This window comes from Larus michahellis, chromosome 3 (assembly GCF_964199755.1).
Source record: "Larus michahellis chromosome 3, bLarMic1.1, whole genome shotgun sequence".
Classification (NCBI taxonomy): domain Eukaryota; kingdom Metazoa; phylum Chordata; class Aves; order Charadriiformes; family Laridae; genus Larus; species Larus michahellis.
This window is the reverse complement of record NC_133898.1, coordinates 6,574,093-6,718,271: the sequence shown is the minus strand read 5'-3', so window position 1 is coordinate 6,718,271 and position 144,179 is coordinate 6,574,093. Positions and strand designations below refer to the sequence as shown.

At 40.9% G+C, this 144,179-nt stretch overlaps 1 protein-coding gene across 1 annotated transcript; it reads left to right on the top strand.

Annotated features, from left to right (window-relative positions):
- The first annotated feature begins 49,151 nt into the window (after positions 1–49,151).
- SPTLC3 (serine palmitoyltransferase long chain base subunit 3) lies at positions 49,152–133,213 on the top strand. Its single transcript, XM_074578192.1, has 12 exons — positions 49,152–49,589; positions 78,449–78,640; positions 80,261–80,415; positions 81,371–81,519; positions 94,013–94,137; positions 96,328–96,421; positions 106,409–106,514; positions 113,702–113,921; positions 116,078–116,204; positions 128,995–129,130; positions 130,121–130,250; positions 132,741–133,213. Exons 1-12 carry the CDS (start codon positions 49,476–49,478, stop codon positions 132,852–132,854), a joined length of 1,662 nt encoding a protein of 553 aa, XP_074434293.1. The 5' UTR covers positions 49,152–49,475; the 3' UTR covers positions 132,855–133,213.
- The last annotated feature ends 10,966 nt before the right edge of the window (positions 133,214–144,179 follow it).

The window sequence follows — 144,179 nt, the reverse complement described above, 5'->3', positions numbered from 1 at the left end:
ATCTGAGTGGTCCGTAACCAGTTGAGGTGTCTGATTTTTAGACTTCCACGTGCTCTCACTGAGTAGGAAGATTGAGATATTTTTTTGTTAATATTTTGGGATTTTCTTTTGTCCTCAGTCTGGCCTCTCTGGGTTTTAGGTATCAAATACGTATCGGTGGCTTGAGACTTGTTTTCCTACCACAGTAAAGCTGCAGAAATACTTGTGCTTTTGAGGGGTAAAGTTAGAGTCTGGTCATTGCACCAAATGGCTTTTCTCACCCTTTTTCTGTCTCCTGTTTTTCACTTCATTAAGTGTTCTGCACTTTGAAAGGCTGAAGGATGGAAAGCATCACGTAAATACCTGTACAGTCGTGTCATTGGGACAAAATGAGATGAAAAGTCAGTCTTGGCTCATAACTCTTGACTGATTATCTGTGTGTTTCTTGGGTCCAGAATCACAGAAAAAATACTGAACATAGAACTGGAAGCTTGACCTGAATGAGCAAAATTACTAATATGCTATTGTTTGCTTTCCTCGCCTTCATTCATTCTGGCTTCTTGCATCAGGTTTGAAGGAATTTTACAAGCAAATGTTCAACATATCAAAGAATAAACGGCATATTCCGATGCAGAACTGCAGGCATGGAAATGGACAGTTCGTAATGATTGGGAAGACAGTTGGTGAACGCAGGTGTTTCTGAAGCTCCTGCCTCTATAGTTATTTGTCTTGCAACAGGCATTTGCCAATAAGTCCATTTTGATGGTGCTCCTTTTGACCTCTAATTTTCTTCCCTGCTTTCTTGCCATTTGCCGAAGATGCTTAGCCACTGCTTGCCAAGAGAGAACAACCCCCCGCAATATGGCCATGTGCGTTATCCACCTAGAGCTAAGGCCCAAGCAGGTCTGTAGCAGATTGTCCTGCTGCTTTTTGGGACCTCCAGAGCCTGCTGGGTGACAGATTTTCTAGAATTTTGTCAGTGAACAGATTTGCCACCCACAAAAGTACAGACTGCCTCATGCATGTCAGGTTACTTAATGGCAGATTTTTCGCTAGACAAGTTAAAGGAGAAACTAGTAGGTTTACCTTAAAAAAGACGTAACTTTGCAAATGTGGAAAAAAAATATTTTTAAAACAGCAACATGCATGCTTTTTAACGTTAGATTGCAACTGCTCTAGAGGCTGCTTTAGTGCAAGCATCCGTTTAATTGCAGTCAGCAGCTCTCCTGGTTTTATTGCTAAAGACAAAATTGGAAAGTTCCAAGACGTGGCACAGGCAACCTGTCTCTTTTCAAGCTCGTGTTTAATTTGCTCTTCTTGCCCATTGTTGGATATTGGTTCTGGTGCCATTATTTGCCAGAAAATGTCATTCAAGCTTACAGATGCTGCTACGTACTTAGACTGTCATGTGGCCGTTAATCTGCTAGTGCTTATCCTTCTGGTGTAATGTAATTTTATCTCTGTTTTGTTGCTGCCACAGCCCAGACTCTGTGCTTCCATCAAGCTCTTTATGGTGCTCTTTAGCAAGTTTTTAACTTTAACAGATTGGGTCTTTTCGTGCGTCAGAACTCAAAATCTTGGCACCTAATTAGGTACTGAACTGGACTCCTGGAAAGCTTTGCTCAAGTTGAGCATACCAAGCTTTTTCCAGCCTGGCACTTCCATAGTGCTCTCTAGAGGTGTATGTTGGACCGTAAAGGCTGGCAGTGGAGATAGGGTACACCCTTGTGTTATTCTCATGACCTGGATGTGCAAACTCATCCCCTTCTGTGTGATATGTTGTGTCTCTTTGATTCCATCCACCTTTGATGGAATTATCCACAAAAAATATAAAAATTGCATGCCTTTTTGGCAGAAGATGATGATGCTTCTGACACAGTTGGGGTTAAATATAGGAGCAAAACTGTAAAAAAAAAAAAAAAAAAAAAAAAAAGCTCTTTGCTTGCTGAAGATCTGGCCTGGGTCTAAATTCCTACAACCCCGTGACTCCAATGCGTTCTGGTTCAGGCCCTGTATTGATTTCCTTGTGTGTATGTACATGGGTAATGCTAGTATCAGCTTCTTGATTATTCTGAATTTTTTCTACAAGTTGCAGAGAACTGGAAATGTTCCAGTGCCTTCCACCAAACAGTAACACATTTAACCAACCTCTTACTTGAACAGATTGTATCTCTGGAGTTTATTTCCTTTTTGCAGACATGCTCTCAATTCTTTCCAGGTCTTATTAGCTATCATTTGAGAAAGGGGGGAAAAAAATTAAACACATTTTGATTACATGTGTTTATCTTATAACTTAATCTTTGCTGCTCAGATACAGGTATGTCTTGCATAAACCTTGATCATCACTGAAGATTTATGGAGCTTGAAAGGATTTACTCTGAATTCGAAGCTCGTGGTACTTTTTTTTTTTTTTTCTTCTCTCCTCATGTAGGGTTTACTTTAGTATTCAATGGATGGACTAAAACTAGCTCATTCAAACACGTTCTTAAAAGCACGTGTATAGAAATATATTTACTATCCTATTTACTCAGGGGTGAAATCATATCAACATTAATACTTCATAAGCAAAACCATATTCTGTGCATAGATGATATATTAGTGCCCTGAACAAAAGATAATTTTTTTTCTCTAAGTCTCAGAGCAAATTAAAGCTTGTCCATACTGACTGTTTCTGACTGATAGGGAGCTTATGATCTGTGCCCCTCCCCCTCCCAATAAACAAACAGATATTTTTACAGTATTTCCAAAAGAGTTCTTCATAAAGGATTATATATTCTGTAGGGGTTTACTAGTTATCCTGCAGTATTGCTTGTTATTCCTGACACTTCCGCCACCGTATCATCTGCTTCTGTAGAGGAAAGGAGAAAATAGCTTGTGTTGTGGAGAGCAGGGAGCAAGCCATAGGTGGGCAGGAAGGGCGGAAACAAACACACATTAATTTTGGCCCTCCCACTTAGCCCTGCCTTTTCTGGTCCCCCTGCATCTTTGGGATCCATAGCAAGGTTCCTTGGGTCAGACCAATCACAAGGCTGTCTTTCTAGAGACTCTAAATAGATTACATTTTATCATAGTCAGCACTGTGCTTCCAGAAGGTGGCACCAATTTTTGTCCAATGCACCAACCGTATTGATCTTCATAGGGCAGGAGTGGTAAAGCTTTCATCTTGATGTATTAAAAATGCACAGACTTACAGAAATTCAGTGCCAAATAAAAGCCTGACTAAGCGGAAAATGGCCAAATGGCTTGGGCCCTTCCTACTTAAGGGACTGGCTGTTCTGAGGTGATTTCATGGCAGCCATAACTATTGAAGAGTTGATCAGAATAAATCGTCTTAAACTAGAGCCATTTACTTGTAAAAGTCATCAGCAATAAGCGTCCCTAAGTCTTGATTTCTTTCCTAACTTGGACCATAAAATTTTCCCTCTGTAAGGGACCAGTGCATGGACCAGAGTCCTCAGGTGCTTGTTGTAGAGCTTTATCAAGCATTCATTTATGTTAATAGTTCTCTTAGGTAATGGCCATCCTAGTGTAGGAGAAAAATCCGTGATGTTTGTGATGTGGATGAAAACTGTGCCCTTCAGAAAGGGGCAGGACACTCACTGGTGCGGATGCTCCCCAGAAAGGCAGGAGAACTCCTGCCCTGTGGTGTCACAGCAGGATTCAGCATTACTCCAGCTCTCATTCAGCTGGTGAAAAATGCATAAACACAGATACTTGTGCTGGTACTATTAAAAAGGTGATTCCCCCTGAACCCGCATTAGCGTTCTAGCACAACTCTCCTTGTGTTTATTAGCTCTATCTACTATTGCTTGAACAGTTCTCTTGGATACGCATCCACTCTTTTACAGCTTCCTACAGGTAGCAACGCTATTATAGAGGCTTTTATGTGTCTAGGAATTTAAACAAATGTGACTGGTATGAATGAACTTTCCAATTTAGCAGGAGCCTTGTTAGTTTGGCTTTTCAGTTCTCATTAGCTCATCCAGCGAGGGAGCTTAGCCTGTGTTGGATGAAATGGCCCAGCCATGGTTGGGAAAGTCCTTTTTATGTAGAGAAGTAGGTTAAGATATGTACTTGTTGATGTACAGCTATGGGCCTTGATTAATTAGTTTCCATACTATCCTCTATCTCTCCTTCCAGAAATAAATTTGACAACGTAAGCTAAAATACACCAAAATAACAGAGGAAACACTGAAAAACGGAGGAAAAAATACAATCTTTTACTCTCAAAACTTGTGCTGTGTCAGGTGGACTGTTGTGAGAAATGTATGTGCCAATTTAGAAATACCAGAATGTTCTCCTGCTCGAAGAAAAATGTTTTCAATTAGCATTATTCTCCAGTGTATTTTGAAAAAGTCATATTTGAGTATTCCAAAAGATTCATGTAGTTAAGTGCCTGGAGCCCTGACATGTTTAGAACTGATACAATAATCACATACAATTTAATTTCTTTCATTCCAAGTTATTATTAAGGGATGTTATGCTTGTAAAGCCAGCAAATAATATTCCTACTGTGGCCTGGAGTGGGTGGAAAGAAAAAAATTTACAAATTTCATATATTTTTTTAAAATCTTTTTTTAATACTATATTATTATATACATATATGAAAGAAATACCTAAAAGCTTTAGCAGGAACAATAGGAAGCTGACAGTCACACAGAAGTGGGGAAAGTAAAGGATAGTAATACTTGTTTGCCAGAGGCTGGAATTCGAATAACGGCGTGGCTCTCCTTGCAGCTGTTTGAAAATTCCAGATTCAATGCTATACGTTCCTGTCAAAATTGTTGCAAGATACAGGTTTGTGTGCTGATAACATTTTTAATCTTTGTGGTTCCTTTTTCATCTGGACCTTCCAATCAGTGATCACTTTTCTCTAATTCATTTTTTCAACATCTGTTTTTTTTAAATTAAAATCCCTACATGATTTAAAGCTTATTCCTCAACAGCTTGTCCTCAGAACTGCATGAAGACCAGTTAATTTATTGTTCTATCTAAATAAGTAAAAGGGAAGACAAAAATACATAAAGCTTCCTTAAGATTCTTTGCTATGAGCAGATTTTAAAACAAAACCAAACAACCCTACCAAATCTAAAACCACTCTTAATACTGTCTCATTGCTTTTGATGGCTCTACATCTCGGGCCCTTAGTTGCTCTTCTAAGCACTTTACCACGTAGGCTTAATTTCCATGTGCAATCTGCAGCATTAACCTGAAAAATCTTGAAATCTTTCTTGCAAAATTACGTTTGCGTGATCACGCTGGTCACCAGAAATCCCACCTCCCATTTTGCTTGGCTCCATTTCTTCTTCTCCACATCTTTGTGAGAGCTTTGAGTCGCAAAGGTTCTCTGTCCAGGACACAGCCTAATGCAGAGGCAGATGACCATGCTCTAAAATCACAAATGTTTTTGTAACAAAAAAGGTACAACTAGCTAGAATTGAATATATATGAATATATATATAGAAATACCCTGCTTTCCAGCACAAAGGCATTTCATCTATTTGCTGCCTTTAATAGAAATGCTATGCCTAGGCAAGATAATTTTTGTGTTTGTTTGTTTAACTTCTGGCTGTTGCCAGGGATTTTTTTTCAATACCCATTATGTTTGTGTTCAGATTGTATAATGTTTCTTTTTGCATTAGGCTGTTCAATTACAGCAGGCACACAACAGCAATACGGGATAACAGTAAAGAGATTTTTACAATGTGGGGAAAATATATGAAAGGAAATATTATTTTTCTTTTTAGCAGCCTTTTATTATGCCAGAATTTTCCTCTAGGGAACAGACAAAGGAGATCCTCACAGTCTATCTCAGTGTATATTAGCTGGTTTGGTTCATCTTTCATTTTGAACTGGCTGTGGATGCAAATTGAAACCCTTCCAAACAGCCTGGAATCTTTCAAGCCTCCCAAGACCTGAGCCTCCATCTGCAACTAATTTTGCAGATGATTCATCTGTTGTCTTCAAAGAAGATATGGGTGCAAATTGTAATCGTACTAAGCCATCTCAAACTTTTGAGATGTTCAGCCAAATGCAAATTTGCATCTGTTTTCTTTACAACAGACTGAACCAAAACTTTAACGCTTAATCCCCTGAGCTTTTAGAGCACGGGGTGCTCTATACTTGTGAAGATCAGGCCAGTCATTTCTGTGCGTATCCATGACTTTTGGTGTCTATGCTGAGTGCCAAGTCGATCACAGTCAGAATTTGTCAAAGGGTATGGCGTTTGCTAACACAGAGTGACGTGCCAAGTGTTACGAGTCCCACAACTGAGTTGCATGTTACAATGCAACAGAGCATTTCAACAGATGCCTAAATTACAGCAAAAACTGCAACTTGGTCTGTCTGAACAACGCTGAGCCTGCTCTCTGTGGGCTAGATGGTAAATCTTTATCCCACATTGGGGAAGAGCTGGCTGCTCAGCTGGACCCAGAGAAAGTTCCTTTCCTATGAGGAGGAAAAAGGTGTTTGCAGCCTGGTCTGTGGTACGCTGCCCTTCCTGACCCTGCCTTTCTTCCACCTTTACAGTTTCCCCTTTAGTGTAAATGCTGCCCCTTTCTTGCACGTGCTCTCAGACGTAGACTCGGCAAGAATACCAAAATATTACTAACACATTTTTAATGCCAACTTTGGGGCCCATGTCTGCGCTCTAAAGCAGGGTAAATCTCCACTGATTTATCCTTCAATGTCAAGAGTACCCGGTCAGACCTTTAAAAATGTCATTTTGGGTTTCAGTCTTTATTTGTGTCTCTTTCTTTTGTCAACGCTGTTACACACCAACAAAGGTCTGAACTCTTACCTCTTCCTTTCATTGCTGCTTCTTGCAGCTGCTTTTCTCTGCTTTGGAGCTGCTGTTCTTTCCCACAAACTGTTCTCTCCGCTGAGATCTGCCACGGATCGGCTCTCGGGTAGCAGGATCACAATGGGTTCACCCTGATCTCCACCAGGACAATGGACTAGTGCATCTTGTGTCTCTTTCTAATTCTGGCAAAGAGAGGGTCAATTTTCGAATGGCTCTGTTGAGAAAATCTCAGAGGTGTTTAGTTTTTGTTGCAGGATGGCTTTGACTGTGCGCGTTAGCCTTATGGGAGCTGAAGGTTCTTGGTTTCGATCTGATGCTATGTAGTCTTAATTTTACACACTGTTCTTTTTAGAAAATGCTGTGGATTCCTTCTGTATCCTAGATGTCATCTCTGGTTTAGTCACCCTTCACTGAAATACAGTACACACATTCTACTTGCTTGATGTTTGCTTTTCCTTTCTACGTGATGGTAGTGCCCACCTTGCAGTCTCACTTGCCTGGGTAGATTGTACCCGTTTTGGAGCATAGCACAGTAGCTACTATGGAAAAAAAAATTGCATAAGTATTTTTTTTATACTTCTATGAAATGCATAAGATCAGAAAAAAACTTTATGCCAGTGGTACTCAAAAAAATTCTGCAGTGCAAGCACAATGCTTGCTGTGATGGGTGCTAAATCAGAGCACAAGAAAGCACACTTTGGTGTGGACAGACCTCAGTTCTCCAGTGCACATGTTTAAGAACTATTGCTCTAGGCCTACAAGCATTTACTGCCCAGCAATGCTGGGATTTGTGCGGCTTATTCGCTTTACCATTTTGTCTATGCCTGGAAGTACAGAGGAATAATTCAGCCTTGCACACACTGTGCCAGTCTGTTTTCTCTTCATTTTCCTTAATGGAGCAGACACACGGCCACTGGCTATATTAAGTCCACACTAAGTAGTGAGGCAGCCGAGCAGGGCTGGGATGTGCAGAGCGAAACGGCTGGCGCTGAGGATGCTCCCATTGTGCACGTTGTGGGACATCACCTTCCAGCCCAGTACGTCCATGAGGGATCCAGTTCATGCACTTTGAGGCAAACCTGTGTCATGAAGGAAAATAAAGCAGATAAGGACGATTGGGAGATTTGTTTCAAAACAGTACACCAAATCCCAACTGAAAAAGGTAATGAGGACTGACTCAGGAATCCCTAGAAATGAGGGACTTCCCATAAGGGTTTCTGCATGTATCTACTATGTATATTTTAAAAACTGCGGAAATAAGAAAGGACACCTGCTGCTCTGTGAATTCCTGTCCTGTAATGGCCCAGAGTGGGACTCTCTGGTCCGTGCAGGACATTTGGTCCTTCTAAATAAGACAGTCCCCTTGTGCTAGGAAGTACATGGATTTCTAGCTTTTTTTTCTGCCCTACACCTCCCTCTTTCCTTCTGAGCTTTTCAGCTGATGAAGATTTCCTTCACTTCAGTGTTGTAGACAGCAAGATCCCTTTAGGGGTCGTCAGAGAGAGTTTCTGTTTCCATTAGTCAGGGAGAGGCTCCTTATCAAACCACCCTGTTGGTTTTGTTACCACATTGATACCAAGTTCTTATGGCGTTTAGACTGCAAAGTTATTGCTTTGATATTTTTCAGGTGTTGAGCTGGTGCCTCACATCTTGAGTAAGCCATTTTTATGCCAGGTTATTCATTTACAGTAAATCATCAGAAAGTGGTTGGAAAGGAACAGATCTGCATGGAAACTACATGATCTGAGTCTGAAATTAACCTTTTCTATACAGTCAGACAGCATACTGGTACTACCTCAGCCTCACCACCTCATAAACTATCCGTCAGCTTCAAATGATCCAAAACCCTTTGAATTTCAGTTGTATTTGTGTGTATTTTTGTTTTCAAATGTATAAATGTTCTTCACCTTATACATAAATTAGAATGTGCCAAAATAATTGGTGCTTTTCTAATACTATCATATACGAAGTATGGAAAATATACTAATTTCAGGTAGCTTTGTAGTTCTGTACAAAGCTTACAGCCTGAAAGCACTAGCATGTAACAGCGAAATCAGAATGCCGAACAGAAAACATCTTGTATTAACTTGTAGATTAAATTGGTTGCATAGCAAATGTATTGCTGAGCGCTACATGTGTTTGTGTTTCTGAAGTAGAATGTAACTTCTTAATTCACCGTGCCTCTGAGAAACTGTGGGATGCCTCATTCTACAGGAAAAACAGAGCACTGGGTGGTCTGGAAGCTGTTGTTCTGCCCGGGTTTTACTGAGCACAATTCTGCACCTTTCCAGTAAGATTTCTGCTCTCTGTTGCAGTGGCTCAGGGTGTTGATATTGCATATTTTGTTAGATTAGGTGCTAAAGGCTCATTCCCCCAAACATGAAGGAGTACAGAGGCACCATAGCATTTGGGGGACATTTGGGCTGTCCCAGGGGAGCCTCAGCCCCAGGGGCTGGAGGGCCACCAGCACTGTGGGACAAAGGGAGATGGCCTCTGGAGCACCTTACAGATGAGGGGGTTACTGCCTGAGCTGTGGGCCTCATGACGGGGTGTGGGGAGCAACATCGTGGGATCTTTAGATTTGTTGGTTTAGGGGAGGAGGGAAGGGAGGGAAAGGAGAGGGATCAAGGTGGTATGGGAAGATACAAGCACAGGAAATAGAAAAAGTGTGACAGGGATCAGTCTCCTGATCACTGCAGTTTGTCCTGTGTTCTCAGTAAGCTTAATTTCTTGCTGTGTGACGGGACTCTCTGTTCTGAGTGCATTTGTGTGTGTATGGGGGTCTCATTGCCAGCAACTGGAGTTGGACCATGCAACGCAGGTGCTCGTGTGCCTGTCGTGCCAGCAAAAGGAGCAAGCAACAGCGCATATATCAGTATGCAATTGCTAGCAAGTAACAAACCAGACTACCTGTGAGTAGAATAAGAGGCTTGTGAGCCAGGTATCAAGGCAACTGTGAGCCTGGGGCAGGTACCACAGAGACCAGAGGGTCTGCAAGTTGGCTGTGGCAGGGACACAGAAGTCCAAGACAAAGACTAGGGAGACCATAAGGTCTGTAAGTCTGTGGGGCTGAACAAGTGGGATCTATTTACATGTGTGTGTGTGCCTGCATGAGGCAAATAGAGATGAGAAGATCCAGGGCCAGTTACTGGAGAGGCTGAGTGCTTAGGACTAGTTGGTGGAGGGATGTCTAGTGTACGTGCAAGGTCCTTTGTGGACCAGCAGCTGGAGTGGGGCTGCAGGTCCTGAGGTGCCTGCAGCTGGAGGGAGCAAGGATTGAGGGCAAGCCGTTGGGTAGGCTGTCTGAGGCCAGTTACTTAGGGCATCCACGTTATGCGTGTGTAGATATATATGTTTATATATGTGGGTGTGTGTATGAATACTTTCAACTAACAGGTTTTTATCCTCCTCAGCCAGAGAAGAAAACAAGAGGAGGCTGTTGGTGTTTGTTTGTGTGAGTGCTTTAGTGTTTCCGTCTGCAGTGAGCCACGTAGCTGGCCCTGTGTCTATGTGTACCTTTGTTGTATATCTGTGTTTGTGCGGGTACTTATTAGGAATAGATGCTCAGCCTCACTACTCGCTGGACGAGGGAACGTGGAGGTGCAGCAACCTCGCCTCTATCTGGCTACTGCATTTGGCAACTCCTAACGTGTTTGTTGCAAATTCTATGAATGCTAAAAAGCAATAAGGTATTCGGTATATATTTTTCTGGTATGACTGCTGAGAAATAACAGTAAGTCTTCACAAGCAAAATATTGCATAAACTGCTTCAGACCTCCTGCAGCAATAATTTGCTCCTCTGTTTGGTGATCACTGAAAGATTAAGCCAGAGAGCAATATTCTATTCTGTACAGACAGGAGCAGACTGGATTTTTCTGTGTGTCATAACATCCATTCTGTAACTCGCTGGAAAAAAAAAAAATCTGATGAGAAAGAAAAGTTAGTTGGCTGAAAAAATTTTACAGAACAAACGTACGCTCCATTTCTAAGCCAGTTCTTGTGCAGATGATATACTGCCCTCAATTGGTACATTTAACTTCTGCTGACAGAAGTCCTGCTGCAGCTTGCTTATAAAACATAGTGACAGAAGGCTTAAAACAGCCTTCCATGTTAACCCTAGTGAGTGTGTGATGAAACCCCGCCAAATCAGTGTGGTGCCGTTTAATCTGCATTCTCTATTCCTTTGTACCTTGGTTCAAACGGAGCTTATTTGAGGGAAACACTTCCAAACATCTTACAGAAATCTAGACAACAGCTCTTGAAATACGACCATGAATGTTCTTCTCGGGACTTCATTCCATTCATCGGATTATTTCGGGATCTTATTGTTTGAGTAAAACCAAAAAAGATTGTGATATTTACAAACCACCAAGTGGTTTAGTCACAAAAAAAAAAAAAAAATAAACACAACATTGCCCTCGGAAGATAAACATCTCACAGAGCTCACTTCAGGGCTCGTTACCTTGACATCTTCTAGACAAGCAGTTGAAAACTATGAGATGAGCCACTGTTTATGCCAGATCTGAAACTCCTTCTCCTACCTGCTGTCAGTCTGTTCAAGCATAAGTAAAGTTGCCATCAGGTGTCTTCTGCAGGTGGGTGGAGGGTCGGTAAATTGGCTGTTCTTGCACTGAAATATACTTGGTTATGATCTGTTTTGAGTCTTACTAATTTTCTGGGCATGGGCCATGTGTAGTTGTAGGTTAGGTAATAATTTGCTGACAGACTGGCTGTCAGAATAATCCATAATTATGTTTTTCTTGGCCTGACTCTGAAGTCTCAGCAGCTACTGTCAAGACCAGCCTTAGGTAGACAAATCACTGCTGTTGCGCCATTGAAACCAGTTCAAGTAATACCAGTGTCACACCCACATCCTCCAAATGATGAAACACTTGTATGGCTGAGTAGCGAATTCTCATTCAGGAGCGTTTTGAGGCTGCTTTTCAGGAGGGTCGATGGCTACACAGATCCATGCTCTTCCTCAGGCCTAAATTCAACATGTCCACCTTGAAATGTTCATTTAGCAACGTTTCAATGGACACAGCTGGGTTTCTCTTCTACATTTCCAGTGTATTTTCTCATCTGATGCTTCTCAGAAAAAATCTCTTTCGCTCATCCAAATCAAGTCTAGAGCTAAAGGGAATCCCCACCTGTCATAACCTCAAATCCCAGCGTAGGCTCCACACTCCCACTGTCTCAGTGTGGGAAAAGTTACCCCACAGATATAGCTGACCATTGCTCCAGGTATCCCAATCATTCCCAACACAATAGCTTATGGCGGACAAACCCAAGAGCTCTTCTCGTGTTGGAAATGACTTGGTTTGCCTGCGGCCACGCAGGAAAGTGGGGTTCGGGGGGAACAGATCATAATTTAGTTCGATGTGGACCACTTCAAGAGGGGTAAGGACAACTGCAGTTCCCTTGGGCCATCAGCCTTGGAGGGAGATAAACAAGTTTCCCCTCTTTGTAGATTCTGTAATGTAGAGGACGCTGCATAAAGCAAATGTACATTAATGGAGAACACAGCTTTAAAATACTGTCTTAAAAAAGACAGATTATGCATCCACTGTACACTCTTAATACTTTTATTTAGTACAAAATTGGCAGGCTTATACCACTACTGTGCCTTCTTCTGTTACTGAGAAAACACCGATACTAATTGTGATCAGCAAATGGTGGTTATTTCAGTGCAGCAACCTCATCCTTAGCCTCTGAAGAAATTGTTGTAAAAGAAGTCTACAGCTTTTTCTTTTTTTTTTTTTTTTTTTTTTAACTTTTGTTTTCTTTGCTCAATACTAGCCTTTCAGGTAAAATCTTGTTCTGATCTGATGGCAGTAATCAGTAATGATGAATAAGCTGGTGTGTACATAATCTTTCCATTTTGCAACATAGGTCTGTCCTTTCAGCGTGTTTTCTCACCTGCCATTTCTCAGAAATGTCCCTTTCACTCGTCTAAATCCAGTCTGGAGTCATTATATGATAGACAGATTACAGTGTTCGTGTGCTCCCATACTGAACCAAGCTACAAATGAAAAATAAATCTTGCCTGATCTTGAGATTTGGTAGAAATGTAACTATTTCCAACTGTCGTAAGCAACAACTTTTACTTGTTTTAAGTGTGTCTTCTCTGTCCTATTTATAACTTTCTTTGTCTCCAAAACGTAAAGAAGGAAGTGACAGTAAGTGTGGAATTTGTAAGCATACAATGTCTACCCTTGAAACCCTATGGTCTAGGATAATAAACAGCGTATACCAGAAAAGAGAGTCAATGAGAATAAAAAATGATAGGTGTCTCTTCATTCATAATCACGATAGAAACCAAAGGCAAATGTTCAATCTTATAGTCTGCCTTCTGCTGATCTTTGTCACCCCCGTGATTTGTGGGAGAAATTGGGTTCTGGAACCGAGGAGCAGTTCCTTAATAGGGCGACACTTACCAAGTCTGGCAGTGTCTTACCAATTCTCAGATGCAGCTTTGTTCTCCAGGACCAGCCATGAGGAGACCTCTTGCCCACCCCCCCCCATCCTCTGGCTGGGCTGGAACAGCATTATATGCAATAGTTATCACAATTAATGAAGTATGCTGTGATCTAAAGCTGCTTTATGCCACTTCAGCATTATAACAGGTATAAAAGCATGACTAATTTATACCTGCTATCTGCGGATAGAAGTCTGTAAGTTGGCCTGTGTCTGTGAGAAGCCTACTGTTGATAAAAAGTTAGTAATAATTATTATAAATATTATACTCAAATTCAAGAAAATGGACATATTTAACTCCAGACAGTGCTGTGCAAAATAATAGCTGGTGTCAATTCACGTGTTGTTAGGATAGTTTCAGCATGACACAAGCACCCTATCAACGTGAGTGGTGTCAGCCAAGGAAAGTGGGGAAATGCACACAATGGAAGAAGCGCCGAGCTCCTCGTTCCCAGCATGGACCCTCCAAAACTGTGTCGGGGTATGCTTGTGATCAGTGCTAGAAAGTTTGCCCAGGTGCCACTAGAGATCCAACTGTTTTGTGATAAAGCATATTTCCCTTGCTTGAGCTGTCCCTTCAGGCTGTGATTTATTACTATTATTCTAACATCTATGGGCCTGGTTGTGCTCAGTGTAGTACAAGCATCGGAAGTGACAGCTCTCACCCTTCAAATCTGTTGTCAGAGACGAGATATAGCAAATAGGCAGGAAAAACAAAAGGCAGGGGTTGAAAAGGGATGGGGCAGTAAAAATTGGGTGTTTGAATATGCGCTACTTGGCCATTTATCTCCTAAACTTTAATAGCTTTAATAACATTGCATTATATGTTGATAGGTATGAAAGCTTTGAGAAAAGGAAATTCACATGATTATTAATCATATGTATGCATTTCTGGCAATATTGAAGAACTGTAAGGATTTTCTAGTGATTGATCAGTATTGCCTGAGTTTTTTGCACTTGTGGTATCTCTGATAGCCGTGTGCAAAGAGACTTTTATATCACATTAGTATATTTCAACTCAGCTATATTTTTTGAGACTGCTGTTAATCTCATCCTAAAAAAAAGTGAGCGGTATTGCTCACTTCTAAAATTAGTTTTAAGCTTTCCGACTAGCTGGATTGTGAATGTTCCTTATCTAATTACCTGATGCCCTCTTCCAGTGTGTCATTGTGTTACTTTTTTTTCTCTTTTTAATATTATGGAAATGTAAAATAACTTGACCTTGAATAGATACCTTGTGGGAATTCCTTCAATATATGCAGTGAATTACATGAACCCCTGTCGATAGCTAAAAGAATTTTAGCTCTTCTATTTCATATGACAGAGCTTTGCACTTCAGAAGCAGTGAAGTTTCTGGTCTGAAAGACCATTTGGATTTGTTCATTCACTGCATTTTTATTAATTTGTGATATGTCAAATGAATAAGCGATCTCTCTCACTTCTGCTGATTAAAAAGTTCTATTAAGAACCAAGATGATAAATATATATGATATGAAATGAAATGGGTTATAAATCCAAAATGGAGACATAATATAATAAAACATCTTTTCCTCAGTATCCTACTCCATTTTTCTTCTGTGTAGACAGCTATTGTCAGCTTAATTATTTTAAGGTAAGATCAACCTTAATTAATCAAAGTAAAGTTAAGACTGGCTTTGCAATATTTAAAAAAAATAAGAGCCAAAATAATCATATGCATGGTTAATACAATACATGTAAATTAAGATATAAGAACACAAGAGGATATACTAATAAACTGAGTCATAGTAACGAGCAATATAGTTGGAATTAATAGTTCGTTGACACAAATAGGGACAACTTTATGTCTTCATCTCAGAAATAAGCATCATTGTGTTAGCTGTCAGATGCACCAAGCAGAAAGCCTACTCTAATGACTGTGTGCGAGGCAGACAGAGGAGAGGGATGCACCCTAAACCTGAAGAGAAATGAGCAGGTGTCAAGCTTATTACCAGTTTTTTGAGTTATCTAATTCCTTATAAAATGCCTCTAAAATCATCAGCCAAACCCAGCCATCGTGTTTAATCAGTTTGAGCAGGCAGTATCAGGGCATTAGAAGAAATTCTATGTTTGCTTTTAAATAGCTCAGATTTTAATTGTGGTGGGTTTGGTTTGGTTTTCTTTTTTTTTTTTGTTTAATGGATTCAAATTACGTTTATCCATGGTCTGTTTTCTGTAAGTGAGGGCTTTTAGGATATCACTATTAAGCTACAAGGTGAGTTTCATTCCTCTTCGTACAAGCGTATCGGCTACTGCTTCAGCTTTTGCAAGTCCTCCACTGGGGTCTGTGTTGTTGTACCCTATGTATTTGAAGCTCCTGCTTATCCCTGCAGGAATTGTGTCCTAAGGAGAAGCAGGATCCACAGACCATGCCCATGCTAGTGAGCCCTGGAGGAGAAAGGCAGTGCTGGCAGCACCTTCGTCTGAAAGCCAAAGGAAGTCCTTCACCTGCTTGTCTTGAGCGCCAAGGCAAGGGAAAGGCAGCGGGGATGCTAGGGACTGGCAGGCCCCTAACACGGACTCTGCTCACACCTTGTTAGCTCCAGTGTGCGACACCATTTGGGACATCAGGTAGGAATGGCAATGTTGTCTTTATGTCTACCTCTTCACTCAAGGGTAGTGTGATTATGTAATGACCTTGAAAATTACATTCCAGATGTAGAAAACAAATCAGTTTAAAATCCAGGATTGGTGGGAAATATCTCTCATTTCCCCTTTCTCGTTGTGTGTCTGTATAATTGGGGGAAAAGGGTAGGAAAAAAGAGGAGAGGAAATTCAGAACCGAATGTGGTGGGGATTGTCAGGTTGCTCATGCAGTTCATATGTCGGTGGTGCAGCTCCACTTTACTCTCGCTGCAAATCTGGCTGATTGGCTTTTCTTCAGACTGAAGCTTGATTTTATAATTTTTTTATTTCCCCCCCCCCCCCCCACCGCTTTAGTACAGTGGTTTTGTGGCAATTATGTAAATTATATGTCACACTACTGCTTATTTTCCACATCATTTGATTTGACCTTTAAAACTAATAAGAGAATTATCATTTTTACGGGTAATTTGTGTTTCATAGTATGAGACAGCAGGACAGGGATTGATGGGGGGAACATCAGAACACAGAAGTCATGTTGCAGGATAGTACTAGAGGCCCATAAGTAGGTAACCCGCATGCAACAGTGGCTGATGTGAGCTCCTGAAGAGCGAATTAGAAGATAAATTGTGGAATAAAATTCCCAGAGGGGGAATTTTCTTTCTAATAACCGTCAGCGAGGTCTGGGCTAGCCATTGTTCTTTTGGTTCGTAATTGTTTCTAATACATGCGTCAATGTCTCATTATAATTTATACATAGATATGGATATATATTTCTCAGGTAATATAATAAAGGATATTACTCACTCCATACAAACGTTGATGGATTATACCTCATGTTACATATACATGTCTAATCCCACTTAATCTCACCAACTCTCTAGCCACGTTATCTTGAATTAATTTTGTGGTTATTTTTGACTAATGTTAAAGCTGCTGTAAAGAACTTTCCATGCATCCACCTGTTAAACTACTACAGAAATCAAAATGTTAAAAGCAAATAGAATTATCTATGTATTTTCTTGCCCAAGTTGCACAGATCAAGCATTGTTAACAGGTTCATCAACAGCACTTGTAATACTCCTCTTTCAGCCGCCTCCTCCCTCAAAAAGACCTATGGAAAGTTCAAAGTGTCAAGAAAATTGTTGCAGAATTGTGATAAGACATGACATTAGAGCAGCGAAGACTTCCATAACACTAGCTAAATGCCTTATTAATCTTACATGTGTCAGATGAGATTTTCACTGTGTTTAGGATGACGCCTGGCAGGGAGCGTAGGATGTCCTGTGTGGGCTCTAGTTCGGGGAGGGGGAGGACAGAGTCTTGTTCCTCTGACTGAAACTTAATATTTCATATGCATTTAGTAGTAGTGGGAACTACCCACATGCAGAGAGCCCTAGCAAGTGATGAGTAAGACTCCTAAATCGAATAACACACACCAGTATTTTGGCCACACTTGTCACTTCCCAGCTTCCCTCATGGCCAGTATTTACATGGCATTTTCTTCTCCTTATTGTTGGATTACTCATCAATAATATTGTTTGGGCTTTGTTCCCTTTTTCTCTTTCCCTGTTCTTCAGCTCCTCTCTAGACTTCTTTCCAACATCCATCTGCTGTGCGTGTACAATCCACGTTTCTGGTAGGTAGTTCTCTGTCCCACCACAGCGGAGCCACATGGCAGTTCAAGTACTGGAACAGGAGGTTCTGATCTAGGCTTCTCATGGAATGGAAATGTATTTTACAGGTCGGCGTTAGGCCAGCAGAGCTAAAGCATCCTGCTCAGAGAGAAGCAGGAGACATGTTTTCCTTTGTTCAGGCCTTTTTGGGGATGTTGCTGATGGCATAGTTTGTTCTCTCGTGACCTGCTTGTACAGCTCTTCGCCCTTGCGCTTTCTTGTACACATTTTGTGTTCACAGTTAAAATACGTGAAGATTATACTTCCCTCAGTGTGCTGATTTGACCTTTATGGAGTCCATTGAATGAGCACACTGAAACCCCAGGATTTGAGTCAAGCTACTGTCCTGTACAAAAGACTAGCATTGAGGTAAATCGTCATCGTAAGATCTGAAACCAAAAGAAAGTAAAAATCCCGAGGCCTTTTTTGCATAGCCTGATTAATTTTGTAGTTACGTAAGACCTGTGAGTGTCCTGTAAACACTCTTCTCACCTTGAAAAGAAGTTTGCACCTGTTTCTCCTCATTTTGCAATGCATTTGGGGTTTTTTCCCACCTTCTGCTTCTGTCGTCAACTGAGCACATTTTTTTCCTTTTCCTTGACACAGCATATCTTCAGGCTTTTCTTCACATAGAAAAAAAATCTACAGAAATGTAACAAAAAATATGAAAACCATCTGACTTGAAGATAGAGGCACCCAAAAATTTCATGCCAAGTTCCAGCTTTTTCAAGACAAATTACGAAAATGCTAAAAGCTTAGTATCTATAGCAGCACAAACAACACCACTACAATATGCCACAACAGATTGTTCATATGTCACTATTTTTCCAAAGTTTCTTGGCAAACATTTCCATCGGTAAACAAGTCAAGCGAGAGAATTGTAAAATGGCCAGCAAAAAAATCTCAGTCTTCTCTGGCTATTGAAATCAAATTCTGGTACTTATCACTATTACTCTGTTCTTCAGCCCCTCTTCTTTCACCTGTGCTGACAGACTACAGTTGTCTCTGTTCCTGCCTTCACAGCAAGGCTTTTGCCTGTTGTGCCACCGTCCTCTTTATATTGCAAGTTTATCAAAGCAATGTCACGTCTTAAACGTTGGGTCAGATTCTCACCTGGGGGGAAAACTTTTTATAGATCTATTAACTTCTTCAGAAAGATGGCAAATTACATGAGCTGGTGAGCTGGCACTGCATGTTTCTTGCAGCATGCTGCCCATCAGTGGAACTGAAAAAACCATTAATAATGCCAGTCCACCAACATTTAGAGACAGATTGATAGTTTGGGGTTTTTTTCTATTGTCTGTTCTGCTTTGCTGTTCAGTATGTAGGTATCCATCAGAATTTATTGTTAAATGAAGCGTCTGGGGAACAGGCCAATTCATGCTATATGTTAATGATGGGTAAGTGCTAAAAGTTGAGGAGTTCTTAGTTGATTATTACTGGAATAATCACTTGAAGCTTCAAAATACATATTCCTACTGTACTAGCACATACAGCATCTGTAAAATTGGAATTGGAAAGTCTCTGTCTGTATGGATAAAAGACCAACATTTGAAACGATCCTTCTGGGTGAGAAACTGAGGGGGTTTTGCCTGACATTTGTAATTACCTGTAATTTGAATGTTCCTTAAAGATTAAGGTAGATTGAACTGTAACATTTGTCTCTTCATATATTGAAATAACTGGGAAAAGTCTTACCTTTACTGAAGCCAGTGGAAGCTTTGCCATGAGCTTCAGCATGGAATCAATTTAACTCAGAACTCTTAATGCTGTCACTTTGCACAAGAAAGGATGTTCTGGCTGTGCTTTGACTTTGGTGTTGGCTGCAGTTCCAAGTTGCAGGTTTGGTTGAAAAAAATATGAGGAAAAGAAATATTTAATCAAACACACAATCTGATGAAAACAGTACAGAGCTAACTGTAAATGTATCTTTTACTAATGAAAAGAAAAGGAGATCTAACTGGCCACAGACCTAAAATGTTGTGAATATATCCATAGTATGTATCTTTAAAAACAAAAAAAAAAAAATTAAAAAAAAAAATCAAGATTCTGGGGGTCATACAAAAGAAAGGAAGAAGGAATAGTTTTATTTGGGCAATTCAGAAGGCAAGGAAAGTCCTAGATATTTAGTAACATTCAATCAAAATGCATAAGCAAGACTTAGGACAGGGACTGGTGCACGATATCCCCTTGCCTCCTCTTTCTGGCCTCGTCAGTGCTGAGTTCTTTCATAGGAGAGGTACAGCTTCTTGGGAAGGGGCCATGAGTGCCTGCAGAGCTGAATGCCAGGGGAGAAAGGCTTCTGGGCTTGAAAGGGTTGCATCCCTCTCCCTCCCTATTCCAAGGAGGTCGTTGAGTTAGTGTGCCGTTCCTCAGGCGAGTGCTGTAGTCTTGTATATATATACTGCAGAGTTAAAGAAATGGGCAGTGTTGCCGAGAAACAGATCTAATTGTAAAGCCCAGATGTCGCTTTTAAAGGGCATGAGAAACTGGACATTCTCATGAGCCATAATGTATATCAAGTAGTTTAAAATGCATTTTATTTTATTCCCTTTTCTTAAAAAAAAAAAAAATAAAATGTTCCTTACTCCAGAGTTCACTTCAGCTCTGCCCCCTCCTTTGGCTGCATTGCAGCTGGATTCAAAAAGGGAGGGGCCTCGCAGCATTTATTATGTTGTTCCTATATGGCCAATCACAGTGTTATATCGTACCAGTAGCATAAAAAAAAAATATCATTAAGTCAAAGTCACTTTTCCTAGGCTGTCCCCTTGTTCCACATTTTAGCAATTTAACATATTCATCACTTGCTTTCGTGCCACTCGTTCTTGACTTACCAAGCATGGTGGACTGCACAGCCAGGCCTTTTTCTCAGAGCTTTCGGAAAGCCACAGCCGTATATCACCTTCCCTGTTTATTTCTCTAAGTGCCCTTTCACAGTGCTTGTTTGTCTCCATGCAACATAGCAATAGCTGCGGTAGATAAGCTTAACTATAGCTTACTTAACTGGTATCATGAGTTGAGACTCCTGCCGTCGCTAGCCTGAGTTAATTATGACAATATTAGCAACAGGACTTCAAGATTAACTTTTGTTCGAGGAGCCTACACGATTCACACACAATTCGCATAATGAAATAGTGTTAAACAGCATGGTTGGCCACCTTTCCAGCCTTTATTCCTGTATAGCAAAGCAGTGAGTTCCCAACAGGCGTAAAAAGGCGAGCGTACAATACAAAGCCATTTGTGACCTTCCTGTTGATTTATTCTCAACAGCCAACAGGTGCCTCATACAGAATTCAAACTAACAAATGCAGAAAGACAAAACCAACAACCTTACAATGAAATATGTCAGGGACAACTTCTAACCCTCTCTGTTTTCATAGCACTGCTTGTGTTGAAAAGATGAGAGGAAAAAAAAGAAAGGAATAAAGGTGGTGGTGAAACAAAGAGGAAAATCCTGAAAAAGTTAGTGCCCCAGAGGGCTGCATAATTAACAATTCTTTTTACACGTGCTATGCTTTTCCTTCTCAGTACTGGAGGACAATAGAATCATAACTTCTTCAAAATTCCTTTGAATCGTCTCGTTAATGACACATGGTCTTGGTTTGTCCCTGCTTGAAAGTCCGATAATATTTTCATACCCACTGTTGAATGTGTGTTTAGCTTTGTCCTCCTCATTTGTACGATACACTCATACTTATCAGATCATCCGCTTTTGTACGTGGATGTTCAACAATTCGGTTAAAGGTTAACAATAAAAGGGGGGCCAAAGGGAGCGGGAGGATAAGGCGATTTATTTTCAGTACAAGCTAACTAAACAATGCAAAGGAAAAGTGTATTATATCATCTGTAGAAAGCAGCCTACTCCATCCAATTCTAGCCACAGAGGATATTTAGATAGCACAGGCCTTAAAGAAGACTTATTGAAGTACAGTCCTGCCTTCGTTGTATAGAGTAGAGGCATTTTCTTCTAAAATAACTGATTAACAGAAGCAGCTCCCTTAAGAACAGCTACACGGAGTATTCTGTCAAGCCTCTACCTTGTATAAATGTCTTTAATTAATAGATGCCTTCATCAAATATAAGAAAAAATTAAGCATTAGTGCTCACCAGAGACACTGCTATTAGAGTGATTATCTTAGATTTAATTTCATTTGCAGATGCAATTAATTTATTTTTAATAGATCTCTAATTTAGTTTTATCTATTTCTTGTTCAGTTTTTGCAGATATTAGCAGGCTGCACTTCCTTCAAAGCCCACCAGCTTTCCCCTCCCACCTCCTTCAGCCTCTCTGCTCTCCGCAGAGTGTGTTTGCATGTAAATTAGCTGGACCACTGCAGGCTAAGATACCGATTAATCTTCAAACGTGCCACAAGATAGAAGTTAACGCTCTAGCTGAGGGACTTAAAGTAGGAAAGAGTGTTACCACTGCAAGTCATCTGTTCTGCTTGGCAAGGCAGTAGTTGTCTCACACAGGAGCGGGCTGCTCTTGAAGCAGCTTCTCTTCGAGTGAGTGGCAGTGGGTATTGTTGCACAGTGTATAAAACTCCTTTTGTCAGCTTACATTAACCACAGAATTGACTTGTAAGACATTTGTACTCGGAGAGAGAGATGAAGGATATCCTGTCTTTTAACAAAGGATATGTCAGTGCTACAGCATAGAGGGGAGATACCAGCGTTGTTTTCTTGGAAAACTGTATCAGAGTGTTTAAAGTTTTCTGCTGTCACAGCTCAGCTGCTTCTGCTTTGCAGGTGTTTAAATCAGGGGTTTCTGTGCAACTTTACAGAATGAGATGGCTCCCAGTGCAACATGTCTGATAGCAGCCCTGTTAGCATGAGCTCCAACAGCCCTTTACTTGGTATCAGTCTCATTAGTTTTAGGCTTGTGCCCATGGGCTCCAATGCATACAAGAGCACTTCATGATTACACTATGTTCCTACAAGTATGGTGCTCAGGAAGGTAGGAGATTGAGATAAATCTTCTAATCTTCTTTATCCCGTTTAGATCAAGACAAGGGATGGAAGGCTTCTTTGCTCTGGTTTTTATCTGGCAACTCTGATACAGAGGGATGGCATGGCTTTTTTTTCCAGTCACACAGGAACTTTAAGGTAGAGCTGGGAGGTGAATCTAGATCTTCTGTGTCCCTGTCCAGGTCTGAGCTGTAAACTATCCTGTGTTGTTTTATTATGTATGACTGGTGTTTGCTAAAGAGCAGTGCTGTAGTCCAGTTAGCTCTGCTCCACTGTAGTCAATATGTACTTTATCACTGACTTTGGAAGAAGTAGACTACACAGTCAACCATTAGAAGTGAAGAAACTGCTAATTTTATATTGATCTAGAGAATAAGCTTCTCCAGCAGTCTGTGTCAGCTTCTAGCTGGGATATCTCTATATTTAATTTTAATCAGATCTCTTCTAAAAGGGATTAAAGGATGCCAGGTGTGATGAGGAGCATTGGCATTTCTTCCTCCTGGAAACACTTTTTTACCTCAGCAAATTCATTTAATATGTGCTTCTATGGGGATAATTTTGACTCTTACCAGGATTCAAGGGCCTGTGTTTCCTTGTCAGCCCCTTGACTCAGTCAGGAAAGTGAGAACCTTCAGTCATAAACTTTTCCAGTAAGTGGCTGGATGGACAAAGATATTCATAACGGTTTTTTTACAGACAGTTGCTGTTCTTTATTTCTATGAGGTTGTCTTTTGTCCATATCCTGGTCTCAGCAACAAAATCCAAGGTCAAGTGGGGAAGATCAAATCATTTTAATAACACAGTGTTACCATCCCTCATTGTCCTTTTATTGTCTAGCTTAATAACAATGGCATTAATGAACCTAAAACTATCCTAGTCTCTCATCTGAAACTAGTCTGAAGATTGTTTTATCAAGTTTAGCTTGATAAAAATCACAGCAGGCTTGGGAATAAGGAGATGCCTCATTTGCAGGAGCAAAATCCAAGAGAGAACATGGCTTACATGAGAGAATATTTTTAGAAATTAATCGGTGTATGTGGAACTGAACTGAATGGTAGGAGGGCAGGCTCCCATCTGATCAGCTGCATACATGCATGCTCTGTTAGAAGGCTGGGAATAATTAACATTTATAGTGAATCTGTCATAGCAATGAAGCACGTACCTCCTACAATCACAGGCAATTTCTTATTGTTCACAGCCTTAAATGAAAGAACCTCTAGTGAGGTTTTAATAATCGCTTCACCTGCCCGTTTATGAGACAGTCCTTAGAGAAGAGGATGGCCCATGTGCTCTTCATATGTGCTGTTCAATCTGGGGGCATGATAGTCAAAAAGACAAATAGTAAAGCAAAGGAGGAGGAAATTATGACAATGATTATTGCTACTGAACTCAACATAATAAAATTTTTTTCTGTTGTGTGTGTGATTTTTCTTCCATACTGTTTTTCTCCCTTTTTTTTTTCTTGTTCTCAGTGTGTGAAAGTTAGGTTTTTATATCAACATAATTTTATAAAGTATGACTTGCTTAAAGATATTTTATGCACATGCTCCAGTTAGTAAATAGGAAGTTTTCTCCAGTTGTATTTACGGTTGTTACTTCTGTTGTCCAGTGGTCCTCTCCAGAGGAGTACAGAAAGAGAGATCCAGAATGGCTCTTCTGTTTAAGGAAGGACAAGGGTTTTATGAAGCTAACCTAACTGGGTATAGGTCTCTCTGATCTTCCTGCACCTCTACAGAAAGAGAGATAAACTACGTACAAACTACTTCTTTCCTGTGACAACAGTCACTAGAAGACATCTCTGTCACACAGACCCTCTCTGCTACCCAATTTCTGAAATAATCCATGCAGTCTTCACCCATTTAATTATTGCTGAAGATCTACTGGTTGTGGGCACCATGAGAATCTTCCAAGACCATTTTGTATCTAGGAATAGGATTCCTGTGGTTTGTCGGTAAATCTGAAATAGCCAAGCATAAGTACATGTAGAGAAAAATCTATTCATAGAAGCTAAAAATGAGCAGAGAGATAAGTGTGCAGTCATGTAGGCGAACCATATCTATCTCTCTTGCACATTTTAAATCGGCTCCTGTGACAATGGTCTGCTGCAGCTGCTGCATCATGACGAGGAGGTCAAGGAATGCAGTCTGCATATCATCCCCAATATCAAAAACTGTGAAGAATTTCCTAAAAGGAAAGCTAGTTCCTGGGCAGGGCTGTGAGTGACTGCAGAAACTCTGGAGCTCCAGGAGTGAGGAGCACTCTCTTGAAGACTTTACCATAGCATGAGATGTTCTCTCCGTACCTAGAAAGGCAGTGGTAGTCTCTTTGCCTGCCAGATCATCAGGTCTCACTAGCTTCAACTCAGAAACATAGAAAGTTAAAATATTCTGAAGCAGGAGGCAATTTGATAAAAGAAAGGATGGAGACTGCAGGGGAAAATCCCAAGTTTTAGCCAAACTGATGAGGAAGCAAATTAAAGTAACAATAAAGGGTTTGATAGCTCCATTATGAATGCACTAGCTGTAAATATGAAATGCAGCCTGCTTAGAAGGAGCTTGATAATGTCCACCAAGACTTGAATGAATAAGTACTCATATTGATTCCTTTTGTTGGCTGCACAAGATAGGGGTCCTGGCAACATCCCATAGTGCCCCTCTCCATAGTGCCTTCTTCAATGCACTTACAGGAAAGACTGGCAGAATGCCACTCTTCTCCACAGCCAATGCAAGAAGTTATTTTTGACTGCTAGGGATTTTCAAGTTTCATCTAAACGCCAAGGTAACCTTGGAGCATGTTAAGGAGACCTGGCTGTGATCATTTGCCTGGGAGTGCTGGCCTGCTTGTGATGAGGGACTGACTATCCATCGCTGTAGCAGCCAGATAAGGAGATGAGCGTCTGTGAAGAGGTCACACAGATTCAGCAGAATCCAGCAGTCTGGGCAATTCCCAGCATCTTGGCACTAGAAAAGAGTCTTATGTTTAAAAAATGAGAAAGTAAATAAATAAAAATAGTCACACAGGAAAGAAGACTGCTGTATGCAAGATAATGGGACCATGGATTTTAAGAGTTGCTGAGAGTCTGAAAAGAGATTGCTTCTCAGCAAAGATTGTGTTGGCATTTGCTTTTGGAGTCCCCACTGTGCCAGGACTTACGTAAACCATAGAACTTCCCCTTAGGCTACGAGCTGTGTCAAATACTGGACCAGGAACAATTTACCTGTGGTTGTTTCACTTCACAAATTTACTGCCGTTCAATATATTCTGCTGTCATATAATGTGGGCTAGATATTTTTCCAGTAAGAACTTGGCCATTGATTTCTTTTTAGTGCTACACAAAAATACTTGGCCGTTGATTATTGCAGATGAAAAACCTGCTGTGCGGTTTTCAAAAAATACACACAGGGGTCCCAGTAAAGGCAAGACTGTCTTCTCCGCATTTGCAGAAGAAATGCGAGTTCCATTCAGGGGAGCATAAGATTATAAAAATAGCTATACTGGTTCAACCCAGGGGCTTCTTGTTCACTCTCCTGTTTCCAAATGTTGTTTCAGGATGAAGTGTCGGGGTGCATGGAACAAAGGGATCTCAGGGATATCATGACTGCAATCAGTAGCACATCCCTGGTCTTCTGCCTGTTCTTGTTCACCAGCACGTGAGTGTACTGCAAGCAACAGACTTCCTCTGAGTGACTGACCATCCTGGTGGGCTGTCGAGGTCCATGCTCTTCGTCATCTTCCTGACAATCTTTGGCAACTCGGGGAGACGGGGGTCTGGTGAAAGACTCCAGGCAAAGACATTCTGCAAAATTTTCACCTGCCTCTTCCTCTCTGATTCTCGCCTCATCCGCTGGCCTTATGTTTGTGTTTGGCCTCTACAATGTCAAAAAGATCCCCTACCAAAAGAGAAGGAAAAAGCAAGGTGAGGAATTGATACCATGTGAACTCTGCCCAAAGTAAGTAACTGTAGATATTTTTTCTGTTATGACAGAAAAAAATCAAGCCTTTTACGTATTGCTTTATCATCATTATTCTCTTTCCTCTGATAGCGCAGTTTTGTAAGCCCAGCAACTGCATACCGAAGAATGGTGTGTTATGGTAAGTGAGTAACAGCAGAAATTCTACTTGATAAATTTTCTCTGTTCTGTTTTGAAATTAGCAGTGTTTTTTTTCCAAACGTATTTGTTGCTTAGAATTATTACCTGCATAACTTTGAGCTGTAAATTCCTTTTGATATCTGTTCAGAGGAGTAATAGTTTATTTGATTTGACATGTTAGTCATGTGATAGTGTTTCCAGTCTCTTAACAGCTGAGCCCTAAAAATTTTAATCGGGATTCTAGTTCTTATCTTAGAATAGTGAATTTGTAACTATTTTTCTATGTGGGTTGGTTACGTTGTTTTCCACCAGAAATACTTTAAAAAGAATTTTAATCTAGACAGTCTACTTTTTGAGTAAGTTCATGTAAAAACCATAAATAATTGAAAATAGAATTCAACCCCTAACTGGTTTTCAGCTTTGGTCAAATAATCTCACCAAAAATGATAAGAATTTTAATGACAAAATGCTGTTGTATTGCCCTATGTCCTTATTTTTCTCTCTGGGTTCTCTTCCTAAAGTCTACGTTTCATGTTGCATTATGTGTATTTCCTAAGAAAAGAAAGCGTGCTATTTTTTGACCCCAGCATATAAAGGTGTGCAAATTCCATGAAGCTCCAAGAATGTGTTTCAAATCCAAAATATTACTGCTTTTGGCAAAGGCACTCAGAATGGAGCAGGGAGTATTCTTCCACAAAGTCTTCTGTGGGCAGAGGGTGATGAAGAAGAAATGTTGATACGTTTTCAAGTGACCACTACAGAAATATTTGCTGGTATATGTCTGATATGCATGTTCCCTGGGGAACGCCAACCGCAAATGTGAATACAGGCAGAATTGAATTAAAACTGGTATCTATGCAAATATCTGTAAGCCGTATGTTTCAGCTTGTCTTTAGCTCTTCTGTCCGCTAATCTGATCTAAATACTCTTTCAAGTTGTGTTTATTATGTCTGTTGAACAATGGAGTTGCCCGGAATGCAGTCTAATTTATTTTAAAACGTAAAGAACAGGGGGGATTTTCCTCTGACAATGGTGATTAATTGTGAATCTTTAAATCCAGACTAGAAGGGTTTCAGAGTTATTCTTGATGAACTATTGAAATGATTAATCTTTCTTTCCTTTTGTCCAGTTCCTGAACTGGTCAGGTTTTCTATGAATGTGTTAATTGCTCAAAAATTCTTCTAACTCTTGCCAATAAATATATATATGTATTACAAAGGGGTTTTATGAAATATCTGCTGCTACTATTTCTTTAAGAATCTGATATTTTTTCAGGCTTTTGATTTGCCTGCTTAGGCAAGTCTTCTGTTTCTACACTATGGTTAGATAATTTAATGAGAAAATAACCAAAACCATCTAACGCGTAATGACTTGCAATACTATTTTTCAGCATGGATAATTATTCGCTGACTATTTGTGAAGTATTTAGGATTCATAAACATCTTCAGGACTAAAAGCATTTGTCATGCAGATATGCATGTGCAGTTAATAATAACAAGCCACAAATAATAACTGAATGAGCCGACAGTGCTTATGACAAAATGATTCACTATTTTTTGTGGTATTTAGCCACGTCTACTTAGGATCTATAAATAATTACCGACTTAAAGATTCTGAAGGACAGGTAGAACTGCTGGATCATTTTTCCGATTTCCTAGGTGGTGTAGACCAGGTACTCTTACCTAGTTATGCTGGATGATGATTATATCTGTGTGCATTTATTGTTTTAATTCTGCTGAGCGTAGGTAGACTGAAAAGGCTGAAATAAAAGTAGAAAAAAATCTGGTATAGTAACTAATGAGGCCTAATGAGAAAAAAAAAAAAAGAATGTTTTATATAGCAGTCTCATATTTAAACAGTGCACCAGTCATGTCATAGTTAAAATTTCGCCATATACAAGATGGAAGGGTTTAGGGAATTTCTTCTTCCTTCTTTTTGCGAAATCATGTAGAATCATGATGGGAAATAGATTCCAGGGAACAGTGCCAGTTGTTTCTCTATAGCAAATGTGATTGTTAATGGAAAGAAATGCAAGACAGCCATCTGTTGGATTGCACAGCAACGTGCTTGGTTTCCAGGTCCCAGTGTGGGCTGCCGGTAGCCCAGAAAGGAACAAGTACAGCGCTCGTTGCAGGGGCAGATGGTGTTTGTGGACAGTTTAAATTCAGGCTGAGCGTAAGTCCGCTATGAAGGAAAAGTACGCATGTGAAAATGGGTCCTAGGAGCGCTGCAGACACCTGGGATGCAGGCAGGGCTTTATCATCAGCTTGTTACTAGTTTTACAGAGGTTTTCTGTGCCTTTTCACAAGTAACAACTCTGTACTGCAGGACTATGTTGCCAGCTGCCATCACAAATGGTGGATTCAGCGCTGATCCACTGCTTGGGGAGAGCAAATATGCAGCTGATCTCAACACGTATGTCAGTGTAGAAGAGAAGACTAGCTTGTCCCTGGACTTGTATGACAACTTCATATTATGTACGTGTAGATCTATAGGTATATATTGTAAAGAAAATACTAGTGAAGATCACAGTCATATTTGGCTTAGTGTAAAGCTTGGATTAGATATCGTGGATGCTTATATTTTGTGTATTATTGGGTCTTATTAAAAACCTTTTACACATGATACTTATCATTAACTGACACAGACAATAATTGGGTCTTTTGTTGTCACAGATCTACTGATCCAGATTTACGATTTGATAAATTGCATGTCGTTGCCATTCACGATCAGGGTCTGAGCCAGTATATCTTTGCCATCTGAGGTATTCTGCCAGACTTCTATTCTGAACTGATTTTGTACCTTTCTTACATCTGGGGCCATTTAGATGGGCTTAGTTCCCAGTACAAAGGAGGTAACTTCAGTCTGCTGTCTGTCTCCAGATCTTTTTAGTAGATAGAGACAAAATAGTTGAAATACTGGCTCCCCCGTTTACCACAGTCTTCAGTGTAATGCTTGAGCACATGTTATCTCTCTTCCAGGTGACAATAACACAAAAGAGAACCCTTGATATGGTACCGTGGTCCTGGGTATTTGGGGAGGGATTTTGTAAGCCCCTCGAGTATTGCTACCACCACTAGCTGTTCTGAACCACAGTGAATTCAATGGAAATATTATCAGTGTTTTTATCTGGCACAAACCGCAATTTTCGAGAGCTCCCTGGCTTGCCTTTTTTTTTATCCCTGCTGAGGCCAATTATGCTTAAAGCTAGCAAAAATTGAGCCAGTGTTGAAAATCACACCCAACAAGTTCCTCTGAGTACAAATAGATTGAATTTCAATTAAAAATTAGAGCGAAGTAAAAGGTCACTTGTTAATTCTAATGTAATTTAAATGGGTGTAAATTAAGTTTGTATCTTTCTCTGTCTTTAAGTTCTGTCACATGTTCTTTCGTAGGTCAGTGAAATCTCATGACTGGATAACAGTTGTAAAAAGTAAAGGGGAGAGGGGAAATGATGTCTGAACCATAAGAAAGGTGTCCAAATAGCTAGTAATAATGGAGCAGAAGTCTATACTGGTTGATCTGCACTAATGTGATTTGTTTGCCGCGTTTTGTGGCAGACATCCATTGTGAATATTTGACACACAGGATTGCTTTAGTGGAGAGATTCAAATTGTTTGCAGACACCCAGGATTTGACCACTGCATTCCATGTGATAATCATAAGTCTCATATTCTGAAATCCTGTGCTGGTTTTTTTGCCTCTGTAATTTGGCTTAGACTGTGGCAGCTTCTGATTGTAATGCGTTTATCCCATATGTTATCATCAGCAAATTAATATTATGTTCTAAATAAGGTTCAGCTGATACCGAACTGCTACAGCTGGAAGGACGAGGGTACCAGCTGGGGTAGGCCGGCTTGTTAACATCCCTACAGATCTCACTGTGAGCTGAATGGCTGCCATTCAAGTTGTAACTTTCTGAGAGTTTTCAAATCACACAGGCAGAATTTATTAAATATAAATTCTGTAGCTCCTAGCAGAGGATCAAAATTACTCTTTGATGTGACCCTTGATACGCAAAAATATTTGCAATCTGTGTAGGAGATGAATCTCGTGGTGTCAGTCCAAACTCAATGAACAGTTCTGTTGGAAAGGCATTCCGGTCTTGGTATATGCAACTATTAGGACAGGAGTAATCCTCATTTCCCGCTTGCTAATAAAGAGTCTGACCTGAACACAAGGCCCCTGAAAGGATAGAAGAAAAGGGTTATTCAGATTCAGGGGAGATGCCTGACAGATTGTGTGCTGTTTTGAAGAGAAGCTGGCCTTTCTGCTATGTAAGGTTTTATTGTTGCTTAGTCAGCAAATTATAACAGAAAAGGTCTATTCTGGTTTTGATTTTATGTTATATTTAATATGAATTTTGTGACTCTGCCTCCATTTTAATCTATAAAGCCTGGATTTTTCCCTTTAATTTAAATGACCCATTTTTGAAATTGCTGGCTGCTGCTGCTTGAGGATATTCACTTCCAGAAGCTCCTGGGGAAAAGGGACTGATCCCTAACCTCGGAGGAAGGCACAGGTACTGTCCTGCATAAATAACTTCATTCTCAGAGGCGATCCGGAGTGGGATCTGTAAACGGGAATTGGCGTATCAGTTTGTGTTGAAGGCAAGGGAAAGGTAAAACAGCTTAAACAGAATAAGATAAGAGCTACATTATGTTCAACAGAAGCAAAAGAAAACCCCTCGGAAATATGGGAGCAAAAACAAACCCATTTTTTAATAGAACAGAACGGTTTCCCAGCGATTCTGAATATGTTTGATTCCGTTAGTAACCCTCTCCAAGCTTTGCCTTTGACCTCAAAACCAAAATAGAAGGCGGCTTTGCTTTCGTGTCTCAAGACAGATGAGTTTATTTGAGCAAGGTAACAAATGTGGATTATGTCACTGCAAATACCAAAGGGGAAGGTGACACTTCAGGTAGTTGCCTCTGGCCAAGTATGTAAGGCTAGTGCTATATTCTTATCTAGGCACAACCTTTCTGCTTACCTTACGATAAATTAAACTGACTACTTGTCTCTGCTATGGCTGAAGCAGCTTCTTTGTTGCGGTTTGGTTTGAGTTTTTTTTTTCCTTTTAACCTCAGGGTAACTAATACACCTTAGCTTTCCTGAGGTAAAACATAGCGAAGGCTAGACACTTCAGTTTACAAGATCAGTGCTACACATCTGCCTAAGGCTGACTTTGCTAAATTTATCTCACAGTACAACTGAAGGGCTCTGACATTGCTATCTATTTTTTTTTGTCTTTTTTTTTTTTTTTTTAAAACCTGACACAACCTCGTGCGTGCTAATTACCCCAGCGCATCTTAAGCAATGAATAAATCGTTTTAACTGCAGCATTCCTAGGTTACGCTGGTACGAAGATCACAATACTGATGGTACAATACTTCTCTTGGAAGTAATTTATCTTTTCCCATAGGTAAGCAATCTTCCTCCTTCTCCTAGTTCATCACTCAATTGTGTATTTCGATTTGATTCACCGGTGTGTGGCGGTGTTCTGCTGTTCTCCTTACCAGAGGTACCTGTTCAGGTTTGGGTATTTCTGAAGTGCTTATCCAGCTGTGGGCTTCCTGTGCCGCTGTCATCTGCTCTCTACTGAAGCACGTGTAATATAAAAACAGTATTTGATATCTCTGCCCAATTTATCCTTCCACCCCAGGGTGGCGCCCTGAGATTTTCTGACTCTCCTGCACTTAAGTAGACAAACTCAGTTTCCCATGATTCTTATTTCTTTCTTTTCTCTGTCAAATGCGAATTAATAGGTCAGGATCCTGACCCTATTCCTGTGCCACTCAACTTCTCATTTCACTGTGTAATGGCAAAAAGTCTGTGTAACATTGTAAATTAAAAAAATGTACTTTCTATTCCCACTGCACCCAGAATTTCCTGACTACACTATTAAAGAAGTTAATTGGGTTATTTTAGCTGCTAACACTGATTGATATCTTAGTGTATTGTGCTTCCCTAACTTGGAAATATCCCTTACCTGTTTTCCCAAAAGTTCATCTGTCTACCCGTTCCTCTCTTGAAATATCTCCCAAAAACCCACATTCCAGTTAAGTTGCATCCAGTGCCCTGATGAGAACCATAGTATCATAAAGAACTTTCTAGCACATAGGCTTACTTTATGATAGCGCAAAGGTTGACCATAATTTTGAGGTCAATAAAGTGCCTGAGGTGTTTCATCTCAAATACTCTAGAAAATATATTACTAGCAAGATTTTTCTGTCTACTTAAGGAGGGTGAAGAACCTGATGAGTGCCAAGTCCTTTCCAACATAGATTAGAAAAGCCTACTGCCTCACCAATCTGGAAAATCTTCTATTCAGTGTGAATTTAGTTTTATTTTCCCACTTATTGGTAAAACAAAATTTGTCATCTTCTTTCAAAAAGTTTTACAGATTTGATCAGAGCCGCTCTTGCAAGGGGCATTAATCTGAGCTAGTAGTGGCAGTTCAGAAACCAAAATTCAAATGAGCAGAGAAGTTGGATTTAGCGTAATGCTCACAAACATAATCAAATTTTTGATAAATTGGCCAATTTTCCTGCTAATTGTGTGACTATCCCTGAAAATGAACTGTGAATTGTAGGTTCTGTAATATATTTGTGACACTTTGCTGTAAAAGTCATTTGAACAGGCAATTATTTGACCCAAGCTATTTATTAGTTTTTTAGATTGTACAAATAATTTTCAGTATTAAGGACATTCCAGTAATTGAAGACATACATTTTAATTTCTAGTCTTATATCACGATGCTCCACGTTAACCCACCATCCACCTGGCACAGTCCAAGCCACGGCAGAAATTAAAACCAACACAGATGAAGTACGTTTATGTGTGTGTGTATATGGTGTCTTTTATTTTAAAGTATGTAGATATATCTGTGTTACCCGCCGTATTCTCAGGACACTCTAACGTGCCATTATTATTAAAGTAAAAAATGAAACCGGTACGGTTTTGGATGTTGAAATATATCGATGTGGGAGGAGGCTGTATTTCAAAGGCTTGCCAGCCACCAATGCTTGCTGTGTGTGCAGCAGCAGGTCCGCAGGTGTCACCCAGCCACCGCTTTTCAACGCTTCTCTGGCAAAAGGAATTGTGACTTGAGTCACTCACAATATTGTGTTTCTTCCCCTGCAAATGAGTACTTTTCCTGTTGATTTTAGACTTCACCCAAGTGCTGTGCTATACTAAGCCAGCTGTATTTTCTCACTCAATTTAGAGCGCATAATACGACCTACCTCTCAAAAATCTAAGTAGCGCAAGCTAAGAGCACGTTCTTTTATGACCACTTTACTCTATCCTTTCTTACATAGAATCACACCTGCTTCTATTTAAAGCTCACAAATAGTGATATTTCAGCATGCTACAAAAGTCTCTGATACATCAGGCAGGCGAGGTTCTTGATTTTTGCCAAAGCCTGCTACTCTGGCAGCTTAAAAAGCCTTGAAGAAGATGGAAATAGGTGCAGAGAGGATGCTGTGACTTCGCTGGGAGTTTTCCCTACAAAGTTAGTTGGTTTTTTTTCTCAATGGTCACTTTAGGTGCTTTTGAGTAAAAATGCCTTATTCGGCATCAGGGTCCAGCTAGCTGTGATTAGCAAGAGCTTTTGAAAAGGATCCAGAACCTGTCTGGCAAGTTCAACCTTTAAGGTCCCTGTCTTCATATGCAGTCAGACTGTGTAGTAATGAGGCTCCTCTAATTTAAACCAAACACCGAAACAGTCTCTTAATGGCCTTGTTTTATCAACAGCAAGAAGCTGGCACAAAACCCTCCTTGCCCCTTCCCTGCAGTGGAACCGAACCTCAGTAATTCAGGAAAGGCTTTTGGCAACATCTAGGGTATCAGGATTGCTGTGCCAAGACTGCTGCCTTTATATTTCATTTGGAAAAATGTAGTTTCATCAAAATAATAATTTTTTGCAGGACTATTTCCATCCCAACTATACCGTTGACAGATGCGTTTGTAAATGTTTCAAAAAAAAGTCAATGAATTGATTTGTTTGCATTTTCTGATTTACTTTTGACTTTCTCATTTCCTTTCTCTCTTGACAGAATATTATGCTGTATTTTCAGGTTTAATATCAAATTATTAAAGGCATTTCAGAATTGCCAGACTGTTTAGTATTTCAAATTATGAATTTTTCTCCAAAGTTAGAACAAAATAAAATTTTGAAAAGTCAGACTGTCCAACAAGATGGAAATTCTGTAGAGGGTTTCGTGTTCCCATCTGTGCTTTTGAGATCCAAGGACCTGAATGAGTGCCCACTAAAACAAACAGGAATCTTTCTCTCAAATTTAATGACTTTGGACTCAACTTTAAGATCAAAGAATTTTCAAACTGATTATAGAGGCCAAGACATTTTTTTTTTCCTCCTCTTGTTTTTAAATATTCCTGGTGCTATCTTCTATGAAAACCAATGTGCGCTGAACACCCACATTTAACTCACCATGAGAAAGTGAGAGGGCTCCCAGGTTCTACACTGAATCCCAACTTTCCAGAGGGTTACTTTAGTGGAATTAGCTATGAAACATTAATTTACTCCAATGCCATATTACTGGATCTCTGCAAACAACTATGATGTTGAATGTTCGGGAACAGTGTTTTAAAAATATTAAAGACTTTGTTATACAGATCGCTGCTTTTTTTTTTGCTTTTTTTTTTTTTTTTTAGGGATTGAACAGATTTCCTGGGGCAGCCAGTATGAATATGGAGTTGAAAAAGGTGTTGAATAACGCAAAAGAATTTTTGATGATATACACTGTGTTCCACTTCTGCTATTGTACTTTTGTGAGATGGGATTCCTTTGGACTCACTCAAAATGTAGGTGATTTCTTTTCTACAGTCTTTGGCAGATAGTCAAATAGGTGTTTGGTTTGCAGCTCCTTCCTGCACGTAGGGAACCTACATACTTGTTTCTCTCATCCACAAAGTTCTTTTATCTGGCTTTCGGGGCTTGTTTAGGCTATCTTTGCAAGACCGATATGTTGGGATTTTGCATTTTTTTTTTTTTTTTTTAAACAAAGACTGGTATTTCCACTGAGGAGGCTGAAAGTTGCTGCTAATAAGATTCCTGGATAAATATCTAGAAATTCTCAGGCTTTGCCTCAGGGACAAACACTTGGGAGAAAATCTTGCCAAAATGAAGGCGGCTTATACCCCTGCCCCACTGGCCTTTTTTGTGGCCCAGATGGGCCCATTCAAAGATCACAAGACAGTTTCTACTATCCTGAGAGTGATTTAAGTTCACGTGCTTCTCAGTTTTTTTCACAGTTTTTGCACGTTTCATATCTTTTCTGCCCTATGAGATAAACTCATTTATAAAGAAGGAGTAAGGTGAATGAGTGTTTTAATAAAACCTTCTCTTGAAATTTCCAAACAGCTGAAAGATAGAAAATCAGACTTTGCATTGGAAATAACTTTTTTGCAAATACTTGGCTTGTATACATTTTCACCATGCTTTCAAAAGAAAATGATAAAGTGAAGCAAAAATAATCGCTAGACTCCCTTATAAATAATTTAGTTTCCATCTCAACAGACTTTTTTTCTTCTCATGTCAACATTATTTTAATTAGAGCACCGGAGCTCCTAAGGAAGCACAAATAATCCAGTACCACATTTCATACACATTCACAGCCATCAGAGGTCAGTACAAGCCTATTCATCTGAGCAGTTTATTCCTCCAGTTTTACCCAAGTTTTTGATAAAGATGAAAATGAGCCTTAATGTCTGTGACATCTCACTAGATAAGAAGATTCTTGGGAATTGTGAAAAGCTAATGAACGCAAAATATATGCTTACGCTAATATCTTGATGCCATATAGTGTGCCAGGAAAAGCTCCACATTGTGTTTTTTTCTAGTTTTGGGAGAATAACTCAGCAAATGCCAAAGGACTATGTCAAGGGTTCTTCCAGATTTTGGTTAACGCTAGCGCCTCATTGAGATCGATTTGACATTAATCTTACTGCTTACGAAGCTTAAGCTGCTGAGAGTGAGCACCAGGACAGCTACAGCAAAGAGCCTACACCGTGCGATGTAGTATTTCAGTGGCTCATTTGAGCCCAATATTAATGGGCCACAGCAAAGTGCCCTCCAAAAAAATATCTAAATAGCCTTCAGTTAAAGAGAATTGAGTTTTGAAGGCTGCATTCTATGGATTTATAACTGATTTTACAATATGCTATATTTATTTTACAAAAATGCTATAAATAGAAAGTACAACAAAACTCTGAGGAATAAAAGGTCCAGGAAGTTCTAAATTTATTTTCCCAAACCGATACTTACTTCTGTATCCTTCTGCATCTGTTTCACTGAAAAATATTCCTAAGAGGAACACGAATAAAATTTTGTTTGGCTGCGGTGTGGCAGAGTGAAAGAAAGACAGGGAATCTAGTGGTTTAAGTCCCTGCTGCAGAAAAGAGCTGAGAATCTCTGTTATGAATCTGGCAGGGAAAGAATTTGAACTTCTGCCTCCCGCTATAAAAATGGTCTATCAGTTACGGGATCTTCTCCCTCTAGAGACAAATTCAAAAGGTAAACAAAAAAATAGTAACTAGAATGGATTTAAGTGTTTGTTTAGGAAAAAAAAAACCTTTCTAAACAATTTTGGTTTTGACCCAAAAGAAATATTGAAACAGAAAAATTCTATGAAGTATGATTTTAGTTCCCTGGACAGCAGAGATAGTAATGTGAACTGCTTCTTATCTGCAACTGAGCTATGAAAATAAAATTCAAGTGGAGAAGGTCAGTTCAAAATTAAAAATGCAATTTATTAACTTGGTTTTATTGGAAGAAACACCGAAACTCAGTCTCAGAGGATAATAAATATTACAAAATGCTGCATAACCAGAATTGCCAAGGCTTCAGGTTCAACATGGATCTTGCTGTATTGGTTGTTTACCTTCAAGCCTGGTTCCCACAGCCATTTATCATCTGAAAATCTCAGCTTTCATTAAGATACCATGTTGCTGCCTTTATGCCTGTAGAGGAACACATGAAAATACAAAAAGCACTAACTCAAGTGTTCCTCTACAGTCATTAAACAAACAAAAAAATACAGTATAAAGCTAATCTCACAAAGTCCCATTGCTCCAGGAGCTAGGGCTACAGGAGAAAACATTAAATGCCATTAGACTATTGATAAAATTGTGAGAGTTGGCAATGCTGAGTGTGGGAAGAGAATCCTCTCACAGTATCTGTCTCAAATGTGAGTCCAGTAAATACGTATGAAGAGTAGCAGCTTTGAACTGACTAGGAAACCTTCACAGTCCTTGTCAATGATTTAGGAAATCCCAGTATCTGCTAAAATACGCACTCCATCAGGACCAAACATCATCACGTATGCCCTGAGGTCCGATCAAAGACTGAACAAGGCAGTATCCTGACTTCTGTTGCTACGTCAGCTAGCATTAACCCAAAAGTCTTTGCTTTTTACTGGTGTTAACTCAGTAATAATTAGCTATCTCGTGCCATTACAAGACAGCAAAACAACTTGGATTTTATCGACAGTGATGCTGAGGGACAGAGGGATGCTGTGAGGCCTTAGGAAGGCCGTGACAACCCTGGAAAGAAGGCTCACTAGAATCCAAACTGTGACCACATTTAGTAATCACAATTTGAGAAACGTTATAAGAGTGGTAGGGAACTTTGCTGTATCTTACAAACAATTATTCTCAGCCTTACCTTTACGCTGTGAGCAGCTGCATTGATTTGATCAGAAATATTCAAAGTATGCACGTAACCGTAGGAAGGCAGGGATGTTTGCAAGGAAAGCTTCGTCTGGTATTCTGGGTTAGATAAAAAGATTTAATTTAAAGGCATTCTGTATTATCAAAAGGTCATGACAGCGAACAGTGGTTTGAGTTCCTGTAAAGTTCACTGACAATTCTAATAAGCATATATGGAAAAGAGGAAATATATGGATGATTTGTTTGCTCTTCTATACTATATGAAATCTGGGATTTATTTGTAATTGCTTCCTGAAGTTAAAGTATTGCCATAAGCATCATGTGGAAGGTGGGTTTCGTCTGCAACTTACCATGCTTGATGTCAGGGTGGATTTTTTTCTTGAGGGATCCTTTAGTCAAACCCAGATCACTAACAGAGCACCAGGCTATGAACTAGGAGAGCACCAAACTGTCTGAGTAGAATTGAACTAATCTTGAATCTAATGATCTAATGATTCAAGATTAGTGGTGTTGCCTGGCCTCAGAAATCTAGGGATAAAGACGTAATCTTCACCTTTCACACAGGGTTAAAAACAGTATCAGAATTCTGAAATTCTTACATGACAAGAAGTGGGACATACTCTACTAACGCTGTTGATGTAAGTCAGTTGGTAGAAACTAGTCTCCAAAAACAAGTGCTTCTGACAGATCTGTTTAATGACTGCCTTAAGTATCATGTCAAAGAGGCAGTTTAGGGCAGTAAAATGGCCATGGCTCAGCTGCCTCCATTACCAGGACTAGAAATCTTAGGCGCGAAATTGGCTGCTACACCTGACAAGGGAAGGGTTGGAGTTTGGAGCATGGCAGTTGCTGTGGCAAGGAAAGGGGGAGTGAGCCCTTTTTCCTCCTCTTTCTTTCGCAGAAGTGTGATAGTAAGCCTCAATCTCCAGAATGTCTCCTGACAGTTCTCAATCCCTGCTCCACCGCTTTCCTCTATACACCTGTTTTCAGTGAAAACAGAGTCTATTAAGCTTCCCCCCACCCCCAGTTCTCTCCTTCCCTGCTGAGTATTCAGTTTTTCCCTATCTCGGTCGGAAGTCTTGGCTCACCTCTGTTCTATTTTTAGCATGCTTTCCTGCAGCAAAGGTAAGGAAGAGAATGAAGCCTTATGCAAAGGAACTGCATTAATGCTGCAGTACATCTATGAGATCAGCTGCTGTTTGCCAGCAGATTGAATAGCAGGTGAGGAAAAGAACTACTCAAGGTAAAAGACTGTTTTAGATGTCTGTTAGCTTCAGCGAAAGCACTGGAATTGAAGGATGTCTGCTAGTCTCTGAGGAAACTGTAGCCGATCACTTAATAGCTTGAAATTTTAGCAGCATTGAAAAAAGCAGCATAAGACCTCTATCCTGGGTTACAGTCTCACTTATAGGTATGGCTGTTTTGAAATCTACTGTAAGCAGTAGGCTGCTAAATATAGCTGAAAGAGTCACCTCCTAGGCTGAGGGATGAATGCGCCTAATGATGAACGAAGCCTCGCTGAAAGTACTCTAAGGCCTGACTTGCCGAGCCTTCTCCAGTGATATAAAATATGCTGCTTTGTTTGACGTAGGGATTTGTTTCAAAAGAGCATGATAGAGACTGGGAAAAAGCAACCCTTGATTCCAGTTCTTTACTGAGGTCTGTCAAACATAACCTCGCTTAATATAAAAATTAAAGATTACGTGGAATCTAAAAATGACTGAACCTTATAGGGAAGAAGCTTGAGTTTTCTGGTGTTTTGGCATGACAGTTAGAAGACTCCAATCATAAACTAGCTTCCTGTAAGAACACGAGTGTGTTTCATGAAAATCTTGTGACCGAAACTAATGTATTGAAATAGAACCTACTGCTCTGGGAAACCTTCAGATTAATTTATTCTCTGGTACACTTACCAGCTGAACTCTTGGAGTCCTAGCTCCTGAAACGTGGCAATGTTTTTGGAATACCAGAGTGTGTTCCCGAAGCTTATGTAACAAATGCAGGGTGTTTCAGATTTGTATACTAAATCTTAGATACAAATGATCTCAAATAAGGAACAACAACATTTTATTTTGTTGACAAAATTATACAGTGTGATTAAATGTAAGGCTTAAACCAACTTCGAAAAACATCTGTCTCAGAACTTTGTGGATTTTAAAAATTCTTGGGGTAATTTCGCAATGTTGTCCTTCCTGCATTTAGGACCAATTCTAGGATGATTTTTTAAATTCTCACTCACTCTTTCATCCCCCCCATCTGACCTTTGGTACTGCTTCACAGCTCTATTGACTTCTGTGAAACTGAGAAAGAATTGTAACTAAGTCTGCAAAGCCACGTATGGAGAATAACTCTCAAAAGTCAAAAGAAATTCTGCAGAAGTGCAAACAGAAAAAATGGATCTGGCGAACCTTTTGAAAATTTATAGTAAGTAGGTAAAGTGAACGATAATTTGGTTTCTTGCATCTTTTTGACACTGTAGGGTAAAAATGACTAATGTCGACCATAGTAAAGTATCATGAGGCAACTGAATGAAAAAATTTTAGTTTTTATAAGGCAACTTGGTACTGGCTCTTTACCATAATAACTGGTAATAAACACAGAATATCTTTTTTCCCTCTTAAGAGATAGGATGGTTGATAGGATGGATAGGACTGAAATGATGAATAACCAAACTATAGGCAATGACAACAGGAAATGAGACTATAGATAGCCCATGTATGGAGTCACATTTAATGCAGTAATCTAATTCTGTGTCATCTTGAAATGATTTGTTCACTGGCAATGGGGAAGGCAAATAATCTGCTGTATCATGTCACCAATTTCAGTAATGCTAATAAAAAGGTATTGAAGCATAACTACTACTTGGATGAGTTAGGGCTATTGACCTCACTGTGTCTAATCACATGAAGCGCTTCGTTGAATGAGTAAGAACTACAAAACGTAGCCACTTCTTGTTAGATTAAAAAATGTATTTTGGGTATTTTGCAATGCCACCTTTTTTTTTTATAAACTGGGTAGCGTTACTAGTTCTCATCTGGGTCTGTGTAAGTCTCATGCTTCAGAAGCACCAAACAATTATATTACAAGAACAATGAGCAATAATCTTTAAGCTTTGTGTGAAATCACTTCTTAATTTCCTGTTCAGAGACTGAAATTTCATCATTAAGCATAGGTTAAAGCTATGTTTTATGGTTCAGTATTATTAATAACACTAAGGAAATCTGTCTTCCCAGTTAAGTATCAGTTGTCTTAATGTTCCAGATGTTTGTAGCTAAGAACAACTTGTCTGAATTGATGTGGTGATGACACAGAGAAGCAACAGATGGCACAGAGCTGTCCCTGCTCCATTCATCACGTCAACGACTGGAAACAATGACAATACCACACTGGCTCACTCCAAATAATGGAGCCCAGCAAACAAATTAGCCTGACTGGCAGGAGGTCTCAGAAAAGTAGACTGAAGTCTGCCTCGGACGGCTCGAGAGGTTACATGGCTATGGATCACATCGCTGGTGAAAGAGGTCAGTAGAAAAATGTCCCAGGAAAGAGGTTTTGCCTCTACCTGGTGCTTGTAAAATTCTTTCAGCTTGGGTGAGTAGTTCTATTGACTTCACTGGGTCTAGCTACAGGAAGTTTTTCATTTAAGGAGTAAGAATTGCAGATTCGACTTTATGATCAAATACTAGGTAAGAATGTAGTAATGGCATGGTACTTGTAAGTGGAAGAAGCTAGAGCAAAAGGGCATACTAGACTTACTTGTGCTTCCTGCTGTATTTTTGCAGCAGGCTCTTAGTTACTGTACTGTTATTCTTTTTGTCTAGGTCCAATTTTCTCTGTTACTGTTGGTTTTGTCTGACAACGACATTCCAGTCAGATATTTTTTATTTTTATATCATAAGATAGGGACAGAACCATATCAGCTGTGCAATTTAAAAAGTCTTAATCCTTGCAAGGAGATTAAAGTGTCAGGTGTCACAAATGTCCTGGGGTTGGGTACAGATCCCTAACGAGATGTGTGTACCATGTGTCAAAAATCCCAACAAACTCCTAACGTTATGAGTACTGATTGACATCTGGATACACTCAGAGAACAAGTTCTGGCAATGTTGCTTAAGAAACCAGGGGGACAGTATATTTATATGCTTATGGCTTGCAACTGTTTTCCTGTCATCTTATTGTACATCATGAAGGAACAAGGAGGTGCAGATTTTGTCGTTCCACAAAAAAGGAAAAATTTGGCCTTTTTCTATTAGGGCCTGCGGTATGGGTTGTTATAGAACACCAAATACAAGTTTTTGGTATATAAAGACTCATATTTATTGGTATGAGTCTTTATGAAATTTATTCTGTGCCCTGGTGAGCATATTGTTTTTGTCAGAGGCATACACGTACGTTGGAAGGAATAGGAGTATTCGCAATAGTATACTTAAAAAAAGCCAACAACTAAACGAACAAAAAACCCAACAAATAAACAAAAAAAAAACACTAAAAATGAATAAAATTACTTGCTTGGTAAATAAAAAGTGAATGGAATTAACTGTTTTATCCAGATTGGAAAGTAAGTTGTGGATAAACTCCACAATCCCCCCCTTTACGAGTGATAAACTATTTACCTCCTTTACTCTTGACTGCTCTCGCCGTGTTGAGGTTATTTGCCAGAAGAAAGCTTTGTACAGTGAGTGGGAAAAGGTAAACTTCTCTTTGGTCCCTTAAGCCAACAGTTTCAGAGATAAGAAGGGCCATTTGTTTTTAAAACGTTTTCTGATCCCTTCATGAACCATAGTGTAATCAAGTCGTTAAACTGAATTCACCCCTGTCTTCATAGGAGTTACAAGCCTGAAGGAAAGGTTTTGAAAGCCTATGGAACTGCCAGCCTGGGTGGTCTAACAAGCGTTCATACAGGGCGCCTAGTTCTCCACGTCTTTTCAGAGAGTGTACTGATTTATGCCTGTGTACTGTAGGTTTCATGCTCTGACCAGTTCAGGGACTTTACTCACATCAAAGTAAACCTTTGATTCCCAATAAATACTCATATATATCACTGCTTTGCTGCTAGCCTGTGATCATAACTGGAAATCCCTTCCCATCCCTATACTCATGCAAACATTTTTTATTCGTGCTATCCAACAGGAATTCTCAAAATTTTCAGTGGCTGCTCTGGGTGTGTTTAGTGGTGGTTTGTTTTTTTTCTGAGCCCACTGACAATTTTGTGGGCAAGCAGGATGGATGACGACCAAAAGCTCTTTGTGCATTGGTGAGAGCCTATCCACAAAAATCTGTTGGAAGGAAAGAGAAACAATAGGTTGCGACGATAAAGCAATACAGATGAAATTCAGATGGAAAACGTAAAAGATCAAGTCTCTGCCTGCTTCATGCTGTTTCCCAAGAGCTTCCCTTGGGCCACCCAGTTCTTTCAACTGGAGAGAATTAATGAGGTGTGTCAAGTTTCAAAGGTGACACCTGTTCTGGGCTGCCCAGAGCTGGATTTTGGGGGGCTTATAGACTAGGGTTGGTTTTTTTTTCCTTTTAGAGACAGGGAAATCACATGGAGGTGACAGAGGGGGCAGAAAATGCAACTGCTTGGAAAAATGTGGAATTTCCTATTTTCTTTGTGGAAGTTCTCTTTTCATGCACCTGTGTGAATGTGACTTCTCACAGAATCATGCTGTTGTGCCACTCCTTGAGCTATGAGCCTGAAAGTAGGTTAGTAATGTCCCACCTCTGTGTTTAAAAATCAACAAATCCATCTGGGCTGTTGCTGTACTAAATAAGAACAAATTTTCAAGGCCCATTTGGGGAAAAAAAATAAATCAGTTAATCAGTTAAAGTTTTTTCGATGCAAGACAATTGCACGGAGTGCTGTACCTTGCTAGTGCACTAAATGAAATTTTCAATTTCTTGTAGACCCCTCAAATGTGTGAATCCGTGTGTAAAGACTGCAAGTTTGCACAATAGGCTTGCTTTCCTTAGGTACCTATATCTGTGATCCCAAAGAAATTTCTTCCACCCTGGTAGTTCACAAGCCAGAGTGAATTTTCTAAAAATGTCTCTTAGGGAAAAACAATGGAGTTCAGAAGCCTGGAGTCACATTTCAGGCTGTGAAGCAAGACTTCTCCATCCACTAGCCCCTAAAGAGGCCTCCGTCCCTTCTTAGATTTAGTTGCAGACTGAGGTGTGGAGGAGGGACCTCTGCCAGCAGAATGGCAACCTCCCTGTCCCTTAGAACAGGAGCAATGTTGAGGAAAACTCAAGACAACACATACTTGTAGAGCAAAAGTTAAAAGAGTTTACAGAAGTGGTGGTGGGGGGAAAGTTGCTTCCTACCACACGGTAGTCATTTGCACACGCTGACAGGATAAAATTGCTAAACTGGTATTCTTGCTTCACCCAGAAAGGTTTTTATAGGGAGCAATCAAATGACTGCATAAATCTAATCTGTCTGTTCAACAATTGGGTCTGACGACAGGCTACGGTGCAGCAGCTGCAAGCATGTCGGCCTGCACCCTCCAAGTCCTTGCCTGCTCCCCTGGCTCTTGGTTCCTCGGGCTAGCTCTGCTTTCATAGCTGGACATGGCTTCTTGCACCTGCGCCCACACCTCTGGCTGGGCTTTTCCTGCCAGGGTGTGAACGTCTTGCAATAAATTCAAGGAAATGTATTTTTGAAGTGGTGCAAGACTGCCTTGTTGGCCGGACCTTCCTGTTGCGGAGATCTCACAGCCTCTCTTCTAGAATTTCATACAACCCAGCAAAGCTGTAAAGTGCACAAATTTTCCCTGTAGCTGATCTTCCCGGGCACTAATATCTGATGTAGCTCAAAGCAGAGCATTATAGCCCCCTCTACGTCACCCCTGGGGAGGCCATTTGTGCCCTTCTCTCCCCTCCAGCTCCCAGCCTGCAGAGGTGAAAAAAGGCAGCCGTGCCAGCCCCAGGGCCCTGCAGATGGTGCATGGACCTGCCAGAGCTGGAGGAGCCCTGCCTGTTGTACCATGTCCTCTCTGTCGCAATGTTGGTTGCGTGCGTCTGCCTGGGCCATGGGTCTTGGTTCTGAGATGCTCTAGGATTATTTCCTGACCAATTTCAAAGCATTTTGTATATCCTTCGAGGGGCAGTTGTGCAAGGGCACTTGGGGGGATCCATCAGCATTGGTGTGCAGGTTTATGCCCAAGTATAGTGTGATGTCTCTACTCGTTCCCACACACGTATTGGCTAGATGGAGTTCAAAACCGCAAACGTGGATTAGGGGTTCTTCTATGTGAATGTTTAGGAAGTTTAGCCTACAGCTAGTGCTGGTGAAGTCTGGATGAATCTGGAAAGACACCCAGGGAGATGACTGGCCAGCTGATAGCTGGTACTTGCTGTTGCTTATGTTTCTTTGTTGTTGTGGTGTCTCCCTGTTTGTTCATTTATTTCAGCCTCACTGGGGTTGCTATATCATAAGTCATTTACACATCCAAGGCAGGAATTGTCTCCAATATCCATGTGTCCACAGGTGCCAGACATGCTGGGATCCTGATCAGAGAATAAGTCATCAATGGTACACAGAATTTATAGGGGTGGGCTTCCTTGTAAGAAAAGTGATCAGGAGAGCAAGGCGGCTTTTTAACTCTGTGCTCCACTACTGCGGCATGCTCGGCAGCTAATTTAAATCTTATTAGAACCATGACTTTTAACAAAGGAATAGAGTTAGGCTCCCAGTTTTTTCAGCTCCTGTTTGGTGTTGGTGTCTGTCCAGTGACAATAAGCATAAAGCTAGTAGATGTCTTTGTGTGGATCCTTATTGTTTCATGTGGCATGTAAATTTGCATCTGTTGTGAACTGAAATTATCAAGATCTTGCAACCAGGTTGCAAAACGGTTTCACAACTAAGCCGTAACTAACTGTTCTCTGCGATGAGCAGGAATCCTGTGGAAATCCTTCTGGCTTATGACATTACAGTTTTCTGGGGATCAGCTCTCGCGCTTTATTGCAACATGTACTTTTTTTATTGGTGGGCAATCCAGTAGCGCTATTATAAATGGGGACCCTGTGGCCACTCTGATGACACTAAATGTTCTGACTGGGCCAAAAATCTAATGGAAGATTAGATGGTTTTGTCCCCATTTCTTAAGTGCATCAGCAGAGGTCAACGTTTTAATCTATCCCGTGTAGCAATGGTAGTGCAGAGCAGAAAAGCGATTTCCTTCAAATACTGAGAGACTGCCTAGACAGAGCCCTACCCCTCCCTTTTCTCTCGGCTCTCTTGTTAAACCTTGGCTAATTACCTGTATCTATTCTACATTGCTTTTGCACCGCGCTCCTCAGCAATTTGTCTCAGAGCGTTTACAAAAGATTTAAACGCTTTTATCCGGCTTCCAAAAGGTGAGTCAGCAAAGACCCAATGGCACTAACATCATGATGATATAGCATGAAATAAAACCTAGATCCTGGGAATTCATTGGTGGTTTTCCTACAGATTTATAGTAATTGTAGCCACGTCTTGCAGACTTTCCTAGCATCTGTGTAGAACGTGGTGTGTGTGTAGTAACCTCGGAAATTCACCATCTTCTTGCCAATGTATGAAGGGTGACTTTGTTACTTCTGACCAGTACCAAAGTCACCAAAGTGAAGTGCGGATGTAATCTTAGTAGGATTGGGGTCCCCCGCAGCTAAATACCCACAGTTCTTGTACAGTCGGCATAGTAAGTTTTTTCCTCCCACTTCTCAGAATGGTAAAAAGAGATAATGTATTGCTGGTGGTGGTTTTGGTGTTGCAAAGTACACAATTATTGAATCCTTCCTCCAGAGTCCAGGCAGCGTAGACTCTCGTATTTTTAAGTAATAGATTTAGATGCAGCTAATCGACAGCATGATAGATATGGATGCCGAAGCCTGAGTAACAGATGGCTAAGTGAGATGGAGTTCCGAAGGGCACAATTCAACATTATCTTTTTTCTGCAGGAGAAATGCCACATCCTGTTTACAGATCATCGGTGTGTATTTGGCCAGACTCATCCCTTCTATAAATCATTTGCTCTGGATGGAATCAGGGCAGGAATTTTACTCAGCCCCTAGTGGCATTTGGTTTGTGAGCTCTGGCATTTAGAGCATGGTTAAGAGAAATCCGAAAAGACAGCTGTTCTCTGAGGTTTTTAAAACTTCTCATTTAAATTCATACTTAATGTAGTCTCTATTTTTAAGTGCTGCCTGTTTGTGATCTTAGATGTTAGAGACAATGAAAACTAAAATTAATGTAACATATTTAATGCGCTATTTCATTCATATAAGGGCACTGGTATTTCATGGGCCTTGAAATAGAGAACAAGTGTAGACTTTTACAGCCTGGGACTTTTGCATCTTCTGAACTGTTATCTGATCAGAGATTCGACTCCCCCATAAACCTAATTGAAAAAAAAGAATAAGACAGACATGAGATGTTAATTGTATCACTTTGTGTCCTGGAAGGTGCTCAGTCTGTTGGGAAGCGTTACCTGGCAGAGGTGCTAGCTGAGGCACTGGAAGCTGTTAAGGGGAAGAATGCCGTTCTGGTAAGTTTTCTTGTCTTACCTTTATTGCAACAGGGTCAAGATGATCAGTAATTGACTGAGCAGATGGCATGTTTTACAGATGTTTGATTTACTGTGACAATCAAGGAAATAATTCCTAAATGAAGAATACTTCTTGGTGCGAGGGCGTTTTCTACAGATCTTAGTGGAAGTCTCTGGAAACCAGTGGGTGGTATGAAATTAGGTGAAATGCAGAAGATGCACAGATATTTCTTTTAAACAGAGTTCAGTTCAGGTCTCCCTTAGGTAGGGATGAAAACTTTTCCAACGCATTACGATATCCCACTTTGCCAATCACTTCAAAGGAGAAAATACATTTTAGCAATTCGATACATGCCTAAGACAAGTTTTCAAAGCCAATGCAATGTGTTTCCCTGTATATTTTCACAGTGGTTCATTTAACATTTAATCTCCTACATTCCACATACTCAAGTTGTAGGCTGTTTTTTCTGTATATCACATTTCATTGCCAAGATGACACAGTAATTTTTTCTAATTAAAACACTCCAAGTATTTTTGCTCTACCAGCCTTTCATCCCTACTGTTTTCCAAAATGGATATTATAATACAGCATTCCTTTAATCTGTCTCCACACAAATTTTAATTATTTTAGGAGGAAGTGATTCTATCAAATGCTGCCAGAGAAGCTTATACTTTTATGTTTTGCCACTAAAATCTGAACTATGAGAATTTGGTTCAGCAAAGACAATGTATGTGAGTATTTCCACAATAAATAAACTCTTGTCTTAAAAGCAAGGATGTATTTTAGTCCTGCTTAGTAGTTTCACATGTGATTGAAGCCTTACTTGTTTTAAAACTGAATTAATCAACTTTATAAAAGTCCTTTTCTCGTTAATTATAATAGCATGCCATTTATCCCATTGCTGGCCAAGCTGAGCTTAAAGGAACAGTTCACTCTAGTAAACACCTGTGCACGCATCTGTAGGATAGGGCCAAATATATTGTTTCTAGCTCTAGATAAAATTTCATTTTAATACTAAAATGCTTTCCATTTCCTTGCAGGGTTAAAGTTGTGTCTGTTGTGCTACCTATGTAAAAAAAGACTAAAAAAAAAAAAAAAAAAAGGTGGTTCTGTTCCACTCAGCAAAATACGTTTTTCAGTTGATATATTCCTAGCAAGATGACCCATGTAATTTTAAAGATTACTCTGTTTAAATTTTCAAAACGTTTTATTACTCTAAATAGAGTAACGTAGCTGTAGGTTGAGGAGAAAAAAAATGTAGTGTTCCTCACTGGGAGATATTTAAGAGGTAATGTATCTTTAAGTGTCTCCGCCTCTGGATCCACCCACTTCTTGATAGCTGCAGCAGTCTTGTTGACTCACAGAAGCTGTGTTCATACAATAGCCAGCAATGAGCAGTATTTTTCAGAGATTTTAAGAGCACACCTCCTGCTATGTATTTCGCGTTCTAGCTTGCTGGGACTGAAGGTGTATGAAAGAAACAGTTTTAAGTTTCTAAGATATTGCAAAAGATAGTTCCTCCTCTCATCCTGGAAAATCCTGACAGACCAGTTGGATACCTTTCAGGCCTTAACCAAGAACTTTATCTGCTCGTCCTACTGTCTTTTTTAAAGTAGAAAGACCTGAGACACCCTTAAGAACTGAGAATCTGACTAATTTAAACAGATGGCTAATCCCAGTGCTGTCTGCAATGGACATCTACATCATCATCATCAGAAACAGAATAACCTCTTAAAAAGTGGAATCTGTAAGAAAAATGGAATTACTAAAGGAATTAAGGTAAGGTTTATTTGTTTACCCTAATTGCCTCAATATTGAAAACAAACAGGTAGTTGCAACATTAGTTATTAAGCTAGTTTTATGGCGGTCTTAGTCTCCATTGAACAGGTTGTATGGATTAGCCTGTGTGTTAGTTTTATAATCTTGAGACCTGAAGCTGCTTTTTTTTTTTTTTTTTGTATCATCCTAAACTGTAGTGAGAGTTGTGAATGCTCATGCAACATACGGTTGGTCCCGTGGACTAACTAGCCTCTAGTTCATATCAAACACATGCATGCCGAAATGTAGTAGTTTCCTTCTAAAGCTTAACCGATGGTGAAGTTGACTTTGCAATGCATTAATCACTAGTGGAAAGCCGTTTTATCAACTTAAAGTGTGTGTGCAGAGGTTTTTAAAGTGTGATTTATTGCTGTAGAAGTATAACCAAAAAAATGTACACAGGGGAAGCTGTCTTTTCTTGATGTTTACATTACTGTAAGGGTCATTTAACTGGTGCCTGCACTTTACTGATGCCTGCTCTTCAGCCTTGTACTGCTTGAAATCCAAGTCAGTTTACTTACTGTTTTCTCAAGCTGTGCTATTTGAAACCAGCACTTCTCATCTATATGAACATGTTGTAGAACAGTTGGCATGCAGCATCCTAAAGAATGAACGACAAAAAGAAAGGTATGCACAAATCTTAGATGTCGTCCGCCTGCAGTACCTGTTCTAACTGGGAACATACTGTGTCTGTCTTGAAGTGTCCTAATTCTGGATCTTGATGTGATCATTAGTAGAAAGCCTTGTAGCGACTAGAAAAAGGCTGGCTTTACCGCGCGGTGTGATGGGGAGAGGGGGATGGAGGAGGTTGCCTTTGGAGCCTGAGTGCTCACCTGACTGTCCCTGTTGAAAGCTTTAGACAAGAACTGCGGCAGGCCCCGCTGTTTTACAAATAAACTGCTATCTTATATCTTTGTCTAAATGGGCCTGTCATGCACCTAGCACTCTAATGAAGGCACGCCCAGTGTCATGCTTAATGGTTGTCTGGCTTTAGGTGTCTCCCTTGGTATGGGTGTTTCCCAATCATTGGCTTGTGTAGGATGAGGAAAGCAAAAAAAGCTTGTGCAATGACTGAAAAGGCCTTTCTTGGGATTCGCTTCCAGAAATCTACTCTAGCATCCTTTTATATATCACATATTTCATCATTTCATCATTATCATCTATTTCATCATTTTATATATTAGCTATTTGCCACAATGATGCCTGAAATCTTTGCTTTCGGTTTGAGTGGAAAATTTCAAGGACTAACTAAGCCTTGACATTCAGTTATTGTTAACCTGCTGCAAATGAGTGGTTTTGAAAGCAGTAGACTCCCAGGAGGGGATTAATTCGGATTTCCTCCTTAATAGGAAAGACATGGCTAGAGAAATAAAGTAGAATTTTACTGAGGGTGAGCAAAAAGGAAGTAAAAATTGGCCCGAAAGGGGTGGCAAAGAAATGAAGGCAACGTTAGTAGACGTACGTGCTAGATTAGTGAAGTCTTACAAGCACGGTATGGTTGGAGGAGAAGGGGTTTTACCCTGCTGTGTGAGGAGTGAAAGCACTGAACCAATGCCATCCACAGCTTGAGGAAGTGGTGAGGAAGTGAAGCCTTAGAAAGTTCAGGAGGTTTGTCAAAGGTAGATTTGGTAAGTGCCGGTCTAGGACTGTGTTCCGAACTACATACCATTTCCCCTCTCTTCCTGCTTCAAACCCAGATTGGGAAAGAAGGAAACAATAACAGATGAGAGTCCTGTATGAACCAGGAATCTCATTCCTGGTAGGAATCTCCCCATTCCTGTCTGGTCTGTTTCCCCGCCCCAGCTGCCTCACCCTGTTCGGTGCTTATGCTTTATCCTATTTTACAGGAACAGATACTGTTCCTTCCTGCCTGATCTGTTTACACGGCTTACTGCTGTAGGTGTGCGACTTCACACAGTCTTCCAGTGTCTTTATATTTGCAACACCTCGCCGAGGTGTGCTTCCCACTTTATAGCTGGGATCTGAGGAGCAGGGAATATGGCAGCTGGGTGCACAAGGAAGCCGTACCCAGGTTTGCGTGATTCCAGTCATTTTCCTCCCTTCCTCTTCCTTTGCTCTTTCTCCACCTTGCCCCGATTTCCCCTAACACTCTGACACACGCACACGTATGTGTACTTTACTGCCTGTTCAGTTAATTAATTCACCGTTAAACACCTTACATCGGAGGGGAAATATAGTGCTGGGGTATTCAGGGGACGTGACTGCTGACGCTGGTTCTAGCACTTGAGACTTGCGGCAGTTCGGAAACTCTTGGGGTTACAGTTACAGCTGTGTTGCTTTGCAGGGAGGGGAGGAGGGAGACGTGCTCTGCTTTGAGAGAGGCAACTGGTGGTGCAGAGGATGCCAGTGAGGACATGGCGCAGTATGAAGGCTTCTAAGCCAGGAATATGTAGCAATAGTTGCACACAATTGACTGACCGGAACATCAGGCTTTGCAGAAATCGGCTCCATAAACCCTTCTTTTTTCTAGGGAGCCCACAGGAAATGCTGGCTTTGGAAATGCTGGTTTTGAAAACTCTGGCTCCGGAGCAATGTGTTTTGCATCTTAATGATGTAAGAAGATTTTGTGTGTCAGTGTGTGCATGACAGAAATAGAGAAGCAATTTTGATACCCAGGTTTCTGGAGAAAGGGTTTTGTTTAATGGGTTGGGGAAGGTTATTAGGGATGATCAAGTGTGGGGGAGTAGGGAGGCTTTCTTTGCTTCTAAGCAATCTGTGGCATACCAAGGACAGGAAGGAAGGTAGCTGAGTGATAAAGAAGCAGTGAAGCATCCCACCAGAAGAGAAGCTGTTGCTTTTGGGGAAGAGATATACCACTTTGGGGTGGGACTGCTTGTTTGAACAGCTCCTGTGATTATTTTAAGTCTGACTCACTCAATTCTAGCTGGATGCACAGACTTGTGTCCAGCATGAACACCGGGACTAACCATGTTCCCACAACCGTGCTGTGTCCTTGCATTCGTTGGAAGTTGGGCCACAGTAAGACCTCACCTTTGGGCGGTGGGTCACGGGCCATGTCTTCCACTTCATTAGCGCTTATAACACAAGCGAATGCTTTATGTTCTTCCAGAACCTGTAGCCTGGACCTGCCTTTATCCAAAGCACAATTCAATAGCTAACCTATTTATTTATGTAACTGTAGTAGGCAGGAGAAGGTATTTTCCTAGTGATGGTTTCTTTTGCTGTTATATTGCTGTTGATTGGGTGTCAATTGTAGGGGACGTTGGATTTTTAAAATAATAAATATGTTTGTCCAGTGGAAACGTTTGTTTCCTACAGTAGACACGCAACAATTTTATTTCTTTGATAAATCATTTCCTTGGATGCCTTAGAGAGCTTCCAAGATGGTATAAAGCTACTTGCAAATTTATTTTATTCTGTTCTGTATTGAGAATGGCAGTAGCCTGGGAGAAACTTGCAGTGAACAAGACTACAGTCTTTTCTGGGGCTTTCAAGCTCCCTTCTGAAAGCAAAAAAGAGCCTGGGATGAGATCAAACCTAGTAATATCTGCCCCACTTGTTTGATAGCTTGAAAATGTGATAGCCTCTGGCATATGGGGGCTCTAAAATTAGGAAGCTGATTATATTTACCCTGTGACATCCAGACCTCCTCCTAACTGTTCTACTCCGCTATTGATTCAATACTCCAGCAGCCAGTTTCAGTCCCTTCCGTGCTTTTGGCTCCCCTGCTTTTCTTCCTGTCCTTTATGCACTACAATGTCCCTTATTCCCCAATGGAGATCTTAAAGAAAACATTTTAAAAGAGAGTTATGAAAGGAATATGCCATGCAACTGTTCTCATAAGAATAATTTTCTTGTACCTTGTAAATGCCCTCTGTACTTTCTTTGTGCGTTGTCCTCTCACATATATAGATAGCACTTACTTCGTGTGCTTTTGCAGTGGTTAGTGTAACTGGGGCATTTTGGCTGCAAACTCAATCTAAATGTTAATGAGTCCTTTGGGGAAAAAAATAAGCTAATCCCCACAATTAGAGCCATGTGATAAGGCTTATTAATAAGAGAAAAGAAAGGAGGGAGGGTTAAGGCTGATCAGACTATAGCCTTTCCAAATGTTTTCAGCCTCAGCTGGGCAACCATAATGATCTACCAACAGAATGATTTTTTTTTTTCTTAAATATCTTCATTTTTTGGTGTTGCTTTGGGTAAAAACAACAATGAAAGGGGACTTCGTTATCTCCAGCTCATTCCATCTGCAGCACCTAAGCCTTTTGGACCTGTTCCATTGTGCATGTATTAGTGGAAAGTGCAATCCCCATCACCCCTCTGGGTTTCGTAGCTGTAGTGACAACAGGAAGATATTGAGAATTGGTTTCCAGTCAGAGTTCTCTACCAATTACTACACCTGTTGCTTCAGCGGCACCACAGACATGACCTTCTCATCCTCATTTCCTGCCTTCTCTTCTCCTTGGTTTCGAGCCCCAGAAATTCGTTGCTTTGCACCAGCACTCTCGGCTAATAATCACAGGTCTCAGATCCACACCCTTGTTTCTGTCATCTACCCTGCTATGTGATGATCTCAATGCATTGGAAGCAGGAAATGTTGAAGACATCTTTCTGCAAACTGAGATGTGACCATTGTGTAGGTACATGTAACAGTCAACAACTCCTGTAGCAATGCTTTAAGTGTGTTGCATGAGACTTTGAATGCAAAGCTAGAGATTTTTCACGTAGCACAATACGTTTCCAGTAGGGCTGGTGTCACTACCCTGTTAACATCTGGAAATCTCTAAATTCAGGTAATTAAATTTTGGAAGTTTAAGCCCTGGCAAAAATAGCATGCATTGATTTGCTTTGGCTTGAAAGACCTAGCAGGTCAGGTCTTTAGGGGCAGCCTCCTCTTAGCACGAGAACAGCTCATCCTTGCACTTGTGAAAACAAGCAAGCGTATCGGGAGACTGGCTTAGCTAACCAAATAACCCATGCTGGAGCTCCAGTGCAAAAAAGCAGTATTCAAGAGGTAGAAGAAGGAACGGGCTACAAAAGAGGAATTTTGAAACACTGTAGGGGCATATAGGGATGGTGTTGGGAAAGCCCAAGCTTACCTGCAGTCGACGTTTGCAAGTGACATCAAGGGAAGCAAGAGCTTTTACTGTTACATTACTAGTAAATTAATAAACACGGAAAACGTGACCCATTGCTGAATGGCCCCATAATGTGACTTAGTGACTGCAGATGCAGGTGAAGCTGAGGTACTCCATACTATCTTTGCCTCAGTTTTCACCAACAGTCTTCTAAGCCTCTGTGTCATCAAACTACCCCTAATGGAAGAAGATTGAGTCATGGATCCTCTTGAGAAATCTTAATCTGTACAAGTACATGGGACCAGAAGGGAAGCATCCAAATGTGCTGGCCTGATGTCATAGTGATATCACACACTATCATCTTTGAAAGGTATCAAAGAAGATCCCTGATGACTTAAGAAAGGCAAATTTTCTACCTGTCTTCAAAAGATAGATCACTTCTAGCAAAGGTTGTTTCTGTGAGCGTAGAGAGGAATGGGATTGGGAATAGCAAGCATGGGTGTACCAAAGATAAATGATGTTTGACTGATTTTCTTCTATGATGAAGTGACTAGATTTGTGAATGAGGAGAGAGCGATGGATGTCTTCTATCTTGACTTCAGCAATACCATCCTCATGGGCTACTTGGGACATTACGGTCTCTATGGGTAGACTACTGTATGGGTTAATAACTGGCTGGATCACTGGGCTCAAAGAGTAGTGGTTAATGGTTCATACTTTGCCTGGAGGCTGGAGAGGTTTCATATAGGGGGGGGGGTGGGGAGGTGGGGAATAAATCAAGATGCAGATAACAGCAGTGGGACGTGTTGCTCTGGAGCCTCCATCATGGAGGCTTTCAGGACCCAGCTGGGCAAAACCCGACCCACGCTGCTGGGAATTTGCTGTTGACCCGCCTTTGAGACATGAGAATGAACCAGAAACCGGCTGAGGGCCCATCCAATCGAAGGGGGTCTGTGACCCTTTAGCGTATGGAGGCAGCATTTCTCTGGTGAGAGTCAGTTGCAGTGATAACTAAAAATGGACAGAACTGATGCAGAACCCCAGTGGGGCTTCTGTGGGTAATTACCTGGCAAGCAGCTTATTCTTGCTCAGCAGAGGTGATTAGTAAAAGAAAGCCATGAAGTGGCTAGTCCCATTGCCTGTCAACTTATGTCCCTTCAGCATGAGAATTAGTTACCTTTGCAAGCTGTAAGTGGCAGCCTAGCTTTCAGAAACAAGTAAGGTCGACCTGCTGTGTCATCGAGGGACATAGCTGTCTGCGTTCCATTGCAGAAGCAAGTTCATTAATATAAGGGGCAGAATAAGGTAATGGTTTAGGAACTGTCCGGGTCTCTCTCTGTGACACAGTCTGAGTCTGAGGACGCAGGAACAACCACAAAACCACGGACGAAATGCAGAGTAAATTTATTTTCATTGCCTCGCCAACCAGGGGATCCCCAAAGCAGCACCCGGGCAGGGACACACAAGCAGGGCTGCAGGCACCATGGAGCTTTCTCCATGTTAGAGGATCACCAGCCTTGCGGTTTTTTTGCCTGTATTTCTGGGATTCGCACAGGTGTAGTTTACCATCGTGCTCTGATCTTTCTGACAGCAGGGCAGAAATCTCAAGCATGTTCCATAGGGTGCTTTTAAGTCTGTCACAGTGTTATTGAACCACTTGTCCAATACATAAGGCTAAACAATGAGTATGATGTATGTGTTTTTCGACACCTCAGCTGCAGGTCACTTGAGTGTGTTTATAATGCTCCTCACCAATCTTCCATTATTTTCCCACAATCTCTATAAAACCTGACTTTTTGCCAGAAAAATGGTTAACATCATGCTGCCTCTCACAGCTTGCTGTTTGCAAGTGTGCAGTGGTTATTCAAATCCTGTTTTATAGGGTACTAGACAATCATAAAGAGCCCTTAATTTATCATGATACGCATGTCTGTTTCTGCTGCCAACAGATGTATGAGCTCTCTCATGGATTATTATTTTTTAATTTCTTTTAAAAGAAAATTAACTTTTGTTGTGGCTAGAACTGTGGCATTAACCAGCAAAACAGGAAATTAAATTTCCTTACAATGATCAGTGGCTCAGCCAGAGGATTCCTGCCATTCCTGGCAGCATATTTTTCCACAGAAAAGACTTTTTAGAAAGCAACCAAGCCAGAAGTTTTGTGAGACTATTGTCTGAGAGAGTTGTCATTGTGGGATGGATGTTGAATTGGGAAGAAAAACGTCATTTAAAGAGAAGAGCAGGCAGCAGGAACCAGCAGTATTGTGTGCCAGACCGAAGAGGAGCTGGAGCGTTTTGCACTTCAGGATGTATTAATTCAGCCAGATAGCTAGACCCATTCAGCAAGATACCTTTAGTATAAAGCTGTGAGGTGAAGTGCTGTGTTTCCAGGACAGATGCCATCTATGTGCATCCACATCTTCAGCACAAAGTGGCATTTAATCTGTTCTGGCTAGGTGACTTTCTCCCTCCCGGAGTATTTTGAATTTCTGGGAGGACATCCAGTGTAGATGTAACATAGCAAAGTCTTGTATGTTCTTTGATCATCCCAGTCTTTTAGGAAATTACTCAGCTGTAGCCTTTCCTTTGTTCATTTGGCCAAGCGCAGGCTTTGGCATGTCTTGCTCTGTCATTTCCCTCTCTTCCAAAAAATCTGGGTTTCCCCCTCAGCCTACCAAGAAGTGAGGATGTATTCACTTAGCGACAGGAACATGGAAAGACAAATTTGCGGCGAAGAGCTGAGACTCGTAGCTGTTTCAGCTGACATCATGCTGTGCTCTGCTTCCTTCCAAGAACTTCCGTTTGAGTTTCTGCTTCCCTGTCGCTGCTGATGATGATTCATGTGGTCTGAAGAGCTGCCATACATCCCCCTCTGTGATTCACATACAGCTATCTGGCACTTCAAGCGCACACATGGAATCACAGCGGCCATTTGTATGGTTTTGAGCTTCTTGGGGCGGTTCTGCAAGACAGTATGTCCCTGTATTTCAATTTCCTGTCTGTTCCTTGTGTCTCCACAAAACTTTGTGTTTGTCTTCTGAAAGGAACATTTCCTCCTTCTGTGGTTGCACTTCCCGAAGGTAAAGGTAGCTGTGATCCGGCATTTGTGGACGCTGTTATGGGGGAGATCCGTGAAGATCCCATGCCACTGCCCAGAGAGGGCAGGATACAGGTGTTCCCACCCAGTCCTGGCAGTCACGTGTCACTGACTGTAGGGATTCAGATGGGAACCTTGGAGGCCAGAGAATATAACTTGAGAAGTAAATTTCAGACCACTTGTGCTTGTCCCATTGTACCTCATTGTTGGCTGTTCCCCGAAAGAATCCCAGACCCGTGATCTGGTCAAATGTATCTCGTACTTGGGCCACCTGCTGATCAGCCTCAAAGTTTCAGGTGCTACACAGATACCAATGAAGCAATTCAAAGTGAATAAGCTTCTGTTGAAAGCACTTCATGGTCCGAGAAAGCATTTGAAAAATCTGTATGTTTTCCCAGCTTTTTAAGATCATATTCGTGTAAGTTCATGAATTTGAGCTTTTGAACATCCATCAGTCTCTTGACATCAGGCATGCTCAAAGGGAACATTTTACTTTGTCTCTGGCACAAAAAAATGTGCCTGCATGTCTCTTGATGTCATATCTTCTTTATATAAGGCATTGCTCTCCTGTGCAATTTTTTCCTTGCATCATTGTTATATAAAGAGCTTTTTTGTTTGCATATGTGGGTGGTAAGATTGTTTGGGAGGTTCTAGCAGGTACCAGGGTGTGTTAATCCTGAAGGGGGAAATCTTCTTGTTTCTGTTGTTTTATTTTGATCGCAAAGGAAACAAACCCTGTTCAGACTGTTTTGAGGCAATTTCCACCCCTTTTCCTTTCATCTAATCACAGTCATCCTTCAGCTATGGGCCCGTCATCCTCTGTTTCTTTTCACTTGCTTTAGGTTATAAAAGAACCAATAGTGAGATTTTTATAAGCCTTTAGGTATTGGATTGGTGCATCTGTGGGTGAATATACAAGGGGTGTTACAAAGTAGATTCTACTTTCTGTGTATGTGCAGCCCAGTTTTGTCCTAGCTTAAGACATACAAAATTACTTTATCTACACCTTTTGAAGAAAAAAGTTACCATTTCTGTTTCCCATTCTGTGACAAGTATGTTGTTGATACATGCTAAGTCTACCTGCTTGTTCTTAAAATCTACACATGTTTTTAAGGGATAAAAAGCTTATCAATTCTGTAATCTGTCTTTATTTTCGGAAGTATATTGATGGAACCAGTATGTTGACATGCAGTAACGTGAAATGTTGGATATGCTGTGTGCATTAGTAAGACTTGGCAAAGTAATTATGAGTAAGTTTGTGTCCTGAGACAGGAGACACGTGCTTTGGGAACTGAGTAGCAGCTTTAATAAAATTCAGTTTCACCTTGGGTTAAGCCTTTTGTCCCCTTTTGTAATTTATTGCATGCCTGAAAATGAATTAATTGGCCTCCTCACATCTCTTGCTCACCGGTGAAAGCCAAAGAAATAAAATTCTGCAAAAGATAGTGTCTTTAACCAGAGATACACGGGATCAAGAAAGGCTGCAAGGAGGCTATCCTGGTTTTGTATGCTGAGCAGGCTGGCCCCGAAGTCCTGGCCCTTGGGCATTGGTACTCAGTGTAGAAACCTAGCAGAGGACTTGTTGTTACAGCAGCAGTTTTCAGCAGAAAATAATGTCTACAAGAGCCTTCTATCTCCCTCCATGTACAATGTCTTCCCAAGCACACAGGTTCACCTGCCCCATTTCCAACAAGCATTTCTCTGCAGTTCATCAGCATCTTGGCTCTTCCTAAATTTCTGTTGTGACTAGACAAATCTTTTCTCTTTATTGTCTTAGGAAGTCCTGTCGTCGCCTCTTTGACTTGGTAAAGAAATCACTGTGGCTTTTGCATTAGGGGTCCATCTCTGGAGGTTACACAAGAGTGAAAGTCAACAGACTCTCTACGAGTAATGAACAAGACAGCATTTCCAAGCGTGACAGATCAAACACGGAGCTCGGCCAGCTTCCACTTCCCCCCCCCCCAGCCCAAAGTATCAATTAATTGATGCTTTTGAAAATGTTGGCATGAACTTCTTTATGCTTTCAGCACAGCATGATTAAAGCAAGCAAATCAGAAGGTAAAAATGAATTTTACCCATCAATAGGTGGAAAATATTTTAAAATTTGCAGAGATAAGGTACTATTAGTAGTTTTTTATATCTGTGATTCAGTATAGCTGGAGACCTTTTGAAAAATTGTCTCGCATGTGGGCTGAGAATTACACGGGTTTATGTAAGTGAAGTGAAGCATGTTTTCATTTGATTTTGTCGGTAGTATTATCAGAGACTTTGGCTTTTTTGACTGTTTCAGTACGTATCTGATGAGCAGCAAAGCATTGTAATCCTGTGATTTTGTTATAAAGATGTTAACATTTACAGGAAACAAAATTTCATTCAATGACAAGTTATGCAAACTCTTAAAATGTCAGGTAGGCATGCTTATTTTTATGCCCTGCTGAACACTTTATAAGTGTCAAAAATGTATCTGGATGGGGAAGGGGAGTGTTGTATGAGGGGGAAAAAAAAACCACCTGCATAGTTTGTTCTTTCAGCGTGGTAACAATATACAATCTCAGTTGGTTTTGGCCTCATTTCCTATAGAAACAAGACGTATTTAGTGATACTGTCTGTCAACTCCTTAACAACTTGTGAAATAGTTGGCCATTTTCAGTCAGATTTGACAGAGGCATATCATCCACTCTTTCCTTAAAGTAGGCGGGTGGGCACAGGAGAAAGGCCCTGCACATTCCCCGCTGAAAGAGAAGCTGCGGTGTGAACTCCTTCCTCCAGTACCCCGAGAATCTGCAGTAGAAAGGAGATTTGATCTACCTCCCAAATGAGAAGGAAGTTTCTGTCAGTGTGTTGCTTTGTTTGACGCCAAAGTTAGTCAACATGAGACACAGGTAGAAACCCAGAATTTATTATTCCCAGACTTCATAGCGCTCTGTGTACTTCTGCTCTCATTTCTGCATGGCGCGTGTCTTATCGCTGCATTTCTCTGGAATTTATTTAGTCTGTAAACTTCCTGAGATAAAGACTTTATTTTCTGGCCTTTTCTTGTAAAATACTCGGTACACATAGGAGCAGTATCTATTAGGTGTACCTTCATTCACTGGGGTTTCCATCAAAGTCTTCCCCCTTTCTCAAATGCCAGTCATTTGTTACCAGTATTGTGCAAAGCAGTTTACCTGTCTCCTGTTCTAGTTGCTGCTAGTAAGTCAGGATAGAAAAGTCCCATTTCTCATGGGACATTTCTCCTCTACCAGTCTATATACAGGTGAAACTTGAGTTTTAGTTAAATGTTATTTTTTTGCAGTAATTCAACTCTAATTTGGTCATGCATCTTCAGAGGAGACAGGCCCAAAGGTGAGCAGATTCAAACTCATCGTTGTCATCTGGCTGGTGTTTACCCATTTCACAAAGGCTGCGTGATTTCAGTTCACCTCCTGTTGATCAAGCATCTCACCTACTCCGCAATGGCGTTCTAGTGGGGGCTGTATTTCAGGACACAAGCATAAAGACAGAAATGGAATGGATGCAAACCTCTCACTTGATGACCGGTAGTTCCTGTAAGCTTGGGCTGAAGATTGATGTTTAGGCATCTGAGAGAGCTCTTCCTTGAGATTTAGGCAATCATAATTCAAGTATTTTCTTTTTCAGGGCTACCCATAGAATAACTTGAATAGTGTGGAAAGCCTGCTAAAGAGCTTTTAACCAGATATCCGCCAAAGACTTCTGTCTAAAAAATGTGGTCTAAAAGACTGCCAGAGGCTGGGTTGAAGGTTCTTTAGTTTTCCTATTTTGAAAACTATTTTGAGTCACGTCTTGCTGGGAAGCTGATAAAATACCTTCGCACCCTGACACTTCTCAGTAAGTAACCACAGTGGTTGACTGACAGTAATTTGCAGACTTTACTGTTTGCAGCTTATGCCTATCTTCCTTTTTTCCATCCCTGTACATCTTCCTGCTTTATGGCTAACATTTCAAGGAGTTTGTGATTTGGGGGATTTTTTTCAGCCCATATTGTTCAACGTGTAAGGTTTAGCAAAGCTCATAAACAACACCCTTTTAACAATTGCATAGGGGAGAACATTGCTAGGACTTTGAGACTTTCTGCGTTTTGAAAAGAGAATTAAATTGGGGAAAAAAAAAATCAAAACCACACGCACATGCAAGACATTACAAGGGAAGGAGGTCCCTAAAACTGCCAGAAATAGGTCTTTATATATGGATACTGGTCACTTTTAGAACAGAAAAATTAATTCTTGAGCTACATAATATCTAATTTATCTAATATTGCTTCGTTTCACATATGCAGATTACTCATGAGCTAGATACAAAGCCACGTATGTCATAAGCCGAGCAGGTTGCAATTATAAATGAACAGTTGGGTTTAGGTCCCACTTTCACATCTGTTATGAGAAGAGCGTACTTGTGAATACGACATGCCTGCCTGGCACAATATCTTATTATTCAAGTGGCAATATCAGGGACAAGGAATCATAGTTGAAGTTTTGTAACTCCTCACTTTCAAGTCAAGGTCAGTAAAACCTGTATTAGTCAACGGAAGGGACAAAGCTCTCACAAGTGACAATCGGCCAGTCAGGTGGAAAAGGGGGAGATAGATAAAGCAGTGGTTGAACTGGAGAGTCTGGCTTGCTTGGTTGTCTCAAGGAGCGAGCTGCGTTCAGCGGTGAGGTAGTGCTGGGGTGGAGTGAGGTGGAGCTGCCCGAGGGAGCAAAATGCACTGTGAGAACTAGGTCAGGGGAGTGCCGAGCTCGCCCGGGTGCCGGCGTAGCCAGAGGCTAGAGAGGGAAAGCCAAGAGGAGGTGAAAGGTGGATGGGTTGAGTCTGTGGCAGGTGATTTCAGCCAGGGTGAAGGCAAGGAAACCAAGGGGAAGGAGTGGTGCAAGGAGGGGAAGATGTAGATCTGTAAGCAGCTGCAGTCTCAAAGGGAGTTGGGTGTTTTGTGGTTGGTTTTTTTTTTTTCTTCCTTTTTTTGCAAGTAGCAAAGAAATAGGACTTGTAAGCAGGTAGCTGCAGAAATATGAATCGTTTCACAGCCAGCATGTGTATTGACTAACACGTAGTACTCTGAAACGAAATACGTTAGTGTCGACTGAACGTTTAGTTAAAACAAAAGCAGCAGTGGTTGCTACCGCCAGTTTTTTTACCATATTCCCACTAGGAGAATTCTAGCATAACCCTTATTTGTAACTGTTTGCAACGCACTTGTTCAGTTCATCTGGACTAGTAAGAGTGCCTTCATCCATTTCGTCCTACATTCTTCAAGAATATACTTAAATTTTACAATTTTCTTTCCAAATCCAAAATTGGGCTGTAGTATTTCTGGGGAAATGTGGTCTCTTCTTTGCTATGTCTCTTAAGATATCAGAAGCTGATTTGAGGGCTGTGTGGGACTGAGATCTTAGGAAATGAGGATAGAGTTGCAGTTTTGTGTGTAGGAATGCAAGCCTTCCACATTATTCTACTGAGGTTTGTAACACAGGAAAAAGTTGGTCACGCTTAGCTCTCATTCACTCTGGAGACACGGGGACGTATATGGAATTTCAAAAATAAATCAGCTCTGCTTTGCAAACGAAGCGGTCAGATTTTTTTGAATGGCTGCCACAGAAAATAAAAGTCTTTCAAAATTCTGTGGTCTGTGATCCTTTCTGCTGGTAGCGCAGGAATGCTTGTGTCACATATTTTCCATTCTTGGCATGAATTTACTCCCTCAGAGGTTATGTTCTGTTTTAATGCAAATAATCTACATGGTGTGATGCACCTGACTGAGGGTGCTTTAAAGATTTGAGATTTGACATTCCATTACAGTCAAGACAAAAGTGATAATCTGAACCTTAAGCGTAATTATATTTTTATTTTCTGTACTTTTCTGTATATCTTCACTTACCACTGCTCTGTCTGACAGTTGAATTTTCAGTTCTCTAGGCATGGTATAGGACACAGTCTTATTACTTGGCTGTCCTCGAGCAATTTTGGCATACAGTAGGTAGATCTAGCCAAGCCTACCTTTTCGAGCAATGGTATGGTAGAATCCCGGTTTGGATACTCTTCCATTATATAGGGTTTTTTCTTTCCAAAAGAACTTCTTAGCTGTTTTGTTCAGCAACAAATAACAGAGGATACTGGATTTTAGCCCCATGCTTTGGCTTACAGTGATTCTGTGAGAATGAGCAGCAATGCATTTGGTCAGGCAAACCTGTAAGTAAACTACATGAAAACAGAATTTATGTTTTGGAGTATTTGACAGTAAATCATATAATCTCTCTGCATGCTTTTCTCTGACTCTTCTGAAATGGGCATAGCTTTTTGTTGGTACGTTTCAAAGTCCTTCAAGGAAGCCAGTGACTTTCACTGTACGTTTCTATAGCATTTCCACACAACAGCTCCAGTGGACATGGATATACTGAGCACTTAGCTCTGAACTGCCTTAAACCCTCCTTTCATCCAAAAGGAGAAACCTCTGATTTATTTCTCTTTTAACTTGACGTAAAACTAGAGCTCTTAGTACACTTTGGGGATTAGAGCCTGCAACTGCCTGGGGATGTGAACTGCCATCTCCTGGGTGGATGTAGGCAAGACTCAAGCCAGACCACTGCCCTGATTGAGCTGAGTCCGATTCGAGAGCCACTACCTCTAGCAGAGGGAAGGAACTGCCAAGGTATCTTGCTTTCGTAAAACTCAGCGTCAGGAAGCAGCTGGGAAGCCTGCCAGCTCCTATACAAGCGGTGAGCCAGGAGCCCCTGCATGTCACGGAGGCAAGACCTCACCTTCAGGCATTGCAGAAATCACCTGCCACATGGACTGACTTAGTGTAAAATAAGGAGCGTAGCTTGGCAGCGGAGGGCATTATGTGTGATCTCCTGCCAGCCTGGAGTGGAAGCACTGCTGGTTAAAGAGAAGAGTAAGAGACGTCGTTGGAAACATCAGGTCCTCCCATAATTGAAGCAATTATTTAAACAGGTAACTCAAGCTAATTACATAGTTTAGCCTTTGCAGCTGACAGTTCTGTTTTTCTGGAAGCAAGATACATCTTTTTTAGAAGTTTCTCTAGGGCCTTGTCCTGGCACCCATAGCTGCATTTCCTGAGTTGTGCTTTCTTTGGATCTCACAGTGCCTTAGCCGTATTCCCCCACTGACAGACCCTGGATTCTGCCTCAAGAGTCCCTGCTGTTGGGCAGCTCTACGACCGTTTTGTTCTAAGAGCTTCCACTTTCTTCCTCCCGAGCAGAATGCAGAAAAAAAATAAAGATGTAGGAACCGCAAATAGTGTTTCACCATACTTTTTATCTTCCAGTAGCTGCTGTGCTCTGAGAGATTAGCATTGATCCATGATAATGAAGAAAGAGCGGGGGGAGCGGGGGGGACACGGGGAAGAGACAACCATACTATCTGGTATGAAATTGTCCCACAGAGGGGGATATTCTTGAATGATGATCGTTGTTCAGCATGTCCCTCTTGTCATTCTTGATTTTCTATCATTAGATTTTTTTAGACATGCTGAAGTTATTCCATTAGTCCATAAGGGAGCTGTCAGGATGGACACATAAAATTTCTTAATTCAGTTTAGGATGATTAATTTTCTATATGAGAATGAGGGGAGCGCAGAGCTTCCTCCCCTGTGGAGTGGAAAAGAATGTAAAACAGGAAGCTATCAGAGTATACTAGTATTGTTTCAGAATTCGCTATGAAGCATTATGCCTGAAACATCTGAATGTTTCAGGCATACCTACAGGAGCATCTCCTTAGACAGATTTGTTGAGGAGTTTATGTGCATGAGACCTCAGGTAGTGTGGGTTTTTTTCCCCTGCTGTAACTGAGCTATATTAATTCTTTAACAACTGATTTTTACTATGGGACGTGCTACTGAGATCATATTACTTTGTGCATGTGGACATTCCTCAGAAGGAAATGATATTTTTCTCTGCTAGATGGTAGGATGTAAGCGTGTGCTTCACCCTCTCAGAGTAGTTACTGGATGAACTAAAGTTGTCAGAACAAATTTGAGACCTCTCTTCACTGCAGTTGAGAGGGCACCTTTTGTCATTGCTCATTATTTGACTTGTTGCACAAATGTAATTGTAGCGGCCATTATAGATGGGCACAGCATTAATCTTATGGCTTTGTTTGTAATTTTTTCTTTTTTTTTTGCAGATGTGGAAGGGTAGAGGTGAAACATGAGGCCTTCTGAAAAAGGTTTATTTATCTTCTACGTGAAGTTTTACTGTGACTTGCTTATCGTGTGTAACTTTAAAAAACTTTTTTTCAGAAATATGAGACTATTGGTTTTACTAGTACTTTAAAATCTTTGCGTTTTAATAGGCTTTAAAACTACATTCCTTTCTGAGAGAGAGCAAGCCTTCCTTTTGGGTTTTTTTGATAACGGTCATATTTCAGAAATAAGATTGGTGTATAGGCATCTTCTGTCATTCCTGAAATGTGTCGGGTAGCTCAGGAGTGTGTATGGTTGGTCAGAGCTTCAGCACATCCCTTCTAGATGGTCCTGCCTAGTCTTTGCTTTGCCACCTACTGTTGGTCTGTCTTGGTACTTCCCAAATTTACGAGCAGAGGGACAGAATTGTTATCCTAATGGAAAAGTCAGAGAAACACTCTCATATCTCTCGGAGGACTGGGATACTAGAATAGTGCTATGTAAAGATGTTAATGAGGTAGAGGTAACAGCGGGTTTTGTGTGGCCACAAAAGAACACACAAAAGTCTATACAGTCTTTTTAGCCAGAATTTTGTTCACCGATTTGTAAGATCTGCTGAACAGACTTAAGTTCTCCAAATACAGACAGTTGCCAAAAGCCGATGTCATGTTAATTTTATCTTAGTTTTAAACAGAAACTCTATATATCTACTTCCTTCTTCCAGAATCCTCGGTTTAGAGGTTCTCTCTACCTGCTTGCATTTCACTCTGTGCAAAATGTGTATCAGCTGTTTTCAGAGTGCTCGGTCTTTGCTGTTACACGTTTCATGTTTGGCGAGGTTTCAGAACTTACTTGACCAGACTTTATGATTCTCTTCCCAGCTCTCTCTGTTTGGTTCACCTCTTCTTTCTAAAAAGCACTGCCCAAAGCAGGATGGAGTATTTCAGCCGAGACCTGCATAGTGCTGAGTAGCCCTAGAGTGGGTTGTCCTTTGCCCTTAATATTATTTTCTTAAGAGATGGCTGGCATTTTTCTAACTCCCTTTAGCTTTAATTTTACTTCCTATAAAGTTGCTATTTCTGAGTACAGTTGTTCTCTCCTGAAATCTGTGATTCCGCTGTTCAATTTCCTGCTTTTCCTAAGTCCCTTGATTTCTACTGTTTTATGATCAGTATAAATGAAAACTTCGAGTTAAGATACCCTAATGTCTACTTAAACTACTTCCAAGGTGCAGCAATGTTTTGAGTATTGTTTTTTAATTTGCCCCACAGCAATATGAGAAGAAATAATATTGGAGGTAAAACAAAGGCTTGTGAAATGTCCACAACTGTTTTTCCCATGCATGAGCAATGGGTCTAATGAAGCCTGATTTCATCTTGCTTTGTGTCCAGCATCTTCCACCACCCCAAAACATCCCAGCTTGCCTACCACATTCTCACTTTCCAGATAGGTAAGAGACAGAAGGTGCTGAACCTTATTCAGAGCTACGTTGGTGCTGGCTCGTGGGCCATTACACTTGTACTTGTGTAATTCACTCCAAAAATGGTTAAAGAGCCAAGTTATTGCTGTCTTTCCTTCAGCACATGGATTTGGATCTCTTTGCGCTATCAAGATCAGATTTTCCTGAAGCTTTCAGGAAAGTTCTTATCTTGAAGACCTCTGTTCTTCCATCAGATTTGATTGAAATTGGTCTATGAGCTCAAAAGCAATAGCTCTAATAAGAGGGTACTTGCAGACCGAGGGGTTGCATGTGGGCATAAGCCATAGCTTTCTTAGAAAACAGGTTAAAATTGTTCAAATCCAAAGGCTAATCCAACTGACTTTTTGCTTCTTGCTGTGCATTTGAAAAGATGCCTTCCTCTTTGCTGAACCAACAAAACATGCTTCAGCGACCCCTTTCCCTCAGTATTCTCGTACCTGATTTCTGTCTCTTAGATTTATGGTGTGCTCCCTTTTCCTAATTCCCGTCTTTTCAGCCAAGAACAAGAGCCTCTAGGTGTGTGTCTCTGGGTACTCATGGATCTACTGATGAAAATTAGTGCATGGTGGGATGAGGACTTTCCTTTTTGTCTATATGTAGATTGCTATAAAATCTGAGGAGAGCATTTATTTAAGGATGATTTCTGCAAACCTGATAGTTACAGCAGGTTCAGAGGAGAGAAAGCCAGGCGTTCTCATCTTCAGTGTTACGACTTAAATAATTAATGGAACAACTTATAAAGAGTATTTTAATGTACGATGTACTAAAAAAAAAAAGTATCAATTTATTTCTAGATTATTTTTTATTAATTTTCAAGCAATTGAAGTAGAATTCAATTATTTTGTTAACTCTAAGATTGAATTAGCCAGTTTAATAACGGTTCATGAATATCATTACAATTAAATAGACATTAAGAAGCCATCAAGGCCCAGATCATCTTTTCCAATTGTACAAGGCAGAAATTGAAATCAGTGGGAAGAGACTACCGCTTACAGAACTCTCGTACCGCTTCTGGGGTCCTGGAGGAGTCTACCTGTAAGTTCCTCATAGGTATAGAGGTGGGCATTACTTAATCATGACAGATTGAAACCACCTTTTCTTGATATTTTCCAAAGAAAAAAAGTAGCTAGAGAAGGATGTTACTTTTTCTGTAAAGTTTTAGGTGGGGAAAAAAACCCCTAAATTAATTGGGTGTCATTTGTCAAAATATATAGAAATGCCTTTCTGCCTTAGGCACAAGTTGGTGAGTCTAGGTTACTCTGTAAACTTTCTGAGGTTCTCGCAAGATAATTTCAGGATAGGTGGGTTGCAGCCCTTGTCAAGTTGTTAAATTAAATGGTGCACTGATTTGATCACGTATGCCAGGTCTGATGCGGGCTTTGGTATAGTCCATCTGACTAATTATGCCATGGGCACCGCTGCCAAGTTGCCTAACTATTATTTAAATTAATTCCTGTCTTCTTGCTTAAGACAGCTTCTCTTGTGTTTGAAGGTGTCAAGCTATTCATTTTCTCTTTTCTCAACTTTACTCCCACTGTGATGTGCTGTGACACTGTTGGCACGTTTATAGGATGGCTTTCTCCCTCATCTTCCTTGAACTCTTCTGTCCTAAAAACCTATGTGCTATACAACGAGTGAGTTTATTCTGAATGTTGGGGGTTTTTTTCCCTAGGCCTCTTTTTTTGATGCTTAAGTCCTATCCTAGCTCAGAGAAGGTCCTTGTATACCCGGATGGTTGCCTTCCTTCTGAGTTTTTAATTCCCCTACCTGTAAAACTAGCAACACAAATCCTGATTGCCTCTTTCCCAGCTGCTCTGGAGACATTCTGCTTTTCCCATCGTTAAATTCATATTTTTTTTATTATGGTATTTCATACGACTGTCCTCTCCATCCATGATATGCCAAGAGATCTGTATTAAAATATAATTTAAAAGTAGTTCATTACCTCGGAAGAGCTAACATAAATACAGCTAAGAGTCTGATTGCATTAACAAAATTGGTAATGATTTTTCTGTCATCACCTTTCTGAAATATGATACGCTATTTCTTGCAATAAAAGGAATGTCTTGGAAGGCATGCTGTTTCAACTTAACCTGTGCAACTCTCAGAATAATTAGAATAATGTGCAAATTATTCTAATGATGTGCAACTTTCAGGTAGGAAACGTGAATGCTGCAAATTACATTTATGATCCTTTAACAAGGGACCTGATGTATTATGCCTGCCAGAAGCCTTCATCAAAACTGGTGCTGATATCTCAGGAACCAATGATGGCCTGAGACCGTTCCTGAAATTTTAACACATTAAGACTGAAGCTCCTGCTGCATTTGGCAAAATCCAGGAAAGTCCAGGAATTCCTTATCCATTCTGATAGGGAATATGTGTCTTATTATTAAACTGTTTCCATTTGTTCACCTATGCAAAATGCTGCCCCTGTTTGAGGCTGTTGTACATATAATGGAAAAAGCTCTGGGATGCAATGATGGTTCAGCTGTGCAAGTTAGTGCATAAGGCCTCTCTGTTCACCTATAGTGTTTTCTTCACAAGGGAATTTTGCAGGGAGAGCGATTTGATGCTAGTTAAAACATTTTCTGGTGTTCTTTACCAAGTCACTGTGTGGGAAATTGAGTTGGTGGATTGCCTCATGTAGATTTTAGCTCAAAACCCACACTGCGCAAAATCGCTAACAGTCTGGTTAGATCATTTCAAGTATCTTTCCTTTCGGTTACAGTCTTGATCCCAAAAAATATCAGTTGCTTGTCAAAAATGTATATGAGATCCATAGAATGAATTTCTAAATGCTACATCAGTTCTGTAAGAACTTTGCTGTTTTAGTAGATTATCACCAGCGATGCGCAGAAACTTACAGCCTTTGAAGTGATACCACTTCATCGTCATCTTTTTGGTTTGTTTGTTTATTCTTAAAGCCAAAGCCACAGGATTTGAATGATCAGGAGGTGGTATGATGTGGCCAGGCAGCGCAAATCTTGTAGCTTACTATAAGCTTTGGGAATAATAGCAAACACTTGCTGCAACTTGACGCCATGAACTATGTCAGGATTGCTGTAACCTAGGCGTTTCATCCAGTTCTTTTGTCTGATTCAACGTGCCTGGCTTTCTACTCTGTAATTGCTGTAAGGTTAGGAAATACTTTCTGATGTTTGTACGTATCTCTCTGGGTAGTGAACTTCATTGTTTTGTCTCTAATAATTTGAAATTATTAAGCTCCATCTTTGCCCTCATGGCTTCCTAGTTATGTTGTGTTGAGCCCACTTTGAATTTTCTGGGAGTGGTGCAAACAGAGTAGTAAGTGGATCAGGCATAAATACCCCTTTTTCTTTCCCATGCTTCTTGCTATTACTTGCAATGTACAGCTGTAAAGCCATTGGGAGAAGAGCTTACTGTGCAGGTTTTTTTATTTCCCGTGTACTTGTTTGATGTAAGTGCCTTAACTGATACTATCTGATACCAACTATGGTTTATATTGCAATTTCTGAAACTTACCGTTCAAAGTAGTCTTTTCTTAAATTTTTATCCCCATCATCATATTGCGTTTTTATGGTTTGCTGCTGGCGTTTGTCCTGAGTCTGTGTGCATGACTCTAAGCTTCTGTGCTGTGAAGAGGTGTATGTGGTTTTTCTTTTGACAAACACTGTAGGATGACCATTCTGCAGTGGGCACTTCTGCTTGCTGGACTAAGCTCGTACCAGATGAAAACATGTGCTGATCTGTAGGTTTTGTGAAAATTGCACACAGTAGACCGTTTAAGAGTTGCGTATAAACGTTCATTGATGCCAGAATGCACATTGCTTGTAGTGTGCGCAGGGCTACAAATTCAAATCCTGACATACCAGGCTAAGAAACGTTCTTGAATGAATACAAATATCTGCATAAAGATTTACAGAACTAAGACAATGAAACGTGTGCCTTCCAAGTTTCTTCTAGTTTGGACCTCTCGCCACTGCTGTCTCTAGATTTTTGTCGGCTTCTTTTCTTCCTGAATGTTATTTATGAGCAAGTCTTCTGCATCCTTCCAACCTCCTATGTTGCACTCAAAAGTATCATTTTAGCATCAGAGTAAAGTGTTAGTCTGAAAATTATATAGTGAGGGTGTTGTTTTCCTGATTATATAACAGTGTTTTCTATTTAACACTATATTTCTAATGTGCTTGTCATTCACATCTGTATTTTTTTAGTGTTAGTGTCATGGTGTTGCAGGACTTGATTGGTGCTGACAGAATTTATTATGAGGTGAATATGTTAGAGTTTCACTTGTGCTCAACTGAAAAAATGATACAAGTCTGGAAGGTGAAGATCCTGTCTTTTCACACCTTTGTTGGTATTTGCTGACGTGAATTTGTGCAGAGAAGCTGCAAGGTTTTAATCAGTAAATTTAATTGCCTTACTACTAGGTATATATTTTTTCTTGAAAGTTCAGCAGAAATCAATAATCACTCTAAATAAGGATTCTGCAGACACACAGTAATAAGAACTAAAGGTTTTTTGGCTTGTTTGCTATTTATAATTTGCGTTATGTGAAGATTATACTTTCTTGTTGCTTTGTCACATTGCAAGAGGCCCACTACCTTCATTTAGCACCTTCTAGACATTTAAGTTTCACAACTATTTTTAATGTAAGTCTTGTCTGTATAGCTCAGTAAGCTATGAATTCCCCAAGTAGCCATTTTTTAGTTTATGTCTTAGAAACTTGAGCCTGTAAGATCTGAAATGTGTTGTAACAGAAAAGAAATGACATACTTAAAGGATATCATTGCCAGTAACTGAAGAGATTTGTGTCAATAGCACATTCATTATAGGAATCTTCCGATTTTCATAATTTCAGTTTCCTTTTTTCTTTTCCTGGGGACTGCATACAATCGTTAAGAATCCCCCAGCGTCTAATGGATGCCTAGGTATGGTGGTTTGGGGAAAACATAATGATTATGAGAGTCAACCTGGTGAGTTTGCATAGAACCTGACAGTTTTATTCTTTGACACCCAGCCTTCTGGTGACAATGATCCATAGGGGACAGAATTGCACACCAGCCACTTCCAACTGTGACTGTCCCGTGGCAAGCTCTGAGCGGAATTCAGCTGGACCATGCCCTTCTCATGGCTAAAATGGGACCCTGTGATGCCCCGTCTTCAGCTTCTGCTCCAGAAGTGTACAGGCCTCTATAGGTCCTGTCATCCCCATGTGGCTGTGTCATGCATCCTAGGACGTCTAAAATCACCTACGTTTAGGGTCTTGTCCCAGATGCTTTTCTTCTAGTGTTAGGGAGGAAACATCTGTGTAGAACCAAACCATCTGCAAGCAATCAGATGTTGCATCAGTGATTATCAGTCTGTTCTTCTGTCAGGTTTTGGCTATAGCAATGCACTGTCCTAATTTGCTCAAGATTTCAATGTTGCCTTGAAATCTGGCACATATTGAGCAAACGCAGCTATCAGTTCACAGTTTTCAACACCTATCTATTCATATACATATCTGTCTTAGAAGCTTTATGTAGATCAGTCAGCTTGCATTGCTTTTCTAATAGGTTGTATGCAATAACATGATAACATCTGATCCAGAAACAGAAGAAACTTTCTTCTTAAATAAAATAAGGGAGAGTAAAATTAAAGTTTCATCTGCTTCTGGATCAGATTTTATTCCTAGAGGGGAATTCATATTTAAAGACAAAGACTTCATTATTCTCCCAGTAGTTTTATTTCAAGGATATAGCTGTCTGCACCTACAGCTATGGAAGTGGCCATAATAGCTCAAAAAATATTTAATTAAGGAGAGGTTTCAAAAAGCAGATTGGGATTTCTGGATTTCTTTAGAGTTTATGTTGTCTTTACAAAACAGACTTGCATGAAAACATGAGTTCTTGGGTCTCAGTTTCCTTGACGCAGTTTACTCCTAACTTATGCCAGCGTAAGTGGTTAACTCTTTGCTAGTAAATTAATCAGGGCCAGCACATGGGTTTAGTACTGTGACACTACGTCCATGCTGTTCAATTCTTAGTTCTCCCCTTGATACAAATCTGGCTCATGCCAACTAGCACCATTCCAGAGGCTGCAGGACCTAAATGCAGTGAAAATTTCTCTCCTTGCTTTAAGGGTAGTATGGACAAATAGTTAAATGTTATTCATGCGATTGCATAGCTATCTTTTATTTTTCTTTGCTAGTGCAAATATCATGTTTTGTAACTATTCTTTATAAAGGTGTTGCCAGGAGTGTGCTTAATAGATTTCGAGGTTAGTTTACGTTATTATTAGAGCAAGCTATTTTGATAAAGATTGTGTGTCCGTTGCAGTCAGTATTTTATACTGATGCCCATTCTAGTAGCACTGTTAGATTTCTTGTTAGTGATAATTTCTCCATTTTAAAAACTGAAGACATTTAGGAGGGGATCCTTCATTAGGGGAGAGTTTCAAAATACTTTGCATAACTACAGAGTATGGGGATCTGAGAGGTGTTGCACTGAAAGCTGACTTTACTGCATTGACTTCCTGTTGACTTCCTTGGCATCAAAGTCTTGCCCAGGAATTCCCTTGCTGTGAGTGTCCTATTGGAAACCCATGTGCGGTTGTGGTTTAAAGGTGCTGCCAACTCTGTTGGCATGGGTTCTCTGTAACTATGTGCTAGAGAGGGATGAGGCTGAGCTCCCAGTGTGGCCTTCAGTATCAAGAGGGTCCAAGACAGCATGGTCTAATAAGATGAGCAGAGACTCAACACACAGAAGTTGCATATCCTGATTGTGCTTTTGGTTTCTGAGAAGTCAACGAAATCCTAGATTTGTCAACTTCCATGGCAAAACATCCGTTCGTTTTGGATTTCATCTATAGCCTTTCTGCGATGGATGTCTTTACATTGCATTAGTAGTTTCCTTGCATTTGTGCCTGGAAATTACACTTGCTCTGTGGCAGACTACTGACAAACTATTCTGATTTGGAAAGCCAGCAGAATTTTTAAAACAAGCCAATAAAACGTGGATTAGCATATCACACAAAGGGTATTAATTCAAGATTTTTAAAGGAAGCCCAACAAAATTGCTGAGTAACTCTGGACTGCTGCTCAAGTCTTTTTGCCAGAGAAGTGGGTGGTTACAAATAAGATGAGATTTTTGAAAAGGTGCCTAGAGAGATACAGGGAAGGGAGTCCCCCAGGGATCTCTTATTGGACCTGTAGTCTCTCACATTTTCACCAATGGTCTGGAAAAAGGGGTGACAGGGAATACATGACAATATGTGTTGACAATAGCGAAGTCTTCAGGGTAGTGAAAAATTAGCTCTGGAGTGCAAACATTGCAGAAAGTTCTTGCTGGTGGTGTGTAATGCTAATGAAAGAGTAGACGAAATAAAAAACAATGAATGAATCAGGGGGGGAAATGATCCTAAGAGTGCACAAATAACAGCGTGCTCTAAATTAGGTATTTATTGCAACCAAGGAAGGATGTATTTAATCATAAGAGATTATTTCTGAAAATGTGAACTGTGGCAAAAAGACAAATAGAATGCTAACAATCTTTAAAAAAGAAAAACAGAAAACAAGACAGAGCATCATTTGCAGATGTATGAATCCATACTGTGCCCTCAAGTGTTGTATGCAGTTCTAATTCCCTTCCTCTGCACCTCAAAAAGGTATTATTGAACTTTGCAGAGTGAAGAGAAAGTTGAGCATTAAAATATATTACTTTTTAAAAATTTTTTAAATCTGCGTAAGGACAAGGACACTAGACTAGAATTACATAGATTAAGATTCTTCACCTTGGGAAGAGACAAGTGGAGAGGCAGAAGTCATTTCAGAAAATTATGAGTTGTATAATTGGTTGAGTAGGAAGGCTGAACAGACAACAATGGGCAAAGTAAATTGTCAAATGAAATGATCAGGCAATTTTACCATTAAAAAAGGAAATACGTTTTTTACAGATTAAATCAATTATCAAAATTCACAGTTCTTTTCCACAGTATTTGTAGGTTCAAAAATGATAAACAAATTCCGAGTTTTCTCCTGATGGCTACTAAATGTGATAACACAACCCCAGTCTCATGAAATCTCAAAGCCAGCAGTCGCTGGAAATTGGGAGAATATACTGAGGAAAGCATCATTCATTCTCTGCTTTTGTTTTTAGAATCTTTGCTAAGTCATCTGCTGCTTAGGATTGCTACAGTTGATGTATGGAGCTAGAAAATGGACTGTCTACTACAGGTGTTATTACAGATAATAATACACTCGTGAGTGTACAATTCAGCAGAGCACCTAGTGTGTAACTAGTGATCTCTGAATCATTTCAGGCATGTGTAGGAGATCTGCTGTGTTTGATTTTGGTGCCAGCAACAGCTTAATTACATCTGTCTTTGCTGTCTAGGTGCTTTAAATGCACAGTCTCCAATTCCACCTCTTTCTTCTCAAGTAAAACTTTATGGTAACAGGTAAAAAGTCAACAGTAATGTTGACTAATGGCAATTAACCGTTCATCCACTGACCGTTTAGGTTGACTGAAACTGTTGAACTTCCTCGTGATGTTCAGTCAGTCACTTGTACCCCAATGCCTGGATTTGAAGTGCTGCACAAAAGCATTCATATTACCACTCTCCAGAAGTAGCAAATCCACTTGTTTTGGTTCCGCCAATCCTGAGACTCTTTCTCTACTTTTTGGGATGGATGAAATGCTCTTTGTTGTCCTCACTTTAGTTTTTAGGCAAGATGTCACTGTATTTTTTTGAATTTGTTCTCCCAGCCTTGTACTAACCTTGGACTATTTGAAGACTCTTAGTTTCCATCATTCATAGTCTGGAGAATGTGGGTCAGTCTGACTCCACATTCTTAGTACTTTACTCCTATTGATGCCATTTACTACTAGCTGTTTGTGTTAAGGATAGTAGGTGACGGTGGTTACATGTCTAAATACATATGTCATACTGACTGCATAAAACAGCAGCAGCTGAAATGAGAGTTCCACAACAGAAGAGTTTTATTGTGGAAGAAGAGTTTTGCAACTCAGGAGTCTGATAGGAGCTTCCCTATTGCTTTACCAATAAAATATATAACAACAAAGTGTTTCTTAATAAAATTGATAAACAGAATCACCATGCTAATTCTCTCCTCCGGGCTCAGGTGCGTTATCGCGTCATCACAGCTTGACAAACTACAGTGTCAATTGAATTGCGATAGATGACCATAAGCATACTCTTAGCCCATGGCAAATATAAGGTAATGTGACAGAGCTTAATCCTTGATGAAATACCAACTTTATCTTGTCACTCTGTGCACACAGCTGTTGTGGCTCACGTGAAATATAACTTGGAATCATGAAATGGTTTGGTTTGCAAGCGACCTTAAAGATCATCTTGTTCCACCCCCCCTGCCATGGGCAGGGACACCTCTCAGCCTCATCCGGCCTGGCCTTGAACACTTCCAGGGATGGACCATGTATTTAACTCATCCTCATAAAACATTTTTCGTGGTAAATATGTTGCCCAAAAAGAGCAATTAGCTTGAAGTAGGAATGCATATGTAGCCTTGCTTCAAAGGTGTACCCTCACACGGTGAGAGCCAGCCCTGCATTCCTTCTCCCTCACAGAGCGATAAGTCTTTGCAAGGTCTAAATGTGTTTTCTGTTCAGTCTGGCAACAATGTTTTTTGGGTTTTCTTCAAAATCTTTATATTCTGTCTTGTGCCCAACACCTTTTTACAACTTTTTTTCTTTTTTTACTTTTTTTCCCCCCCCTCTTTCTCTCCCAAGAAACCTTTGTGAATCCAGGATTCGACAGCAAGTTACAAACTAAATCAACATCTTTTGAGGATGAAGGCATTTTAATGTAGTATGAGGATGAATAATATTCTAGGTCTGACAAGTACTGTGAATTTGCAGTTGTTAATATGATTATTCTACTTCAGCTCGTTCATTACATAAATAGATAATCTACTTTTTTTCGTTCATCCATCCCACAGGCAGCAGCGTGTTTATGGTATTTCTTCATATGTTGATGGTCTTGCTTTATAATATGCTAAAAAATGTATGTCCTGTGTCTTTTTTTTTTTTTTCAGATGGCACTATTTTTTTTTGGCTTACATTTTGTCATTTTTGAATTGGCATGTTGGCTGTTACTAGACAGTAACTAACTGTAAATGCCATGATATTTTGCAGAAATAAAGGAGTTAGCTCTCTTCCAAAGAATAATCTGATAAGCCTACTGAGTGTATGGTTGGGGAAGATTGCAACTGAAAAACTTAGTTTCTTTAGAAACTTTAGAATATTTTCAAGACAAAATATTTTGTCCACACACAGTTGTAAATTTAGAGAAGTCGTTCACAATAAGGACGCTAATTCCAACAAGCACGGTGACTGTGTGTCTCTCCTTTATTTAATCCCCCCTCCCCCCCTTCCTTTTTTTAAGTATCCTTAGAAGTATGGAAGAGGTCGCTGAAAATATGATTAAAAGCGTTTGTGAAATCGGAACAGAAATAAGAGGCTGGGATCATAGCTGTTTGGGATACTTCCTCAGATCTGAAGAACATCATGGCAAAGGTGCCCTATTTTAGACAGGATTTGTTGCACGTAGGTTAGTTGCTGCAATGGGTTACACAAGACTTGCAGAAGCATGGGCGCAGTGTAGGTGCGTTTTTAATGCTGCCCTTCCCTTTTTATAGCTCTGTCTTGCAAGAACAGAGTATCGTGGTTTCCATTTAATCACCTTTGAAATAATTGCCCAATTACACAATAATATGTGGCCAATCTTTCATAAGTTTCATATGTTTCAAAATAGACAAGGGAGTGGTGTTGAAGACACCTGCAATTGAGGACATTGGTGGAGAGGAGAGAAAATAGAAGATACTTGCAGTGGTCAGTAACAACTGCAGTGTTAAAGGTCCTCCTCTTCAGGTATAGGTTGCATCAGCTGATACGTTGTGAGGTCTAAATGTCTCTCCTAATTTGTGGCGTATTAGAGAAAAAGATTTGCCTCGGGGCCTAAGGTCTGACGCTTTGACGAGATGAAATGTATTAATCACAAGTTTCTGTTCTATATTTTCAGAAGAATGGCATATCAAACGGAACTCTCTACAAAAAAAAATTTGTTGAGCACTTTGAACAGGCGCCAATGTATGTTGCTGTTTTTACTTTCCTGGGTTTTGGAGTGGGAACAATATTTGGCTACCTGCGAGATTTTATGAGAGCCTGGGGACTAGAAAAACGCAACGTTGCTACAGAGAGAGAACAACAAAAAGTATGTATGAAAAAGACATGTATCCAAAGCTGAGTTTTTGCCTACTTGCAAGTTATGTACAATAACCTACCAAAGTAACAAGGCAGACAACTTTCATCTTAGAGAGGAACATTGCATAGGGATGGGAGGAATGACATGCACTGCGGAATGGTTAAACACATGCGTATGAATATATATATGTATGTAAAATCATAATTTTCACCCAGAGGGATGTTCACCTTGTTCTAAGATTGCCAATCTCAGCAAAATAGCATCTCAGGGTATTAGGTAAATCCACAGAAAAAGAAAACTCAGAGAAGCCTTATTGTTAAATATGCCATCTCTCCAAATCTCTTAAATACCAATTTTTCTTTGTCCCATCTGGCTATCTTACTTTGTCCTTCACGGTGACAGGGAGTGCTAACATCTTTGTAATTGCTGCCTTACATCTGCTGAAGTGCTGCTCACAGAGCACTCGGGAATAATTGTTCCAGCACAAAGTGAATGTAGCCTGAATTCTTGCGAGTCCTGACTTAGAAATTTTTTCATCCCGCATAGTTCTAAGTGAAACTTGCACCTCAGCAAGCTCAAATACCATCTGACTTTGTGTAGATTTTTTTTTTTTTGTTGCTCCACCTTCTCCGTGCAGTTTGAGCCATCATTTGCAATAACACCAGACATAATAGAGGAAAAATGCGAATAGTGTTACTGTTCCTCTGGCAAATAAAATTGGCAAAGTTCTTTCCCATTTTGGCTTTTCAAAGATGCATGCACTACTTAATGAAATATCGTGGTGCAGTCTTTTTATCAGCATTCTCATGGAATATTCTTTTTGATACACTTAATGATTTGGCCATTTGTTGAGCTGTTTTGGTTCCAGACGTGCCAGTTAAACCTTTTTGCCGTCCACCATGGATTACGTGTTCATTTAATTCTCCAGTCCCCCACATATGTAACTACGTGCCATGTTATTTTATCAGTTTATTGTATCCAGTGTCTAATGTAGCTATATTGCTGTTTCATATAAAACTTTGTTTAGATTCCGTACCTTTCTTTTAATTTAATTTCCAAGTAAAATCCATAGATAGAAATTAATTGTCAGACAAACTAGTTGTCTTAACTGGCTGTTCGTATGTCCAGTCTAGGCCAATAATGCCCAGATCAATTACATTGGACGAGCTTTAATCTAATGTATCCAGCATTTCATGAAATCCAATGAGTTGTTTATCCTAGGTTTGCAATCTGCTCCACACATAGCAAAATGCTCAATTTGAAACATTTGGTTTCTCCAAGTGAAAGAATCGTGAGTTCTGGCATTTCCAACTTTCCAAATATTGGACTGGAGAATTAGGCCAATTTGTTGACCATTAAAAAAAAAACAAAACCAAAACAACACCAACAAAAAAAAACCAAAACCAAAAACAACAAAAACCCCACCCCCTAAAAAAAGCCAACACTGGATTTCAAGGGAATTAAAGTTAAGAGATTTGCTGATTGGAGTTGTTTGTGACAAAGGAACATGTTGCTGTTATAGCTCTCTGTTTATTAATGAATCAGTTTTTCCTTTTTTAATGGGAATGACTTGTGTACAGAAGCAGACATTTTCCTAGCAACATAACCCTGTGCATGTTTTCAAACCAGGATTTTGTGCCACTTTATCAAGATTTTGAGAACTTTTACACCAGAAACCTCTATATGAGAATACGGGATAACTGGAATCGTCCAATTTGCAGTGTCCCAGGGCCACAGTTTGACCTCATGGAACGCGTTACAGATGATTACAACTGGACATTTAGGTGAGTCAGCTTACAATCTGCAGCCGTCAGCTTCATAAGGATACTCCTGATACATCTGCGAAGCACAGAAAACTGCATTTAGCCCCTCGTACCTAAATCCTTGACTAATATACATCAACATATTTTTCTCTGAAATCAGTACTGTGCTGATAATCTGTCCCCTTCCTTCTGAGTGTTGTTTGGAAATGCAGCATGGAAGGGACTGAACGCTATCACAAACGGGTTTTGTTTGGCTGTCTCAGAACAAGTAAGACTTCTTACACTTCATTTATAATAACAAGCCTTTAGTCAGAATATTACAATGCAATTTGTTGCATCCCTTGGTTAGGATTTAAATCAGAATTTCTTGCATTGCATAAATGTTGCTTCTTACTTACACAGTGAGTCTTTGGCAGTGAGTTTTAAGCAGTTTACACCTTGAAGATTTCAGTGTATTGCAACTGTTACCGAGTTAAATGGATATGGAAACTCACCACATAGACAATGTGTAGGTTGACTGTATTTCAGCTTACTGAGAATGTATCATAGTGTTTCCCACACTATTTTCCTCGTGTAGTTTCTCCGTGTGTGTCTGAACACTCGTGGCTTTCTGGAAGCTGTTGACAATTCACTTGAAAAAAATAGTATCTATAAGTTGTTCCCTATATAAAGTCCTGGCTTTGTTTGCTTTTTTATTTACTTACATCTATAAAAGCACCATTTCACCTAACACCGGTATATTGCCATCTACAGCTTGAATCTGGAAAACATTCTGAGCAGGATGCAGTATTTAGTCAGGGAAACAGAAAGGCTGGACAAACTTTTGGGATGTTAAAGTATGAAGATTGTAAATTCCCAAATAGGAGTTTGACAGTGGAACAAAATTTGGTGGGAAAATTTTTTGAGTTTTTCTGTTCTATTTATTTGGGATTGGAGGGAAAGTAGCACTATTCTTTAAAATTTGCTTTAATTATAGGTTTACAGGAAGGATTATCAAGAATGTAATCAATATGGGTTCTTATAACTACCTCGGCTTTGCAGAAACGGATGTTAATGCTTTGAAAACTGTGACCATAGAGTTACAAAAATATGGGACAGGAATCTGCAGTACCAGACAGGAAATGGGTGAGTAAACAGCTGGGCAGCCACCAAAGTTTCTGTAACTATATGCTTTCTCTTACAGATACCTTGAAGGATTTGGATACTTAGAGAATTTTAGTCACATCAACAATTACTTGTTTCACTATTAAAAGTGATGCTGTGTTTTATTCATTATCACATGAGGATTTTTTTAAAAGGAAAAATGTTATTGATTTTTGGGAAAGCACAACCAAACGTGTCATATAGGCCTGGGATTTTTAATGATGGAAAGTAACAGGCTTATTTTTAAAAGAAGCAAAATAAACATTGAGACTTCAAGAATGGTTCTAGGGCAAATTTAATTGCATCATAGATTTATACCAGTTACCACATACAGAGTGTTCTGATTAGTAAAATGACCTTTTACATATTTTTTTTTTTAATCTCATGTTCTAAGAATACATTGTAATGTTTCATGAGACGTTAATGGGCACAACATAGAAATTTCTAGTGTGCCTCTAAGGAATACATTCATGAAGGCTCCATCTGATTTTTTTGGTTTATACGTGCTTTGCGATTTGTCTCCTTTTTTGGTTCGTAAACCACGTGTAGTGTTATCTTCAATTGTATAGTTTTACACAAAGCCTTGCATTCCTAATGGCGCAATCAGCCTGCATTTCAGAAAAAAATAAAAATAAAAATTGAGCCAGAGAAATGCAAGGGCAGGTTTGTCTTCAGGCTTTATCTTTCTTGGGAGCTATCAAAAAAAGCCCAAACAAGGTAGCATGGAGAAGTCTTCTGTAGACTTCTTTTCCCCCCGCAATCCAGCAACCGGAAATGTTTTCATTTTGTATCTCTCAAAGAAAACTCTTTTCCTCCAGAAATCTTACGGAAAAAAATATTGTATTTCATTTGGGTTTTTGTTTAAAGTCTCATTTCCAGACAAAAAATAACGCAAACCTTGTCATCTGTTTCTTATCTTGTCAATAACAAGTATGCCAGTGACACCGCTTAGAGAGGGTTTACAGATTTGACCCTACTTTCCTTTTATAGGTGACCCATCTGGTGACTGCAATATATTTAAACATTTTTTTTGCATGCTTACCAATTTGCATGCTAAATTGCATGCTTGAAAGTGGTCACCATTGCTAGTCATCTAAGGTATTGAAGGAACATTTCTCTCTGTCTTTTTCTCTTGGATTCTGTTTTGACTGAGAACATTTCAAGTGGTTTTCAGTAGGTCAAAGATTATGCCTGGCGTTCCTCATTCTGTGCCTTTCGAGTAATTTTTTATATGGAAGACTTGCATAACTTTGACTTATTCTCAAAGAAAAAAACCTTATGAAAAGATTGATTATGTCTTCAGATATTAAAAATCTTATTAGTTAATTTCATCTAGCCTGTTTTGAGAGCCAATGCATACAGATTTCTCGAACTTCCTCTTCATCTGAACTTCGGTGTTATTTGAAGTATTATTCGAAGTTATCTTGACAAATTGAGCAAAGTTTTAGATTCGTTCTAATTGCTTTCACAACTAATAGTCCCATGAACTTCATTCAGACTATTCTCAATGCAAGAATGGGCTACGAATAAAGAACAATGTAAAAGTCTTGTCAGTATCAGTCTTTTAGGGAGTGAATTTCAGAGAGAAGCTTGGACATTAAGGCTTATTAAAATAGGAAGGCAGAGTGTTAAGACCTGGCTTAGATGGTGTAAATGAGTAGTCATAGCATTTTGTCCTAGGTAGCTAACAGAGAGCCTGTGTTTCTGTAGTCAGTGGAGAGAGAGGTTGCTTCACAGAGCAATTTTGAGCAGTTCTTATTTCATTGGCCCTGGCTCTGTTGGAACCTGTCTACCGCCAAGAACCATATCAACAACCTAAGGAAAATAGCTTCTTATTAGCAGTGTGGGTGCCCTCTTTTCTTCTCGCTTTACCCTCTTGTGCTGCTGTAGCTCTGTTCTGGTTCACAGTTGAGCAGATTTGAAAACTTCTATCCAAGTTAAATATATATATATATATATACACACACATATACTCAAGAGAGAGGTAGGGAAAGGTCTGTATGAAAGGCCTTACCTTTTGTAATTATCATTTGCCATCTTCATGTTAGAAAAACAGAAGAGAATGGGTTTGTTCCTGGGCAGATAACATTTCAAAACTTTTGTTATTATTTTGTGGCTGAGCTAAAGTTGTTTGAGGTAAAAATGCAGTGAGCTATAGGAGCCAAGGCTATATGCCTGTGGGGCCTAATCCAAGAGAGCATGTGAACAACAAGGAGAGGTGCCATGCTTGACCTTCTTCCCACCAACAAGGATGGCGCTGGTGGGATGTGTGAAGCTCGAGAGCAGCCTTGATTGCAGTGACCATGAGATGGTGGAGTTTGAGATCCTTAGGGCAGGGAGGAGGGTGCACAGCAAACTCACTACCCTGGACTTTAGGAGAGCAGAATTTGGCCTCTTCAAGGGTCTGCTTGGAAGACTACTGTGGGATAAAGCCCTGGAGGGCAGAGGGGTCCAAGAAAGCTGGTTAATTTTCAAGGATCACCTCCTGCAAGCTCAGGAGCGATGCATCCCAACAAGGAGAAAGTTGGGCAAAAACGCCAGGAGGCCTATGTGTTTGAACAAGGAGCTCCTGGAGAAACTCAAAAAGGAAGTCCAAAGGACTTGTGCAAAGCATTTGACGCTGTCCCGCACGACATCCTTGTCTCTAAATTGGAGAGAAATGGATTTGATGGGTGGACCACAGTGGATAAGGAACTGGCTGGATGGCTGCACTCAAAGATCTGCAGTCAATGGCTTGATGTCCAAGTGGCAACCAGTGACGAGTGTCATTCCTCAGGGGTCCGTATTGGGACCGGTGCTGTTTAACATCTTTGTCAGCGACATGGACAGTGGGATTGAGTGCACCCTCATCAAGTTTTCTGATGACACCAAGCTGCAAATCTCATGAAGTTCAAGAAGACCAAGTGCAAGGTCCGGCATGTGGGTCAATGCAATCCCAAGCACAAATACAGGATGGGCGGAGTATGGATTGAGAGCAGCCCTGAGGAGAAGGACTTGGGGCTGTTGGTTGATGAGAAGCTCAACATGAGCCATCAACGTGCACTCACAACTCAGAAAGCCAACCATATCCTGGGCTGCATCAAAAGAAGTGTGGCCAGCAGGGCAAGGGAGGTGATTCTCCCCCTCTGCTCCGCCTTTATGAGACCCCACCTGGAGTGTAGTGTCCAGCTCTGGGGCCCCCAACAGAAGAAGGACATGGACCTGTTGGAGCGGGTCCAGAGGAAGGCCACAAAGATGCTTAGAGGGCTGGAACACCTCTCCTATGAAGACAGGCTGAGAGAGCTGCAGTTGTTCAGCCTGGAGTAGAGAAGACTCCAGGGAGAGCCTCTAGCCCCTTGCAGTACCTAAAGGGGGGACCTACAGGAAAGCTGGGGAGGGACACTCTATCAGGGAGTGTAGTGACAGGACAAGGGGTAATGGCTTGAAACTGGAAGAGGGGAGATTTAGATTAGATATTAGGAAGAAATTCTTTATTGTGAGGGTGGTGAGCCCCTGGCCCAGGTTGCCCAGAGAAGCTGTGGCTGCCCCATCCCTGGAGGGGTTCAAGGCCAGGCTGGACGGGGCTTGGAGCAACCTGGTCTAGTGGGAGGTGTCCCTGCCCAGGGCAGGGGCTTGGAACTAGATGATATTTAAGGTCCCTTCAACTCTAACCGTTCTATGATTCTATGAACGTATTTATACTTTCAAGCTAATTGAAAGTACTGTTCTGCTTATGTGCATTTAAGTGTCTGGCATGTTTGTGGTTCTCCCAAGATCTCTCTCAAAGCAGTGAGAGGTGTCTCTCTTTGAGAAGGATCATTCCACTGCTTTGAGAAGATTTCAGAGAGGGGAAAACAAAGAAGAAACAAATAAACTTAATGCGAGTGAAGTTTGAAAGAATACATGATGGTAAAACTGTCCTTTGTGGTCTTCTGCCTAAACTCCTCCTCTTATAACTGCACAGACTGTGGAGTGGGTATAAAGTGCTGACATATCAGAAAGTTGTTGCAGGTAGTTTGTTCTCAGAACAGGTTGATATGGATGTTTTAACATGGTGGCTTATATCTTTACAAAATTGTCTTTTATTAAGGAAACTTAGTGAAGCTAAACCTTGCTAAATATAAAGCAGTCATTCTACGTTCCCAGAAGAGTAATTTAAGACTGTGTGTAAACGTAGTTCAGACAGACAGCGAGAACTGTGGAGTCCTGCTCAGGCTTTCTCTAAAATAATAATGCGCATGCCTCTTGAACAGGCATTCCTGTTTAAGCACAAAAGCATACGAAACTGATAAAAACAGTATCTGGTCTTCCTTCATTTGTCCTCCATAAAAAGATTTTAAGGCTTTTAACTCCATTTTTAATTCCATGCTCTTTTTAAATTATAATAATAATAAATCACTTTCTTAGCATAACAGTGTCATTTAAGACACATTCCTGAGGCTTTTGTGGGACTTTCATTCTGAAAGAAAAATATTTTTCTTTTTTTAAGACCAAGCGAACTATTCTCCCTTAGGAGCAAGATCTCGAGGTTATAGGTGGTAGTTCCATGAGAGCATTAGCTTATTGTTCAGTGGTCAGAAAGCAAATCAAATACTAGAAATTATTAGGAAGGGAACAGAAAGCCAGCCGTAGAACCTCAGTATCCTACTGCATAAAGCTGCGGTTTGCTGTCATCTTCAGTACTCTGTGCAGTTCTGGTCAAAAACGTTTAGCAGAACTGGCAAGTGTCAGAGAAGGGCAACAAGGATCATCAAAGGCCTCAAGCAGCTTCTGGGTGGAGAACTGTTGAGCTAGCTGTCTTCAGGTGTCAGAAATGCCTTGACATCTGGCTCAGAAAGAGCCTAAAGGCTCTATAGAAATCTTCAAAATTATGTGTGGCGTGGAAGAGTGGTCAGGGTGTTGGCTCTTCATTGTCTCTTCCACTATGAGATCTACAGGGCATTGTATGAAGTTGGTAGAAGGTTTCCATCTAAATACAGGAGGCGGCTCTTCCCAAGGAACAAATTGTAAAGCAGGCTGCAGATGCTGAAACTTTACACTCCCTTGCATTCTAGAGGATACTGGCTACATACAGAGGAGAGATCATTGATAGTTACCAGAACTATTATGTGATTCAGGATGTCCTTATGTTGAAGTTAGTTAGAAGCTGGGATACTACTATGTATATGTTTGTCCTGCTTTCATTCTTCCCCAGACATCCACACAAAATCACTGTCAGATGAAGGATTATGGGCAAAAGGGACTTTTTGGGTGGTGCGGTGCATCTAATACTATTTTTTTTAGCATTATTTTATGTAATTGGTTGTTTAGTATTAGTTTATATTATTACTTATATGCACGTGGCCATTGCTGTACAGTCATCAACACTGGACCTGTGAACTAGCAAATTATCGTACAAATTTGGCTTCAATCAGGAACATACACATTCTTGTATTTTTCTGAAGTTGGGCAGTATTTGAATAGAGGCAGCATATAAGGAACCAACGAAGCAGTAACCTGGCTGTTTTCAGTGTTTCTGAGGACACTAAAATTAAGAAGACATTAAGGGAAGACACTTAAAAGAGAACTGTAAGAGAGAGTTGCACGTATGCTTGTGAATGTGTTCTAAGGGCAGTAGCTTTGGTGAATGCATGAAAGTGGTTGTTTGCAGATGGTAGGCAGAAGGCAAAAAATGCTGATATCATGATCTGCTTAGAGGTGGAAGACTTTTCACTTCTGGGTGGTACATGGGATAGAAGTAGTTCCTGAAGGATCTTGGCAGCAAAAATTTAAGCATAAGTGAGATCCTTCAGAAAATTTCAGAGGAGCTGGAGATGTAGAACGAGGACCCTCTTGGTCAGAGGGACAGGCCGAGAGGAACGATAGGACCATTCATCTAGAATGGCAAGAGCATTCCGAGCGCATCTGAGAATGGCAAGGTTGAACCTACTGAAACCAGAGCAAAAGATGCTGCGTTAACTGTGTGAGGTGTCAAGGGAGAATACAGAGAGATCTGCGCCTACCATATCTGACAAAACTGACCATGGGTGTCCTTTAAATTAAAATGGCTTTTGGCAGCAGCACTCCTTCCTGCAGGTGCAGAAAAAGTCAATTTTTTTTATTTCTTTGGCTAGTTCATTATAAGTCAAGAAACTAATCAGGACATGAAAAAGCAGGAAGTTTTGTTTTCCAGGAATAAACGTTGAGTCTGAGGCAATAGGTCTTAAATGTTGAAGGATTTAAGTAACTGGAAACCAGCTATTCAAGTAATTACATTAGGGTATTTCTACCCCCAAAAAAAATCTCTGTACTGTGTTTTATTTATGTTTTATTTTAATCTTCATCTCAAAAGTGTTCTTTTTTAACTTAATAAAAATGCTAACAAATATGAATCTAACGAAATTTGAAATAGCGTGTGTTCCCTCTAGATAGTGAAAAGAATGACAACTTGTATGTGAAGCCTTTTTTCCCCATGCAAAGCAATGTATTTTAATGGCTAGGGTTGGAGTTGGCTACTGTTGGAGGCATCCCGTCATTCTTAGGTTTATAGCCAGCCTTTTCTAAGCAATGTAACTTCAAATTATTAAGGCAGAAATATACAAATAGTTATTTAACACTGTTTCCTGCTTGCTGATTGCAGATGATAATAAAAGCAGTGGTGTTACACTTTTTTTAAGGTAAGGCCGATTATCATGCCCCGAACGCTCCCAGGTTTAGCTCCAGGGCAGTGTCACATGAGCAGCTAGAAGTTCCAATGCTCTATTTATCTAACTCACCATTTTTCCTTATGGAGATGATACACATGAGTAACAGGAGCAAATGTATCATTAGTTGCTACTTAAGCAGCCAGGCAGGATTCCTGCCTTTTTGAAATCCTTCTCCTGTGATTATGCCTTGGACCAAAAGGCAAGATGGAGCCTGCACACAGCTCTTGCAGGGTGATTCATTCTGGAGGGCACGGTTAGGAGGTTACCTTTTAACGCCTAGCTTGCACTCAGTTGGAGGGCTTTTTGTTTGTTTGAGGGTTGTGTGTTTGTTTTTTTTCTTACATTTGATTGTGATCTGATTTCTAAAAAGCAGACCTGAAAACCTCTGCCAACATTTAAACTACAAAAGTAGTTCCATCCTCTTCACTTCCTTCTGTTAGGTTTTAAGGCCTAATATGAATTTCTAGCAGCATTTCAAGAAAGTAAAAAATAGTTATTTGGCCGTTCTTTCTTTTATACCACTTTGTAGCTTTGATTAGGGCCTGGGATTGTTTTAAACTCAGTACTGTACAAACACAGAAATAAATGGTCCATTTTTCAGTTAGGAGAAAGAGATAAGGAACTAAAGTTCCCATAATTTACAGTTTCCAAGTAGGAGCTTAAGGAGAAATACAGCCACATAAATGAGAATTAGTGTATGTGTATATATCATAACCTTGGCTACTTTCTGACAGGGTATGTTATAAATTAGCAAACAGTTCATGAGAGGAGTTTTCCTTCTTTGTCATCTCCTACTGACATCGTTTTCCTTTCTGTGCCCAGCCTCTCATAACTAACTGATCCAACTTATGATCAAAGGTTCAAGTTTGTTCCTGGTATTTCACAATTGCAAAAGTATGCTTTGCAAAGCATGATTAAGCTCCGGACAGTCCGTCTTCTGGCAGGTGGGACCAAAGGCATCAGGAGTAACTAAGGGTTGTGTGACCTGTTTAAAACCTACAATATCTCCAATATATAATGTTATCTATGTACACGCAAATATTTGGACACTTAAGATACTGCCGTCCAGGCTCTGGCATGAAGAGGCTGGACGTCAACTGTAAATTTTAGCCTTGTGTTTTTGTAAAGGAAAAAGGCAAACAAAACTGGAAGATCTAAATTAAACTGGAAGTTTTGTTAAAATGAATCTACTCTTTTCTGAGCATCAGTGAATTATGCAGGTACGATGGTATATCTGTGACACCTGCAGCACCTTTGTGGTATGAAAGCCCTATCAGCTGGTAGCAACATTAAGAAAGCCTGAGCATTTCCTTTCTTTCAAATGCTTCCTCAAAACCTACTTCTTTTGAGGCTCTTTTATGCACATGCAGTGTTAAATGAGGCAACTGCGTAACATTACTCTGTGCTTCTCCTCCTCTCTTTTGCCAATACGTATCGTTCTACAATTTTAGGCTTTGCTCTCGTAGTGGGCTCTGTAGGACAGCGATACCATCTGCGTCATCCGCTCTAGCGGAATGTGTGAATAAACAGGAATCTTTCCACATCTTCTGCTTCTTCATCCTTCTAGTAATAACTCATCCAGTCTTGCTTTTGTAAATGCGTGCATGTGTTTCAGTAATATTTTTTTCATCTCTGACAAATATCTTAGAGTGAGTTTATGACCTTAAGTTTCAAATGTGGCAGGGAAGTTTAGGTGTTTTGTTCTCTTCCCTGCCCTCCTAAGGATACATTTGATAAACTGTCATTTTCATAGAGTAATGATTCTTATTCACCTTGGTGTGTCACATCAGTGATCCATAGGATTCCCAGTTGCTGGTCATACGTGGAAGTGGCTTTTATGGAAATCTGTTCTTTTTCTTTCAAGGACTCTTTGCTTATATCAGTTTAATCCTCCAGCTTTTGTTTAACTTGAAGCAAGCGGGTATTTTCCTGTCGTCTTTGGGTCTCAGAATTCCAAATAAAAAATTCAATCAAAGGATACCGTTGCCAGTGTTGGCAGAGTAACCAGTACATGTCATTAGCACAAAAGAACCTGCAAGACTGTATTGACAGACTAACCAGTGGCATAAACCACTTCGTCCAAGCTGAAAGCGTCAAAGCTAAATAACGAACTGCGTGGATCACGGGGTGTGCATTTTCAAGCTTTATCTGTCTAGTAGACTGCCAGTGACTTTCAACCCAAGCGCAGTGATCAGCCTGTGAAAGTACAATATACTTAATGTTCCCTGTCCCCGTCGTGCAGTGGCTTCTTGATAGGAGAAACTGAGTCAACGGATTTTGAAAAGGAGGGGATTTGCTTTGAAAAGTGTGGGAATCTGTGGAGGTGGCTAACATTGTGAAAGTCCACTTTTTATAAGATCTTCAGCTTCACTTTCCATAACACCTGTATAAGCCTGAAGCACAGTAACGCTTGTTGGACTCTATTGCATACAACTGTTCAACAGCAAGGAATAACTTTTCAAAGAAAGTATTCCATTTTGTCTCTTAAAGATGCAGGTAGCGTTCTCTCTTCCTTTTTGTCTTAAATCTTTCCCAGTAAGATGACATAGATTCTTTAGCTCTATCCTCATTTCTCAGGTGAAACTAAGCTGTAGTCAGGACAAAAATCAGAGCAGGTAGAGTATGGGGAGAAATTCTAATGTCTATGCATAGGACAAGTATAGAAGGTATCTATGTAGACAGTGTATTAATAAAAACGTATCTAGTATATCACTTTTGATTCACCAGATCATGATGCTGGTCTGAATCCAGCACAATGCAAGACATTTTAAAGGCCATGATGACCTGACTTGACACTGCTAAGGCTGACTTAATGAAGACCCAGTGTAATTACTGCCTTCCTTGCGTAGCTTGAGATGTAGGAGCTTGTGCCAGTGGAAGTTCCTTTGGATCAAATTTGCATCTGCCTGGTAGTGCTGTTTGTGCCGGTTGGGGTGCTTGCTATGACCAGCTGGGAATGCTAGTGGACAAGCCTTACGCCAGCAAAGCGTGTCTGACCCCTCCAGTGGAGAGAAGTGATGTAATTGCTGCAGTTTATATGTGTCCAAGGACTGACACGTACGGGAGAAATCTTCTGATATGATTAAATAATTGCATAATTTATTAAATAAGTACCCCTCTTACTTTAAACCTGGGAAAGTGCAAGCTGATATGCCGTATCAGCCCTACTCGATGTACATTGTTGTCACAGACCTCCCACTATATGTATTGTATTGTTTCTGCAACACCTCACCTACCACCTGCAATATTGCCATTATAATTAAAGTCATTCAAAACTAGGGCTCGTTTTGCAAATCCTTGTCACTCAGGTTTTGGTTTTGCAAACCGAACGCCCGTTCATTCCAATTTATATTGCAGCATTTGCAGACAATAGCGATATACAATATCATCTGCATTCACTCTTAAGATTAGTAAATAATAAGTAGGAATCGGTCACTTTCAGAATATCATATTCTTCACCATCACAAAATCAGTAAAAACAGGTCAAAAGTGTGCTGTTCTTTTCTGGTTCATCTAATAGATGCTTGAACAGAATAATCTGTAGTGGGTCAGGCTTTTCTTGTTTGTAAAAACAGAAAACATAGGATGCAACCCCAAAAAGCAATTTTAACTCCACCTCAGTAGTGTCAGATTTACCCCTGGAAGAGTCAGGGACAATTTTCTCGTGCCTTCAACTGCCTGCCTTGCAAAGCAGACACTGCTTGTTTCTCGTGCTCTCACAAACCTCCTTCTAATTCAAGCTGTGACCATAGCGTGGCTGGCTTCAAGCTTCCATTTCAGACTTCATCTTCTTTGTGTGCCGATAGCCCTCAAGTGACAAGATAACATCCGCAGGGAACACTAGGGCAGCTGACCATGCTGGAACCCTCAGTTGTCAATGAGTGCTGTAACCAGGCTGAGGACTAACTGGGCTCAAAATGCAAAAATTTATAGAAATACACCCTGAGATCTACTGGGCTTACAGGTTAAGACATAGATTCTCCCGCGCTTCTTCAATGAGCAGCTCAACTCTCAAACGCTATGCGGTTTTGTATTTCATGGAGCTTGGCTACTAAGCGGTGGCTGCATGCAGAGCCAGCACATATCCTTGTGTATCTCGGGATCTACAGATGCAAAGCGTAGCATTTTGCTAAGTTTGCTGCTAAATCCTCAAAGGGCTTGGTGCAGAGCCAGCTCAAATCTACTGGAGGTTCTGCAGAGCCAAATTTTCTGCTTCGTGTTACTTAACTTAGCACAGAGCTAGAGACAACCCAGCCCAATGTACACCGGGTGTGATAAAACAAGCGGAGACACTCTTGAAGCTCTGCTGGAGTCGGCTCAGCAGAACCCAGGCAGGCTCTGTGCAAAATCACAGCACCACTGTTCTTTACTGTCCGTGTAATCCATTTTTTTTCCAGAAGCCACACAATCCTTGTTCCTTACCTCCCTGGCTATTGGAGACTTACCTGCCTGCATGATATTTTTCACATTCTGTTGCCATTCTTACTTTGAATATTTAACAAGAAAAAACAATGAAAACACTACCTCACTGTAACCAGCTGAGTTAGTGCTGCTGCTGAAACTGTACTGCTGCCATTTTTATTTGTTGGGGTTTTTTTAACGAGCTTTCCTCCATGTCGAAGGTAAGATCATCTTCCTGATTCATCATTCTTGTCGAGACTGTCTAGCCAAGCTTCTGCTTTCCTCCATTCATCTGCCCTTTGTCCATCACAGTGAACAGAGATTTCTTGTTCCCATCAATTGTCATTCACTTTGCCTTTATTATTGTAACATCAACTTGTGCAGCGCGAGGTGAGATTCATTTCCCTATTTTTTTTTCTTCTGTTAGCTGCTTACAGCCTTATTAATAGGGGAAATGCTCTGTTGGAATCCACAGGCCACTCTCTTTTCTTCCCCACAGATCATCCTGTAAGAGTTCCTTCTGCCTTGGTACCTGCAATGCACAGCCAGGCAACCAAAGACTAGAGAGCTGGCAAGTTGAGATAATTCATTACTGTTTGAAGTTATTTGTTATCTCAATCTCTTAACACCACTCTTTCATCTGTTGCCTTTTGTATTTTGTCATCCTCCATTGTGAGTTGGGCGGGAAAGATACTGCTTTTGTTGGACAGTTGGAGTGCCTTATTTGTTTGGAGACTCCAGGCACTAATATTGGATAAGTAACATGCAATAAAAAAAGGCTCTCTAGTGTTGCCTTATCATTGGTGTTTGACTTTTGAGAGCGAGGAAAGAGGAGAGTTATAATCAATTATGGAGAGTGGTATAGCTTTTACCTTCCAAAGCGGAAAAAGATGGAGGACGCTTTTGTTTGTCTATCCATATAAAATCATAATTGAGGATTTTGTACACATGCAAAAGAAAAAATGAAAGAATTTTGTTGTCTTCAGTTTTTGCTTTCACATCCAGACAGAATTAAAGAATGCCTAAGATGTTTGTCCCGCATTTCCTATGAAAGGAGGTATTTTTGTCCTCACTGTAGGGGGAAGAAAAAGGCACAAAATTGCTCTTCAAAATAAAGTATGTCAAAAGATGTTATTATGGAAAGAGGAAAGTTTTTTCCCAAAGTAACTGCTTTGCTACCTTAACAGCAACAGTATTTGTTAGCATTAGGTGCAGCTGGTTTACATCCTTGCTTTTTCTTGCGTTATCCCACATGCATGAGATACACATAGAAAACCTTCATTAGAAGTTAACGTCATATAGCGTAATGAACACACTTCTAACTTGTTCTTTTGTATGTTTCATGTCCTTAGAATTAATAACTTTCACAGTTTAACAAGATTTAAGATTCCCTGTGCTTATTTCTCCAGGCACCCTAGACAAACATGTAGAACTGGAGAAACTTGTGGCCACGTTCCTTGGTGTGGAAGATGCTATGGTGTTTGGCATGGGCTTTGCAACTAACTCGATGAATATTCCAGCCCTTGTTGGGAAGGTGAGTACTTCCTTAAGGAATACCTAGAACCTAGAATTGTTTATTAATTGTTTTAACAACTATTGCAGTATTAAGTGGAAAGGCTTGATTGAGGAACAAAGCTTGGTAGCAGGAATGCATGAGTCATAAGGCTGATGACCCTGTGACCTTAAATGTGCTCCCTCATCATTTTCTCTAACTCGTGAGTGTTGCTATCACACATGCCTAACATCTATTTAAGGATAAGCGATAGGATATGGTTATTTAGCTTCTCTTAACGAGGTTACTTCTCCCTAAAAAGTAAGCAAATGTTGCACCTCGTTACTCGGGTGTTGTGGGATGAAGTATTTGGGCTACTTGCAGAGATGTTGCCCAGCTGCCTGCGGTGAAAGATGATGATTAGGATATTTTTTACAACGCTTTCAGAAAAGAGAAAACACAGTGTTACGCATTCATGATGAACAGATTTCCAGCCAGCCCTGCAAAGAAAGCTGGCAGCAAATGCAAGTTTGAAGTTGTGACCATATGACAAAAGTTGGGTTCTTATTTGGTGTTGAAGAGACTTCATCTCCAATTTGGGGTACCTAGCACAACAGCATGAAAATCCATCATCCTGTCAATCCCGACTCCTGACGTAACAAGCAGATACACTGTGCTGTTAGCTGAGAAAGCGGGTAGCTCCTCTTTCGTTCATGCAAGTGGGAAACAGCATGAAGTGTGTCACGTGAGTGTGAAACGGTATTTCCCTCTCGGTGGAGATGGAGTTAACTCACTGTGTGGTGTATGATCGAGATTTCTTCTGAAGCACCGGCGTAGAGGTGAAGTCACTTCTTCCCTCACTATTGAAGATGAATCCACCTTTTGCAAGAGATTTCTAAAGTACATGTATACAAGGGCTGGGCAGGGAGAATTACTTCAGCTGCCCAGAACATGAACTTCAATCTGCAAGAGTGCTGGAGAAGTTGTCCAGCAATTTCAAAGGGAACAGATACAGAGAATTAATAAAGGTAAATGGATGAAATTGCAGACGTACATAACAGCATGAGATTCTTGTCCCTTGCTTAGCTATAAAAGAATTTTCCCTCACTTAGGTGGCCTCAGGGGGAGACTCAGGCCTCTGTCAGAGGTGGGATATTTAGATATAAGTGGCACGAATAAAGATATTACTATGTATATTATATAGAATATAACTGTAACAATTTAATATATATTAATATTAAATAGTATTGTAATATATTATGTATATTACAGATATTAGGTACTTGCCCTATGTTGGGGAGATTTATTCCTAAATTTTCCTCTATAGTTAATCCTAGCAGCTGCATTTTCTTGTCAAGATGCGTATACTCTTACTGTCAGTTCTGCATAACAGTCTTTAGGCAGATTTGTCTGAGTTATCTCTCAACCTAGGCATAATCTGTGTTTCCAAAATAAGTATTTACTTACTGTTGTATTGCCCTTTGGGTAACGAAACCACAGAATAAGATAAGATGTGTAGCAGAAAGCTAAAGAGCTAAATTAGGGTTCTGGCTTGAATTTCAACTGTGAATCCCGACTCCTGTTAATATAACTTACAAAGTTATTTGTCCTGCATTTCTATTTTAGTTTCTAAAAAGAAAATGAGTTTTCAACTGAGTTAACGAAAAATATGCTACAGGTGAGCTGTATATGCATTTACCAGAGAAAGTCTCTGCCTGGTGCCCAGGCTCCACTCACATCTTAGTGGAAGTGGGATTTATCAGGCATCGATCTGTCTTGATCTCATTTCTGCAGCCCAAAGTGGTGATGTCAGTCCAGCCTCAGTATTACTCCTCCTAACCTGACTGTCATGCAATCCTTATATATGAGGTGGTGACTGCATTTTCCTTGCAACGCAAACTAGACTGTAGACAGGTGACAGAGGAAGCGACGTGATTTCACTATAAAGCAATCAATCTCTACTATGGTTATTCACCGCTTTCCACTTACGGGAAATATTTTGCCCCTTTGCACCACCTGGGAACGCCTGAGAATCTTACCCCACAGTTTATGCCTGCCTTTGCAGTGCGTCCTGGCACCTTCAGAAAAGTGACAGAAAATCCAGTCCATGTGTAATACTTACAGCTTAATTGGTGCAATGCTGTATCATAGACACGCGTGTTTGCTGACACACAGCAGCAGGTTAACAGCCTCCCAGTTCATGCAGATGCTTATTGTGCTCCTTCTCCACAGGGCTGCCTCATTTTAAGTGATGAGTTGAACCACACTTCTCTCGTTCTTGGTGCGAGGCTTTCAGGTGCTACTATTAGAATCTTCAAGCATAATAGTGAGTATTGAAGTTGGAAATATTGAGAAACAGAGTTGTTCACACCTCAAAGGCAAGAATTCTTCCTTTCAACGCTTCCTTTGCTTTCCGTTCCCAGATAATACCTTTGTCCAGACAGAAGGATTAACTGTTCAATATTATGAGTGATTTCTGATGGGGAGAAATTAATAGCGTAATACTCTAATTGCTATTGTGCATGATTTGGGTCATCAGGTTGGACCTTAATTTCAAAATTCGGAGTCTTAATCTCGTTGCTCTCTTTTTGACATGTTGAACGACTGTGTGCTGTCATAAAGGTTTCATTGTTACTGTCACTATAGCCAAAACAGTAAAAACATACTTACAGAAACATACTCCATATTTCCTGCCTCTGTTTCTAGCAGGTTTGGTGCAACCAGTGTTATATTAATGTGGCATTACTTTGAAACGGTTACTCTGAATTCCTAGGGTATACCAAAGATGCAGATGGTTATATTACAAACGTCATCACAAATATTCTTTGAACTATAATTTTAGTATAGAAATCACACATTAACTTTGCAATCATATAATTCTCTTCTAAAATACTCCTGCTTTTAAACTTTTACTTAGTTAACGCTGCTGTGGTTATTGTCAGAGACGTTGTGACTGACTTTGATGACAAGAGCTTGTTCTTTCCCCTTATTCCCCATTGTAACTGCCCATTCTGCCCCCATTGCTGCCACCAGGCAGTGATTGCAACAGAGGTTAAGAAGCTAGAGACGTGGTGAGGAATGAGAAAAGAGGCCTTATCACCTTTGGTAATAGCTAATGCAGTCCCTTCTCTTTATTAAGTGTTGTGTTCAGCCCTGAGGTGAGCAAAAATGAATTATGTATATGCTGTAAAGGGCCTAAGGATCTGTTGGAATGAAGAGTGCGCTATAATTATTATATAAAGTGTTGTTATAATTAATATATATTCATAATTTGGGCAAGAAGCAATTTCTGAAGATCATTCAAGAATTAAAGATCATGTGAAGCCGAATGTTTTTACAGAAGTAATTATTCATAGATTAGCCTGTAGCATACCCCAACTTGAAGTCACTTCCACAAATCTGGATCTGCTAGGCATGGCTGCCATACCAGTCTTTCCTCAACTCTTCCTTAGTTTGTTCCATTCCTTATCCCATTCAAACTTAGGTTTGCATCACATCTTGCAGGATGACCTCTCACTATCCAAATCCAAATGTTCTCAGCCTCTCCACCCATCTATTCTGCGTGCAGCCCAGCTGGTTTGTGTCGCTTCCCACAGAATTTCAAAGAACATTCCAGTTTGAGGAGTGTATTACTCTCAACTGCTAGGGAAGCAGTGAGTGAAGACATCACTTGGAGCTGTCATTCTCGCTTTAAGGAATTTGGTCTCTAACTATCCCCCAATATTTCATTCTGCTCCCAAGAACCTGCTACCTAACCAGCCTCTGCTTGTGCTTATGATAAATTAAAGATGATGTTCTTTTGAATAACGTGTGAACCTAAAAATAATAGTGACCTGTACAAAAGGCACTAATCCAGCACCGGAAAATACAGACAGTCCCTTTAAGGGTCTTGGCAAATATCGGTGGAAGCCCATCCGGGTTTCTTTAGAAAAACTCATTGCTTTCTAGATCAGAGATCTGATTTGCCAAAGTCAGTCAGTCTTGTATGCCAGTTCTGAAACATCACCTTAACTTATTTTCAAAATGAAACTCTGGAAACGTATGCAAATACTGTTTGGAATTTGAGCGTCAGCTTTTGTCATCACAGTTTCGTAAGCCTTGAGTCGTAAGCTTAGTTGCATTTAGAGAGCAGCTCATGTGAAGAAGCTTCACACATTTGTGCTGTCTCTCTTGGCCCAGTGTGAGTCTTTCAGTACGTTAGTTCCATGGTTGGAAAGTTCTTCTGCATATTTCCTTAATCATACCCATGAATTACACATTACCAACAGCTTTTAAAATTACATGTGCAGAAATGTATGTATGTGCCTTTTGGCACGTATGGAGAAAATAAGATGTGCATTGGGGGAGAATAGCAATGGAATGCGTGATCCAGCAGGACTGCCTTTGTAGGATGCACAGTGTCACCCAAAATGAAGTAAACGGCCTCGTTCTATGTGGATCTGTTGGGAAGTTGTGTAATATGAGTCAGTACAGCAAATTAATTAAGGACACACATTACCAAAACCTCCAGCTTCTCTTGGGAGGGTTCTTTTCAGTTAGGCAGGTGCTTGTTTCGTTAGATCAGAGCTGTGTTGCTTATGCTCCCAGCCTATCCTTCTTGCTAGTGTGTGGATATAGAGCATACATACAGGCATGCACACACATGCCCAAATTGTCAGACTATGTTAGTGCTGTCATTGTCATGCCTAGGAACCAGGGAATTAAGCCATTATCCATGTCATGGGGCTTGATGCAAAAGGAAGGTTCCTTATGATGTATTGGCCCTGTGGACGAATAGAAAATTTTGCCCCGGGAGTTACCACTTGAAGATCTTTAATAAGCATTAATTTCAGCATCAGGTAGTAATGTGTTTTGTCTTACTTTTTAAAATCCTCCTCTGTGTTCTAGTCAAAAAAGGCAGTACCATCCACCTCTCCTTTCTAAGGACAGGGGATTGATGTATGTCATGTTATGTAAGGAAATCCACGATCCTTTAAAGAACTTGGTCCTGGGCACCAACCAGAGGATGTTGCTGTGTCAAAGGCTTGGCTAGGGCCTTGAATGAGCAGTTGGGACAATTCTCCAGCAAGGTGCAGAATCAAAGAATAAATCTGAGTCCTATCCCAAAGAGGATTAGGGCTTAATGTGCATTTCATTCTTCCTTGTATGTACGGAGCCAAATGGTGTGCTGGCAGGGGTTGGCTCATCTCCTTTGGAGCTGCGCCCGGTTACAAACACACATACTGTTTGAACCCGGTATGGCTCTACACTAAAGACAATAAAAGAGCTGCCAGGCGGTACCACCACCAGTGCCCGAGACATGCTTTTCGTGCAGGACAATCAGAAATAAATTCCAATCAGGCGGCAGATTTTGAAGTTACCTTTTTGCTATTAGAATGCAGCTTGAGAAGGGAGACCTTTTTTCCGTGCTCCTTCTTGCTTACATCAGCCTCTTTTGAAATGCTGCGTAATACGCTTGATAAAACTGCATATAACATATTTACTTTGGCTCTGACTTCCTTGGTTGCACATGTGTAGAAGAGGCACTGGGAGAAGGGTGAGGTGTGAATGTTTGTTGCAGTTATTATAAATGGTTATCAAAATGAAGAGGAATAATTATGTAACGATGTAGTGAAGCAATGGGACGTTTTCTGAACCAGCTACTTCCTGAATATTATACAAAAAACCTGCACAGCTGTGTGCTAGTAACCTCCCTTCCTAACAAGCTCGGCATTGTAAATCTCTTTCCCCTCCCTGTTTTTTTTCCCCCCTGTTATGGAGAAACTATTTTTAAAAGCAAAATTATAGGAAACTTTCTTCAATGATAATATTTCATAGAACAGAGAGTAAAACTTGCCATTTTAAACTTGCTACTGAAGCACGTTCATCTTTCAAAGGCAATGCTGTAGCTAACACTGTAAAAATGTGTTATTTTATTTCAAAGCATATAATCTGTAAAACTGGATTTATTTGTCATTACACGAAAGTAAATAATTCTGGTTACTTCATTAGTAACCCAAGAAGTAATCTCTACCTATCATCTTAATTATGCATAATGTAATTCTTATTCTTTCAAAAGTTCATGAAATTCTATTTCAATAAGTGGGTAGCTGTGCTGGGCGTTTCACTTTTCACAAAATAATCTGAATGGTTTTTCTGGAGCAGATGAGATCGTTACACCTCTGTTCTTCTCCTAAGTAGAATAAAAGGCATCGGGATGTTTCTCCTTTTTGACAAAACCATTGCACAGGTGTATCAGAAGGTTTTCAAGCCTTAAGGTGAATAGTAGAACAAAAATGTGCTGTGGACCTATAAGTCCATTTTTATTTGGACATGGGAATGTGCCCTGCCACTGAACAGTCCCTTCCTTGTAAACAGACAGGAATTTACAGGCCTGGGCTGAGAGAAACACACGGGCACGCACCTACAGATGATCTACGTGAGAGAAATTTAGGAGAATACTCCATTTCGGCCCTATAACTAAAAACTACTGAACCAGGGCATTCCTTTCCTGTGGGCTCTCATTAGTGCTGTTGCTAGTCTTCACCCTGCCCAGGTCACACCAGTATACCACAGGGTATTTGGCCTTTAAGGGACTTTTTCTGTTCCAGAGACTTGTGAATTTCTGGGGATGCTAGTAGCAAAGCTCAGCTCCCTGGAGCTCCTGCTCTGAGGACAGGGTGTAGGGGAATTTTTAAATTACTTTTTTTTTTTTTTCCTTTGTTTTTCTTTTTTTTTTTCCCTCATTTTAGGACCTGACCAGTCCTAAATTCATGTAGTAGTGTTTTTAGTGGGCTAAAATCATTCTGACGTGCCCATAAAGCATCTGCCTTTTGTCTCCCCTGCTGTGGCGTGGGCACCATTCGAGTTACCATTTCCCAGGCGGTGGATTTGTTTAGGAAGCGAGAAAAGAACTGTGTTTTTACGCTGGAAATGCAGCCAGCAGCATGGCCCAACAACTAGGATGCAGTGGGAAGAAGGTAGGAGGCTAAAATACCTCCCCACCTCTGTGGCGGTAGTGGCCTGACCTTGGCTAGTTTTGTGCCAGAAAGTGTCTGTTATCACCCTTACCAGGCCTGGGTTCCAGGGAGCCTCTCCCACCCTCCCCAGGTCACCAGCATGGAGGTCCTTCAGCTATATGGGGGCTACGCTCTTGGATGTTTTTATTTCCTGGCCCGGGAAGAGACTGACTTATCACCCGCTCTTTTTTATTTCTAAGGCGATCTTTTATTAATATCCCATATTTTACAGCACATTTTCAGAACCTCTGACCTTTATCTTGGTTAAATATTAGCTGAAATCCCTTGACCCTTCCAATAAAACTTGAGAAGCAAAATGAAATAGCTAACCATTAATCAGCTTGTGATTTTTATCAAGGGTTTTCTGTCACACCAATTCTGGGTCTTAGACTGGTACCAGGTGCGGCAGTTTTGGGTCTTGTACTGGTATCAGGGGAGTCTATCTTTGTTTATTCAGTGGACAGATGAGTGTGTTACCGACTAACTACATCCACGTGAATTCTGTTCATATCAGCCTATATAAGAAGGTGTTGTACAAGGCTTAGGACTTGTTTATTCTTTCTAGTTCTACCACATTTTTCCCGTATAGCATCAAGCGACTCAACAGCAGTCATATTTTTAGGTGTAGATTTGCAATTGCATGAGCAGTCTGTGGGAATGTCGTGAATGCGCACGGAAATCGGGCCAAGTGGAAGAAAAATTTCCGGTTCTCTTCATTCACTTCAACGTGCAATCAGAACAAGCGATACGATGAGGAGGGCAGGCAATTGCAAGGCAGAACCAAGCACCTTGTTTAGATGAAAATCTGGCCTCTCATCTCGTACTTGAACCCACATCTGAAATGGGGATCACGGTAGTACACTCCTAGCTCCTCCTTACGCACCTTTTCGGAGCGTTGTGAAAGTAGTAAGGGGGTTTGTGGGTTCTCACAAATCAGGTGAGCGATGACAGAAGTGTGTCATGCAGGTGTGAGCTGTTCAGGTTTCCATACGAAATATAGTTTCCTGCTTGGACGACGGTTGTGAATTTATGTTAATCCAACTCTGGCATTTCTCAGTCTGCTCAGACAAATTAATGCTTTGGAGTTCAGATTTGTGTGCCACGAGGACACCTTAAAGAGAAAACAGCTACCCGGAGGAGTTGTAGTTAACATTGAAAGAACTTTTAGGCAGTGGAAGGCCTTCACTTTTCAGTGCAAATAGATTCTCTAGCAAAAAAAAAAAGAAGAGGAAAGAAGAGGAAAAAAAAAAGAAGAAAAAAGAAGAGGAAAACTATTATTGCATGCCTTTAAGCAAGCGAGCAAATAAAATAAGGGGAAACCAAAGAGATAAATGAACAGGTAAAAATTAATGAAAACTCTCTTTGGTTGCAAAAACCGAAGAGTTTGCAGTGGTTTAGCACAAGATGGTTCCTTTTTTTATTTGTTTTTTCCAAAGGTGGGTGGCCTGTGAATTTAAGAAGGGAGGGCAGTTTTATAGCTATTACAGAGCAGGATGAAAGGCACATAACCCACTAAAGTTTTGTCCTCCTTGAAGCCTCTGGCCACTATCAGAGACAAGATCATTGCACCAGATAGGTGGACCGCAGCCTAATCCAGTTTGGCGTGTATTTCCCTGTGACACATACAGACGCTGCCACAGAGAGGAGACTGGTATATCCTGCTCCTAGCATGCTGTGTCTGCAGTTGCCCTCTCTGATTTGAGAAAGCCATGTCTGACTTGCCAAGTGTGGATAGGAAGCTTTCCTGAGTGAGCGTTCCTTACTTTCACGGGGATTTATATTAATTGAGGGGCAGGGAGGGGATTCTCAGACTGTTCCGGTGGCTGTAGTAATCACCACTCCCACCACCCCATTCCAAACGAAGATATTCAAAGCTGTCATCTCAGGGAAAGGACTTTAAAGATGCTTTTGGTGGACTTTTCAAAGACTAGGGTTTCACTAGAATGAAAACCACTTTCTACAGTCCTACGGTTACTATTTAGATCGACAAAACCCTTGCAGTGGCTTCCCTTTGTTGCTTTAGGGATTTGCAAGGAGGGACAGCATTGGAGCTAGCCACAGAGTCACCCACAAAAGGACAGTGACCAGGAAAGGTACCGGCGGGGGGAGAGCAAGAGAGGACAAGGCAAATGCTGCAGCAGGGGAGAGGTGGTTGCATGGGAGGCTGAGAAGGGACAGGTAGCCCCAGACTCTGTGTGAACTTGCGTGAGAGTGCAAAGTAGGAGAAACTGAAAACGAGAGTGGCAAACACGAGGCGAAGGAAAGAAGGATGTAAGGGTAGTAGTAGCCTGTATATTTTAATTAAAAAAGGATTCAGCTGACATCACACAGGAGATTTCCAGCCCACGCGGAGGAACGGTGATGACATCCCCAGCACTGCAATGTAAGGATGAGGGGTGGAGACGCCGTGTCTCCCTGCAAGGAGGTACTGAGTGTGCCTGGGAGAGGGCAGGGGCCCCTCCAGGAGCCTGGAGTCCCACCTGCACTGGAGGCAGCATGACACACAGCTGCCTGCCCAGGTCCGGGCTCGCTTCAACCCACTGGCAGTTTGTGTTGTTAGTATTTCTGTTGAAGTAACTCTGAAGGAGCCCAAACAGGGATTATGCAAGTCTATATTAAATTCTGAAAAACCCAAGAGATCTGCTGTCCCCGCTTAGGAAACTTTATCCTCCATACCTAGACAATGTACCGTAGGGAGAAGGTGGAAATTGAGACAAGGATAGATTTGATTGTGCTTTGACTAATTAATCTAGTGAAATGCTTAACACCACCTCCCGGGCTGGTGACCGGTTGTTAGCCATTACCACTAAAAAGCCTGGGCTGGTGATGGTCAAACGAGGAAGGACAGTTATTTTCCCCATAACTGGTTATTCAAGATGGACTTGTGCAACTCATCATCTCAATGTCCCAGTGTTTCACAGCCTAACTATATTTAATGGGCAAATAATTTGGTATCCAGAAGTCACCTGGGGTTGCACTGTTGTTTTTCCTGGCATTCAGTATATCCCACTTTCTGCACGGTCCAAGCACAAGCACGTAGACAACACCGCATCTTCACTTTGAATAACAGAGGCGGCCTTTAGGGGGGCAAGATTAAAGGTAACATTTTCTCTTCCTCCCAATTTCCCCCTTCCAAATGAGGCACTACGTGCACAGAGTAAAAAGGTCAGTAACATTTATTTGCACCTAAACAAATTATGTGTTAACTGTTACACACCTAAGAAAGGGTCACACATATATGTTTTTCAGAAGGAGACCTCAAAATGAAAGTGAGATAGCCCTGATCCTGCAAACGAACATGTCCTTAGCCTGTACTTCAGCCGGACTATGTCAGTGTGAAGTCAGACAAGCTCATCCCTCGGAGAGGTTCTTCCCTATCTGCCTTCTCATGTTCCACACTGGAGAGAGGAGCTATTCGCATCCGTGTATTTTTCAAACAGCTCTATTAAACAGACTTGTATATATCTCCTATCCTCTGCTTTTTCCTCTTTCAGTGTTAAAACAACTGGAATCTTCAAGCCATGCTTTTAGCTCGGAGGACTGGGCAAACTGACTTTCCTGAAGTCTAGAAGCAATCTGGACTGACATGTAGAGAAAATATAGAATTGAAAGACCCTGTGTGATTCAGAGGAGGGTTTCAAAGGTCCCAAAAGGATTTAGGTGACAATGACATCCACAGACAAATAATGCAGTGTTAGGAAAGAGGGCGCCCAAATTTTACTTTGAGTGACTAAGTGAGCTTTCTGTCACCCTGGGCAGTCCATTAGTTCTCAGAACTCAGAAGGATTTCTGAATCCTCAAAAGACAAGAGAAGGCGAGCAGCTCTCTTCTATGAAATATGCGCATGCTGCAAATGCTCAGCTGGGTTATAAATTCCCCTCTTAAAGCACCAAGGAACTTTTTTTTCCTTGATTGCCATCTAGTGGAAACCGTGCTGTCTGCATTGCGTTATTCATAACAGCATTTCTCTCTCCGAGCTCATTGAGCCGTGCAGATAATTGTACTATCAAAATGAGGGGCAACGTATTGTGCATGTTTTGTGCTTTGTAAATTATAGCAAGGTCTTGCCTAGGTCAAGAGATTACACGGTAATGTGCAGAGGGGCACAGGTGTTTCTGGGAAATTTGTCTTTCGCCACCATTAGTAAACGGTACTAGCAAGAGGTGGGGTATCAGGATGGAAGGTTCAGGGCATAACCTGGCCATGTCTCAGGTCATAGGTTATTCATGATGGACAGTTGCTGTGCAAAGGGCACAGTTCCAGTCAGGTGGAAACCAAATTATATGTCAATATTAATAAATCTGTGGTGCATTTTCTTCACTTGGGACAATGGTATTTTACAGATTAGCCTTGGTCTATTTTAGAAGGTTATAATGACTGCATTAAAATGTGCGGCTGAAACAGTGGGGCTATATCATGGAAAAATGCCGTTGATTTTCTCAACCCACAATTTGAGCTGATCTGCGGTGTTCCTTGGGGTAGTATGTGTCTCTGTAAGATGTTCTTTGAAAACATTTTGAAATGTCAATCCAGATTCCTGAAAAGTACAAGAATAATTCATTTTGGAGGGTGTTTGTTCATGTGAAGACACCAGAATTTTGTTCAGATTTCAACTCTGCATTGAGAGTCGCATTTGGTCTGATCCTTATTCCTGGGATGTTTCTAACATTGTTCTGGGCCTCCTTATATTGAAGTCTCGCCAGCGCCAAGCCTTTTGGCACCAAATTAGCGGATCCACGCCGCATGTGTGTGCATCCACTTGTCTCTCCCTCTCTCATCGGCAATCTTTCAGTCACTTTCCTTCTTGAGAAGGACAAGATTTCTCTTGCTGCCATGCTGGTGTGCTTCACACAGCCAGATCCAAACCTTTGCTGAAGCAACGCATGTTCCTGAGCCCGTGGTGGTGTTGGAAAGCAACCAAAATGTCATTATTCGGAAGCCTTGAGACATTATGAATATCAGCAACTCATACAGAGAATTGCAGGCAATTAGCCTCAGTACTTAGGCGAAGTGGTTGCCTTTTGCCTTTAAATAAAAACATATGCCAAGAATTTCTAGAAGTTTCCCAGATAAGGTGCATAACTGGAAGCTTTTTGTAACTCTCCTTGTCACGAGATTGCAGGCAGGCAAACTAAATCAGTCATTGGGTCTTGCCTACTAATAAAGGAAGTTTATCTTCAGGCCACATGTTTTTAATGTTGTCTTTTTCCGTATAGGAGAAAATAGTGCCCAGTAGAAAATCAAAAGTTCTTTAGAAAAATCTTTGTTAATGTTTTTCCTAAGTCCTTTTTCTTTTTTTTTTTTTTTAAATAAAGATATTCAGAGCCTTGAGAAGCTGCTGAGGGATGCAATAATATATGGGCAGCCTCGAAGCCGCAGAGCATGGAGAAAAATTATCATCCTCGTGGAGGGCATTTACAGGTATGTTTGTGTTTGAGAAACACGAGTACTCTTTATCATTTCTGAGGACAGAATGATATATTGAGTGAAGCGAACGTTGAATCTAGGTATCTAAGAGAAATCTTAATGAGAGTGGAGGGTACAACAACATTCTGTGATCTTGTAAACATCTTGATTTCCATTACATCGGTCTGAGCCCTGGTGTAACTTGCTCCAGTTAGATCCTGTGCATTGTTCTGAAAGTTGATTTAGCAAATCGCAGTGAAGTGGGGGATGTACAGTGAGAGCAAGACAGATCATCAGCTGGTGCATGTTGTCAGAGATGTGATAAAATTCATGGAGCTATAGCGGGTGAGGAGTTTTGCGAAGTGAGTAAGCTGAGTTTTCTGAAGTTGTTTGTTATGACGGGCAGATCAAAAGACAACTACACAGAACTAATTAAGTTCTGCATGCCCCGTTCTTACCCAGCTATTGGAATCTAAAAACTCAAGCTAAACATAGGCCAAGTGATATCATCACCTTTCCAGTAATTAGTGATGGATCTAATGGACTCTCACTTTAACAGGAAAAACAATTAAAAGACTGGCTTTCAAAGAATTATATAATGGTATTTCATGTAGCCCCAGTCCTTGGAGGAATTTGAATGAGATAAGCGCCTTTGAGAATCCATCAGATAATATCAGCATCAATATTACCATGTAATTATAGAGCATCCTAGTCAGATAGCTCTGGTTCAGTAGTGTGGTGCGTTTTACACCCAACCAGAAAGACAAACCGTCGCTTGAGCTGAGCAGCAAAGCAGAGGCACAAGCCAGGCTCACCATCTTGGGCTTCTTCCTGGCAACCGCTCAAGTTGGGAGAAGGTTGATGGGGAGGCAGCCATGGGGCTGGTGGACAGCAAGGACCTAGAGGAAGAGGAGGGAAGGGTTGAAGAAGCAGGGATCTGGACAGTAAGAGGGTTTACAGGGATCTAGGCAAGGCTACTGTGGGGATGGCAAGAGAGGGGAGCAGTAGGAGAAGGATAATTTTGGGAGTAGTGACACCCACACCGGAGAGAAGGGAACCAAAACCACTGATTCACAGGACGTGACATGGTTTATGAAAGCAACATTAAACTTTATACGTAGGGATCATATCATGTGTTGCTGAAATACAGACAGTCTGGATGGACAGTCATTTATGCCATTTTATTGAGAAATGGTGGCACAGTTGAGCTGATTAGCTTTTTTCATGAGGAATCTTTTACGATCTCATGTCATCACAACTTCATAGTTGTCAGTGCTTTCTTTTTATCTAACATTTTCCATCTGCAAATAGAACAAATCAGTCCTTATCTAAACACCTGTCACTCAGAGCTGAAACAGGTCGGCAGCAGATCAGCTGATCCAAAACAGGCTGAACGTCCCCTTTCAACCAGAATAAACAGAGCAAAACTGCAAATAAACATAGCTTGGCACTACTAAAAGAAAGCTCAGATTTAAGGACTTTGATCATGCAGAACTTAAGTGGACCACCAACATTTTACTGACAAATATTCCCATCGGTCACATGGCCTGCAGAAAATGCTCCAGCTGCTGAGCTTTGTTCACTTTTAAATCCTTTACCCTGGATATTGACCACTAGGGAGCAAGAAGGTAGACTGGTGGCACAGAAGCATATATCCGTCCAAGCAGTGAGACCAACCCACTGTCAGATATTTGCAACTATAATAACTATATTTCCAGATGGATATTTGATATAGAGTTCTCTTTTCCTCTAGTTGTGGAGTTCGTTTGCAAAGGAGATTTCGTTCTCAAAAGTTGGAAGAACCTTAAAATAAAAATAATAAAAAAAATAAAATAAAAAACAAACATGTTAAAAGTCAGAGAACCTCACTAAAAAGGAACCGGAAAGGGTTAGCCCCATAAGGGCTAAATAATGTTAGGACCACTCTCATGCCCTGAGTGTCTGTGCTTCTGAAAGGCACAAAGTAAAAGAAAAACAAAGCTCAGGTCTCTCATAGCCTCTCCTTGGAAACTAGCCCCAGCAGTAGCTAGGTTGGTCGCTTAGTTGTTTTCATAGTCTAAGCAGATCAGAAATGGAAGGTTGTGGTTTGGTTGCAAAGCAAGCCTGCTCTGACTTGAGGGAGAATCCCACCACGCCCCACTGTGTTGTATCCCTGCCATCGCTGCCAACCCGAGATGCACGCAGCTGATCTGCCCTTGCTGGGAACGGGCTCGCAGGCCGTGTAGTCTAATCCAGTAAGTAGCTAATAACATTTCATATGCAAAAGAAAAGCTGGAGAAAGACATATTAGAAATACTCGTACTTTTTTTGTGCGTGTGTTCTTTCCTTTCTTGGCCCGTGATTTTTGAAAGAGACTAAAATTTTCCAACCCCATATTGGCTAATGTTAGTTTTCTTGAAGACGTGCCAGATGCCAAATTAACATTCAGCTAGAGGGTTTGAGAGGAGGTAGAGTGTTGTTAATGTATTCTTCTTATAATAGTTAATGCTGCTTTTTTTTTTACTATTTTTCCCCTTAACGGACTTAAGTTATACTTCAGGGACAACTAGTACAGAATTTAAATCACTTGGTCAGAGCCATTCTCCAAGTTAAAATATCTTGACTTGCAAGTTTGGCTTGGCAAATTTTTACAGAAATGCTTTTTCCAGAGATGCAAAAGAAACACTAAGCTTTCCTTCTTTAAAAAAATATTGTTATATGGGACACCATAGACTTAGTATGATGAAGTTGATGGTATGGAAAAAAAGTTTGCCTTCTTTTTCCATTAGGAGTATGTTAAAGTGTTTACACTGCGCATAGGCCTGGACTTACCAGCTGGCAAAATTTGAAAAGGGTCATTGTTAGCCAACATGAGCATTTCTGGAAATCAGACTTGTGTTTGAAACCATAAGCTGCAGATTTTGGTTGGTTACAACTGGAGGCAGAATTGGCCCCTTGAGTTGGGAAACACTCGAGCTACGTGTCAAATAAATAGCAATAAGTATACGTTTGTTTGCTTTTTAATGTCTCTGTTATCTTAAAAAGAAAAAAAAATCATCAGAAGTAAAAGTAACTGCTAGTGAAAGCTGGTTCTTAACTTGGACTAGCCTAGGAGCAAATATATTCCATTTGCACTCCAACCTGAGAGAGACCATCTAGCCATCAATCTTCAGTACAAAAAGCATGAACAGGATTTGGCAGTGTCCAGGGCACAAGTTAAACTGACTTGCTAAATCATATTTCTATTATTTAAATTCCAGCTTATGTTTTCCTTGGCTTCTACCATTTCCAGTTCAGGATTAATCAGTAACTATGTTCTTACATGGTTTGTGGTAGGCTTCTGCTCTCTTGCACGCGTGTTTACCTAGGAGTCAGATAGGCCAAGGCCCAGGGCAGGAGTTATGGGGCACCAGAAACTGATCAAAATAGGTTGTTTCTCATTTGATTTTTTCCCTGCTTCTATTTTCCCTTCCAGCTCAGAAAATAGCTCTCTGATCAGTTAGATATTGCCCAGTGCCTTTTCACGTGCGTTAGAAGTTCCCTGGGATTCAATGCCAATACTGTAGGAAATTTATCAGGTTATTTTTTATTTCCTGGGATTAAGTGACCGGACTTCCAGAAAAGAATGGGGTAACATTTAATGTCTTTGGCCAGGGACCAGCTTTAAAGGTTAACATTTCTATCGTTGCAGTGTATTTGAGGTTGTATTTGAGGACGGGGTTGGAAGGTTTCCTTAAAACCATTGCTCTAAAGTACAAAACAGATATTGTTGTATGAACATGCAAGGTTTATGTGACAAAACAATACCTAAAGTAAATATTAAAATAGAATGCATACATCTTGGGAGTAACAGGTCAGGAAAGGAGGGATTTTCACAATTACAAACTAGCCTGAAAGGGATACAGATAAAGTTTTCAGATGTTGAAAGGATAAAGGTAATATAAGGCATGTTTCGAGATGTTGAGTGATGCAGTTATGAAGAAGATAATAGGTTGAATAGCGGTAAATTAATTTTCTTGACAGAAAAAAAATTTGAAACTGTGGTACCATAGGGTGTAGGAAAACACTTTCCCTGAGAAGTTTCAAATAAACTGGACAAAAATTGCCAGTATCCCGTCAAGAGCGAGCCTGTGTTCCAAGCGAAGTGACCAGCACAAGTGCACACCTCCTGTCTCTCAAAGCACTTGGCTCCACAATTCATCAGCTGCATCAGGAAGAATCTCAGTGGTTTGGTAGGGATCGAATCAAGCTTCAAAATTCAGTGATGCCTAAATTTTGGATTCTCTCCTCACATCTGGAAGTAGATTCAAACTGAGTGTGTACTGAAGCAAGCTTTTGTGCCCACCCGCCGAACAAGGGAGATGAGGGTCAGCTAGAAGCTTTGTATCCCTGCCACAAAGCTAGTAGTTTTTGCTACAAGACAGGATGTAATACCACGTAATGAGAACGTCTGGCCTGGGCAGTGCCAGCTTCTGTTTTTCTGTATCCAGCTTTTTCAGTGTGCCCTGTGTGCTTGAGCAGATCTGGAAACGGATCAATAGCTTTGTAAAAGTGACACAACCAGCCTGAGACAGAATGATTACAGTTCATTTCTGGCTTTCTGCTTCAAACTCAGACGACATCAATATTTACTGAAGGATTCAGTAGACTTTCCATTTGGGCTACCCCGAGGGGTTATGTGAAGTGAGCTTTACCTTGGAGCAGTTCTAAACAGGGCGGTGTTCATATCACAAACCATCTCCCAGGGTCAAAAGAGAGACCAAGAACAGAGTAGGCAGCAAAACAGCTCTCCTCCCTGCCATCAGGAGGGCTGAGATGGTAGCAGAGAAAATGTACACGAAACCAGAAGCACTTTATCTACTCCGTGGACGTTTCAAGGCCGTGTTAGGATCTCTGTCAACTGTTGTAACATTTATGTCAGCTAGCATCTTTCAAGAGCAGTAAATCAACGCTGAAACTGAACACAAGTGCTTTGTTTTGCTAAACCGCTTAGAGTTTGAAGATAAATCTCTTACTCATACTAGGAAGAACAGTTTTCACTAAATCCTCTTAATGGTTAAATTTTGCAACAGCCGTGTACCAGCTCTGTTCTGGGATTCAGCAACAACTTTGCTTCCATTCCACAAGTATGCAGCAAAGCAGCCTCTGTATTTTTAACATGCCTTTTTTACGCTTGCCTTTTTGAAGATAAATGCCGTCTCTCCCATCTGAATCTCTGTGAGCCGCTAAGCCTAATGACGTCCGTGTGAACGTGGAAAAACTGTTCTTGCCCTTCTCTGCCAGGCTGGACCGCCCAACTATTGCTGGAAGGTGGAGGGTGGGATGTCTATTTGCTTGCCTTTGCAGAGCTGCTCCTTGGCACCATGCTTACTCTCTGACCATCCAGCCAGCCTGCAGACCGACCAGACGCAGCCAAAAGCTGCCATCCCCAGCACGCAGGGATGCCCAAGCACACCCAGGGGCTCGGTATCATTTTTAGCTGACTTTGACTCTGGGCTGTGTGAAGGCTGTGGGCTCTGCCCTTGTATTCATTAGGAAAATAGCTGCCGTGGTTCAAGTTGCTTCCCCCCCAGCTGCCAAGCGCCATTTGGGAGAAGTGAGAAAGCCCAGCCTTCAGGAGCTTGCAGTACAAACCCACCCTTCTTTGCAGCAAGAGACCATGGTGCTGGTATACAGCCCCACAGCTGCCTCTTCTATTGCTGGCCAAGACAGAAGGCAAGATTTGCCAGCAGGCACCTGACAGCCAAAAAAGTATGCCACCAGGAGCACGCAGCCAGGCTCTCCGAACCTCCCAGTACGAACAGCATAGGCAACCCTTGCTCTTGGTGCTCCCCTGCGCTGTTCTTTCTCTAAGAAGACTTGCCTATGGGTAGGTCTCCTTCAAAACTGGGGGCCAAGCCGTTTCCAAGCTTACCAAGGAGACCAAAGGATGAAGGGGAACAAAAACTGTCAGAAATTTCCCATCCTGAACATCCTGTGAAAGCCACTGGTCCAGCATCTAAAAATTGCCAAGAAGTTGTTTGCACTGTTCTTTTGTACATGCTATTTGGGAACAAACTCGATGTTTCTGCTTACCTAAAGCTCTGTAGCGTTTGCAATCGGATACACCTTAGCCGCAGGCCTTAGCCACGGAGCACTGGTTTTCCTGGCACACAGCGCGCTCACTTTGGTTTTCATAGGAAGTATTTAGCATTTAAAGACCTGCTCACCAGAGCTAGTGTAAGAGAACATGTTTAACTCATTATGAAATGAATACTGAGTGCAGCAGAGCGTATCCAAGCATAGCTGTAGTCATCTCACAAAGGTTTTCAGGACATAATAATCTTCACAGCAATACTATTGATACTTAATCCTTATGGGATTAGAGTGCATTTCTTATGAGTCTCTGTGGGCTTTCATTTTGCAGTACAGCTCCTCTGTGCCTTCTAACTTACTGACATGATTACCAACAATACAAAGGAATTATCGTCTCTTCTTATTTCTACGAATCTCAATACACTGTTAGTGCAAGTTCCAAATTTTTCCTGCATGTACGGAAGTAAAAAGAAAAAGAATGGAAGCTTTTTTCGCGTACTAGGTATCAGGTTACATTTCCTAAAAAGTACATATCGGGAGAAACAATTGGCAAAAGAGGATTTGAGCTCCCTTTTGCAATCCCTGACTCTGTCCACTCTGAAAACTGGGGCTGCTTTGAGTTCTGGCACCATCTGTGCATTTCAGGGGGCCCATCTCCTGCATACGTTAGACCCAACTGCTTTGCACCAGGGTAATTTGCTCTAGAGCTGCTACCCCCAAATATTGCCACAGTAGCTGACGATGAAGTAAGCAAGGATCAGACTGAATTACAGTGGCTCCCTATAATTCATTATGATACCTGTTTTGTAGTGAATCGTAATGTGCTGCTTCGGGTGAGTACCTCCCCCTTGCTTTATACCTTTCCTTGTCTTTTTTGGCATGTTGAAAACTTGCAAACGTTCAAAGACTTTTTGACTGGGTTTGGTTTTTTGAATCCTAAACCTGTTTGACCGTTTTATAGTCACCTGCAGATGTGAAAGGGTTGCAATTCTTCTTTGACCTGTAAATACAAATTGTGGTTCCAGAAGGTCTTTCATGGAGTAAGGCAATTAACGCCTATATTTTCTGGCACTATCTTTAAGAGAGAGTACAGGATTTTTTGTTCTTCCACGAGAGTGCATTTCACCCATGATTCTCTCCGTCTGCAGCATGGAAGGGTCCATCGTGCGCCTGCCAGAGATAGTCTCCTTGAAGAAGAAATACAAAGCCTACCTCTACTTGGACGAAGCTCACAGCATCGGTGCAGTGGGCGCAACGGGCCGAGGAGTTGTGGAATACTTCGGTATGAGTCCTGACGATGTTGACGTATTAATGGGAACATTCACAAAGAGCTTTGGCGCAGCTGGAGGATATATAGCTGGCAAAAAGGTAAAAAGAAAACAGAAATGTTTTAACATCAAGTAGGGGAAGTATCTTCTTATTATGTATGATATGTTTCATTATTTTTTTGTGTAGACTGCTTTGCAGGAGCACTGTGCTAAAGTTAGCAGATTTTTGCCTGGACCCCAAACGCATACCAAACAGTCAGGCTTTTTCTTATTTTTGTCCCGTGTTCGTATTATGTAATTTGCTTGGGTTGGGTATTTCTGTGCCACCCTGATGATTGCTGTTTGTCTTGGAAATGTTTAGACACGTTGTGGTTGGCTAAATATACTTCACTACGTTAATTTGCATGCAGATTGCTCATTACTTTGTTTCACATTTGTAAACAGTGTGTGGAGCAATATTGAGAGATTAAAGCCACGGTTTCATCCACTGATAATAAAATTCCTAAACAGTTGTGGATTGTCATAGTTGCGTTTTTTAGGAGGCTGGAGAAAGAGGGTTACCAAGGGCCTTTTGCAATAGTAAAATCCCTGTCCTCAATTGCTCTGTGTACGTTAACGAAACACCAGCTTGCCAACAGCAGATGTCAACAAAAAGTAGAGCTGAGCTTGCTTTAACTGGGAGTGTAGAAGAAGAGAAAAGCATAACCAGCACCGTTGTGAAATGTCTTTGGTTTTGTTGCTTGACAGAGATATCAAGTGGTTGCTGATTATTTACCCTTTTCATACCCTGCTGAGTGTATTTCTGAAGTCGTTTGCTGAATGAGTAGGGAGCCTGTTTAGACAGCCCATAGGGTTGTTGTCAGGATAACATTTATAAGGGTAGCACTTGAGTAGAATAAAAGGGCTGTGAGAAAATCTAAAGTGCATATTTCTTACTGGGTTTTTTTGGAGTTGCCCCCAAAGATCTTAAAACAGCCTATCGTAATACATCAAGAATCAATTTTTTTGTTTCCTTTGCTTCCTGAATTTGTATCTGAAGGTGTAACTCTTACCAAAGACAATGTGGCTAAAGTAGCTAGAAATTATAGGAAGCCTAAACATGTGAAAAGCAGTATAAAGTAATTCATCATCTAAACCTTAGAAGTTTTCTTAAATGACAGTGGGTCGCTTTTTTCAGGCCTCTGAGTACCACTAAGCTTTGCCTTAGTCCTCGAAGCCTTGGTGGCAGCTGCTCACCCGACATACTTAGGACACTTAAATTCATTTCTGCAGCCGAAAACTCACTGTGGCACTGTTTATTCTGCATCAGCTAGAGCACAGAAGCCTGCTCGGCTATTTGATCATTACAATTGCAATGTAGAAATGCATAATCTGTATAAGGTTAGGTAAATCTTTATGCTTAGCATTGGAGTTACCGCATAGACTCATACAGCTTTTTTGGCAATAATTTGTGTTACTCTCGTTGGGGTTTTTTTCTGGTGATGTGTTTTATCAAAGGCAGTTTTTAAGCAGGCCTCATCCCTTTCTCACTAATGCGAATTCAGCTTTTAGCGTGGTAACTGTTACTCTGGTGTTTTGCACTAGGAGGTATAAGCTGTCATAACAATGACGGCCTTAATCAAGCGCTCGATTCCTACAGCGTCCCTGGTCTCAGGAGAGTTACTGGTGTTTTAGACATGCCTACAGTACATTAATGCTTTTTCTGGGAGCGCAGATTGTGCTCTTAGTTATGCAAGGAAATGCTAAAGCAACTATACCAACTCTGACACGACTGCCCCTGCCACGCTGAAAATTTCAGTTGAAAGAAATTTTATATGCTAATAGCCAAAGATAGATCCCGGTGAGGTTGCTTTTCCTGGGTTAGGTCTTGTGGCAGAGGAACTGTACTGGTGTCTCGTAGGCTTTGCTTCATTCCCAGAGAGGAACCGAGCGGTATTTTAAGTGCAGCTGTTCGTTGGTCTTTAAATGATTTTGGCTTTAAATGATTTTATAATATAAAGTCTTAGCACAGAAGTAAACATTATTCCGTTCCAGACTTTTGTTTCCGATGTAATTGCCCCACTTGTATGGTAAAGTATTTGCACCTGCCTGATGTTTCTTCAGGCCATATATTAACAGTAGCAGCCAAGAAAGCAAACCAATAACTGGTGAAACGTCCTGTTCCTTTTGCATGTTCTTGCTCCTGCAGTAGTTAAGAGGCAGATCTGCTGTTTGGCCAGCTCAAAGCTCATTCATGCTTTGTTTTGCTTGTGTAAGGACCTTGTGGACTTTTTACGAACTCATTCTCACAGTGCTGTCTACGCCACATCTATGTGTCCACCCGTAGCAGAGCAAATCATCAGGGCAATGAAATGTGTCATGGGACTAGATGGGACAACACAAGGTAAGCCACCTTCTTTAGCTTCACTTATTTCAATTGCTACCAGAGCATCTGCTGCGTTCAGGCGCGCAAACAAATGTCACCCAGCAGCAAAGTAGTATGGTAATGCAATGCAAAGGAAATAATTCTTACTGTAAGATTAATACCAAAATCATCATACTTCTAAGTGCTATCAACTGTAATTCTTTTTCCACACTCATACACATGCAGCAGGGATGGAAGCATTCTGGAATTCTGCTCTCTAGTTGCCAGCCCACTCCCCTTTGTAGCAACAAAGAGAAGTACATGAATTGCCCTTTGAGTAGATTGTCTTACTTTGTAGGAGGGGTTGATAAGGACATGCCTCCGTTTATGGGCTGGATGCTGTCAGTTCAGCTTCATTTTAAGTGTGAGCCTTCAAAATGGCAAGCAACTCAAGCATGGGGCAGAATTTCAAAGCAGGCAACATATATTAAAGAATAGCATGAGAAGATTATTATCATAATTCCTGCCTCTCTCAGACATTAATTATGGTGTCCTGAAGCTAGTATTGAAGTACATTTTGTCCCAAAAGAATTGACTACTTGTTGTCCTTATGAAAAATTAGGTTTGTTTATATTCCTCTCCTGAAGTTGCAGGTGCAGCTGCTGTCCAACCCTCTGTGTAGCATGCTTTCTAGGCAGCAAGTGACAAAATAACTGTGTGACATATCTATCTGCTACTGTTTCAAAGTGATACTGATACCTATTTAGTGTTCTGGGACTTCAATACCAACTCAGAGAAAAGCTGGTGTTTTTTTGAATTTGTATGGTTTTTTGAATTTGTATAGTTTTTTGTAGGAATGCCTGAGAAGCATGTAATCATTGTGTAACTTGCAGTCGAAGATGCAGATTCTGCTGTGAATTGCAGTCTCTTTTACACTGGTCCAGCAGGACTGTGCTGTGTTATTTTCTCTTACCTGCACAGGACTGACAGAGTAATTCTGTATGAGCCCTCCCTGATGGATATGACCGGTGTAAGGTGGGAACGGAAAGGAAAAAGGTCATATGAGAGGAGGAAAGATACTGCTCTGCGCTATTCTGTTGCAGTGCCCTAGAGGCGGTTTCAAACCATGGTAGACACAAGGCTATTAAGACATTTATCGCAGCCCTTCAGTGAGGTCAGAATTTACAAGACCCCAGTGTACAAAAGGGAGGATGGAGAATCCAGTCCCAGTGCCAAGTTCTGCCGAGTGCAATAACAAAGTGCAGCGAAACTCCGGTGCAGTGTGTAGACAATGAGGAAATGATGCTTTTGTCATTTTGGCAGAGAAGTCAAGAGTGTAACGACTATTTCCAACTTGAAATTTGAAAGGTCAAGGGTGCGTATGCTGATGCTTATATCCTGTTCGATATAAAGACCAGCTCCGACATATTTCTTCTACCCTGGGGACTACTCGTGCAGCTATGGGAATGGTTGCCATCAGAGGGCGGTCTTACACTGAGCCTTCCCAAGAGTTACATCCTTGAGGCTCTCACAGATGCTGCGCGTAAAATATTCAACATGCAGAGCACTTCCAAACCTTCAAAGCCTCTTAAAAATGATCTTCAGCTAGCGTGATCCTGCCTGCAGTTCAGTGCAGGCTAATAGGGGAACTTGGTTCAAGACGGAGGCTTTTAAGATGTGCGTGTCTGGCTGTCGTAGGGCTAAGAGTTTGCAGCATCTTCTCTTCAGTGTTGTTTAATGACACAATGTTTGTATTTCTGCACAAAATAAATGCTTATTAAGTCTTCTGCAGATCCTTTATGAAATAAGTTAGCGTTCTGTCACTTTTTAAAAATTTGTCTTGTAATACGAAATGCAAATGAATAGAAAAACAAATTAATAAATCATATATCACAACTTGGAGTATTGCACAAAGGCTGGCAAACTGGCTATGATGTGTAAAAATGGTTCTTGTCCTTCTGAGCCAGACTCATTATTTTAGTCTATTGGTTTTTCTTTCATGTGGGCCTCCCTTCGTTAGGCTGTCTTGTGGACTACACAAAAAAAAAAAAAAAAAAGAACCAACCCACAACCCAAAACACAGGAAAAAATGTTATGCTGGACCACACTACAATGCTGCTTTGGCATCAGAGAGAGGAAGGTGGTGGCTTAGAAAGGAGGAGGGGGACTGAAGGGAGAAAGCACTGTCTCTTCTTAGATATTTTTATTTCCAAGGACAACAGTGGCCTTGGCTGAGTTCTTTTGGTCTGCTTTCATAGAAAATGGTGACTCCCGCATGAGCCGTGTAGTAGAGACACCTGGCAGAGAACTTTCAAGTGAAGCAGAGTTGCTGCAGGGTGGTATGGCCTCTTTGCTTTCTGGAAGCCTGTTGAATCAATAAAAACAGTTTATTTTGCAATTTATTTCAAATGGCATTTTCTTCCCACAGGATGATTTGGGGAATCCTTTATAAGGAGATCTCCACTGATGGCTGGTCCTCCAGAGGGCATTTCTGTAGGGGATGGAGGCTTGAAAAAATACTGAAATGTTTTGGAAAATAATGAAATTAAAGTTTGCTAAGAAGTTCCACGTTAACTAGAGGGTGCTTCTTGAAAAGAGTGTGAAATACTGGGATGACAAATGCCTTAGCCCAGCTCGTTCTTACATCTGAATTTCATGACTGACTCCTCAGTAGATTAATAGAAAACTAAGGGAAGGAAGACTGAGTTGGTCATTTAAATTGCTGCTCTGAAAACTCTTTGTTCTATATTTTTTAGTACTTCATACATTTGTCTTCTGTATTTTCCCAGATATCACGCTTTTACATTTCCTTTGATTTCTTGCTAGTTATTTTCTGCTTATTTGTTAAGCAGCTGATCCAGAAAAGAGTAGCATAGGTGGAATTATATAGTGGGTAATGCCAGAGACCAGAAATGCAGTGAATACCGCTTGTCTTTATCCTGCTGTGTATCGGAATGATGGATCCTCCCATATTTTCTCCCTTTATTTTCCACTAGTAAGAATATGGTTGTTTGGAAAAGGATGTGCATTTCCAGGACAGGATCAGTATACTGGATGCATGACTGTAAGATATGAATAAATGCGCTTGGACACAAGGGGTACAGCTTAATTAGGAGGAAGGAACAGGGTAGCACTTCAAAAATAATTCTATGAAACCTAAACTGTTTCGCTGGAAATTATCCACAACAGGTGTGTGTTTCAGGCTTCCGTTTTTTCATATCAACAAAGAAGGTTCAGTCCTTCCTCAGAAGAAGGCTAGATATACATACGGGGTTTTGATAATCTAGAAAAAAAAAAACTCAGGGGGGAAAAACAATTTTAAAAATTCCTTTTTTCCCTGAAGAGCTTCAGTTTCTCCAGGCTTTGGGATGAAGATTTGGATTGTGATAGACAAGCTTATAATTTTTGCCATGTCTATGAAATAGCATCCGAGTCTTGTGACGTGACAAGTCTCTAAAAAAAAAAAAAAATCTCTACTTGACATGAACAGCTGAGTGAAGGAGCATCTTCCAGCTCAGTTGGCGGGGGCCGAACAGAGCATCCCCCACCTGGAGCGTGGGCAGAGGAGTGGGGCCCAGAGCACCTGCGTCCACCCTGCACTGTCAGGCATTTAGGGAGGGGAGCTGGGAAGATTAAAGAGAGAAGAGACTTTGACAAGCAAAGGAGACACAACAGGGAATAGATAAAAAGTGGGTGATAAGGATGGAGACTAGGACCAAAATGAGATGCTGAGAAGACAGGCTGGAGATGCTGCTTCCCCCTGGTTTGGGGAAGGAGAGGAAGAGGAAAAAATGTGTCTGCAAGAAACTATAGCAAACACATCCCTCCAAACCAGTGCTGGTACCTCAGACACTCCTTGTTCTTCTCTGTCAGCAAACTGCTGTGGAAGTGTGCTAGCAAGATGCGTTTACCTTCCTTTACAGCAGGAGACTCCAGTTTGGATGGGGAAGTTCTCACTTTAAAAGCCTTGCACTGACATAGGCAAAAAGATACAGAGAAGACATGGTATCTCCAACAGCAAGCATCTATAAATACAAGGGTATGTCCCATATCAATATTTGTAATAGTTGTGAGACATCTGTGCCCTGATGATGTGACTGGGAGGATACTGCAGAGCCCACAGCCAGCTATTACAATTTCCTTGTTTTGTCATGTTTTCTGCTGTGACTTGGGACAATGAAGCACCAGAAATGATGAATTAGGAGAAGACAGTAGTTCCCTCAAAACTGATATGCATAGTTGTTCCTGCCTGAGAGAGGGGTGTAGACTGGGGTCACTATGACCAAGTCCTTTGTTTCTTGAGTGACTTGTATCAGAAGAGTGAGAATGACAACAAAAATTACAAATGTATTTCCATTTTCATGTAGAATCGTATTTTTAGTAGAGTACGAGTCCTGGTGCTTTTCAATGGTGCTTTTCAGAGAGTTTTACAGGACTCTCTGAAAATCAATGGCTTGTAGAACAAGACACATTTATTCTTGGTAACATAATGTCATAGATACTATCATAGTTCCTATAATAGAGTTGTTCAAAGCGTATGAACTTCTGGCAGCTGTATTTCCTTTAGTAATGTCATAAGGCAGCGAGTTCCACAGTTCAGTTCATATAGTCCCTAAAATAAACCCCATCATTTCATCCCTCTTAAGCCTTTGTGGCCTTTTCATCTCAAATGTGTCTCTCCTCATTTATTAGGAGATATGGGAAGCAGAAGTTCCCATGGCATTTACTCTTTATAATTCACAATACAGATATTCTTTATATGTTCTCCTCGTGGCTTCTCGTTACACCGCTGGAGATACCTCAGGAAACTCAGCAGCTGCCTTAGTGGTTTTATCCCCGTGATGAGGCTGTAGTTGACTCAGAGTGTTTGGACCCTGCACAAATTTTCAAGTACGCTTACTTGCATGCAACACGGCCCCTCCAGCTGTGACCTCGGACCTTTTTCCCCCCCCTATCTGCCTGAGAATACTCAAAGCACATTTTTACACTTAAATTGGATAGGTAAAAATAGAACCACTAGGCAGATAGAGTTGAGTGTGCTGGAAAATCCAAAGCAATTTTCTTGATGACTAATAATAGATTATAGTGGTGTAAAAAGCAAATTGCAGCATTTGCAAAGGCATCATTTTTCTGTTTAATGCATGGCAAACAATAATTCACTGACACCAATCGGCTTTTTTCATATGTTTTTATGGGGTGCTTAAAAATGTAAAACCCTATCCTCAGGAATCTACTGTCCTTGTTATGCTAAAAGATAATTCCTGAGGTTGTTTAGATAGAAAGTGTTTCTTTAAAATGTTGCTTCATTTTGCCATTTGTACTGATTGGTTTATCTTTTTGCAGCTACTAGTTTTCATTTTTCTTTTTAGCAGACTTTGAGTTCTTGCATTTGAGCTCGTTCAGATTGCGAGAAGCTGCAGAATGCTGCTTTCTGTTTTGGCTTGGCATTAAAAAGATCTCTTTTTAAAGGGTTCCTTTTTAAAACATTTCCGTCTGCCTTAGATTTTTGTCTAACTGGAGGACATGCTCAGTCTCCAATATTTTCCACTGCTATCTGTGCTCAGCAATCTTTTGAAAACGTTAGTTTTGCCTGTTAGGGTCCTTTGTACGTTCAAAAACCTGAGTTTCACATCCACTACAACCTGGCACAAACCAGCGCTGGTGCAAGGAAGGGAAGTCTCGCCCTTCTTTTTGCCTTTCCCCCCCTGCCTATCGCTTTATTCCTGCCCTTTTCCCTTACGCCAATGTTAGTGTTGGTGCAGCCGTGCAATGAACTGAATCACAGAATTGATCTAGCCGAAAAATAACCCACCCTCCCACAAATAGTTAGCCTACAGCCAAACTGGTTCCCTGAGCCAAGCTACCATGTGGCTACAGGAATCCCAGTGCCAGGACTTGAGCAGCTGGAGCCGAGAGGAACCATCCCTTTTGCAGCAAAATAAATCCGTGCCAGACTGAACTGATCGTGAAACTATGGCTGTAAGCTTTAATGCTGCAAGCTACGTAGGGACGGACCCTTGAACCTGCGTGAAATGTCTTACAGAATCAGTCGTACTGAAGTATGGGGTTTTACTCTTCCCTCTCAAATTCTCATTTTGCTGCTTCATTCTGAGATGACGATTGCTTCTCTCAGGTCCCCGTCAAGCAGAATGCTTGAACCCTGGCTCAATTTTAAGTAAGTTAATATTCCCAATAAGTATGTGCTTACATTTGAAGTGCCTAAGCAAATTTATTCCCTGTTTGCACAGCATTGGCTCCATGACTAGGACTCCCAGTTACTACGACGGTGAAGATGCTAATGATGATAATATGCTGTCACGATTATTATTTGTCTGAGCTGAACATCACAGATGTTCTCCCAGCAGTGGATGATGAAACCAAGATAAATTCTTCCATCTTTACTCAAAATGAGTGAGACAGGTTGTCCAATGGAGCCACCTGCCATGTGATCCACCTCCTAAAGGAAGCCAAATGTGTCCATGGAGGGTCAGTTGATGTGAAGAAAACAGGGGCTTTGGAGTAATAGTGTTCACATTGATTTCCAGGAGTTCTGAGGACTGACCAAATTCTACCTCATATGAAGTCACTTTTTCCATAATCAAAGCTAAACCGGCGCTGTGGTCCTCTATCAGACCTTACCCTTGGATAGGTGTCTCCTGTATTCACAAATACCTACTGACTGGAGGCAGAGGAGGGATGTGATCAGACTGGGATGTGACTCATAGCCTGTCCCCCAGCAAAGAAAGTTTCCCCAGGGACAGCAACACGCGGCTCCATGACACGGTCACCTTTTAAGGGTATCTTTGCTGCCGGCATAGAGCGTGAGGATCCCTCCTCCATTCCAGATGCTGCTTGCCGCTGCCCGAGGAATCCAGCGCTGTTATCAGCCTGCGGAGCACAAAGGAGAGAAGTGCCTTTTCTAGCGGTGTTTAGATCACCGGCATTTCAGAAACACCTAATGTGATACAGATGGAGCGTGTTGTGCGCTGGCTGCCTTGCAGCAGGGGGACTGACGTGCTTTGTGATTAATCACCTGTGCTGGGAGTAAATAAGGCTCAGCCAAGGCTAGCTGCTCTGTCCCTGCTTTTGTGGGGGACACTGAATGCTTACGTTATATATCCGAATATAGATAAGGCGCTGGGTAGGCATAGCTGACTCATTCAAGAAATAAGGTAAAAATGACAGAATTCGTACAATTTCTCTCCTTTCTGCTTCAGCTGAAATTGCCACTTTTTCTTCCCTTAATCTGCTCTGGAAAGTGTTTTGCAGCAGTTCACAATTAAAATTGGACCTACTAAATAAGTCCTTAAGGGCTTATTTAGCAGCTGAATTAAGCTGAAATTACTAGGTTTCTAGTTGGCATTAGATTGTAGAAGAAAATGTCTTCACTTCTCCCCAATTCATAGCAAAGTTATTTTTTAAAGATTTTTTTACCTAAGAACATATTTCCTTTAGGCACCCCAGTTTAATAGCATTCTATTTGTGATTTAATGCATATGGAGGTACATATGTGTTACTCTTAGAATGGAACCAGAGGAAAAAAAGAAAATCTGTCCATCTGCAACAGTTTAGTGGGGAAGAGCTATTGTTTTCCAATTTTTTTTTTCAGACTATGAAAGTTTGCTTTTTACTATCTAGTTGTTAGTAGAGGAGGGCAGGGAGTAGAGTTCTCCATCCAAGGAACACAGATTGAAGAGACATACTGACACCAGTATGGAAAAGTTTGATTGTGTCACTAATTCTCTAGAAAGACCCTCTGAAGCAACAGCTGGAGAAGATTAAAGCAGGTGGATTTGTGTCTTGAAGAGTCCACCGCATGCCAAAAAAAAGTGCGGCATGGGATTATCTTTCCTGGAACGAGTTCAGGAAAAAGAGTTCTCCTTCAATTAAAATACACCTGAGATCTTGATATGAAAGGCTACAGGTTGCTTATTCCTGTTTTCAATATACTGAAGCAGAATTTCCAAGGGTAGAAGCCTACAGGAAGAGTTCAAAGGTAGAATGTTTGTGCAGGAATTGAACGCAGCCAGCTTCTCTGCTTATTAAAATCCTGCAGGGGTGAAAAGCAGACATCTCTGGAAGAGGAAAACGAACTTTTGTTTCAGAGAGCTGATAGTTTTACTACCTCTTTCGCTGCCAGGATAAGGTCCTCAGCTGGCATAAATAGCAAAGCTGTGTTGCAGCGCGTGGAGCCGTGCCAGGTAACACCCGCCTGCGATCAGGCCCTCAGCTGTGGAGTCAGGATGCCTTCCTGCTGTCAGACTCCAGAGCAGCTCTGAAGCCGCAGCCCGACGTGTGACAAAGCATCTACTGAGTCTCTTACTCCAAGCGGCTCTCTTAAAAAGCTTGTTGCTTCAAAGAAATTATGAGCAAGCCACCATCTTTTATCATTTCTCTCTCTCTTGCCTTCCCTTTGTATTTTTCCTGGAACTAAACCGTATTAATTTTGAGCTATAAAGCCTTCTAAAAGCCTTCAGGAATTAATGAGCTAAAACTGGCCATACGCAATAATGTGTGTCAAATAAAAATATAATCAGCATTTTTTCCCAGAATTGCCAACACCTTACAACTTTGCAGTAAGCCAAATATTTGTAAAGCAGTGCAACAAATGTAAACTCTAAATTTGCCAGCAATAGGTGGATTGCAGATGCAGTAAATGTGTTTCTGCTGTGCCGTCCAGGTAATTAATTCTGTATTTCAGCAGAATCCCAGTACGTTGGCTGTGTATCACTCTACGTTCCAAGCAGCGTGAAGATAACTTGTGAAATTCAGGGATCCTTTATCGTTCAGTTTTCTCTCTCTCTGTCCCTTCTTAATTCAGCTAATAGAAAGGTGTAGGGCCCTTAAGAAGGTCATGCTTAACCTTAGCCAAAAGCTCTGGAGCATTAGTGGGCTTAGTTTTAATTAGCTAAGGGTCAGTTTTCCCTCTCCAGGCAGTTTTCTCCAAACATATGCTGGGTTGTGGTTCACACGTTTTATGGAATACAGCTATCTGGATATCTGCATCCTGTCCTATAAGCTATTTGCGTAGACTGTAAATCCTCAAGAATTTTGCAAACTAAGAATTCTTGAACAAATATATTTACTGTCTAAGGACCTGATGCTCTAATTATAGTGCCATACTGGTGAATTCTTACACTCAAATAGAAGCAGCTATATCTTTATAGATCAAGCGTCCAACTCTGCCGATTTTCACTCAATAAATACTAAAGGATGCAAGATCACAGCCTCAAGAATCAAAGAAAATAGTTTTTAAACGCGGTGTCCTTGGTTAAACATACCGCAGTGAATTTGGACTGAGATCTGGTTCTAAACTGAATTCATCACTCTTGCACTGATCTAATCTGCAGCGTGGGGCGGGCAAAAATGGGCCAATGAGACCAAAATAAACATTTTGCTCAGCTCAGCCTCCTTATCTGACGCTGGAGGGTCCCATAAAGGAACGAAAAAGAGCGTTGAAATACAGTTAGAAACTTTAGGGGCTTTTACTGCTCTTATCAGGACAGCACATAAGATGGCTGTGTATAGGATGTGTGCATGTGGTCTTTGACCACAAAAACTTAACACGAGAAAGGAAAGTGTTGACACTTGGTAAAGAAATAGGTTCCTCCCAGCCACCCACCCACAAATACAGTGTGTGTAGCAATCGTCTCCTAATGTGCTTTTTTTCCCTCCAGATATATGTGAGCGCTCTGATCTTTTATTTGGCTCTTTAATGCATCCCTGCAAATGAAATAACTATTCTGGGATGTTGCTAAAACATTAAAGCGTCTCTTTTGCACCAGCACTGGCTGGTTTGAAATGAGTTCCATAGGGAGTCTCAAAAGGGGATCCGTCCCATCACAAACTGGTTGAGGATATAGGTTTAGCAAGGGAAGACTGGAAAAGGAAGAGGTGTTTGACTTTTTGGGGGGTTGCCTGAACCTCCTCTTTCAGCTTTAACGTTTCCTTTGCTGGATTCCCCCTCTTGCTTTGGAGTCTAAATTTCCGGTACCTAAAATAAGTAGAGACAAACTGATCAGCTCTGGGCCATGTGCATATGGTTTGATAAATACCGAACTGCCTGGAATCTTGCACGGCTGACACTTAGTTTCCAGCTTTGTGGTAAACAGCTGAATAGAAAGGAGAAGGCAGCAAGTCATAAACTGCACTCGCCAAGAACATCTGCATTTATGAAAACTTTCCCTAATTGAAAATCTAGTAGTTTCAAATGCTGTAGACGGAGGGTTTGGAAACTCGCTCAGGGGCTGCTAAGGTAGCAAGAAGCAAGCAGCGGTTCTGAGCCCCCAGTTCAGGTTACTCCCCCACCCTCCTCCTTGTAATTTGGGCGTTCGGGAGGTGCTAATAACATTTTTACGAAGTCTATCAAGGGAAAACTTTCTCTCCTTAGACTTCAGACACATTATTCTGCGGTTCTTCTCTTAACTCCCTTTCCTTGCCATCTCCCCTGCCCCCATTTCTCCTCCTCCTCCTCCTCAATATTTCCTCCTGGTTCTTTGAGATCTACTACACCAAAAATATTTTTGGAAATACCACAGACTATTGTTTTTATTAGTGACTGGAAAGCTTTGTAGTAGGATGCTTTTGTGTTTCATTTGTTTTCCTTGCTCTGGCACAGCTGTTTTTGTTTTAGCGGCATTAGAGAGATGGTTAAACTATTTGTGGCCTTTTCTAACCCAGCAGAGCTCTTCCACTGAATGCTTTAAACTGAATGACTGAAACTGTAACTAACAGGTTGTCTGCGTGGGCAGTTTTGTGCATAAAGTTACAAATGCGCTGGTTTTATGAGATCTTTTAATTTGTTCAGCAAAACACTGATCACTGTGAAGCAAGTCCCAGTTTCCCTATAAATTTCCCAGCCAGAACATTGACAGAACCTTGACTTGGGAAGATACAGAACAGATGAAGCAGTAGATCTTGTTCAAACCTACGCGTGCTCAGAAGTTATTAATGGAAAAGAGGTTTATGAAGGTGCGGCGATCCCCATTTTAGCCAAGAGGGAATAGGAAGAAAAGCCATAGCAGGTGGTGGGGCAGAATGTGGTCTGAGGACAAATCTGCCAAAGATGGTATGTGGCAGCTACAAATGCCTAACTGGCCACTGTGGTGACAAGGAGGAAGGTGGGAAACGAGGAAACAGGCATCCAGTCAGAGAAGGATGACAGCAGAAAGTAGTAAATGGAGAACGAAGCAAACGAAAAGTAAAGTAAAATGAAAAAGTAAATGGAGAGCGAAAACGTAATACATCTGTGCAGAGGCACTTTAAAAGCAAGAGGAAAAAGAGGAAATGAGTTGTACTGAAGGCTTCAGTGTTCATGTCTGGTGACATAATGTAAGTGATATTGAAAGTATGGGCTGATGAACGGCAGGAAAATGAAAGTTAAGAGTGCAGCTGAGATGCATCCTGCTAAATCCCTGTCTTACCACATGTTCCCACCACCTCTGCTGGGCAGGCACAAGCAGCTGCATAGCAATGAGGTTTAGAGAATCGATCTGTTTGACATTGGCTTGGCAGTTTTCGTTCTGGCGAGGTCAGGCAGATGACGGGCCTGGCTTGATTCATCGTCTGGCTGTGTATGAAGCTAGGACTGGGACTGGGGAGGCGGTGGGAAAGGGCAACAGGTGGGTACCGGGTAGGTGGCATCATCCCTGTCAGCACCTTTACAGCATTGGAAGAGAGGTGCATATATCAGCTCGCCGATGAAATATAATGCAGGTGGAGTGGGGAAAGGACATCCTGTATCTCCTACCTGCAGTAACATTGAGCGTGGCTCTTCCCTTTTGTAGGCAATGGGTGGGGAAGCAACTGCACTTGTCAGAAACCACCTCCTTAGTGACACTGCAAAAGAAAAGGCTGAGATGACTTTTTCCAGCGCATTTTTTTCTCTGCTGCTTTTTGTCTTTTTTCTTCATTAAAAATAATTGTTTTCAACCCTCCTGTCAGTTTTGCTGGGGGACACATCAGTGGATTCGTGACTGAATGAGGCCAGGGACAATGCAGAGAACAAAACTTGTGTCTGAAAGTCTTGGATGACTAAAATCTGTTGTCAGATGATGGTCCCGAGGTAATAATAGCAAGATAAGAGGAGAGAGAAACTGAGCAGAACTCAGCAAGGGATTACTTATGTAGACGTGTAATAGTTATGCTGAAAATTGGTAAAAAACTTTAGAAGTTCAGACCTTGTGTAATAACAAAGTTTATCGCATGCTTTTCCTGTCTAAATTGTAAAAAAAGCATCGGTTTGAGCTGACCCAAAATGCAGTGTTTTCTGCTTCAAGATTTATTATAGTCACAGAATAAAAAAACCTCTGCAAACGTGTAAGCAAAGAACTAGCTGAGATACAAGAGGACCCCTGTGGGATATTGTTAATGAGAAAAGATAGGCGTATGCTGACACCTATATCAAAATGTGCAGACATTGGTTGTTTCCCTTTATAGTGAATTATGTTGAGAAAGAACGTAGTCTATTTACATGTCCTGTACCACAGAGACATATAACTACTTCTCTTGTCGGTGTGTATCGTTCAGTAGGCTTTATGCAGCGCGGTGCAGTGAAGGGAATTGTTCACCGGTCTATCCCCAGGAGACATACTGCTCCTGCTGGTGGGAGGGCACCTCACAAGCACAGGAACATCAGTCATCCGTCCTACAATGCCATAATAATCAACGGAGTTGCGTTTAGCTCGCTCCATGTTTTTCTTCGGAATCAAAGAGCAACATAAACATTTCAGCCAAACTTTTTTGAGCCGTTACCCGCAGCCCTGTTTCTTGCCTGTTACTAGACTCCGGTTATGGTCTTTGCACTGACTGTTTTCCCGACTCATTTCAGGGCTCCAGAGGGTGCGCCAGCTGGGGAAAAACACAAGATACTTCAGACGAAGACTGCATGAAATGGGCTTCATCATTTATGGCAATGATGATTCTCCTGTTGTCCCCTTACTCCTTTATATGCCTGGTAAGATAGGGTAAGTACTGGAGAAAAAACTGTTGGCAAAACATATGCTATTCAAGTTCATAGGTTATTCAGTATACGCTGTGAAATAGTTATGTGTGGTAGGTGCTTCACAAGAGAAACACGCGCTGTTGGGTGAATTCATCATTTAGGTATGTTCTATTTTAAATTTGGCCCTGAACTTAATTTTGAGCTGTTCCAGTATTCTGAATTTTTAAAATTTCACTTATATCCTTGTTTAACTTGCCCTGGAATAATACTGTTGATAGGATTTTGAATTTGGAATTTTTTTGGTTTTAATTTGTAATCATTAAAAGACATAAATTGCCTTTGAGGAATAAATTGCTTTGGATGGATGTTCCTTTTCCCCATCTGATCTTTGAATGGTCTTTGCACGTTTTACCATTCAGTACCTCTCAAGCAGCGCTTGTGCACTGACTTGGACGCGCAGACCAGAAGTCGGTAGTAACATAATGTAAGGGTGGAGCTGTAGGGAGTGTTTGCAAGTAGCTTAGGGTGGCTGTGCGCTCTAGGTCTAGGACGTACCACACAAAAGGTTCCTAAACTGGCAGAGTAATTGAGAGAGCGAAGAAACCATCGCATCGATTGTTTTATTCCTGTTGATGTGCAGGAACCCATCTCTCATACTTTCCAGTAGCCTAAATCCTTCTGCCTGGGGACTGTGAATGCCCACACATTTTGATTTGCGCTCAAAGCCTTTCATTGACAAAAATGAATCATGTCCATTATACAGTGATCTCTCTGCCATCACACTTCTAGGATTTGACACCCACTTGGCTTCATGAGCTGTCAAGCAGCAAAGAATCTCAGTCCTACTGGTAAAATTCTGGCTCTTCTGGAATTCAATGGGAATATTACCATCCACTTCAGTTGAAGACAGGATTTTACCCATTGTTTTATTATACTTGAATGTTTTCTCTCTGTGGTCAGTTTATTTGGAGATAATTTACTTCTGTTTTTTTTCTTCTTCTTCTCTCCTTAGGGCTTTTGCAAGACGCATGTTAGAAAAAAATATTGGGGTCGTTGTGGTTGGATTTCCAGCTACTCCTATCACAGAATCCAGGGCTCGGTTTTGTGTGTCAGCTGCACATACACGGGAGATGTTAGACACGGTAAGCACAGCAGATGTCCTGCTGAAATTAACTTCAGATGCAAAGGAGGGTGGGAGAAGCTGCGTGTCTGTTACTTTGAATCTCAATAATTCATTTTTACTTTTGTTTTTCTGGCCTCGTCACTTGATCTTTAAAGGCAGTTTAGCCTTATATATTTTATTTTAAAAAATAAATTATGGGACAGTTAACTTGTTATGTTCTTCTGTTTCTAATAGTGACCAAATCTGTCGTCACTAATAAAGACCTACGTGAAGAGCACAGCTAGACAAAAATTAAATGCTAGATCAAAACTATCAGAGTAGGAAACCTGAAACGATATGGAAATAATTGAAAATCAAGTTTTCCATATTCTTGTTTTCATTACGTATTTCCACGTGTTTCTTGAGTCGCAGAAGTATATGGGACAGCCTTGGGGGTACACGTGGAAATTGCAAACAGTATTTGGAACTGTTTGAACGTAACGAAGTTTAATTGGTGCTGTCTGGCCTGTCTCAGTTCTGTATCTTTCTCTGATATCAGAAATACTGCAAAGAGTATGTTCAGACTTCTGTCGTAAACCTCTGCTCCAACGCAGTCAGAAATGTGTTTAAAATAAACTCTTTGAAATTTTCCATCTCCCTTTCCTGCCAAAGGTGTTTTTGGCCTGGCTTGATATATGTTCTTTCATTCTCAGAATAAGCTGACTTAAAGGAGGCTTAAAAGTAAATTTCAGGCTTTCTTTTTCCTCTCTTTGCACAAGTATGGTGGTCAAAGCGAAAAATGGAGGGCATTTGAGTTTGAGACGCCACTCCTTCACACACCCGTGGCTGCAGAGAGCCCCTGCTCTCTATTTCATCCTGAGATTCATGTGGAGCTTGAGGCTGGAGCCCTGCGTGGCTGACCAGCTCCCACGACAGCGTAGACCCCTCTCAAACAACATCGAAAAATCTGCCTTGCACGTGTGCGGTGTAAAATTCCTGCTGCTTTTAAAGGTGCAGTAGTTATTAACAAGGTATAATACCGTAAAGATGATATTGCATAGAACAGGGTATAGCTACACACTTGTGCTGGTCATTGTCAGCTTTTGCTGTTTGACTCTGTAGATTTGGGCCAATGCAACTAGTAACTGGTGGTGAAGTTGATCTGAAAATTAATCATAGAGTCTTCGTGGTTGGAAAGGACCTTTGAGATCATCGAGTCCAACCATACACACACGCAAAAAAACCAAACCCTTACAATCTCTGCCACTAGAGCATGCCCTGGAGTGCCAAATCTAGACGTTTCTTAAATAATCTCTTGAAGTTGCTGCTTTGATTTTCTTCCTCTCCCTTCACCCCCAAATGTCAAGCCCATTACATTTTTGGGCCATCGTTGCATCTGCACTTTCTGCTACCTGCACATTGGTGCTTCCTGGTACCAGTGAAGGTCTGAAACACTCCCCAGCCATCATTCTGGAACATGCTGTATGTTTGCCTTTGAAAGTAGGATCATTGCTGTAGTATTTGCGGCATTCCTTAAATGTCCTTACAGTATGAGGGAGCGGAAATGGCCTGAGTTTAATTACTTGCAGATGGGAAGTTTTTAGGACAAACACTTTGTGAATACTCCTAAAAACAGAGGAACAACAGGTACCAAGCACAATGAAAACTCTTCCCTTTGGCAAAATTTGTTGCCTGGAACTAAAAAGAGGAAAGATCCATGGAAGGGCAAGCTCCCAAGAATAACTTCCTTAATGACCTTGAAGCTATCTCTCTGCATAAACCATTACTAAATTACTGCTTTCTGTTCTTGAGCTCATTTTAGTGGCTTAACAGAACCAGGCTCAAAATCAAAATTGCTGCTTTCTTCTTTGATGCCAAAAGGTTGGCTGCTTTTGAATGTGGATCAGATGCTGCAAAACGCTGAGCTGCTTCTCTACGGTATAGAGTTCCCTGGCTACTTTCTGAATCTACTGAGAGCTGGGAACACAGCTCAGCAAATTGCATTATGATATTTATGCATTATTAATTATGCCTGTTATTTATATTAATACAAGACAATAATGGAATGCACTAAAAATCTTCAACTATTCAGACTATTTACAATGACTCTGGTCCACAGAGTGGGCTGAGTCCCATCTCAAAAAATGCAGTGGCAACTCCAACCTTTGGGATCCATAGGGAAATGTTGAAGTATTGTCTTACACATCCCTTTTGCGCAAGCAAAGATAACTTTTTATATATATTATTATCTCCTTGTGCTTTCAGAAAAAGGTCATTTTTTTAATCTGTGATCAATTCATGTACTTACTAATAAGCCATAACCTACTGAAGGAGTAAATTCCATTCTCGTAGATGTATCTACGACTACATCGATGTTCACTACAGGAGAGTGAAAGCAAAATTTGCCCGTTTGCCCTTTAAACTTTCTATAATTGATGCTTGTATGATCTTCTTGTTCTGCTGTAAAGTAGAGGTTACTAGAACTTCATTTCTTTTCCAAGAGAATTGACACAGTATAATGGTCTTACAGGTTTTGAATGCTCTGGATGAATTGGGTGATTTCCTACATCTGAAATATTCCCGGTATTCCAAGTCATCTCATCCCGAACTGTATGAAGAAACTAGGCTTGAACTTGAAGATTAAGTTTTCCACACATGAAGAGAACATTATAATGCTATGAAAGGGGGGAAAACCCGAAAACTAAAGAATAAGAACACATTTCTTCCCTTCTAAGGACAATTTTTGTTTCTCAGTTAATTGAAAGGAGGGGAAGCTCGGGTGTTGCATTTTATTGTATCAAATTTCTGTATTCAAGAGACTGAAATATTGATACAGATTTGCCTCCCCAGGAGATCTGTCCTTCTTACGGTATTTTTGATGCAGAATGAATGCATCCATTGCTCGAGTTGCTAATGTACAGCTTTTGTTATGGCCCCTTTTTATGAAGAGGCTTCAGATAGTCTTAATTGTGACTGAAATAATAAAGTTTAAAAACTGAATGTATTCCAGCGTAGTATGGTAACATAACTGAGCTTCATCAGTAAGATTGACTTTTATCTGCTAAAGAGCATAAATCAGGACATTGGTATGGACTGCTACAGAGGAATGAACAGAAAGTAACCTCTTTAACTAAGTTGCCCTCTCGTGCATTTCTCCAAGGGCAGAAAATGTTAGAAGGCGGCTAACGCTGAGAACAAGAAAAGTAGCTTGATCAGATCATATATTTCTGACAGCAGATTATGGGAAAGGGAAAATGCCTCCTCCCCTCCACAGATCCTTTCTCAGGCACTTAAATACACTATAGGCTTCATAATGTAGAAAAGTTTGGGCTTAGCCATAAACAGAAATGCTTTTCTGCTAACGCGTTTGACCTACAGCCTTTCACATCTTATCACAACGTAGGTTCTTCAGCAGGCTTGCTCCCTTTTCATGTAGCAGTAGTAAATAATTTTAATAACCATTTAACTTTCCCGTAAAAACCTTGATCAAAACAGTCAGATACTTGCAGTTCACAAACTGTGGATGACATTTATGGGCCCGTTCCTAAGTTTCTTGAACTACTTATGGGCTTAATAAATTCACTCACAAGTACATAATGCCGGAGCTGTTAGTTATACAGAATGTGAAGTTCAAGATACCATAAGCAGTTCTGCCACCTGTTAAATTGAAAACTCCTCCATTCCTAAATGGGCTAAAGTCAGCCACTTAATAATGATTCTTGAAATGTTCTTGTCTGGTTTGTGCCCGTCAGGGGTTGCTTTACTTGCCCAGTTGCAGACTCTTTTGAGTGGTTTGTTTTTCAAATAATTGGTTATGTCATCTGAGGGGGAAGACATCCTTGTCCCCTTTTCCACTGCCCGAGTGACAAATGCTCAAAGATGCTTGAAGGAGTTGTTACAGCCGGCAGTTGCCCTGCGATGCCCGCAGCAGTGTTATTGTCAGGCTTATGTGGGCTGAGTTGTTTGAAGGAGATTGGAGGCTTTTTCCCTTTTTTGCAGCGCGGAAAAGCGGTTCTGCAGCTTTAAGAATGAACTCCAAACCATTCCACGCTATCAAATGTCATTGTAAACACATCAGATGAGAGATGTTTAGCTTTCTGTTGCACAGATGTACCACACTTTCATGTTCTCTTGAAAGCTGTGGTGTAAGCTTAACCCACAGCTGCAATATTAGATTTAAGAACAGAACAATTAAATTGCGGAGTACCAATTACACTATATTACTCCCTGCTTGTTAAAGCAGCTTTCAGGATATAACAAGGCTGATTGGTTATGAGGGCCCATTTTTTGTTGGATTTTGGTTGTTGTTGTTGTGCAAGTTAATAAAAATCCAGTGGTGCTATAACTTTAAGAATTGATTACAACACATTCCATAATATCAAATGTCGGCTTTAGGAAACATATATCAAGGGCTGGGGGAGGACCAAATGGTGTCATATGATTCTTCACTTTGGTAGACGGACTTGAAAAACACTGCAGAGGTTCGAGGGAGCTATGTTTGTGGATAAGAGCAAACCCACTGTATAAACATTAAAAATACTAAAGCACAGGACAGAGAAATTAGGAGACGTGAACCTTGTCTTTGACTAAGCTGGCAATTTGTGATGTACAGGTTTGTTACGTGCAGGGTGAGTGCACTTACTGCAGAGGAGATGGGTGGAGAAATTTCTGCAACCTGTTCCTCGAGGAAAAGCACTGAATTTGATATATTGCGTTTTGATCTCCATTGCCGAACATCTGCGGCCAGATCCTCAGTTGACTTCTGACCTTCCATCTTGGGGTATACGGCCGTAGTTTATATTTCAGCAAACATTATTACACGTGCTGTTGCAAGCAACACGCTATTTCCTTCAAAGAGAGGCCTGAGATTGATTAAGCTACAGAATGATCACTTTTTGTCCCCCTATAGGGGAATGTTTTCTGCCTGAAGCCGAATTCCTCCTGCCCTCAGAACATTACTCTCTCTCATATTAAGGAGACAGGACAGCTATTTTTCAGAGACTGTCAGTTGATTTATTATATGCTCTTTTCTGATTTCTTCCATCCCTTACGCATTAGAGAAAGTACAGGCCGACTATCCCTGGGCTTGGGGAACATTTCAGGAGAAATCCCCGCTCCACTGGTGCAATAATAAAACTCCCAGGAACTTCAGACTTTTAGATTTTTCCCCATGAGGCTTAGTTATGGGCTGGCACTGGCTTTTCCTTCAGCACAATTTCAGTGGAGTTTTTTCCAGATTTACATCAATTTTAATCAATTTAGAGTTGATCAGCACTTGGCAACTCTTAGCTAGCTTAAGGAAAAAAGGATCACATATTTCCTAGAACGTATTCCGTCTTCGGGCATGCGTGTTCTCAGGAGATACAGTTCTCTGCAATTGTTTTAGAAGGTTCTGAAGAAGAACTGCCTTCAATAAATAAAACCTGTTCAAGTTGTCGTATTTTAATCCAATGGAAATGTAAGTATGAATACACTAACTTTTTGGTGTCAAGCTGCAGTTCTAGCCTCTTGTTATCTTGCATAAAATCTTGATTGACCCTCATGCTATGGGAAGACTCAAGAGCTGTCTGTTTGACAGAGTATCTGAATTGTTTGCCCTTTCCTGTACCTTTATCCCACCTCATCTTTTAGAAAGCCTTAATTTCCTGAGTTTATCTAACTTGTCAAGGTGGTTCCTCCACCCACTTCTCCTGCCTCTTTATATTGTTCTCTCTGTTCCGCTTGTTTCTGTCCTCTGGGTCTAGGGGAAAGCTCACTGGCAGCTGCAGAGGACTTGACGTGTAAGAGTTGGCTTTTTAGGCATTGCCTCACTGTCTGCTTTTCCTGGTATCCTCATCAGCTCCTGCAGACTTTAATCTTTCCTTTTCAAACAAAAGTTTCCTGCTGATGGTGCTAGGTTTCTAAGCTGAACCGAATCTGAACTGCCCGAGCTGTTGAACCAAGAATGGGCTTGATCTATCACTCGTGCAAGTGTAGATCAGGTTAAATCTTGCTTTGAAGTCAATACTGTTGGTTTAAAACTAGTGCAACTATGAGAGCAACCTGTCAGCGTGAGGTGAGCTGCCTGCATTTATTTCAGAGGGGTTTGAACGCTGATGTCTCTGGACTATTCCACAGCCGCTGCTCTTCACAGGGGACCAAGGTATGGGAGTGGATTTGTTTAAGGTAGGATTTCAATTGTCTTCTTTTTCTTTTTTTTTTTTCCCAAAAGGTGTTTGGTTGAAAGCGCATCACATATTTTCCTGTTCTGCTGAGACAGGGAACAAAATAGTCATGTCAGACAAGCGATCTACACCAAAGGTGTTTATGTACTTTCTGGCCTTCTTAGAAATCAAAGAGAGATTCTCTAATACATGGTCTGCTTTTTATTTACGCGTAAAGTTTAGTAGTTTTTCAAATTAAAACACAGAGCAAGACCAAATTTTAAAGGAACCACATCACCAGCGGAGAAACGGCAGATGTCATTCCAATATTGAGCCTCCAGATGCCTTCAAAAAAAGTATCTAGCGTTTCCCTCATTTACTCACACATCCGTTTCCCTCATTTACTCACACATCCAGTGTTCTTTGCGCTTACTGCAGACGAGACAAAAAATAATGAGAATCTCACTCTGTCCATTAGTGAGACAGACCTTTAGACATGTCAGGGTGGTCCCAAAACCACCACCCAACTGACCACACAATAGTTCAGCACCATTGGAACAGGAGTCTGGCATCTTTAATATCAAAATAGTGACTGTGAAGGAGGCAAAGAGAGATACTGTGCCCTGTGTGTTACTCCTGTTTGTTTATGAAGAGAAAGCAGGGTAGATCGGGTGTCATAGCAGATGTCCCTGATACTTTATGTTTCACAGATCCTTTTTGGAGAGTGACTTCTGCCAGATGCTGTGCCAAGGCCAACAAGTGTTGTTATCAATATATCTGAGTTCGACAGCTTGTGCTGCAGGGCTAACCAGGTCTGGCCGGTAATGCTTGAGCCACCGTCTATAGAGAACAGTGCTACTGCTGAAAATCGTTCAGAGATTGTTCTAGTGACAACTGTACACAGCGTCACTGATGATTGCGATGCCCTCACTGGGCATCGTTGCTGGGCTGCCACTACTGGGAGTGGCTGTGGTACGGGGACGACTGCCTGTGCTGCTCTGCCAGGTGTAACTGATGTGCCTCCAGGATAGCCATGACAGTCTGTCCTCTTCTTTGCAGACACAGAAGGACATGGCATGTAGGTCACTCCAGCAGGTGAGTTTCTTACTGGCAAATCAGCTCAAGCAGAAGATGTAGCCATGAAAGTAGGACACTGTAGGAAGTCTAGAAAATTGATTCTCACAAGTCAAGTACTTGCAGTAAGAGACAGAGAAATTTTGCTGTGTGTGGCGTGGAGCAACGGTGCCAGATGTGATGGGTGCAACTTGCTTTTCTGTCACCTCCATTGAAATTGTCTCAAAGAATTTGTTATGAACATGACCTGACTCTGGTTTCCTGTGAAGGTATAGGGCCAAGGCATATGTATCCTCCAGTTCCTGGAGCACAGAACTGATGTCTCATGCCATGAGATAAGAAGTACCATCATGTTTGTTGCCCTTATCTTCGGTAGCTCCATTTCCACTCCCAGCACAACCAGTTCAGAGCACAGCATAAAGTGGACAGCTAAGCTTTTTTGGGCCAAATATGACGCCATGTGGTCCGTAGCACTGCCATGGGTAAAAGTTTCTTGGCACAGGCTGGCTTTTGCTGTGCTGCAGATAGCCTCTTGTCTGAAGCGGGTTCCTCATCTGTTGACCTCTCCAGCAGCTGTTCTGGAATAGCACAGAAGTGATGAAATCAGTGGGGACATTTCAAAAGCATAGCTTGCCCCCTGTGTTTCCTGGAGCTTGCTCTGACACAAGTATCCTCTGTGTGTCCTACTCTCCCCTTGTTGTTACCACACAAACCTCGTGATGACTTGGCTCTCTGCGCTGGACAGAAACTGTTTTGCGTGTTGCTGGGGATCCTACTTTCATGTGGGAGCTGCTTTTCAAAAAACGCTAACGCCAAGGATGCAGCTACTCTCAGCCAGAGTGGTCAGAAGAGGCATGATATTTGTCATAGTTCCTGGACCATCTATTACACTTTCGGCATTTCCCAGTGTGCAGAACATCCTGATACAAACACTCTGACTCCCTCTGCACACACCAATACCCATATTTTAAAAATCGTTCAGCAAACCGCTCTAACCTGTGGACCAGAGGTCTAAACTGGATGCAAGAGACCCAGTTCTGATCTGTCTCTGCTCTGCGAAATAATTGCAAATGAGACACATTAGCGTTCCTTGCCTCGTTTTTATTCCTCTGTAAAACTGTGATAGTGATCCTGATTTATTTGTGAAACGCTAAGTTGAACTGATGAGAAGAGCTACAAAAGAGCTAAGTGTTGTTATTATCTGAGTGATCTTTCAATTTCTACATCTCGGAGCTGCTCCGTTAATCCTGTACAAGCCACGAATACGCTGTTTACCAGACCTAGTGTACGAGACAGTACAATGATGAAGACTAATTATAAATCATAGAAAAAAAAATGTGGAAAACAGATTCTTTTAACATTTCCATTCTGTGCAGGCTTTGTCAGTGTCTTACTACAATGATTGCCAGTTGGATTAGGAAGCTTTTTAAAATGTGAATTTATCTTTTCAAAGATTTGTAGCCAAGCCTTTTCAGTTTGTTAAAATGTAATTAGTGTCTGCTTGTTAATATGATGTTCATTGATTTTTAAAGTACACAGACTTCAAAGCTAAAAATAAATAAATAAAAAGAGAGATAATTCAAACCAGAGTGGAGCAGCTCGGACAGTTTTACTCTTTTGCCAGGATCCCAAAGCAGTTGTGTTCAAACAATGCCACAGTTTGAGTGGAAATGTGAAGATTAAATCCAAACCCTGCGTGTCAGCTTTTTTGCAAATGACTATCCAGGATTTCAATAAAATGTCCAACCACAACAGATCGTGTTGCAGGGATTTTTATTGCTTAACAGCTTGTGATAGTCTCCTGTTTCTCTAGCATGTGTTATAAACCACTGCACCTAACACCTACTAAGCATCAGTGGAATTTTGGTACCTAACTCTGTTAGGCTCTTTTGAAGAATAATTTGAGGCGGACAAAAGAGGAAAGGGTTCACAAAGATGACGGATGGTTGCAGAAGCTCCCAGTTGCACATCAGTGTGGTGTGGCACATGATGGAAGGTATATAAATATGAGACATAATTTGGTCACAGTCATGGAGGAAACAATGCAAGCGCCGAAGAGGCAAGTGGAGGTAACTCAAAATTCAGACAGGAATTCAAAAAATGTGATTGAGGAATATCCTGAGGAGACAGCAGAAGCAACACTAGAGCACAAGACCTTCTGAAGAAGGCCTGGAGAACAGAAAGGTGGGAAGGGATATCCATGGGAGACCCCTACCCAAGTGCAAGAGAGAGGATGAAATTAGCTAGCACAGTAGAGAGGAAGCTGAGCAACAAAGTTGTTCAACTGGAGAAGGAAAACAATTCAGAGGCAAAGAAGAAAGGAAGGGAAACTACCCCCCAAAGACAAAATGACAAGACAGTGGAGACAGCCAGGCTTGAGACTCCATGGGGGAGACTGAGGGGGGAAGAAGAGACAGACTGATTTTCAGACAAGCAGAAGAGAAGAGGAGATCCCACCACACCAGTATGACATGGGTGTCCATGACAGCAGATAGGTCCCTTGAATGTTTAGAACAAGGGAGGAACAATGTCGAGCCAAAAAGCAGAGAGGTGCCTTGTTCTTCCATAACCAGGAATGTTAGATGTGAACCAGTGGAAAAGAAAATAAGGAAAACTGATGGAAAAAATGATTGTCTGCTGTTCAGGGCAAGTGATACTGTGGGAACAGATCAAGAACACCTCTAAACAGAGAGAGAACAATGCTTTTAAGGTACAGATGCTCCAGTAGTTTTTCCACAGAATGCTTCCAGTCCCAGTGGAAAATGATAAGGTAATAAAAAGTGATACATTTCCTCAGAACTAGCTCTGTGAAGGAAATTTGGGCATGTTTGACCACCGAGAAGCAAACAGCTCTAAAGCAGATTCTTCTCTGAGGGTGGTCTCCATTTGGCCACTTACGATACTAGCCTTCCAGGACTAAAATTGGCAACAGTGAGTAAAGCCAGCTTTCAAGCGTAAAATAGGGAGAAACGGGCACAAGAGCCCTGTCTGATTTTCATGCTGGGTTTTAACAGATGGGACAAGAAATATCTTGGTAGCGAATATAGTAAGGGACAATGGACCTCAAAAGAATAAAGGCACACTGACAGCAAAGCATTCATTCTGTGCTAGTCGCAATATAAGAAGATATTTCTTTTTCTAAAAGGTTTTGAAATTGCCATTCACTTTATAATTGCAGATTTACTGTGTGATGCCATCCATGGTGAGCACAGAAGGAGGTCAGCTGTGTGATAACATCTAAGCTTTGATTTCTGTATTGTATACAATATAAGTGTTCTGGTCTCTTTCTGTTCTTTGAAAATCAAGGGGCCACCTAAGTTTTAAAACGGCTTCATAGTCATGCCAGACAGTACTGACAGGAGATGTAGTCAGTGAAAATGCTTTACCAAGTAGTAAAAAAGAAAGTGGAAAAGGACGGAGAGAAATCATTGAGTTCAGGATTGCCCAGTTGGTTTAGAAACTGCTGTTTGCAACAGTCTCCCGATCTGAGTCATGTCAAGTCATCACATGAGGCTGCAGACATGGTTTGATTTAAGCCGTTATAGTAGAAACCTTCATTACCTTGGTTCACTTTGCCTTAACTAAGGACACAGATAAAAGCATCTCTGTAGATAGAAGATCGTAAATAGAAGCAAAATTTAGACGATGGTAACTCTCAGAACAGGGATGATGCTGATGACCACGAGGGAGCAGCAACTGCTTTCTTTGATACTTCTGAAGACAGCAGGGATATTTGTCCGTGGATTTGTCCATGGAGGTAGCAGGCCGAACGCTTTTAAGTCATCTACATAAGTTTAAATCACCGGCAGCCAAAATAGTCAGGGAAGAGTGGAGAGCTCAGAAGTTTTGAATGTGGAGGCAGGATCTTCCGCAAGTCAAATCTGATTTTAAAAATCATCTTAGGGATTTGCAGCTCAGTGATGTCACTGGGGGGAGTCCTGGAGAAGGGGAGATGGCATGGAGAATGTTCTTGATGCAACTGGTTAAGTAAGCCTCTCAATCTGGGTATAAGAAGTAAGCTCAGATCCTCTAGGTACAGGACAAGCGGCAAAGAAAAGCAATGCTGCGATAAGAAAGCAGAGACATAAAGTGAGAATTGTGAAACATCAACCTGAGAGAAATGGTGCAAAGGTAATGAGAGCAAATCGTCATAGGACTGTTAGCCATAAAAAAAGAAGCAAAGAATTGAGTCACGAATGTAGTGGAGTTGGGGAACTTACTGCATATGGCAGCGGCAAAAAAAGTCAAAGATTTGGCTATGAATGTGCCTGGAGGACCCCAACACGGTGGCAGAGGTGTGATGCAGCATTGGCTGGGCTGCCCTTGAAATAGAACCTGCAGCACTGGGATGTACAGAGCAAATGAGTGCGGAATCAAGAAAAGCAAAAGACAACGTTGGAAAGACTTAAAATAATTAAGGGAAGAGGAGGCAGCGTGGATCCAAACCCCCTAAAAACCATTGATACAGGGGAACTGAAGACCTGTAAGGGGGATCCAAAGTTTGCTTAGGCAACGCACAATGAAAACTTGCCCATGGAAGAGGAGTTGTTGTAAGGTGGGTCGCAATCAGTCAGCAACGGATTAGATAACGCACTCAAGGGAACAACGCAGGGATAAAGTGATGCTAGGTGTAGGGGATTGGATTTGAGGACCCATGAGGCCCTGTCCAGCTTAATCATCTACGATTCCATGGAGACAGCAATGAATGACTGCATTGTCTTCCTGAGAACTAATTTTGTTAGGTATGGGCTTAGGTCACGTATTACAAATAGGTCTCTTTTATGTAGGATTCTAGTTTGGAGTTTGCAGTGATTGATGGATTCATTAAAACGTCATCACTGAAACGGACAAGAATTTTCTGTTTAAAAATAAACAAATGACGACAGAAACAGCCAAAGAGCCTTCTGCTTTTCTTGTTGATTCTCGCTGCAGCTTAATATGGTTCAGGAGACTGCTTGGTGGGAGGGAGAGGAGACAGGATAAGAAAGGATTAGCAAGGGATATCAGCATTTCATTTGGATCTTTGGCTACCTGATTGCTCTTAAATTCTACCTTCCAGTATCTTTCTCTTTGTTTTTCTGAATGTCACATAAGCATCGTTCTGGTGCTGAATAATATTTATACCGTGATCTCCCATTTGGCCTGGAAAAGGCATTTGGCCAGGTTCTCGGGTAGTTATTACCGAGCTTAATTGTACAGATGTAAGCAGGGTTGCACTTGAAGATCCAGCCCACTGGATTACTGCTTGTACAGCTGTGCTGTCTTTTTAAAGCCAAATTAGTCAGTATAGAAAGATTTTTCTCCACAGAATTTGGCTGTCATCCTTGTGACAGTATGTTATATTTTCAAGTAGATCCCATGGGCCAAATTAATTGTAGTGCTCTACTGATGTCAGTGATGTTACCCCAAGTGTGAATTTGGCCCCATTGTTCTAAGGCTAATAGAGACTTTTTTAATGAAAGTGGATCATAAAATATTCTCAGATTTTCATCTGGTTTTGCTTATAGTAATTATCCTTTCCTGGATCTGAGTAGTAAAGAAAATATTCATATTCTCCAGTGTCTGGTATAAATTGCAGCGCTTGTTTGCTGCAGCCCAAGACACAAGCTATGGACAGAAATCGAGGCATTTACCCATGTGTGTACGGACAGAGTTAGCCACCTCCTCCGCACACGAAGCAGCACGGCAAAGGCTTTTACAGCTCTCTAGTGTCGGTGCTGTATCAATAAAACACATTGATTTTCAGTGGCTTTTTATACTTTTAGAAGGAAACTCTTCTGGCAACAAAGGCATCAAGACAACATTGAATCCCACCCTTTGTCATTAATGGAGACAAAAGACGTTCTTTTTAACAGGTTTCCATTTTTTTGAAGTAATATCTGTAAGGCTTGCAGAATTAATGCTGCAAGAGGGACGCAGCATATTCTTTTGCTGACAGCTTGCACCCGGTTAGGTCAGAGAAGACACGGGATGTGGTTACAGTAAAATTAGCTGAACCAGGCAGTTATTACGGGTGGTTGCTCCTCCTGGTCTGAATAACACACCTGAGGGAAAGCACGGTTGGGTCTCCACTGCTGTCATTTTGGAAAGAGAGACTGGCTATCCCTGCCTGGCCACTGGTGGCCTGCACTCACTGTGTATCACAGCTGGTGCTCCCAGATTTGCGTTGTCTTTGCGGAAATGTCAAGAATCAGAGGAGACTGGTTGAACTATTGCGTCACTGTTGAGCACAATCTTTCCATTACAAATTTGAGGAACATCAGTGAAAAAGTTCAAGTGGATATAGGACGTGTCCTGAAACACCATACAAGGAATAGAAGGAACTTTAAAGAGCATAAGTATATTTATAGCAAACCTTAAGGTGCGAAGTCTACAGCGGGAGCTCTCCATCCCTCTTTAAGCCACTGGGACTCCTCACATACTCTTGTTGAACAAACCTTTTGTTCAGTTTTATATTGCCGTGGAATAGTCACCAAACAGGAGTGCTCTTGATTTACAAAAAAGCATCAAATAATTTAAGACTTTGACCTCCTGAATAAATGTTTAAAGAAATAAGTGTGAAAATGAAGGATATGGAGCTGGTACTGCTTCTCCATTCCAAGCTTAGGAATCTGTCTCTGCAGGTGCATTTGAGGCTTCATCTGGGGAATCAACCTTCAGACTCCACAAGAACTGAAAGATTGTGCAGAATGATTTCTTTCTATCTGAGCTCAGTGGCCACTACCCTAACGCTCTCCAGCAGGGTATCTGGC

Coding starts and splice junctions, on each gene's coding strand:
- SPTLC3 (XM_074578192.1), top strand. CDS start 49,476: ATGGCTAATCCCAGTGCTGTCTGCAATGGACATCTACATCATCATCAT. Junction 49,590..78,448: donor GAATTACTAAAGGAATTAAG/GTAAGGTTTATT, acceptor CTATATTTTCAG/AAGAATGGCATATCAAACGG. Junction 113,922..116,077: donor GATATATAGCTGGCAAAAAG/GTAAAAAGAAAA, acceptor TGCTTGTGTAAG/GACCTTGTGGACTTTTTACG.